The 141,385-nt window shown below is 53.8% G+C and overlaps 2 protein-coding genes across 2 annotated transcripts; both read left to right on the top strand.

Annotated features, from left to right (window-relative positions):
* The first annotated feature begins 42,036 nt into the window (after positions 1–42,036).
* On the top strand, positions 42,037–67,888 carry H6PD (hexose-6-phosphate dehydrogenase/glucose 1-dehydrogenase). Its single transcript, XM_049775305.1, is given in 9 exon segments — positions 42,037–42,126; positions 56,633–56,777; positions 56,780–56,809; positions 56,812–56,928; positions 56,931–56,991; positions 56,994–57,280; positions 58,985–59,102; positions 65,401–65,670; positions 66,496–67,888. Coding segments are annotated over 9 exon segments (2,397 nt in total). The 5' UTR covers positions 42,037–42,121; the 3' UTR covers positions 67,860–67,888.
* Positions 67,889–82,404: 14,516 nt separating this feature from the next.
* SPSB1 (splA/ryanodine receptor domain and SOCS box containing 1) lies at positions 82,405–120,184 on the top strand. Its single transcript, XM_049775387.1, has 3 exons — positions 82,405–82,541; positions 114,717–115,566; positions 119,911–120,184. The coding sequence occupies exons 2-3, from the start codon at positions 114,873–114,875 to the stop codon at positions 120,036–120,038; spliced, it is 822 nt and encodes a 273-aa protein (XP_049631344.1). The 5' UTR covers positions 82,405–82,541; positions 114,717–114,872; the 3' UTR covers positions 120,039–120,184.
* The last annotated feature ends 21,201 nt before the right edge of the window (positions 120,185–141,385 follow it).

Raw genomic sequence — 141,385 nt, forward strand, 5'->3', positions numbered from 1 at the left:
GGGGAAGACCACGAGCACCCGTTAGAGAATGACCACAGGCTTCGGGGAAATATGGATGGGAAGAGGTAGAAAATGGCGCTGTTCCATGGGGGGCATCTTCCTGCCCTGATGGTTCCTAAGTGGGGACCTCCACCTCTGTTACCTTCTCCCCGGGTGGTGGCTGGCAGGACTCGGTGAAGCCTTCGGCCACAGGAGAAAAGAGGAACAAACCACCGATGCTTGGGCCTTACCATCTCCCTCCGGCCTCTCCCGTCCCTCTTCTCTCCGGTCACCCCAGTTCTGCCACTCCTTTATACAGTCCCTACACCCATCTAACCATGACTGTCAGTGAGATTATCTTCTCTCCCCAAGGGCAGCCCTAGGGATCCGGGAAACCACGAGAAAGAGTTGCAGAGGCCTCCCCACTTCCGCTCTTGGGATTGCTCACAATTGATGTGACTCAGACCCGAGGGGCCATGAGTGGGGTTAGAGAATGTGCTGGCCACGTCAGGCAACACCCCACAGATAGCAGCCTCACCAGGCCCAGGGCCTCATGGGATCCCCTCTTCTGGAATGTGGGTGTGTGGCTGGAATATGAAAGTATGAGCATCCATGAGTGTGAATTCCCTCCAGCATCTTCTCTTGTTGGTCCCTGAGTCAGCCACATGGGGTACAATGACCCAGGGAAGGGTGACCAGCCAAGCACTAAACCCCAAAGGCTGCCCTGCGCCCCTGCCAAGAGTCAGCAAGAAGCTAAAGAGTTGGGGGGGGCTCAGCTAAACCTCCACAAAGAAGGTCCCACCAACAACGCAGCCAGCTCAGACCTGGTCTCCAGGCACACATGCGACTACAATTCAGATCCCCCCAGAGCCGAGAGCAGAGGGGTGTTTGCCAGAACACTGTGAGGGGGGGTCCAGAGAAACAGGCTTGCTCTTCCCAAGAACTATACATCCGCCCATGGTCAAACCTCCCCACCAATCTCATAGTCATGTGACCCGATGCCCTCTGACCCCCATCCCAAGGAATCTCCTTTGTGCCCTTGTGCCCAGAGCCAGGTCTGTGGCCTCACATGTGCATGGGAGCAATGGTAAGGGCCAAAGAGAACAACACCCCTGGCCCCCCGACTCACCCTCCTGGCACCCCTTCAGATCTAGAAGCTGAGTTGAGATCTACCAGGACATGCTAGTACATAACATCACATATCTTAGCTTTGCAAAAGGAAACTGCAAACACGTGTCTGTTTGCACTTAACAGACACACACAGACAGCTTCTCCTGCCTTTATTCCCTGAGAAACCACAGCCTGGCAACTATTTACATAGCAAATGCTCTGGGAATCCACAAATGATGGAAACTCAGGATGTGATGGGCTCAGCCTACTGGTGAGGTGTTGGCCGCATACGCGCCAGTCCTGGGTTCAATTCCCGAGCCCTGCCAGGAGTAGTTTCTCTGAGTGCAAAGTCAGATTTGTGATTTTATGCAAATTAATTTCTTCCCTTTGTAGTAGGGGCTCGAGGAGCTGGAGAGATAATTGAGTGAAGCTTGCCTTTCATACAGCCCATTCGGTTTTTGGGCCACACCCGGCGGTGCTCAGGGGTTACTCCTGGCTGTCTGCTCAGAAATAGCTCCTCTCCTGGCAGGCACGGGGGACCATATGGGACACCGGGATTTGACCCAACCACCTTTGGTCCTGGATCGGCTGCTTGCAAGGCAAACGCCGCTGTGCTATCTCTCCGGGCCCCATACAGCCCATTCGGATTTGATTCTCTGCACCCCACGTGGTCCCCTGAGTCCACCAGGAGTGATCACCGAGTGCAGAGCCAAGAGTCAGCCCTGAGTACAGCTGGGTGTGGCCCCAAACAAAACTAAATAAACAAAAAAAGGAATAAATATAAGACTTGACTATCTAAGGGATTTGGGAATGGGGATGAGGATCCTCAGAGCAAATTCAGCGATGGATCCCACAGAGATCTCAGACAGCACCAAACTTAGCATTTGGGCACCGTAAAAGAACAATATCTGGGCCGGGCGGTAGCGCTAAAGGTAAGGTGCCTGCCTTGGATCCCCCGGAGTCCCATATGGTCCCCCAAGCCAGGAGCAACTTCTGAGCACATAGCCAGGAGTAACCCCTGAGCGTTACCGGGTGTGACCCAAAAAAAAAAAAAAAAGAACAATATCTAAATATCTAAAACAGCAGTTGTGGGCTGGAGAAATAGTGCAGAGGTAGAGCGTTTGTTTGCTTTGCACGCAGCCAATTCAGGAAGGATGGTGGTTCGAATCCCGGCATCCCATACGGTCCCCGTGCCTGCCAGGAATGATTTCTGACTGCAGAGGCAGGAGTAACCCTTGAGCACTGCAGGGTGTGACCCCAAAACCAAAATAAATAAATAAATAAAAAGAGTGTTCAGGTCTGCTAAGTTATGGCCATTACTACTGAGCAAATGGGGTGAAGCAAGGCCCTTCTCCCCTCCACTCCAACCTTCTCTGCACTTCACGGCTGCCTTAAAGGCAGCACCAAACCCAGTTAATTTGACACATATTTAAGGAGAAGCGAGAAGTGTTTCCCTCAGTACAGTAATTAGGCTGAAATGGAAACAGTTCCCACAAATGAGCATACTTAGCACTCTGGGCACATAGCCGGGCTGGCTGGCATTTCTGGAAGCATTTGGGAGGTGTGTGTCTGTGGAGACAGGAGGGAAGGCTCGCTTTCTGCAGTGTAGACTGTTGGGAGTTCTACCTTTTCTTCTTTTCTTTTCTTTTCTTTTGATTTTTGGGTCACACCCGACCACACTCAGGGGTTACTTCCAGCTCTGGCTCAGAAATTGCTTCTTTCAGACTTGGGGGACTATATGGGATGTTGGGATTTGAACTACCATCTGTTCTGGGTCGGCCGCATGCAAGGCAGATGCCCTACTGCTGTGCTATCTCTCCGGCCCCTTTTATCTTTTTGTTTTTGATTTTGGCTCATGTCAGGCGGTGCTCAGAGCCTCCTCCTGGCTCTGTCCTCAGGGATCACTCCTAGTGGGTTCTGAAGATCATATAGGATGCCAGAGCTCGAACCCGGGTTAGCCACATGTAAGGCAAACACCCTCTCCACTGTGCTATCGCTCCGGTCTGACTGTTGGGGTTTCCTCCTGGCTTGCTGACAGGCAATTAAATTTTGGGATATCCTGGGATGTTTTGGGTAGGCTAAGGCAGTCATTGGTGGATGCTGACAAGGGGTACAGGTTCAGTGGGGTGCTGGCAAAGAACATTGGGGCAGTGGGCTAGGCCAAAAAATAAAATAAAAGTTCAAGGACAAATTTATTCTGGTGGGAAGTCCTAGTGTGGGCCCATTCTGGTGATCCCCTTGGCTTGCCTCACCCTCAGAACCCCTGAGGACCCCTCACTCCACCTCTCAGCTGGCTAGAGGTGAGTGTCTGGGCCAGTCTTGGCAGCACATGTTCTGGGGCTGGGGTGCTAGGGACTGAATGCAGCAGACAGGGTCTGCACTGCACCCCTCTGAGCTATTCCTCGGTGGCTAATTTGTGGCGTTGCCCAAATTTTCTAAAACTGAGTCTTTTGCCAGAGGCTGGTCAAAAGAGTTTGGTCTTCCAGACACTGAAACTGAGCCATGTGCATTGTGGGAATATCCCCAGAATAGAGCCTGTTCCGAGAGACAGTGGCTGCTGGCAGCCAGGAACTGAGCTCAGTGAAGTTGCTCTGAGTCCACAGCAACCACTCTAGGCACCACCATCCCAGGTGGCTCCTGAGAACCCTGTATTGCCTCTTCCTGTGATTTGTGTCACTTCCTGAACATCTGGGCTCATGCTCCCAGCCTCGCCTCTCCTGTCCCGTTCTTTCCCTCTACCAATCAAATTCCGGCCTCACAAGGTCACATTAGCCTACAGGAAGGTTCTGATCCTCGCAAGAAGGAAAAACATCAGCGACAGGCTGGAGTGATAGCACAGCAGGCAGGATGCCTGCCTTGCACCTGGCTGACCTGGGTTCCATCCCCGGCATCCTATATGGTCACCCAAGCCCACCAGGAGTGATTCCTGAGCACAAAACCTGGAGTAATTCATGAGCACCCCCATGTGTGGCCCCAAAACAAAACAAAACCTATTGAAAACACCCATGACAGCAAAGTTCTTTGTCACAGATGGCAGGGTCTGGGTGGGCCTGGAGGTGGGGCCTGGGAGGACCTGGAGGTGGGACCTGGATGGCCTAAAGACCACAGAACTAGCTCAGAGCCACGGGCCCCAGAAATTCTCCCTTCGATGGTGAAGGAGCCTCAGCTCCTACTGGGCCATCTGGCCCCTGATCTAGGGTTTAGGGCACACTGGCACAACCTCAAGGAGGCAAATCTTATGGCCTCCCTGCAAGCCACTGTGCAGGTATCCGAAACAAAGATGTGAGTCCCTGTCTTTGATCACCAGAGGTGGGCAGGACACAGAGGCATCCCCTGAAGCAGGCTTGGTCTCTACTTCACAGCACCTCTTGCCTCCCAAGCCCTAAGGGTGGGGGTGGGGGTGCTCAGTCATTCCCCAGCTCCAGCTACCCTTGCTTGGAACCCTCCACCCAGTCCAACTTAACCGCCCATAAAGCATAAATATCTTACCTACGCTGATGCCCTCTCCCCATCTCCCCAACTCAGAATCTCGAGTTCAGATTCAACCCCTCTCACCTCCTCAGAACTGTCCTGGGCTCCAGCCAGCGCTGAGTTCCTACAAACCCCAGTATTAGCTATTAAATTCCTTGTCCAGCATGTCAGCAGTACTGTAAGCCTGCTAGATTTCATTTTTTTGTTTTGTTTTTTTGGGTGACACCTGGCAGTGCTCAGGGGTTACTCTTAGCTCTACGCTTAGAAATCACTCCTGGCAGGCTCAGGGGACCATATGGGATGCTGGGATTCGAACCACCATCCCTCTGCATGCAAGGCAAACGCTTTACCTTCATGCTATCTCTCTGTCCAAGCCTGTTAGATTTCATGCCAGCCAGCACCCTCTTGAGAACTCACCCACCCACTCAAATTATTCAAATTATTCAAATCAAATCAAATTATTCCTAAATCCATCCATTCACCCATCCACCTATTCATCAATCCATTACTTCATTTACCCATAATCTATCCCTGTATCCATCCATCCATCCATCCATCCATCCATCCATCCATCCATCCATCCATCCATCCACTGGATCTGTTTATCCATTCAACATTTCTTTATCAAAACCTGCCCATGCTAGGCACTGTTTTTTCTTTTTTTGGAGGGGGGCGTTGGGCCATGTCTGGAGGTTCTCAGGGGTTACTCCTGACTCTGTGCTCAGAAATTGCTCCTGGCAGGCTCGGAGACCAGATGGGATGCTAGGGATCCAACCTGGGTCCGTCCCAGATCGGTCACATGTAAGGCAAACGCATTACCCCCTGTGCTATAGCTCCAGCCCCTAGGCACTGCTTCATCACATTTTCTCCTCATTCTCCAAGAAAACTCTTTCTACCTTCTGCTTTCCCTCCAGCTGTCTCCACAAACCATTGGCAATTGCACCCCCATGTCTTGATGTTTTATATCATCTATCACTGAGATCCCCTTGTTCCAACAAGGCTCCTCTACGCCAGGTTCCCAAATCCACTACCATCCCCCTCTAGAGTACCAGTCTGCATTTTTTCTGAGGCTCATTCAGAACCACACACCCCTCATGAACTCCAGCTCATTCAAGATGCCATAGCTCTGCCCATGCTCACAGTGGGTGGGGGTTCCTCCTGCTTCACCCCTCCATACAAGCCCTCCACACCAGCCAGTCTGGTGAGGGTTATACATTGTGATACCTGTCAACCCCTAAAGATGCTGAATTACTCCCTCCAGACCAGACCCCAGTGCCCACAACTCTACAGAGCTCTCCCAGCTAGCCTCACTGGTCACCTCAGCCCTCTAGCCTCACTGGGGTCCCTAGACAATCCCCAAATCCTGGACATTCCCAAATGCACCCAACACAGAACTATGTCCCTGCTGTTCCTTCAGCCTGAAATTTGGTTACTGTAATAAGCTGCAAATCCACCTGCTGCTCGGCTGTTGCAAGGCTGCAGGGGCCCAAGGCTGTCAGGCTCTCGTGCTACAAGGCTGGCAGGGGCCCGTGGGGCCCAGCTGATGGGTGGAGCCTCGTGCCCACCCAGGAATGCTAACTTGTGGTGACTGTTCTCCCCCCCCACCCCCAGGACTGTGAGAGAAAGAGGAATAGAAATTCACTGGCAAAAAAAAAAAAAAAAATTCACTGGCCAGAGGTGGCCAGGGGAGGTACATAGTCTCGGGTTCAATAGAGAGAGAGATAGAGGGATAGATATAAAGCAGGCAGCATCTCTCCAATGCATTATCTCTGGGCCCCCCATGGACAAACGAGCACAATGGTCCAAGTCCTTCCCACTTTTTTTGTTTTGGGGTCACATCCAGCAGCACTCAGGGGTGACTCCTGGCTCTGTGCTCAGAAATCGCCCCTGGCAGGCTCAGGGGACAATATGGGATGCTGGGATTCGAACCACCATCCTTCTGCATGCAAGGCAAAAAAGCCTTACCTCCATGCTATCTCTCCAGCCCCCAAGTTTTTCCTTTTATACACAGCACAACAAGGGGGCATGTCCAAGGGGGTGTGTCCAAGTTCTACTGTCATCACAGTGGGGGTATCCAAGGGGCGTATCCAAGTCTAACTGCCATTACATCAACACCCCACTCTGGCTCCTCCTCAGTGATTCAACCGTTCTCCCAAATAGTCCTCCTGGGGCTGGAACAATAGCACAGCAGGAGGGTGTTTGCCTTGCACAAGACCAACCCCTGATAGATCCTGGTTTGACTCCTGGCATCCCATAGGGTCCCCAAAGCCTGCCAGGGGTGATTTCTGAGTGCACAGCCAGGAGTAACCCCTCAGTGCTGCCAGGTGTGACCCCAAAAAACAAAACAAAAACCAAACAGTCCTCCTCCCTCACTGCACTGATCACAACCTGGCCATGTTTCACAGATGGACATGTTGGCTTCTAGATGTCCTGGGACCCTCCACAAGGTGGTGACCATTGCTGGCCAGCTGTGGCCTCATTGAGTCTCAGAGTCCAGATATTAGAATATTATCAGCCCCAGGAAAATGTGCGTTGAACACATACATGGAGACTGCCTCATTCTCTCCTTTCTACACTTGTAATTTGCAGCGGGCGAGCAGTATGTACTCAGAGACCCGTCCTGTCCACTTGCTCTTCTTCCTCTGCCTTGGAGCTCAAGGGAATGGGAGAGGGAATACAGGCTGGAGGGCACTTGACTGTGAGTGGTGCCACAGGGCAGGCTGCCAGGAGAGAGACAGGCTGGTGGATGACTACTATTGAGCTACACTTTACACAGTGCATGGACCAGGGGTGGGCAGAAGCTGAGTTTGGCCTGCCAGTCTTGAGGCTTGAAAGCACAAGAAATGGGTTCGACGCCCCTAATAACTGCAGATGCTGGCAAGGGGCAATGCTGCCCCAAGACACTGGTTAGGCCAAGAGCTCCCTGGCAGGACCCAGGCTCAGGAGAGAGGCTGTTTGTTTGTTTTGGTTTTGGGGTCACATCCAGCAGTGCTCAGAGGTGACTCCCGGCTCTAAGCTCAGAATCGCTCCTGGCAGGCTCGGGGGACCATATGGGATGCCGGGATTTGAACCACTGTCCTTCTGCATGCAAGGCAAATGCCCTGCCTCCATGTTATCTCTCCGGCCCGGAGAGAGGCTTTTTGTGAGTTCTCAAGGGCAAGGCAGTGCCATGACCAATTCTGTATTTTTCTGTTTACTGGAGAGTTTGGACCACACCCAGCAGTGCTCAGGGGTTACTCCTGGCTCTGCACTCAGAAATCACTCCTGGCAGACTCGGGGGTACCCTATGGGATGCTAGAGATCAAATCCGAGTCAGTTGCTTGCAAGACAAATTCCTTCCTGGCTGTGCTCTCACTTCTGTCTACTTTCTGTTTTCTTTATTTTTGTTTTTGAGCCACACACAGTGGCACTCAGGGTTACTCCTGGCTCTGCACTCAGCAATGACTCTAGGCACTGCTTGGGGGGGACTCTATAGGATGTTGGAGATCGAACTCAAATCCAAGCTTCTTACCCCTAAAACTGTTATTCCAGCCCCTTCCTCCTGACTTTTTTTTTGGGGGGGTTACTCCTAGTTATGCACTCAGGAATGACTCCTGGAGGTGCTTGGGGGACCATATGGGCTGACGGGGATCCAAAGTGGGTTGGCCTTGTGCAAGGTAAGCCCTTTACCTGCTCACTGTGCTACTCCAGCCCCAACCCTGACATGTGCTAGCAAAGTAGGTCCTTAGGCTCTTCCAAGAAATCTGCAGGGGGCCAGAGAGTGGGGTCTCTGGCTAGTGCCTGAGGTCACAGGGAAGACCCCCAGAGCGCACCATTTCCAGCCACCAGTCACATTCACCTCGGAGGAGCTTGGATGACCTCAGCTACCCCCTTTCCAGTTTTCTCCATCTCCTGAGTTTTCTCAAGCACCCTGGGCCACTTCTCAGCAGTGAACAGCAAGCATGTCAGACCAGGTTCCCTCTTCTCCACCCTCATGGAAGGGGAACGCATACACCAGGGGTGAGACCCAGAGAAGAAACCTTTCTCTCTCCAAGATTACAAAACCCCGATGCAGCTCCTAAATAAACGCTCCTAAATAAACACGATCCGAGCTGGCACTTCTAACAATGATAATCTCTGTGGCTCACCAAAGGAGTTGGCCCAAGGCCCACCACCTCCCCGGGGCCTTTCCAGCAAGAGCAGCGGTTACCTGCGCTCACCTCGGGCAGGTTGTGCGGGTTCAGGTCCTTCCTCCCAGGAGGGGGCTCGGCTGCAAGGCTCCCGCAGAAGTGTGAGGCTCCCCATTTCAGGGCGAGGTGCGAGCAGGAGCCGCCGGCTGGCTCGGGACAAGCCCAGGCAAGTCCGTGTCCAGCTCGGAGCGCGCGCTCCCTCCTGCGCGCACTGTCCAGTCGGTGCCAGGTCGTTGCAGCCCCGAATTGGGGACTGGAAGCTGGGTCCAGCCCGGTGTCTGCTCCCCTAGGAGCCGGCAGGACCCTGGGGGAGCACTTGAGCAGCACCCCGAGCCCACAGCGAAGGCTTCGGGCTGGGCGCGCCCGAGCAAGGCGCACGTCGGCGGGTGGGTCCCAGCCGGTGCCAAAGGGGGCCACCTCTCGCGCTCCTGGTTCCAGGGCGCACAGCTCCCGGGGACCACGGCCCCTACTCCAAGACGCACAGGATCTATCCGGGAGCTCCTTGTCCTTCTGCAAGGGGACCCTCCAAGTCTGGAGAAGGGGTTGGGTGGGGGGTTCCCGTGGGAAAGGGAACCGCGATTTCTTTGGCGCTCAGATGGAGCAGAAGGAGGAGGGAGCCCGAGTGCGCCTAAGGACAGCGGGTCCCGACCGCTCACATCCAGCACCAGGCGAGCCCGGAGGGGAAAAAGGTCCCCTGGAGCCCCCCAAGCCGGACTCAGAGAGGTGGGGAAGGGCAGAGTGTCAGGAAAGAGCGCCCAGCCTTCACTAGCCGTGCCCCCCAAGTTTTTGCGCACGGGCCTCGGGCGGCACCGGTGATCCCCGCGTCTGTGGCTCTGCAGGAGGGCGATGGCCAGTGTTCGGGCCCGGTGTGACTCCGCCTGGGAACCAGGGACCCCCGATCTGCGCTCCTGTATGGTCTTAAAGGCCTCAGGGACACATCTGGGCGTAGCATCCCGTATCTTGGGGAGGGGCCCTGGCATCACCAGCTACTTGCACGCCTCCCACTGGCGCCGCCTCCAAAATATCCTGCGAGGTGCTGGCGGCAGCTGGGGCACCTCCCCGGGAGCCTTGAAAACTCTTTGGAGATGCAAGGAAGCTTCCCAGCCACCCCCAAAGGCGCAGTAGTGGTCTGACTTCAGGGGTCTGGAAGACAAGCTAACTGCTCCTGGGACCCAGATCCCAAGCGGTAAGGGACAGTGACCTGCTGTCTCCTCATGCCCTTGCAGGCATTTCTGCCCTGGGGTCTTTGCTGAACTAAAGTGGGTCCATCAGAAACCCTCACTCCACCCCCACCTTGCAGTAACCACAGGGGTCAATTCACACTCTATTCTCTCTGGGGCCAGAGATAGTACAGCAGGGAGGGTGCTTACCTTGAATCTACCACAGAAGGTCTCCTAAGTCCCACCAAGGGTAAGCCCTGAGCACCACCAGGTATGGGTGGAAAACCTGAGAGAGAAAAAGAGAGAGAGAGAGAGAGAGAGAGAGAGAGAGAGAGAGAGAGAGAGAGAGAGAGAGAGAAGAGGCAGAGAGAGAGGAGAGGCAGAGAGAGGCAGAGACAGAGACAGAGAAGAGACAGAGAAGAGACAGAGATTGATTTATATCTTTAGATTCAAGTGCCTTGAGGGTCTTCTGCACCCCTGAGTAGGCAGGTGGATTCTAGGCTCTCCAAGCCCCTCCAGGATACAGAAGTCCTGTCCTGCCTTGGATTCAGGCCTCCCACGGTAAGAGGAAGACCACCAAGCCCATTGCGGGAAGGACAGGGAACACCCCAGCAGATAGGTGGAGGAACTGTAGACCAGATACATGCACCCCCCCATTTGAGAGAGGAGATGTCCTGATCGCGCTTCCCAAACTCTTGGGAAGGTTCTTTTTTTGTTTTTGTTTTTGGTTCACACCTGGCGGCGCTCGGGGGTTACTCCTGGCTCTGTGCTCAGAAATCGCTCCTGGCACGGGGGACCATCTGGGATGCTGGGAATCAAACCACCATCCGTCCTGGATTGGCTGCATGCCAGGTAAATGCCCTAACGCTGTGCTATCTCTCCAGGCCCTTCCGGAAGGTTCTACAGCAATCCCAGAACGCCCTGCAGGGGACAGGAAGGGCCTTTCACACCCACTCGTGTCTTGGTGTGGGCTGCCCAGAACACTGAGGGGAGAGAATGTCCAACCTCAGGGACACCCCAGGTGGCCGATCTCCCTAATAGGTACCACCTGAACTCACAGTGTTCGGTACCCCAATGGCAGGTGAGAATCTGCCCCAGAGGGCAGATGGGCTGCAGGGGAGAGGGACAGCCATGCACCGCTATCTTGCTCCCCAGTACCAGGGCTCCCATGTAGGTGTCCTGGGGAGCGTTTGCAAGAAAGTGGGTCAGCCTAGGAGGAACCACAAGGATGCATCTGGGGGCTTCAGGTGCCATGCCCAGGCTCTGGCGCTTTCCTGCTGACACAGAACTCCTGGGGAGGTTCTCTTAGGCTGGAGGTGCAGGGGGGCTCCCTTCAGGTGCCTTAGCACCCTGCATCCTTCCAGCCTTTCTAAAGCCCCCACTTGCCTCCACTACCCCCCAGGAGGCATCAGGCTCTGGCAGATAGAGAACAGACCTCAATTCTTCCCCCTTTCTTCCTCTTTTGGTTTTTAGGTCACACCCTAAAATGCTCAGAGTTGACTCCTGGCTCTGCACTCAGGAACTCAGGAATTATTCCTGGCAGTGCTCAGGAGATCGTATGGGATGCTGGTAATCTCATTTATTTTGGGGGGGGGGACCCCAGTGTGGTTTTGGATCACATTCGGTCTTGGCTCTGTGCTCAGGAGTGCCCCCTGCTGTTGTTCAGGGAGCCAGAATCAAGTCATGTTGACCAGAACAGTCACAAGCAAGGCAAGCACCTTCCCTCCTCTGCTTTCTCCTTACCAGATCTTGTTTCTTAAAGCCTCTGTTTGTGGAAATGAGAACTGTTTTGTGAAGACCATGCCACAACCCCTAAAGTTACCCACAAGAGGGCTATGCAGAGAAGGTTTCAAAAACAAGCAGCACTGGGCCCCCCAAGCTGTACCTGAGGCCTCAGATGTTATATTAACCCCATACCTGTAAGCCCCACTATCCAGTCTTGGATATGTCCTGGATATGAATTTATTTTGGGGGTTATCTCATGCCCTATGGTGCTCAGGGCTCCCTTCTGATTTTGTTCTAAGTATCACTCTTAGCAGGATCACTCTTAGCAGGACTTGAGGGACCCTCTGGGATATCCAGGGTTGAACCTGGGTTTGCCACACCCAAGGCAAAAACCCTCCCCACTGAGCCATTGCTCTGGCCCCTGGATGTGACTCATGAAAAGGACGTCCAGTCCCAGGATTAGATCACAATGACACTATAGCACTTTCAAGGGGTGACAGGCCTGCCACAAAGGTGTGGACCTTTGCCAGTTAGAATTGCATGACAGGACCCTTTGGCTGGCCTGGGAACCCCAGCACTGGTCTGGGAAGCCCCGACTTGAGAGAATGTCAACTCACCTCACCCAGACGTCTGACTCCTGCTTGGGTGACGCAGGACAGGAAGGTGTCCTTGACTGTGGCCACTTTGGTGACGTCTTTAGTGACTGCCATCAAGTGGGCCAACCACGGAGTGTGTGTGTGTGTGTGTGTGTCTGTGTGTATGTGTCTGTGTGTCTGTGTGTCTGTGTGTTTGGGCCACACCCAGTGGCGCTCTGGGGTTACTCCTGACTCTGCACTCAGAAATCATTCCTGGGGCCCGGAGAGATAGCACAGCGGCGTTTGCCTTGCAAGCAGCCGATCCAGGACCAAAGGTGGTTGGCTCGAATCCCGGTGTCCCATATGGTCCCCCGTGCCTGCCAGGAGCTATTTCTGAGCAGACAGCCAGGAGTAATCCCTGAGCACTGCCGGGTGTGACCCAAAAAAAAAAAAAATTAAAAAAAAAAAGAAAGAAAGAAATCATTCCTGGCAGGTTCAGAAGACTCTATGGGATGCCTGGGATCGAACCCAGGTCAGCCACATGCAAAGTAGATTCCCTTCCCGCTGTGCTATGCTCCAACCCCCAGACTGAGTCTCTTCCCTCTTAAGACCCAAGACCTGGCCCTGGATTGCACCCTGTTTTTGGAAGAGAAGGGTAAAGCATCTTTTACATATCAGCCCCAATGGCCAAGATGGGGTGACAGCGGCCAGCCTGGGTGTGTGCCTGGGTCTATGCATGTAGCAGGGAATCCCCTTGGTAGTGCCAAAGTCCTAAGATCAGCAGACATAATTTTGCAGGCCTTGCTCAGAATAAGGAAGCTTGGCTGGGTTGATGAAGAAATCGGCATGAGATAAAAATAGTGGCTTGCTCGGAAACCAGAAGCCTGCAAGGAAGCCCCTTGTGTAAAGAGGAGCAGGACAGGGCACATTCAGGGACAGGCCCTGCCATGCCTGCACTTTGCTCATCCTGCCCCTTCCAGATGCTCCCATCAAATTTAGGGTTTTCATGGCTGGCAGAGAGGTCAATCAGCTCCTGGGAGCAGAGGGTGCACTGCTTGCTGGCTGGCAGGTCACACACACATTCACACACATACAGACACACACACACACACACACACACACACACACACACACACACATATCCATGCATGCTCTGCTTGGTGCTGACTTTTAGCCTTCCAAGATCTGCTTTATGTCCACTCAGCTCTCCAAGCTCTCCAAGATTGGAGCGATGGCACAGTGGGTATAGCACTTACCCTATATGTGACAGACCCAGATTCAGTCCCCGGCATCCCATAGACTCCCCTGAGCCTGCCAGGAGTAACCCCTGAGCACTACAGGGCATCAGCCAAAAACAAACAAACAAACAAAATTATTTATTTTTGGCTACACCTGGCAAAGTTCAGGGGTTAATCCTTGCTCTGTGCTCAGGAATCACTCCTGGTGGTGCTGGGGAACTCTATCAGATGCCAGAGATTGAACCCAGGTTAGTGCCCTGCCTGCTCAGGCCCCCTGAGTTGAACTTGGGATAGATAGACTTGGCCAGAGGAGCACCAAAGGGAGGTGGGACCTGTCTCTTCCCACTCAGAAAGTGCCCTCGCCCCATTAACTCAGATGCAGACTCTGGTGGGTCAGAGAGAGAAGTGAGCAAGGGACATCATGCTATGAGGGGCATTGACCTTCTCTCCCCATGGGGATTCGGCTCATGGAGTACCAGAAAGAGCCAGAAAGTAAGATCCTAGAGTGATAGCACATCAGTAGAGCATTTGTCTTGCACACAGCCAACCCACGAACTATTTAGTTTGATCTCCGGCATCCCATATGGTCCCCTGAGCTGCCAGGAGCAATTTCTGAGTGCAGAGCCAGGAGTAATCCCAGAGCACAGCCAGATGGGCTCAAAACCCCCAAAATAAATAAAAAATAAAAAAAAGAAAGACCCTCCCTGTGGTGGCAGCCAGCTGAGAATTCCCATCTCAAATTCTTTCTAGGGCCCGGAGAGATCGCACAGCGGCGTTTGCCTTGCAAGCAGCCGATCCAGGACCAAAGGTGGTTGGTTCGAATCCCGGTGTCCCATATGGTCCCCCGTGCCTGCCAGGAGCTATTTCTGAGCAGACAGCCAGGAGTAACCCCTGAGCACCGCCGGGTGTGACCCAAAAACAAAACAAAACAACAAAAAAACAAAACAACAAAAAAAATTCTTTCTAGAAGGAGGTTTCACGAAGCGTTGGGGAGCTTCGAGGTTCTAGTCAAAGGGGCAAAGAGCACTCAAAGCATCCCCTGGGCAAGCTCGCCTATGGGGACTCAGGGACCCTGAAGGCAGAAGCAAAGCATTTGGGAAAGGTCTGAGTGGGGCTTGGGGGGGGGGTTCCTAGTAGATGGGCTCCAGGTATTCCACTCACCTTCACTCCAAAGAGGGGTGCATTGGCAGGAGGCCTGGAGGCCCCGGGCCAGAGACCTCCTGAGCAGAGATCACTTCTGGGCAACATGTGGGTAGCCAGTCCCTGGCCTAGACCTGCTTCCGGTGGTGGCAGCCATGTCTCCCTATTGGGTTTGAGTTCAAGAAAAGCAAAGTGCTTTGTGCCAGCTCCATTGTCTGGGGGAACAGCCATGTTCCTCCACTCAGGGGAGCCTGATGCTTGGGGGCCTGTGACTCTCATGCCACCTTGTTTGGGCTGTGTATACCTTGTGCCTCTAAGGGGCAATGCCCATGGTATGGCAGGAACTGTCATGGGCATGACATGCCCCAGCTGCCGCCGCCCCCTCACCACCACCACCACCTTGGGACTCCGAGTATTTACAAAAGGAAGAAATGTCAAGATAGAATTAGAAAAAATCCACTTTAAAAAATGCTTACATGGGGGCTGGAGAGATAGGGCGTTTGCCTTGCACATAATAACCGACCCAGGAGACTGTGGTTTGAATCCCGGCATCCCATATAGTTCCTCGAGCCTGCCAGGAGTGATTTCTGAGCATAGAGTCAAGAGTAACCCCTGAGCACCAGTGAGTGTGACCCCCCAAAAAAAATGAAAACAAAACAAAAAATAAAATAAAATTACTGACCTCAGAGGGCCTGAGTGATAGTACATCGGAGAGGGCATTTGTCTTGCACATGGCAGATCCAGTTCAATGCCAGGCAGCCTATTGGTCCTCTGAGCCCCTTCACAGTGCAGAGCCAAGAGTCAGCCCTAAGCATCACTGATTATGGCTCCCAAATCAAAACCAAATGAAATGCTAACATTGGAGCTAAAGACCTTGGAGTCTTGCATGCAACTGACTGGGGTTGCTTCTCCACACCCTCTTGTACCCCCTGAGCACAGAACCAGGAGTGATTTCTTAAGCACAGCCAGGTGTGACCCAAACCCCCCAACCCCAAATGCTAACTTTACCTTTAGAGTTTAAAAGGCAAAACTTGCGTTTGTTTGTCTTTGTTTTGGGGTCTCACCCAGCAGGGTTCAGCCATGCTGGCACAGGGCAGCTGCCCTTGGCCCACTCCTGCCCGGGAGGAGGGAGACAGGTGTAGCGATTGGGCCATCAGCTCTGGCCCTTTGCACCTTGCCATCACCCACCCATGCCTGACGTTCTCCACACCTGCTCAGGCTCAAGTCTCGCGCCAGTGACTGTCTCCGGCGTCTGGGCTGCATTGAGTGATCAGGAAATTGGTGTCTCAAATATGTGTCCTCGGGCTGGGATGAGGCTCCATGGTTGAGCGCAGGCTTTGAATGCCAAAGGCTTAGTCAGGTTCAATCCCTGGCAGTGCACAGTGCCCAGAATACCACTGGGCATGACCCACCATCCCTAAAGCCAGGAGCAACCCCCTGCTGACCGTTGTATGTGCCCCCACCCCCAAAACAACAAGAAGGTTTGGGGGCCAGATGGTTAAAAAGAATACCTTTTGGTCCCATTCACTCAATACATTTCTGTTTTAGTTTTGCTTTGTTTGGGGGCCACACACAGTAGTGCTTAGGGGTGTCTCTTGGCTCTGTACTCAGGGATCACTCCTGGTGGTGCTCGAGGGACCCTATGGGATGCTGGGGATGGAATCCTGAGTCACGCTCCCAGCTGTGCTATTTGTCTGGTCACTCAATATATATCTTAAAATTTTTGTTGTTTTTTGTTTTTTCTGTTTTTGGCTCACACCTGGCAGCGCTCAGGGGCCACTCCTGGCTCTATGCTCAGAAATCGTCCCCTGCAGGCTCGGGGGACCATATGGGATGCCGGGATTCGAACCACCGTCCTTCTGCACGCAAGGCAAACGCCTTACCTCCGTGCTATCTCTCCGGCTCCTTAAAATTTTTACTTATTTATTGACTCATCAGTTTTGTTTTTATTTTTGTTTTGGGGCCATACCCGATGATGCTCAGGGGTTACTCCTGACTATGTGCTCAGAAATCACTCCTGGTGGGGTTGGAGAGATAGCATGGAGGTAAGGCGCTTGCCTTTTATGCAGAAGGTCATCAGTTCGAATCCCGGCATTTCATATGGCCCCCCGTGCCTGCCAGGAGCAATTTCTGAGCATGGAGCCAGGAGTAACCCCTCAGCATTGCTGGGTGTGACTCAAAAACTACAAAAAGAAAAAAAAATCGCTCCTGGCTTGTGAGGACCATATGGGACACCGAGATTCAAACCACCGTCCGTCTGGATCGGCTGCGTGCAAGGCAAATGCCCTACTGCTGTGCTATCTCTTTGGCTCTATTCATCAGTTTTTGGGTGGCACTCAAGGGCTACTCCTAATTTTTTTATTTTTGGGTCACACCCAGCAACGCTCAGGGGTTACTCCTGGCTCTGTGCTCAGAAATCACCCCTGGCAGGCACAGGCGATCATATATGAGATGCCGGGATTCGAACCACCATCCTTCTGCATGAAAGGCAAACGCCTTACCTCCATACTATCTCTTCGGCCCCGAGCTACTCCTAACTTTACATTCAGGAATCACTCCTGGCAGGCGTGGGGAACCCGATGAGATGTTGGGGATTGAACCCAGGTTAGCCACATGCAAGGCAGGTGCCCTACCTACTGTGCTATTGCTCTGGCTCTTCAATATACATTTTTCCCCACTCTTTATTTATTTATTTATTTTTTGGTTTTTGGGTCACACCCGGCAATGCTCAGGGGCTGCTCCTGGCTTTACACTTAGAAATCGCTCCTGGCAGGGGCTCGGGAGACCATATGGGATGCAGGGACTCGAACTACCGTCCTTCTGCATGAAAGGCAAACGCCTTACCTCCATACTATCTCTCTGGCCCTCCCCATTCTTTCTTTTTTTTTTCTTTTTTGGGTCACACTCAGCAGTGCTCAGGGGTTACTTCTGCTCTATGCTCAGAAATTGCCCCTGGCAGGCACAGGGGACCATATGGAATGCCGGGATTTGAACCACTGTCCTTCTGCATGAAAGGCAGATGACTTACCTCCATACTATCTCTCTGGCCCTCCCCCATTCTTTCAAGTCCACACAAACTCCCCCATATCTTAGCCGGGTCAGGTGGTCCCTGTTCCACAGTGGCCACAAGGACACTGATCACATGCCTCCAATTGGAGAAACAGCAAATTACTGTCTGGGCTTGAAGGCCATGTCCAGCCAGGGGTACCCTGTCATAAGGGGACACCATAGGTATCTACTCTGGGGGGTTGAGTGGAGCCGCTTGGGTGCCCATGTGAGCCCAGGTGACTAGTGTGGCCAGGACTTAATTAAAGTGGGGCTGGCCCAGGAGCTTTAGGGTCCAGATGTCACATCTCCTAGTGCCCTGAAAAGCTGTGTGCCCACCTCCCCAGGGGAATATTCCAGAATGACAACAGCTGGGGCCTGAGCAATAAATAGCACAGCAGGGAGGGCGTTTGCCTTGCACATGGCTGACCCAAGTTTGATCCCGGCATCCCATAGGGTCCAGGAGTAATTTCTTTTTTTGTTGTTGTTGTTGTTGTTTTGTTTGTTTTTTTGTTTTTTTGTTTTTGGGCAACACCCGGCGGTGCTCAGGGGTGACTCCTGGCTGTCTGCTCAGAAATAGCTCCTGGCAGGCACGGGGGACCATATGGGACACCAGGATTCAAACCAACCACCTTTGGTCCTGGATCGGCTGCTTGCAAGGCAAACGCCGCTGTGCTATCTCTCCGGGCCCAAGGAGTAATTTCTGAGCTCAGAACCGGAGGAATTTCTGAGTGCTGCCAGGTGTGGCCCTAAAACCAAGTAAATATAAAATAAAATAAATGACATGACAGTAGCAAACAGAGACAGCAGGCTGCAGACTCCGCAGCCAGTGGGCTGTGCCCTGTCCCCCAACACAGCCTCTCCTCTGGGGGTTTGCTTTTCTGCCCTTGTTTGGGGGATTCTGCTCAGCGCCTCGGCTCAGGCTTGGTGCAAACAAAAACCTGAAAAATTCTGCTGGGTCCGCTAGGGACCAAGAGAGCCCCAGCTCCGAGCCGCAGGTGCACTGCGTCCTTCCTGCATCCTTGCACGCTCTCTGCTGGACAAAGCCTGAACCGCAGCGCCAACTGCGCTACCTGGGTACCGCCCGTTCTCCCAGAATGGAAAGAGGGAGGAGCTACACCCCAGATGCCACCTTTTGGCTCTTTTCCCTACTAGGACGGGAAGCCAGAAGTGCCTGGACTGCACCAAGGCAGCACCCCCCCCCCCAGCTGCAGTGCTCCCCAGCTATGCGCTAAGCTGTGTCTCTGTCCCTAGGACACCCCCAAGACCGTGCCATCCCCTGTTTTCAGCAAGCTTGTCCTGTCTCACCTACCTTGGGGTACACAGAGGTGGGTCCACGCCTGTGAGGCTGTCTGCTTCATAGGCCAGGCTGGGACACGACTTAGGGACTCCTCTCAAGCTGGACTTCATCACCCTGAGTTAAGAGCTTGGCTCTGTGACTTCTTTTTTCAGGGGACAGTTTCTGTGCACAAGAGGGGAGAGGGCTTCAGTTATTAGCAGACCCTCAAGGATTGGGGGGACTCCAGGGATGGTTAAAGGGGCAGAGCTGGAGTCCCCATGGCCCACAGCCTTTTCCTGCCATCCCCACTTGCTTCTCGGTTGCTCCTCATCTTGGATCCTCCTGGGGCCAGCGACTTTGCCAGGAGAGAGTGACTGATGGTGGGACCAGGGAGAAATAGAATCGACCCATGTCCTCATCCCTGGAGTTGTGGTGGCAGTGCTGGAGGGTGCGGGAGCCCCCTGGAGAATGACTTGTCCCTATGTCCTTGGCAGGAAGGTCTGCAGGCTCAGTGCTCAATGGAGGCTCCTGGGGTCAGGCCTGGGGCAGCCACAGGCCTGGACTGGCCCCAAACTGATGGCATCATTGAGAGCAGCAGGCACTGCAGGCCTGACCCCTGTCCAGCCCTCCCCTCCCCTCCCCCAGTAGGCGCAATGCAGGATCCCTAGGGACACCTGGCAGCTCTTCCCACCAAAGTGTAGGGTCCTGCCAGCCGCTGCAGACTCACACCCTGGCACAGGAGTGTAAGCACAGGAATGTGAACAAGACAATATCATCCCCCCAACTGGCCCCAGGAAGGGGCCTCAGGGATGAACTGAGCAGCCGTTGGAGTCTTTGGCATAAAGATCTGCCCCTGAGGCGACTATTGGGGGTTTGTCTGGCCTCCCCCCAAGACTGTTCTTACCACTGGCCCTTGGCTGCAACCATCAAAGCCCTTTTTATTCTTTAGGGGGGTCAGCAGCCTGGCACAGCCTTCTGCCCCAGGGAGCATTGCCCCTCAAACCCTGTGAGAGCATTTAAGAATATATCCGGGGGCTAAAAAGATAGCGCAGTAGTTAGAAGAGATACTTAGAGGTTAGTATAGTGTGGACCCCTGAGCATTGGTCAGTGTAGCAGGAAAGCGAAAGAAAGAAAGAAAGAAAGGAAAGAAAGAAAGAAAGAAAGAAAGAAAGAAAGAAAGAAAGAAAGAAAGAAAGAAAGAAAGAAAGAAAGAAAGAAGGAAGGAAGGAAGGAAGGAAGGAAGGAAGGAAGGAAGGAAGGAAGGAAGAAAGAAAGAAAGAAAGAAAGAAAGAAAGAAGGAAGGAAGGAAGGAAGGAAGGAAGGAAGGAAGGAAGGAGGAAGGAAAGAAAGGAAGAAAGGAAAGAGAAAATAAAGAAAGGAAGGAAGGAAGGAAAAGAAAGAAGGAAGGAAAAGAAAGAAGAAAGGAAAGAAAGAAGAAAGAGACAAAAGAGGAAGAAAAAGACAAAAGAGGAAGAAAGGAAAGAAAGAGGAAAGGGAAAGAAGGAAAAGGAAGAAAAAGAGGAAAGAAAGAAGGATAGAAAAAGGAAGAAAGAAGGGAGAACATGATTCCCTTCATAGACCCTTCTGCTTCCCCCAGGCAAACCTCCTGCGTGGGGGGTCCCTTCCCCAGCCCCCTGGACTGCCACCTGGTCCCTCCATCTGGTCCCCCCCAAGTGGTCTCCACCATTCCCATCCTTAGAGCCAGTCCCCAAGGTCCCCAGTCCCTCAGGCCAGCCTTCCCCCTCCTACCCAGCATCCAAGACGAATCTTCCAGTGCCAGCCTCAACCCCAGCATCCATCCAGGCATTCCCACCGTGGTCCTCGGGGTCCTCTGCGCCCTGAGCCCCGGAACCCCAGAGCCGCCCGCAGTCCCGGCAAAGCAACTCTGCAGAAGTGGAGCGGAGAGGGCGGCGCGGCCGAGGATGCTCCAGCCCGGCTCCTGCGCCAATCGCTGGCCGGCCGGTGCCCGCACACGCCGCGAGGTGGCAGGAGGATGCGCCCTGGCAGGAGGATGTGCGGCGGCCGGCGCAGTGGAGCGGGGCCTCTGCACCGCACCGCCCCGCACCGCGGCTGTCTGGCTGCTGCAGCCCGCAGCGCCTGCACTGCTGAGCTGGCCCTGGCGCAGTGGGGAGGGCCCCGCAGCTTGGGTACCAAGTGGCTCTGCTGCAAGGCAGGGAGAGAAGATGGGCAGAGTCTGGGCAGAGTCTGGGAGGCTGCAGAAAACCTGAGTCAGCCCTGGGGCCTCGGGCCAGGACCTGCCCCCCTCACCCTGCGCCCCTGGGTGCACCCCCACTGCCGCCCCACTGGGCCTCAGGGTCTCCGCACCTCCCCACTCCAAGGACAGACATAAGGTGGTGGGTGAAAATGCTTTTGACCCAGCAGCCTTGAGACCCAGGGTGCCTGCAGTTGAGGGGTCTAGTGCAAGGCTTTGGGCACTGGGCGATTGGAAGGGTTCAGGGTGTCAGGGGTGGTTTTTCTCACTCCCACCTGACTGCGGGAACCTGGAATGGGGGACAGGGTTCACTGCTGTCCCTGCAAATCTGGGTGCTGGGCGGGGTATCCTTGACCTCATGGATGATGGATGGAGTTTCCGAGTCACCGTGGCCGGCTCAGGCTGACCAGGAGTGGGGTGAGGGACGGTGACTGACAAAAGGCCGCATCCTGGACTCCTTCCAGGGCAAAGAAAGGAATCATTCTGCATTGGGGAGACAAGCGTGCTCACCAGAGCGAGCAGGGAGGCCTGATAAGTGAGGAGACACCAGCCTAACACAAAGCCCCTAACGTTTCCTCTACAGCCCCCACAAACAGGCGGCCACGTTATTCCAACAGTCCACCCTGGGGACTGGGTGAGGATCACTCTGCTCTGCAGCCTCAGCGGCACTGCGGGGAGGACTCAGGACATCCCACTGGTCACCCATGGGTACACTGAGCTCAGAGCATTCCCCGCCCAAGTGGGTTTTATAGCTGTTGGGGTCTCCCCAGCACACTCTGGACTCCAAGGAGCAAAGGTCCCACCGGTTTGGAAGAGTTGGGACTTAGCCAAAGCACCTGGAAGAAGACCAGGATGCCCAAGGGCCCTGGCTTGGGTTCTGCAGGTGTTAAGGAGAAAGACAGCCCAAATCCGGGGAGTGTCCTTCACCCACAAAGTCCAGCCACAATGCAGACTGCAGCCCTGCCAGGTATTTTTTGTCTGAGAGCAGGGTGACCTGATATGACCTGATATGGTCTGATCAGAGCCCCTTGGGGGGGGAGCAGAGGCTGCAGGTATGTATGCAGCATGAAGGGGGAGCTGCAGCAGGCACAATGCGGGAACCGGAGGTCATGGCATGGTGCCAACTTCACCCTGGGGGGCCTCCAGGACGGGCCAGGCCTCCCACAGAGTCTAGACACTGGCTACATGTCCCCCGAGCAGACAGTGGGGTGACCCAAAGCTTACTCTGCACCAAGAGAGACACCTAATTTTGGCTCAGGGAGCACTGTCCTGGCCTTCAGTATCAGGACATCCCTGCTCCCTCAGAAGCCCCCCTCGGTCTGGGTGGCATCACCCCCCCCAATGCAGACCCGGATGGAACTCGGCAAGTCTGGGAAGGCCACTTGGGCACTGCCAGCCGGGAGCTCTCCAGCCGGCGCCAATGCCTGGAGTGGGAGGAGTCTTGATCTAGAGCCCCTGGGCACCTGGGGCTGCGCCTACATTTGCCCAGCAAACCCAGAAAAGGCCCTGGGGTGTTCCTGCCAAGTCCTCTGTGGAGACCCAATTTCCTGCTTCACCGATCCTGGAGCTCCCTCCTTCTGCACCTCCTGCAGCTTTTGGGGTCCACCTGCTCCCAACGGCTGCAACCCTCCCCCCAAGTCATACATCAAGCATTTGAGTTTCCCTCCAAAGCTCCTTGTAGGAAAATCCCCCAAATTAGAGCAAAGAGTGTCTCCACCCCTGGGGGACCCCCAGGGCTGTCCAGGGTTCAGGCCAGGTGGCAGCCGAGAGGGCGGACCGGTGGCAGAGCTCCCAGGATCCTGCCCACTGAATTCTCCATCCAGCCCAGTCCCGGGCATCCAAGACACCCAAGCATCGCTCAGGCCAGGGCTAGATGCAACTAGGCAGCAAGTCCTTGGGGGGACCTCTTCTCTCCATCATGCAGAAGAGGAAAACCAGCCCCTCCCCAGAAGTCCTAATGCTCCATCACCACCCTCTGGGGAAGGGGGGGACTGAGCACTGTGCCATGTGAGAGAGGGTCTCTCTTCTCTCTCTCCCTCCTCCTCCTCCTCCTGCAACCTCTCCTGCCTCCCTAACCCTCCGCCACCAGCCACCACCGCGCTGCAGTCACTTGAAGGAGAAAGATTTCGCAGTACGGCATTCTTAAAGCTGTAGTGCCCAAATTCTCCTTCGAACCCCAGGTGTCGCACGGGCACCCTCTCCCGGCTCACTTACCCGAGTCCACTCCACGGGCAGACCAGACAGCGGGTGGGCAGAAAGCCCGCAGAAGGGGGAGTTGCGGGGAAAGGGGGGTGAAGGGGTAGGAATGAGAGAGAGAGTCCCGGATCTAGCAAGGCTGGGTGGTGGGGGGGGGAGAGGAAGCTCACCACTGCATCCAGAAGGACCGCAGTGTGGGGTACAGTTCTTTTCTGAATCATAACCACCCCCCCACCACAGACATCTGAATTCCCCCCAACCCACAAACTTCTATGCTTTGTGGCTAAAAAAAGAAGAAAAAATATGCAAGGTGCAGAGGCAGAAACCCAGCACGATTAAAAAAAAATATATATATATATTTAAAAACCTAATAAGCTTTTGCGGGCTCATTTTTTTTTCTTTCAAGGATATTGAAAGACTCCAGGGAATGTCTGAGTCAGCTTTCTTAGGCTGCAAAGCCATGCCGAGGAGGACAGGCTGAACTTCAGGGAGCCCCAGAGTTTCTGCAAAGTGCAGGGGAGACAGACACTCACTGTCTCTCGGTGGTGGTGGTGGTGGTGGTGGTGGTGGCGGTGGCAGTGGGTGGGGAAAAAAAAAGAAAAGAAAAGAAAAGAATGAATCGGCTCTTGGAAGCACAGAGCTGAGGAGTTGGGAAAGGGAGCCGCTCAGCTCCAGAAGCATCCGAGAGCCCCGGGAAGTTACCTCTTTCTTCCTCCTGCTTGGTGGCTTGGTGACATCCAGCCCCGGTGCCGGCAAGTTGCAGACTGCCGCTGCGAGGCAGGACCCGAAATAAGAAGTGTCAGCGGGTGCCCCTGCACCAGAGTGCTCTTGCCAAGAAAGAGTCCGGGCTGCAGGCTGCGGGGCGGGCAGGGTGTCTCCCCCTCCTCCCGGTTTAATTTAAACCCCTGACGCTGCAAGATGCTCGATCCTCCAGGACGAATCTCCTCCTCCCTCCCAGCCAGCCAGCCTCGGCTGCTTCCCCTCCCACATTTTGGTGCACCTCCATGCTTTACTCACACACACACACACACACACACACACACACACACACACACACACACACACACACACACACTGACACACTGCACACACAAAAAAAATCCCCAATGCCTTCCTTTCTGGGACGGCTTATGACTTGTCTGGAAGTTTGCAATCTGCTGTTTAAACCCACCAGCGTTCCTTAGTCTTGGAAATAAGGACAGAGGTAGCCAAGAAGTGTCTGTCTGTCTGTCTGGGTCTCTGCCGTCGCGGGTAAATGTCTCCACCTTTTAGGGGGAAAGTCTATTTATTCTTTGTCCTTCCTTAACTTGCTTTCCTTCCTGAAGACCCCCACACACTTTAAAAATATATAGAAATATAAAAAGTGCGGGCAGAGGCAATGTACAAGATGGCCCCATCCTGTCTGCTCTGGTCTGCTCTGTCCCGGGTCTGTGATTTTTAAAGGGTTTTTTTTTTTTTTCTCTCTCCCTTTTCCCTCCTCCTGCCTCCATAGGGAGGTAATATCATTTAAATTGAGACAAGGATTTAATGGGGGAGATTGCAGGAGGGAGAAACACTTAAAATGCAGATATGGTTAAAATAGCACCTCTTAATATTAGCCACCAGAGACAATGCAGGCGAGATAAGCCCCAGAAGTCGAAGGGGGTGAGGGGAGAGAAGTTGGTATTCTGGGGGGGTGCTGAATCCACTGCAAACTCAGGGTCTGAGTAAAAAGACAATGAAGGAGAGCGGGCTGGGGGAGGGAAGGGGGCTGGCCTTGTAAATTGAATTGTGCGGCAGGACCGCCCCCCAGGGGCATCAATTCTGTGTACATGTCATCAGGGAAGGCAGACCGGACCTGGGGTGCTGGCCGGCGAAGCTGTGTCCCCGCGACCTCCTCGGGGACACGGGGCCCACACTGCACTGCACCACAGTCGCTGTGGACACCGCAGGACACCAGCCACTCTCCTCACCTTCCTCATCCCCTGGCTTTTGCAGACAGCAGAGCAGTTTCTCCAAGGCTCTGCTGGCGGACAGGGCCCAGCACGGACCTGGGCTCTGCGGTTGGTCGCTCACCCCTCTTCTGCAGTGCTGCAAGCACCCCTTGCTGCAAAGTGGGTTTTGGAGAGGAATCAGTGAAAACTCCCCAGAGGTCACAGCAAAAGGGACCCCCAGAGAAGCCTCTGTTTCCCAGGTGGGAACACTGGAAGCCAGAAAATGAAATATCCAGGCCTCGTCCCTGGTCACCCGGCAGGACAAGTGTCCTACTTGGAGTTCTTTCTGTGGGGGTCTTTCTTCTCAGGAGACCCTGACTCCTCCTCCACTCGTGACCTTGAGGATCACCTCTGTGCAGTGTGGCTGACTCAGTTTCCTCTCTCCAGAGAATTTGCAGGCTCAGGCCAAGGACTTTTAACTCTTTGAAAGCGAGCCAGATGGTTTCCGCGGTAGCAGTACCAGAGGCAAAGGCCTGGCTGATGCTCCATGCTCCTGACACCAAAGCTGCCATCAGCTTCTCACCCTCCATCCCCAGCCTCTGAACCAGAGGAAAACTGCCACAAATACTCCCAGATTTGGTGGCTTGAAACAATAACAGTGAGGGCTGGAGATGTAGCACAGAGGATCGAAGGTTTCACGGGCAGGAGCGCTGGCTTTGACTCTCAGATTGCATGATGTGCAGAGCATCAAACAGAGAGCAGACTTTGAGACAAACTGGGTATGACGCCCAAATCATGTAAGTAGGTGAAAAACCAGCAGTGAATTGTCCCCAACTTCCAGAGGCCGGAAGTCTGAGATCTTGGTGGGGGGGGGGGGATGTATGTATATAGGTGGGGTGGAAGGTCCTCTGTGACATGGGGGAGCCCCGGGGTCTCCATTTCTTCAGCTCTATTGCTAACAGATGTTTCTTTGCAGTTTAGCTGGTGGATGAATCCCTCGTCTCCACTCCTGGCAGTGCTCGGGGATCCTATGGGATGCTGGGAATGGAACCCAGGTTGGCCGCGTGCAAGGCAAGTGTCCTCCCTGCTGTCCTATCACTCAGGCCCATGACCTTGCCTTTCTGCATCTCCTTCTCTCTCTACCCCTTTCCCCCTACAAGGACACTCACCAGGGGACCAAAGGGCCATCAAGATGGTCTCACCTAGTGAGCCTCACTTTCAAATCCTGCAAGAAGGATTTTCCTCATTTATTTATTTATTTATTTTTATTATTTTATTTATTATTTATTTATTTTATTTTATTATTATTTTTTTTTTAGCTACACCCGGTTGTGTTAAGGGGTTATTCTTGACTCTGCACTCAGAAATCACTCCTGATGGTACTCAGGGGAACATATAAGATGCCAGAAATGGAACCCGGGTTGGCCACATTCCTCCCCACTGTGCTATTACTCTGACCCTGGATTTTCCTCTTTTTTATTTTTATTTTATTTTATTTTATTTTAATTTTTGATCACACCCAGCAGCACTCAGGGGTTACTGTTGGCTCTGCACTTAGAAATCACTCCTGGCAGGTATGGCGGACCATATGGAATGTCAGGGATAAAACCTGGGTAAGCCGTGTGCTAGGCAAATGCCTTACTGCTGTGCTATTGCTCTGGCCTCTTATTTTCTTCTTTTTAAAGAAACCTGCACTCAGAGGCATTAAGTGGCACTAAGTCGCACACTCTTTGGGGGGGTAAAAGTGTATTGCCGGGCCGGGCGGTGGCGCTGGAGGTAAGGTGCCTGCCTTGCCTGCGCTAGCCTAGGACGGACCGCGGTTCGATCCCCCGGCGTCCCATATGGTCCCCCAAGAAGCCAGGAGCAACTTCTGAGCGCATAGCCAGGAGTATCCCCTGAGCGTCACAGGGTGTGGCCCAAAAACCAAAAAAAAAAAAAAAAAAAAAGTGTATTGCCAGTTCCGTTCCTGAAGTCCTTCAAAGAAGATTTCCAAGGATTTGAGCTGGTCACCAACCAATGCCGGCTGCTTCCACCCTGTGGGTCCCTTGGCTATCAAAGAGCAGCTACAGCAAGGTCCAGAATGTTCCACCTCCAGGAGGGACAGGTAGGGGATGTAAGCCATTTCTTTGCCTTGCAGAAGGCTGACCTGTTCGATCCCCCTCACCATGGACATTCCCTCAATCACCACCAGGGGCCACTCACAAGCACAGAGCCAGCACTACCCCCAATACAAGGTGTGACTCAAAAACAAAACAAAACAAAAAAACAAGGCTTCTTTGTAAAGACTTGACTTGTTTGACTTCATTCTAGATTTTTCCGAGGTGGGGACAAAGCTGCCTGTGCTCAGAGGACCACACACAACTCAGCATTCTGTCTTCCAAACCCTTTGAGCCATCATTGCCTTGGCCCCCAAATTCTTGCCACAACCATCTGTCTGTGTACTAATGCCTTGCATTAGTTCTGTGTGTGTGTTCTAAGTGCAATGAGCCTGTTGTGTGTGACATGTGTCTCTCTGTGTGTTTTATGTATGTGTGTCCTATCAGCTTAATGCCCATCCTCCTGACCCTTGACTTTTGATACCTCTTCAGAAGTCTGACTCCAAACACAGTCACTCTTGTGGAGCTGGAGGGGGGTGAGGGCTGCAGCAACTAAATTTGGGGGACACATGAACCCCGCTTTTTCCATGCATGTGAGCCCTCCTGCCTTTCCTGGGGTGCATGACCCATTTCCTGTGACTTCTGCCTAGGTCCCCCAATCTCCTCGAATCCTGGGGAGTTCCTAGGCTCCCAGCCCACCCAGAAGCATCTACAAACTGGCTGCTGTGTCCATGCAGAAAGAGGAATCTGCCTCCTGTACCCTAATTTCTGAGAAGGCCACAGAGAGATCAGCCCGGAGCAAGCTATGTGGGACATACTGGGGGCCGTTATTTCCTCTCTGAATATAATAGATTATAGTAGCTTTCAAACATCCTCATCACAAGGAAAATATTTTATAACTATGTGGTGATAACTGTTAATTAGTCTAACAACAGTGATATGTAATTATTTATTTTTTAAAATTTCTTTTTGGTCATTGGGCCACACCCAGTTGTACTGGCTCTGCGCTCGGGAGTTACTCCTGGTGGAACTTGGAGGACTCTATAGGGTGCCTGAGATTGAATCTTCCTATGTTCAAGAAAAGCATCTTATCTTTTGTACTTACTGTGTCTCTGGTTCCATTCTATGCAGTCATTATGTGGTACCCCTAAAAGAAATACTATATTTATAAATATCAATTAAACACCAATTTGTTTGTTTGATTTTTTGGGCCACACCAGACAGCACTCAGATGTTACTTCAGGAAGGTTTCAGGGCCATATGGAATGCCAGGGAGCAAACCTGAGTTGCCTTGCACAGAGCAAAGGTTCTCTGCACTGTCCTATTGCTCTGGTCCTTAAGAATACAATTTTTTTTTGTTGTTGTTGTTTTGGTTTTTGGGCCATACCCAGCGGTGCTCAGGGGTTACTCCTGGCTGTCTGCTCAGAAATAGCTCCTGGCAGGCATGGGGGACCATATGGGACACCGGGATTCGAACCAATCACCTTTGGTCCTGGATCGGCTGCTTGCAAGGCAAACGCCGCTGTGCTATCTCTCCAGGCCCTTACGAATACAATTTTAAAAGGAGATGTTAAGATTTTTTTTGTTTGTTTGGTTGGTTTTGGTGTTTGGGCCACACTGGCAGTACTCAGGGGTCATTCCTGGCTCTATAACTCAAAAGTTACTCCTGTTAGGCTTAGGTGACCATATGGGATGCCTGAAATTGAACCTGGGTTGACTTCGTGCAAGGCAAACAAACATCTTCCCTGATATGTTATCACCGCGGCTCCTGGAGGAATAAGTTTGTTTTTTGTTTTTTGTTTTGGATCACACCCAGTGGAGCTCAGGGGTTACTCCTGGCTCTGCACTCACAAATCACTTCTGGCAAGCCTCAGGGGACCATATGGGATGCCGGGGATTGAACTGGGGTTCATCCGGGGTTGGACACTTGCAAGGCAAACACCTACCACTGTGCTATCATCTGGCCCCTGGAATAAGTTTTTCAGGTGGGGGAGGAGAAGCTAGAACTTAGGGGGTGAGAAGACATTAAACATCCCGGTGGCTTGAGACCCAGCAGGTCTGATTTCATCCTTCGATTTCATCCAAGGGCAGAGAAAGAAAGTCTGAACTGGCAGTGGGGGAGATGACACTTGCTTTTACTGGCAGGCATATGCCAAAGCTTCCAACCCCTCCAGGGCTAAGGTCCCCATTTGGGGGAAGCAGCACTCATTGGGGCCCCCTTTCTGCCTCTGCTGATGCTTTTAATGGAGTCACCTTGCGGTTCTCTTCCGAATTCAGAATTCTTCCCCTGCTCTGAGCCTCCTACAAAGTTGTTTAATGTCCTGGAACCTCCGAGTCACGTTTCCCCCCGCCCGGGGGACTCCGGGGATTTTTTTGTGGGGAACCAGCCTGGAGTGTGAGTTGGGTTCTGGGCTCTTGGAAGTCCCTGGTGTGGGTCTTCCATGGACCCCGTGGTTGTGTGATTGGGGCAGCTTGCCCCTAGCCGTGTGCACATGGGGGTGGCCAGGACAGGGTGCCCAAGCCAAGGCAGAGCTGCCCAGAAAAGGTTTCTGCTTTGGCACCTGGAGAAGGGCAACTGGTCCAGCTCTGAGCATCAGCCTCAGGCCAAACCGCTGCGAATCCAGCCCTTCCCTCCACCCCCAAACCACCACCAACACCCAGAGGGAAGCCTGGTTTGTGCTAAATCCCAGCCTGGGGGCAGGTCAAATGGTCACCTGGAGTTAAAGATAAATTTTTTTATGAACCAAGGCCAAAGAGATGGCACAGTGGTAGGAAATTTGCCTTGCATGTAGCCAACCCTGGAGGGTCCCGGTTCAGTTCCTGGTATCCCATATGGTCCCTCAGCCTGCCACGGGCAATTTCTGAGTGTAGAGCCTGGAGTAACCCTGAGCACCAATGACTGTGGCCCCAAAACCAATCAATCAATCAATCAATAATTCAACAAATAAAATTTAAAAATTTTCTTTATGAACCAAGTATTTCTTTGATGAAAAATTTTTTTTGTTTTTGTTTTTGGGTCATACCGGGTGGCATTCAGGAGTTACTCCTGGTTCTGTGTTCAGAAATCACTTCTGGCAGGCTCAGGGGACCATATAGGATGCCCGGGATTGAAACTGGGTCTGCTACCTGCCAGGCAAACACCCTCTCCGCTGTGCTATACCTCCAGTCCCTGAAAAAAAATTTTTTTTAACTAACTTTTAAGGGAGGTGGGAATCCTTATCAATTTTTCTCACCACACTCCACCCTTCCCTTAACAGATTTTGATGGTTGAAAAATACATTTGAGGGGCCGGCGAGGTGGCGCTAGAGGTAAGGTGTCTGCCTTGCAAGCGCTAGCCAAGGAAAGATCGCGACCGTGGTTCGATCCCCGGGCGTCCCATATGGTCCCCTCAAGCCAGGGGCAATTTCTGAGCGCTTAGCGAGGAGTAACCCCTGAGCATCAAACGGGTGTGGCCCGAAAAACAAAAACAAAAAAAAAAGAAGAAAGAAAAATACATTTGAGGGCCCGAGAGATAGCATGGAGGTAAGATGTTTGCCTTGCATGCAGAAGGACAGTGGTTCAAATCTGGGCATTGCATATGATCCCCCGAGCTACCAGGAGCAATTTCTGAGCTCAGAGCCAGGAGTAACCCCTGAGTGCTGCCAGGTGAGACCCCAAAACCCAAAAACCCAACCCCCCCCAAAAAAGAAAAATACATTTGAGCTACTATTTAAATAATGACAAAGTGTCCCACTGGGTGACCTTAAATAGCCACAGTGTTGAGAGACCACTCCCAACTCTACCAGTTTTCTCCTCTTTCCAAACAGGAACTGCCCTGGTAAAGCAGAGACACTCCTTAATCCCCTCACCAGCCCCTGGCACCCCCGAATCTAGGGCCTGGACACATGGGCCTGGTACCTGTCCCGGGATCCCGTGCAGGTTTCTGTGAGCTCGGCTCTTTTGGGAGGCTGAAGAGGATCCTGGCCTGGCTAGCAGCTTTGTGCTTCCTTCACCTCTAAGGATGCTCCATGCTTGGTTTCTGCCTTTCCACAGAAAAGCCTATTGCTGCTGTTACTGTCTCAGGCGCTGCTCTAGGGCTGCTGAGGACTATCCGCTATGAGGTTGCTGGGCCCTAGTACCTTTGTCTGGGGGATCCCAAGAGTCTCACTCTGCCTTCAAGCCCTGCCAATATCTCTCATTCCTCCTTGTCTTCTCACTCTTGCCCTATTGTGCCTCAGTGGGTCGGTAAGAGTTGTCCTGGCTAGCAGTTGCCAAGCTTGGCTTCCTCCATTTTATATTTGTTTGTTGGTTTTGGGACCACACCCGGTAGTCCTCAGGACTTACTTCTGGCTCTGTGCTCAGAAATCACTCCTGGCAGTGCTCGGGGGGACCCTAAGGAATGCTGGAGAATGAATCCAGATCTAGCTCATGCAAGGCAAATGCCCTTCCGGCTGTGCTACATTCTGGCCCTCCCCTCCAGATTTCAATATTTATTTTCCTGACAAGGGAGAAGAAAGCATTTTTTCACGTGTTTATTGGCCATGTATATACTTCCTTTGGGAAAATAAATTCTATTAAAATCCTTTGCCCATTTTTGAATTGGGTGGCTCGGTTTTATTATTGTTTCTTTGGAGAAGTGCTCTGTGTGTGTGTGTGTGTGTGTGTGTGTATGTGTGTAGGTGTGTGTAGGTGTGTGTGTGAGTCTGTGTGTGTAAATGTGTGAACGTGTGTGAATGTGTGAGAGAGTTTGTATGGTATATCACAATGCTGGGCTATTATCCAAGGTCACTCCCAGCCTGGAGTCCGGCACGGGAAGTCCCTGCTTCATTCCTGAGTCACCCCAGCCTGGATTCCTTGTATCTGTGGAATATTAAAGCCCTTCAGATACAATCTGCAAATGTTTGCTGCTATTCTGTGGATTTCTCCACTCTGTCCCCTGCCCTTGCATCAACTCCAGCCCTCAGAACCCAGGACCTGACCCCACTTATACAGGTCATGAGTTTCCCTGGTGCTGCATTGGCCCTTCTCTTAGTCCCCTTAGAAGCCTTAGAGAACTTTTATGCCTGTTTTAAAAATAATATCGGGGCTAGAGAGATAGCACAGAGCTAGGGCGTTTGCCTTGTATGCAGCCAATCCAGGATGGATGGTGGTTCAAATCTCAGCATCCCATATTGTTCCCCGTGCCTGCCAGGGGCAATTTCTGAGCATTGAGTCAGGAGTAACTCCTGAGCACCTCCTGGTATGGCTCAAAAACCAAAATAAGGGGCCGGAGAGATAGCATGGAGGTAGGGTGTTTGCCTTTCATGCAGAGGGACGGTGGTTCGAATCCTAGCATCTTATATGGTCCCCTGAGCCTGCCAGGAGCAATTTCTGAGCACAGAGCCAGGAGCCAGGAGTAACCCCTGAGCACTGCCAAGTGTGACCCAAAAACAAAACAAAACAAAAACAAAAATAAAAAAATAAATAGTATAGCAGGTAGGGGCAGCAGCTAACATGCGCTTGATTCCTAGTACCCCATATGGTCCCCCAAGTCTGTGAGGAGTGATCTCTGAGCATAGAGCCAGGAGTAAACCCTGAGCACTGCAGTTTGTGGCCCAAACACCAAAGCCACAAACAAGCCAACCAACCAACAAACTGGGTTCTGGGAATGGCAATGGAAACAGACTTTGGCTATTGTCTGGGTCAAGCCAAAGGTGTGAAGTCGGGGTGCAGATCAGAGAGGGTGGAGACAGAGCCCCACCTCCAATCCCAAACTGCTTCCAGGTGCCAGAGAGATAGCACAGCGGTAGGGAGTTTTTCTTGCATGCAGCCAACCCATGACAGGGTTTGATTCTTGGCATCCCATAGGGTCTCCTGAGCTTGCCAGGAGGAATTTCTGAGTGCAGAGCCAGGAGTAACCCCTGAATGCTGCTGGATGTGGCTCAAAATCCAGAAAAACCTCAAAACACCAAGCCACTCCCAACAGTTAAGGACAGAGGCTGGGGGCCCATGGGGATGTGACAGGAATGCTATCAAGGGCTAGGGAACAAAGCCCAATGATCCACCACTTGGCCATTTTCATACCCTAGTTCCATAGACTTGGGGCCTTAGTCTAGGACTGTTTCCAGGCCTGAGAGTGCTGGGAGCCTACACAAGTGAAAAATTGGGGGGAAAGTTCAGGATAAGGGACCTGAGTGATAGTACAGAAGAAAGAGCATTTGCCTTGCACAAGGCCAACCTGGGTTCGACCCCCTGCATCCCATAGGATCCCCTGACCCTGCCAGGAGTGATCCCTGAGTAAAAAAAACAAATTTTCAAGGCCCATTACATCATTTTGAGTTTGTGAGGCTTTTTGACCTCAGGGGTTCCTCCTGGCTCTGTGCTCAGAAATCACCCCAAGCAGACTTGAGGAACCATATGGGATGCCGGAGATCAAACTCAGGTCAGCCTCCTGCAAGCCAAATGCCCTCCCCACTGTGCTGTTTCTCCGGGGGGGCCCTATTCTCTCTTTTATTATCCAAGGGACCTCCTAACTGTATACCCTGATCCCACTACAAAAGAGCCTCTTAACCTAGATGGGGTCAAGAGCCTCGAGGATGTTTCCAGAACAAAAACTGGTTCCATGTCTCTTATTCAATCTGTCCAAATTTCCTGGAACCTGTCTCTCTGCAGAGAGTAAACGGGCCCAGCCCAGCCTGCCCCACACTGGCTCTCCTTCAGTTTCGGGGAGATGCCAAGATACCTGCCTGAAGGTGTTGGTACACCCCGTTCTCTGCCCAGAACTCGCTCCCCTGCTTCTGTATGCATGGCCTTGCTCCCTGGGTCTCAGGCAGACAGCAACCTTTGAAGCACCTTCCTAAACTATAATCACTCTTTTTTGTTTGTTTGTTTGTTTGTTTTTTGTTTTTTTTTTGGGGGGCCCACACCCGGCGATGCTCAGGGGTTACTCCTGGCTGTCTGCTCAGAAATAGCTCCTGGCAGGCACGGGGGACCATATGGGACACCGGGATTCGAACCAACCACCTTTGGTCCTGGATTGGCTGCTTGCAAGGCAAATGCCGCTGTGCTATCTCTCCGGGCCCTGTTTGTTTGTTTTTGGGTCACACCTGGTGGTGCTCAGGGGTTACTCCTGGCTTTGTGCTAGGAAGTTGCTCCTGGCAGGCTTTGGGACCATATGGGATGTGGGGAATTGAAGCCGGGTCCATCCTGTGTTGGCTGCATGCAAGGCAAACACCTTACTGCTGTGCTATAGCTCCAGACCCTCTATAATCACTTTTTTTTTGGGGGGGGGTGTTTGGGCACACCTGGTGATGCTCAGGGGTTACTCCTGGCTATGCTCTCAGAAATCGCTCCTGGTTCAGGGGACCATATGGGATACTGGGGATTGAACTCAGGTCTGTCTTGGGTTGCTATGTGCAAGGCAAATGCCCTACCACTGTGCTATCACTCTGGCCCCTATAATCATTCTTATTTTATCATCTCTTATTTAGTTCACCACTCCCTTGACTTTGCTTTGCTTCTTTTTGTTTGTTTACTTTGTTTTGTTTTGGGGCCACACCAGGTGCTGCTCAGAGCTTATTCAGGAATCACTAATAGCAGTGCTTGGGGGCCCCGAGAGAATGCTGGAGATCTATCTATTCAGGTTGGCCATGTCCAGGGCAAGTGCCCTCCCCACTGTGCTATCACTCTGGCCCTGATTTGATTCATTTTTTGAAGGGAGGATAATGTTCTAGGCACTTGCAGGGACCCTCAGCCCACCAGATCGAATGGTTCAATGCTCAGATCCTCGCTGCAGCTCTGCTGGGACCCACTAATGTCGGGGTCTCCAGGGAGACCAGCAGAGATGCTCAGGGATCCAGCCTGAGACCTCATGCAAGCTGGCCCTTAAAAGACTCCCTGGTCCCTTCTGGTTTTTTTGTTTTTTTGTTTTTTTGTTTTGTTTTGTTTTTTAATTTTATTTTTGGGTCACACCTAGCAGCGCTCAGGGGTTCCTCCTGACTCTACGCTCAGAAATCGCTCCGGGCAGGCTCAGGGAACCATATGGGGTGCCGGGATTTGAACCACCATCCTTCTTCATGCAAGGCAAATGCCCTACCTCCATGCTATCTCCCCCCCCCCCTTCTGTTTTTTTTTTTTTTTTTTGTTTTTTTGTTTTTTTTTCTTTTTATTTTTAGTTTTTTGTTTTGTTTTGTTTTTTGTTCCCCCTTCTGTTTTTATCTCTCTCTCTTCATTTGTTTATTCTTAGGCCACCCCAAGTAGTACTCAGGGGTTACTCCAGTCACAGTGCTCAGGAGTTCCTCCCAGGGACTAAGTGATGTCTATACTGAAACCAGGGCTTGAACCCTGGCTTCTTTCATGCGAAGCCTGCACTCCAGCACGGCCCCTCAGCCCCAATTTTGTGTGTTTTGGGGTGTGTGTGTGTGTGTGTGTGTGTGTGTGTGTGTGTGTGTTTAGGGCCACACCTGGCAGTACTCAAGGATTCCTCCTGGTTCTGTGCTCAGAAATCACTCCTTGCAAGGTTGGGGACCTATGGGACACTGGGGGTCGAACTCAAGTGGGCCCCACGCAAGGCAAACGCCCTCCCCACTGTGCTGTCACTCCGGCCCCAATTTTGTTTTTTCCACCTTGTTCACTCCTCTGGGATAATTCTTCCATTTATTATCCCTTCCTGTGGGCTGTGTCCCCAGACTGGCACAGGGTTCCCTTTCCTATGCCCAGGCCCAGGAAGGCGCAGAGGAAGGGCCGTGTGACTAAGGCTTGTCCCTGAATAAGACTGCAGACTTTTGGGTGCTGCGGGTTCCCCAGAGGTACCCATGGCCTTGCAGAGTCAGCAGGAGCTGTCTGGAGCCTCTTGCCTCTGTCTGATCCATGGGTCCCCTTCATTACCTGTCCCTGGCCTGTGTGTCTCCCTGGCCCGAAGCAGCCGCTGCAGCATTTGCTGGTGCAGAGACGTCTGGGGCAGCTGCCAGCGGAGAGTCTTTTCGCCTTCTCTACAGCCCAAGCCTTTCCTGCTTGGGCTTCTTGCAGCTTGTAGGGGACAAGCTGACCTTGAGCACATGTGTCTGTCTACCCGCACGCACGCACGGTCCTCACAATCCCCCAGGTGCCCAGCCTGCTTTCCAGTCCTCCTGTTCCTCCCCAATTTTCTTAGCATGCCCCCCTGCCCTCTGCCATCTTCCAAGCACCCTCTCCATTTTTTTTTCCTGTCTCTGCTCACTTGTGTTTTCAGGGCACCAAGGCCCCTCGGAGGCTGGAGCCAGGTAGTCAGAATTCTGGCGGGAGGCAGCCAGAATAGCATAGGGAAAGAAGGGGGTGGTCCCAGTCTTCAGCTTGGGCTCCCCATCACCTCACACCACAGTCCTTGGTCACATGTATTTGGAGGTTGTGTGTTGGGCACCTCTCACAGGGCTAGGGCACCCTTTGGTCTGGTCACCCAAGCAGAGTATTTAGGGGTGCAGATATGAACATTCTTCAAAGCATCCCTGGATAACTGTGTGTGTTCTAAGCAGCCTTCACCCCACTTCATGTCTGGTACCAACTTTGTTTGTTTTGAGGGGCCACTCCTGGTGATGCTAAGGGCTTACTCCCAGGAATCACTCCTGGCAGTTCTTGGTGATGCTAAGGGCTTACTCCCAGGAATCACTCCTGGCAGTTCTTGGGGGACTGTATGGGATGCTAGAAATTGAATGTGCAACTGCCTGTGTACAAAGCAAGCTCCTTCCCTCCTGTCCTATCTATCATTTCAGCCTCTGTTTATTTTTTTTTCTTTTGTCTTCTTCATTTCAGCCTCTTTTGGTCTCCAAATTACCTAGAAATGGATCAAAAGCCTAAAGGTCTGAGGCAAAAGGATGAAACTCTTAAGGAGAAAGACAAGTGGAATCTTGCTAGAAGTTGGGCCAGACACAGCTTCTTTGCCACGCACCAAAGCACACACAATCCGAGAATTAACAGATAAAGAGGAAACAACGGGCTTCAAAGGGCTCCGCTTCCAAGGATGCCCACCAGAAGAAAACAACCCGTAGAGAGGGAAGTTTGCAAATCATGCGTCGACTCTGCAGCATCCTAACAACTCACTAATGCCAACAGCCCCCCTGAAAAACAGTCCCCAAATATTTGGAGATTTTCCTTACATAGTTCTTGCAAGAAGATAAACCCTGAAAGAAAAAAAAAAGACTCTGAATCTTCAAGTCAATGCAGCAGCAAACCCCAGTGAGACACCATGTCACACTGCAGCAGTGACCAGCACACGAAAGCCAGGGGGCAGTGCTCACAGAAAGGAAGCCTGAGCTTTGCAAGTGAAAGGTCTCGAGTTCAACCCCCAGCACTGTAAAACCATCCCCACAGCACTGACAGTGTGGCCTGGGTTGTCCCAACATCGCTGGCTTCCTACCAAATTGAATTGCATCAACTGGGCTTAAGTGTGAAACCAGGGCCAGAGTGATAGAACAGCAGTGGGGCTTTTGCCTCAAACACTGCTGATCCAGACCTGGGTTCGACCCCTGGTGTCCCATATGGTCCCCTGAGCCTGCCTGGAGTGATTCCTGAGCACAGAGCCAGGAGGAACCCTGCACAAACAGGTACTCTTTACTTTTGGTTTTAGGGCCACACTCAGCAGCACCTTTGTAGCATGAAATAATTAACGATGGGGCTGGATGGCGATGGATGGAGGCCTTTGTGCTTAGGCCCCAGCCACGTGGCTTCATCCCCCATCCAGCTGGCGGGTTCCAGGCCCAGGTGATCGGCGTAATCAAGACCCACTCACAGGCAGGCTTCAGGAAGCATTAACTTTATTCATGCCCTATTCACCACATGTGTGTGGCCTATCTCATAACCTTTTAAGCACTAGTTATTCTTGGCCCTGCATCTAAACTCCTTTCAGCCATCTTCCCTCAGAGCGCCCAGCAGCGCAGAAAGGGCAAAGAGCCACAAGGGCAAAAAGCCAAAAGGCCCAAATTCCCTTGGTCCAAGCCTTATCTACCTTTTCCCAGACCCCTCCCAGGAATGGGAGGGGCTCGCAGGTAAAGTTACACCTACTATCCGGTTCCCAAGACCCCTCCCAGAAAAGGGTGGGTCTAGGGTTTTAAATAGGTACACCCACACACCTTAAAACCAGGGATTACTCCTGGTTTTGCACATTGAAGAGACAGTAGAATTGGGCAATAGTGCCATACAAAATAACAGCCCCTGTGGCTGCCAGGGCCTCTGGAACGTCGAGAAGCCCTTCGTATTGCTAAAGAGGCTCTGCCCATGACAGGCTATAGTACCCTACCTGCTGTCCTATCTCTCTGGCCTCTTTGCTTTTTCATTTTCAGTGTTAGGGTGCTTTGCTGCTACCTCACAGATGCTCTTGGTCTCTCACTTCTCAGTGTGTGAAGAAGGCCGGGACCTCTCTGTGCCCAGCTGAGAGGCCTAGGGGTGGCCCCAGGTGGGGTCTCAAGGCCCCTACAGCCTTTCCTCCTTTCTTCTTGCTTCCTCTAGAATCGTGATCCATGGGATGGGGTCTCTTTTGGGGGACCACATGTGGCAGTGCTCGAGGCTTGCTCTTGGCTCTGTGCTCAGGGGTCACTTTTGCCCAGGGAACAATATTGGATGCCTGGGATTGAACCGGGTTGACTGTGTGCAAGTATCCTACTTACTGTACTGCTTCTACTCAACTTGAAATATTTTTATTTATTAAAACTTCTTTTTTTTAAATTGGGGCCGGCGAGGTGGCGCTAGAGGTAAGGTGTCTGCCTTGCAAGCGCTAGCCAAGGAAAGATCACGACGATCCCCCGGCGTCCCATATGGTCCCCCTAAGCCAGGGGCAATTTCTGAGCACTTAGCCAGGAGTAACCCCTGAGCATCAAACGGGTGTGGCCCGAAAAAAAACAAAACAAAAAAAAACAACCCAAAAAAACCCCACTTATTATTATTATTATTGGGGATGGAGCAATAGCATAGCAGGGAGAGCATTTGCCTTATATAAGTTCGATCTGGGTTTGATATCTGGCATCCCATGGAGTCCCCCGAGCCTGCCAGGAGTGATTCCTGAGCACAAAGTCAGGAGTAATCCCTGCCCCCCCTCAAAAAAAAAACAAAAAAATTTTTTTAATTTACTTATTTATTTAATTTAATTAATCAACTTATTTTTGGGGGTTTTTTTTGGGCCACATCTGCTGATGCTCAGGGATTACTCCTGGCACTACATTCAGATATCACATCTGGCAGGCTTGGGGGACCCTATGGGATGCCAGAGATTGAACCTGGACCTGCCCTGTGCAAGGCAAACACCCTACCCACTATGCTATCACTCCGGTTCCTACTTATTTATTTTAGTATATGAGGAATTCAGTGCCAGGATTCAAGCTGGGCTCGGCCTTACCCCCTGCACTATCTCTCTGGCCCTATAGAGTATCTTTCAAGAGGCCCTCAGGGTAGCTGAGGTCTCTTGTGAGGGCTACTGGGGCTGGTGGCTGGCCCCAGCTCACCCTAGCCCTAGGCTTCCTATCCTCAGCCTCGGCCCCTCCTTCAGCTCAGCTCCACTCTGCAGAGTCCTGCGGGTAGTGCCCAGTACACCAGGCTCAGGGAGCACGGGAAGGGCTCCAGGTCTGGCGCTGGCATCTCCCAGGTCGGCTTTGGCTGACTCAGAAGCCTCTCTGCCCGCAGCCGCTGCGGAGCATGTGCTGGCCTCCCTGCCGTCTATCCGGTCCCACCTGGCATGGTGCCCGTTGGCAGCACCTCCTGCAGGCTCCCACATGGCCCCTGACCCTGATGACGGGGATGGTGTGGGTGGGTGGGCAGCCTTTCTGGATCTTCTTGCACAATGTCCTATGTGGTCACTCGCACCCGGGCAACTTCCCACAACTCTTCCCCCAGTGAAACCTTCAGGACACAAAGGGGTGGAGGGTTCCTCTAGCCTGAGCTACACTATTTGTTTGTTTTTTATTTTTGGGGGGTGGTGGTGGCTATTACACCAGGCTATGCTCAGGGATTACTCCTAGATTTGTGCTCAGGAATCATTCCAGCTGAAGCTGCTCCATATGGGATGCCAAGGATCAAACTTAGTCCGGCTACTTACAAGGCAAATGCCTTACCCACTAAGCTATCACTCTGGCCCCTATGCCACACATGAAATAAGGGTTCAGGTTTTCTGGCACCAATGACTGAAGAGGTGACCGGACATGTCCCTGTCTTTGGGGTGGAAAAGGGACAGAGCCAAGGCTGGATGGGGGAGTTGAGGGGGGGGTCTCTGATGAACCCCTCATTCCCTGGTTGCTGCAGAAGACACAGCCTGACCACAGCAGAGGGCTGGGGGATAAAAGGGTGAAAGGAAAGGGACATGAATTGTCAGGGACTATCCTGTGGGCAGAGCACTGAGAGAGGAGGCAGAGAGAGGTGTGGGAGACCAGCTCAACGCACCTGAGGCACTTTCTGAGCCTCTTTCTTTTTTTCCTTTTTTCTTTTTTTTTGTTTTGTTTTGTTTTGTTTTTGTTTTTGTTCTTTTTGTTGTTGTTGTTTTTGGGCCACACCCGGTGGTGCTCAGGGATTACTCCTGGCTGTCTGCTCAGAAATAGCTCCTGGCAGGCACAGGGGACCATATGGGACACCGGGATTCGAACCAACCACCTTAGGTCCTGGATCGGCTGCTTGCAAGGCAAACAACTCTGTGCTATTTCTATGGGCCCCTGAGCCTCTTTCAAAATTTTCTTTCTCTGTTTAGTTTTGGGGCCACTAAACTAAACCTGACCTTGCTCAGGGATCACTCCCAATGGGCTCAGGGTACCGGTATCAAACCTGTATTGGCCTTATGCAAGGAAAGTGCCCTACCAGCTGTGCTGTCACTTTGCCCTCCCCATCCACATTTTGTGGTGTGGTGTAGTATGTGTGTTTGGGGGCCACACCTGGCAATGATAAGGGGCTACTCCTAGCTGGGCATTCAAGAGTTCTGCATGCAAAGCAAGTACCCTGGGACCCACTGTACTATCTCTCTGGCCCATTTTCAGGTTCTCTTGCATTTTCTAAATCAGCCTACACAGCTGGGAGCTCTCAGATAAGAAACCCTCAGTGCTGCCTGCAGGGTCATGCGTGAGATGTGAAGCTGTCAGGGAGAGGCATGGCAATAGGAAACACCTGAACCCCTAATCTCCACTCCAGGGGACCAACCATCTCTGGCATCAGCTGCTTCTGCAGAGGGAGGTTTTTCAGGCCCCAAAGGCTCCCAGTCTTTCTCCTCACGCAGCCAAGACCATGGGTCACTGCTGGGGTGATCATGTTGTCTCCTAAATCAGGGCAGCATAGGGAGGACAGCCCTGCAAGCAAGGAGTTGAGGGGAGAGCTGCTCTCCATTTTGCCCGCCCACATTACTCTGCAATGCCATTCCTACTCGAGAACCAAGGAATTAACCCAGTGGCCCCGCCCGCCTCTCCCAAGAGGCACCGCCCACAAAGGGGCGTGGCTGTCTGATTATGACCCCGCCCACAGACCGACCTCCAGCCTGCGCGCGCGCGCGCGCCCTACGTCGAGAACCCGACTGCGCGCGCACGCCCCGCACCGTGGTCCGCGTGCACGCGCGTCCGTTGCCCCCGGGGCCTCGTGCACGCGCAGCCCTCGCCCTGCTGTCACAGGTTCGAGGCCCGGGCCCGGCGGTTCGACTGCACCCGCGGATTTTCCGACCGAGGCATTCCGAGGGGGGCCCGGGGCCTTCACCCAGCTGCCCTGTCGGTGCACGTGAGTGGTCGTCCAGCAATCCTTGCACCTGCCGGCGGAGGAAGAGGAAAAGGAGGAGGATGCAAATGGGGGGCCCCGGCCTGGCTCGCTCCCTGCCCGCAGCGCGCCCCTGACGCGTCCCGGAGAAGCAACCGGCCTGCTGGGGCCCCATGAAGTAAGCTGCACCCCTTGTACAACCTCTGATCACCCACTCTGCCTCCCCAGGGCCTAGGGTACCAAGCCAGATCCCCACCCCCCAATAAGTGCAAGGAGAATAGCAAGAATTTGGGGCTTGATCTTTAGCAATATTTTTACCCCCATTCCACCCCCCACTTGCTCCCTCCTGTGCTTGACCTTGGCCAGGTTAAAACCTTGCAACCTCCCACCCAGAACATGTCATGTACTGTTTTCCAAAAAAGCAAATCCTTGGGGTGCCTGATAACCAGCCCTTCCCACCCAGGAAATGCTGCTGGAAATGTGCATTTTTTTGGGGGGGGCGGAGAAATTCCTAACCTCAAGTTCCTGGTCCACCCCCTGCACTCGAGCAGGCCCTGCAGGCCTAGCAGAGGTCTCTGGACTGCTCCTTCCCCAGTCTGCTGCATTGCATAGCACTGCACAGCTGCTGCTGCTGTTCAGGGGGACCCTTGAGCGCTGGGTAAGTTCCTGGAGTCCCCCGAGAAACAGTCACTCAGTGTTTGTCCCCTCAGAGCTGGACTGTGCAGGCAGCTGCCTGCATGCGTCACCATCTGTCTGTCTGCCTGCGCGTGGCCCTGGCCCCAGTGCAGCCAAAGTGAGCAAACAGGAGACGCTGCTATTTTTGCGCACAAACTGCAGAGCCCGCCTGGACTGGCCCCTGGCAGGTGCTTTTAGGACCCTGCTGCAAAAAAGGGGTGTGTGGGCTCAGCATGCAGGAGGATTAGAGGACCAAAAGGCCCTCACTTTGGTGCCCAAGTTCTCTGCCCACCCCCATTCCCAGTCTCTCTGGCCTTTCCCCAAATCTGGGTTTGCATTTTTTGGTGCCCTGAGTGGGGAGAGCGTGGCTGTTTGAGTGGGGAATCTCAGGGCTACCAGGCTGCCCTCCCCTCAGAAATATTTTCCCAGCTGGGATATGGGGTTTGGTACTTGGGCTTCAACTTAAAATGAGGTCAAGGAAGCCTGTTTTTATTACTTTTTACAACAGGCCAAAGGTCCTAAGGATATTGGGGAGAGCTATATTATGCACAACCGTCCCCTTGAGGTATTTGAGGGGGACAGGACTTTAAGTCCACTCAGCACAATTCTTCTGCATTTCTTTCTTCTTCTTTTTTATTTATTGATTGATCATTTGATTGGTTTTTGGGCCACACCCAGCGCTCCTCAGGGGTTACTCCTGACTGCGCTCAGAAATCGCACCTGGCAGGCTGGGGGACCCCATACGGAATGATGGGAATCGAACCAGGTCCCACCTGAGTCCACCACATTGCAAGGCTAACTCCTACCGCTGTGCTATCTCTCCGGCCCCTGCATTTCTTTTTTCTTTCTTTTTTTTTTTCCCCTGTATTTCTTTTCTTTTCTTTTTTTTTTTTTTTTTGGTTTTTGGGCCACACCCAGCGTTGCTCAGGGGTTACTCCTGGCTATCTGCTCAGAAATAGCTCCTGGCAGGCACGGGGGACCATATGGGACACTGGGATTCGAACCAACCACCTTTGGTCCTGGATCGGCTGCTTGCAAGGCAAACGCCGCTGTACTATCTCTCCAGGCCCTCCCCTGTATTTCTTTTTTAATCCCTCATTGGAAGGTCGTTGGGCCACACAGGCTGTTCCTGAGCATTTGTTTCTGCTGTAGGCCAGTTCACTTTTTTTTTTTTGTAGTACTAGTAGTTTCCGGGAGACAAAAAGAAAAGGCACTTCCTTATTCCTCAGACTCCTGGCTTCAAAATATTAGAAGCTGATGTCTTCCCGGTGCTCAGTGTAGGTAAAACACCTTTGAGGACTCGTATTTTGTATGTCTTACCTTGTTTTTCCTCTGTGGCTGAGATGCCCAGAGGAGGTTAAATAAATAATGTCTCCTGGACAGCAAGTGTCAGAGCCAAGCTTGGACTCCAGAGGCCTCATGCTTAGCAGCCATTTTCAGGGGACAGGTGGAGGCCACAGAGAGACCTCAAAGGGGCCACCTGAGCTGGCAGCCCTGGGCCTTCCAGCCCACACATGCAGCAGGCCTCTCTGTCCCAGGCTTCGATGAGCACACTAGGGAGGGTGAGGGGTCTGACAGGTGCCAGAGGTGTTCAGACATTTTACAACAGGCCAGTGGGGTACCCTCTGGTGCAGGTGACTGGCCTTCCTTGTATTCTCATCCCTCCACTCCCCAATTCCACTCTGCACCTTTAGAGCATGGAACAATAAAAACCTGCATGGAGCATTGGAAGTTGATGGTCACTGGATACAAGCTCCTTGCCCAGGGCTCAGCCTGTCTCTATTTATTTATTTTTTTGTTTTTTTGGGTCACACCCAGTGGTGCTCAGGGGTTATTCCTGGCTCTTCACTCAGAAATCACTCCTGGCAGGCTTGGGGGACCATATGGGATGCCGGGAATTGAACCGAAGTCCGTCTGGGGTTGGCCATGTGCAAGGCAAATGCCCTACTGCTCCAGCCCCTTCTTTTTATTTTTTTTCTGGCTTTATCTTTTTTTTTAATTGTCCTTTTTATTTATTTATTTGTTTGTTTATTGGTTTTTGGGTCACACCAGGCCGCGCTCAGGGGTTACTCCTGGTTCTACACTCAGAAATCGCCCCTGGCAGGCTGGGGGAACCATATGGGATGCTGGGATTCGAACCACCATCCTTCTGCATGCAAGGCAAATGCCCTACCTCCATGCTATCTTTCCAGCCCCTTCTTTTTATTTAATTTTAATTTGTTTTTGGGCCACATCCAGTGGTGCTCAGAAGTTACTCCTGGCTCCACATTCAGACATCATTCCTGACAGACTCAATGGACCTTATAGGATGCTGGGGACTGAACCTGCGTCAGCTTCTTAGCTGAGCAAGCACCCTCCCTGCTGTGCTATCTCTCCAGCCCCTTGTTTATTTTATTAACCTCTCATTTTTTACTATTACACTATGATTTACCAAGTTATTCATGCTACAGTTGTTTCAGGCATTCAGTGTTTCAACACCAACCCCACCACCAGTGTGACCTTCCCTTCACCCGTGCCTCCAATCTCCCATCCACCACCCTCACTGGCCTCCAGGCAGGCACAAACAAAATTACTTATTGTTCATTCCAACACAAAGGCAAATGGAATTATTAAAACTTAGATCAACATGGTTTAATTAATTTTTTGGGGGGGGGTTTGGGTCACACCCTTACCTCCATGCTATCTCTCTGGCTCCTCAACATGGTTCAATTTTAAATGATTTAAAATCTATCCTTGGTGGGGCCGGCGAGGTGGCGCTAGAGGTAAGGTGTCTGCTTTGCTGGCGCTAGCCAAGGAAGGACTGCGGTTGGATCCCCCGGTGCCCCATATTGTCCCTCCAAGCCAGGGGCAATTTCTGAGCACTTAGCCAGGAGTAATCCCTGAGCATCAAACGGGTGTGGCCGGAAAAAACAAAACAAAAAAAATCTATCCCTGGTGACGTCAGTGTCTAAGGATTTACTGGACTATAGTTGGTGCTAGTTAAACCTTCTGTGTAACTTTAGACTCACTGAGTTTGGTAGAAATTTTTTTTTTTTTTTTTGGCTTTTTGGCCACACCTAGTGGTGCTTAGGGGTTACTCCTGGCTCTGCGTTCAGAAATTGCTCCAGGCAGGCTCTGGGGACCATATAGGTTTCTGGGGATCAAACCCAGGTCTGGTCTAGGTTAACCACATGGAAGGCAAAAGCCCCCCTGCTGTACTATCACTCTGGCGCCCCAAAGTTTAGTAGATTATTATGGAACTTTCCTTTGGAACTTTATTATTATTATTACTATTATTATAAATTATTATTTATTATTATAGAATTTTTTTTTTGGTTTTTGGGTCACACCCAGCAATGCTCAGGGGTTACTCCTGGCTCTACGCTCAGAGATCTCTGCAGGCAGACTCAGGGGACCATATAGGATGCCGAGATTCGAACCACCATCCCTCTGCATGAAAGGCAAATGCCTTATCTCCATGCTATATCTCCGGCCCATATTATGGAACTTTTTATGGGCTAACACAACTATAACTTTTTAAGGTATCTTATAAGCTGCTGGGCAGCCCAGGATTTATAAATCTGAGACAAATTTGGTGGTGTGGTAGTTTGATGAGGTTAAGTCATAGCTGGGGTGTTTCTGTCAAAGGGTGTAAGGTGTGGCACTGGGCTGCTATCATCCATGCAGGAGGATCTGCCCCACCCCTCTGAGAAAGCCCCAGAGCGGTCAGCCAGGACTGGGCCACCTGGGGAATATCAGTGGTCTTTTTTTTTTTTTTTTGGTTTGGGGGCCACACTCAGCGGCGCTCAGAGGTTACTCCTGGCTCTGCACTCAGAAATCGCTCCTGGCAGGCTTGGGGGATCATATGGGATGCTGGGAATTGAACTAGAGTCTGTCCCAGGTCAGCCCTACCAATGTGCTGTCTCCAACAATGATCATTTTTTTTGTTTTAGAGTTTGGTGGAGAAGTGGGGTCATTTTTCAGCCAGGAAGATGGCAGCAGTAGATGGGGGCTGCTGAGTTTTCTGTTGGTGGTGGGGAAAACTCCTTGTTTAATCAGGTATAATGGCCAGCAGGAAGCTGCCTCGATGGTCCTTGGAGTCACCCCGAGTCTGAGATCCTCCTTTGCTGTTACACAGCCCCAACAGTGAACAGAGACTCTGTACAAACAGGGTCCTGTCAACTTGGTAGATATTTATAGCATTCCTCTGGTGCCAGGCAGCTCCAGACTGGTGCTAAGGAGGCCACAGTGGGCAAACACGGATCTCAGGGGTGGATGCGCTGGAGAGTCACACAGTGGGAGGGGTCACCTGTGGCAGGTGTCAAGGGCCTATTCAGAGTCATCCAGTCCTGGAGGCTCCTTTGGGGAAAACTGCCCAGAGGCGGGTTTGGCCTGTGCAAAGGCCATGGGGCTGGAGGGCGGTGCAGAGAGAGCAACTCTGTGGAGGAGAGCAGGGGGCTCACTGCAATGCACAGAGCCCTGAAGGTCTAGGCCATATGTGACCTGGGGCAGCAAATGTCAGTGTGGACCCCAGTTCCTGTTCACCATGCACAGACAGAGAAAGAGAAATGAGGGGTCACTCTGTGCTCCTCACCACACAGGTGAGCAGGATGGTGCCTGGACCCTGAGCAAGGAGGGGAAGGGTCCTTCTGGAGGCTTTGCTGACCAATCAGAACCCCCAGGGTTCCTGGCCTGAACCCCAGAAAGGTACCTGGGCCACAAATTCTGCTTTGAGGTTGGGGCGGATGACTAGTGGTGAGTGTTCCCTATTAGTTAGGAATCTTATTATTATTATTAATTATTTTGGTTTTGGGGCCACACCTGGTGGCACTCAGGGGTGACCCTTGGCCCTGGGCTCAGAAATCACTCCTGGCAGTCTCATGGGACCATAGGGGATACCGGTAATCGAACCTGGGTCCATTCCAGGTTATCCACCTACAAGGCTAATGCCCTACTGTTGTGCTATTGCTACAGCCCCATAGTTGGGAATCTTGTGGCCATTCCTGTAAATGCCCTCAGAGAAGCAGCGAATTGTGCAAACTTGGACTTTGGGGGACAGTCCAGGCTGGAGAGGTGGAAGAGGAAGAACTTGGCTCAGTGCGAACTTTGGCAGTGGGTCCTGCAGCGGTGGGGTGGGCAGTGACGAGCTCCGGCTTCTGACTGTGTCTGGGTGGGAAAAGCAGCACACCGCTGAGAATCTGGCCTGTTCAATGCCTGGAGAGAGTGAGTGGCAGGAACATGGAAAAGGGCAAAAGCTACTAAAGCAATTGGGTTTTGAGGATTGATTATTTTCGTTGCTTTAAAACCAACATTTTGTGTGTGTGTGTGTGTGTGTGTGTGTGTGTGTGTGTGTGTGTGTGTGTGTGTGTGTGTGTTTTGGGTCACTCCCAGCAGTGCTCAGGGGTTATTCCTGGCTCCAGGCTCAGAAATGGCTCCTGGCAGGCACGGGGGACCATATGGGACGCCGGGATTCGAATAGATGACCTCCTGCATGAAAGGCAAATGCCTTACCTCCATGCTATCTCTCCGGCACCAAAACCAACATTTTTTAAAAAAAATTGGTATACATTTATTGTAATTAATGAAGATGCATTGAATAAGTTCTATTTTTGTTCACTTTGATGCTAATTTACCATCGCTATATAAAGGAAGGTTGGTGCAGAAAGTAAAAGGTAGCAACAATGCATAATTATCTGAAAACAAAGATTGCAATATCATTAACTATCAAGCAAAAGCAAACCAAAACTACCATGAGATTTTACTTACTAGGATGGTTGTACTACGCAAATACAGTAAGTGTTGGCAGGGTGTGAAAAACTTAAGCCCTCATACATTGTTGGTAGGATTTTTTTTTTTTTGGAATTTAAACACCATGGTTACGAGGTTGTTCATACAGATAAACTTGTTTATAAAACGATTGAGTTACAGTCATACAATGTATAACAGCCTTCACATTCACATTTCCTGACACCAATGTCAACAGTTTTCCTCTCACCCTCCCTGATTCTTTCTTCCCTCCTCCCACCCACCCCTCTCCTGCCAGGTTCTGGGGTAGGCTTTTTACTTCTCTCTCTCTCTCTCTCTCTCTCTCTCTCTCTCTCTCTCTCTCTCTCTCTCTCTCTCTCTCTCTCTCTCTCTCTCTCTCTCTCTCTCTCTCTCAAATTGCGGTTTGCACTACTGTTAATGAAGGGGTTCCATGAATGTTCCTTACTTTCTTTTTCTTTCTTTCTTTCTATATATATATATATATACTTTTGTTTTGGTTTGGGGGTCACACCCAGCAGCACTCAGGGTTACTCCTGACTCTACGCTCAGAAATCACTCCTGGCTGACTCAGGGGACCCTATGGGATGCCGGGATTTGAACAACTGTCCTTCTGCATGCAAGGCAGATGCCTACCTCCATGCTATCTCTTCAGCCTTCTTTTTGTTTTTGTGCCACACCTGCCGATTCTCAGGGGTTACTCCTGGCTCTGTGCTCAGAAATCACTCCTGGTAGGCTCGGGGGGACCATATGGGATGCCGGGATATCGAAGCACATTCTGTCTTGAAGTTCGGCTGTGTACAAGGCAAACACCATACTGCTATGCTATCGCTCCACCGGCCCAAATGTTTCCTTTTATTTTAGACCCTTGTCTACTCTAACGCACTCTTTGCTCTTTTGTGGCGAGCTTCCTGCCATGGACTGGTTCTCCTAATCCTCATCTCTATTTCTCTGCATATCATCCCCACACTGTCCTTTTATTTTCCTTATCTCCTACAGAGTGAGTGAGATAATTCTAATGTTTATCTCTGTCCCTCTAACTTCATTTTACTTGGACTGTTAGTCTTCATGTCCATCTTTGTATAAACAAAATTCAATGACTTCACTTAATTTTTTTTTTTTTTTTTGGTTTTTGGGACCATACCCAGCGGTGACTCAGGGGTTACTCCTGGCTGTCTGCTCAGGAATAGCTTTCCTGGCAGGCACGGAGGACATATGGGACATCGGGATTCGAACCAACCACCATTGGTCCTGGATCGGCTGCTTGCAAGGCAAACGCCGCTGTGCTATCTCTCCAGGCCCGACTTCACTTCATTTTTAAAGGCTGTGTAGTATTTCATTGTGTAGATGTACCATAGTTTCTTTAGCTATTCATCTGTTGTTGGGCACCTGGGTTGCTTCCAGAATCTGACTATTATAAGTAGTGCTGCAATGAACATAGGAGTGCAGAGGGCATTTTTGTATTGTGTTTTTGTGTTCCTAGGGTATAATCCTAGGAGTGGTAATGCTGGATGATAAGGAAGCTCAATTTCTGTTTTTTGGGGGTTTTTTTTTTTGTTATTGTATTTGGGTCACACCCAGCAGCTCTCAGGGTTACTCCTGGCTCTGTGCTCAGAAATCACTCCTGGCAGGCACAGGGGACCATATGGGATGCCAGGATTCAAACTACCATTCATCCTGAATTGGCTGCATGCAAGGCAAATGCCCTGCCTCTGTGCTATCTCTCCAACCCTCAATTTTGTTTTTAAAGAAATACCCATATTGTTTTACAGAAAGGCTGGATTAGACAACATTCCTACCAGCATTTCATGAGAATCCCTTTCTCCCCACATCCACAGCAAAAAAAAAAAAAACTTGGCGGGGGGTGTATTTGGGCTACTACCTGGTGATGCTCAGAGGCTACTCTTGGCTCTGAGTCAGAAATTCCTCCTGGCAGGCTCAAGAGACTCTATGGGATGCTGGAGAATGAACTTGGGTTGACTACATGCAAGGCAAACACCCTCCCCACTGTGCTATCTCTCTGGCCCCTAAAAACCAATTTCGGGACAAGCCTAGCTGAGAAGCACTGCAGGAAAAAGGATGTTAGTGAGGACACACATGTGTACTGTGCTTACAAAAGTCATGTGGACTCGAAAGTCTCTGCTTGTGCTTGTGTCAAACCAGAGCACAGCAACACCAGGAGTTTGGTTGGAGTGGCCAGATTGGTTGGGGGAAACCAGCCCTGTGTCTTAATGGAGACAAATTTTCAAATATTTTGTTTTATTCATTTTTTTTTTTTTTTTTTTTTTTTGGTTTTTGGGCCACACCCGGTGACGCTCAGGGGTTACTCCTGGCTATGCGCTCAGAAGTCGCTCCTGGCTTGGGGGACCATATGGGACGCCGGGGGATCGAACCGCGGTCCGTCCTAGGTTAGCGCAGGCAAGGCAGGCACCTTACCTCCAGCGCCACCGCCCGGCCCCTGTTTTATTCATTTTTTGGGGGTCACATTCAGCTTGGATCCTGCACTCAGAAATCACTCCTGATGAGCTGGAGCGATAACACGGCAGAGAGGGCACTTTCCTTGCATGTGTCCATCCTGAGTTTGATCTTCAGCATCCCAGATGAGCCCCTGAGCACCGCTAGGAGTGATCCCTGAGCATAGGGCCAGGAATAACTCCTGAGCTGAGTGTAGCTCAAAAACAAAACCCAAAAAGAAAAGAATCACTCCTGGCAGTGCTCAGGATACTGTATAGCATGCTGGGATTGAACCCTGGTCCAGCGTATGCAAGACAAATGCCCTTTCTGCTATGCTGTGACTCTGGTCCCTCTACCATGGGTTTTGACTTGCTTTTGCCGCTGGAGTTTGGTTTGAAAAGCTCAGATTTATGCTGTTAGGCAAGTTGGTCTCCTCCTGGCAGTTGTGAAACAGGACTGGGTTGAGGTGTTCATGTCTCCCCACCCAGGGAGAGGTCAGGCTTGGTGCACGCCACCTCCCTCCTCTCCCCTTCGTCCTCTGCTGCTCCCTGGCTGCTGGGCACTGAATTGGCCCTTGGAGCTGCCAGCAGATTCCGAGCCCATGTCCCATGTTCTAGCCTCTGGTGTTTTGTTTTGTTTTGTTTTGCTTTTGGGTCACACCCCCTTGGTGTTCAGGGGTTTACTCCTGGCTCGGCACTCATAAATCCGCTCCTATCAGGCTTGGAGACTGTATGGGATGCCGGGATTCTAACCGAGGTCTGTCCTTGTAGGCCGCATGCCTTACCACTTGTGCTATTGTTCCGGCTCACTGTGTTATGTTTTGAAAAGTGAGTCTTTTGGGGTGTCCTGGCCAGAATCTGCTGCCTGTAGTGGGGCACACAGGAGGGCCCACCTTGTCTTGACTCTGAGGGACATTCTGTACCCCTTCACTGAGGGGTCCCCACTCTGGTGTGGTTTCTGCTGAGTATCATTTTGTTTTGTTTTGTTTTTTGGGTCACACCCAGCCAGCACTCAGCGGGTTACTCCCTGCTCTACGATCAGAGAAATCGCTCCTGGCAGGGTCGGGGGACCATATGGGATGGCTGGGATTCGAACCACCATCTTTCTGCATGCAAGGCAAGTGCTCTACCTCCATGCTATCTCTTTGGCCCCTCTGCGTGAGTGAGTGTCCCTCTTGAGTGAGAGTCAGGGAAAATGGGACCTCAGCCTCGGCCTCTTCCCATAGAAGCTTTTCGTTTTACGTTTTGTTTTGGGGTCATTCTCGCGTGTCTGCAGCACTCAGGGCATTACCTCCTGGGTTTGTGCTCAGGAATCACTCCTGGCAGGCTTGGGGGACCCCATGGGATGTTGGGGATCAAATCTGAATCAATGGCGTGCAAGGCAAACGCCCTCCCCGCTGTGCTATGCCTTCTGCCTCGGCCCACGGAAGCTTAGACCTCCAGAGTTTTGTCTCTGCCTTTGAGTGACCCGGGCTTCCAGGCTTAGGTGTCTGGGACGACTCCCAGCCATGACCGTGGGGGGCGACCCAGCATGGCAGGTGGGAGCAGTGAGTCCCATGGGTCGGTCTGTCGTGTCTGTGCCTTGTCTGTCCCCTCCCCCTACGCTCTGGGCTGGGCCCGGATGGCACCTCCACTCACCCAGGTCCATCTGGCCTTGACCTTTGCAGCTTTTTCTCCTTGGACTTTATTTACTTATTCCATAAAAGTGGAACGTGCAGGTTCAAGCCGGAACTTTCGTTGCTGGGATTTCACAATCAGGATGTGGGGTCTGAGGATCCAACGGCCGGGCATGATCGGGGTGGCCGTGTAGATGTGTCTGGGGCCATCTCCGGGCAGTGGTCGGTGGGACGGGGCCTGTTGGGCTGGGCTGGGTGGCCCTGGGTGTGGGAGGGGGGAAGCTGTCCCTTTCTCTTCTTCCCTCTGGCCTATAAGTGTCTTTGTGGGCCCTGTCAGGCTTCAGCAAAGCCTCCCTCCTGCCGGCACTCAGAGCTACAAGCAACTCTGGGGTCCAGCCATGGACACTGGCCACTGCCCTGAAGGCTTGTTAGCTGAGTGAACCAGGCATCCCTAGGGGTAGGCCTCTGGCCTCATCTGAGCCGCCTGTGCTGGCACTGTGAAGGAGCCTGAGTCGCTTGGTTGGGAAGGCCTGGGACTCCACCAGGAATTGGAGTCACAGCAGGCTGTCAGGGCAGGCATCTTGCACTACTGGAACCTTTGATCTGTCTCTGGCCCATGCTGGCGACCGGTATGATGGGAACAGATCAGGCCAGTATTAAGGGGTGTTGGGATGACTTGACTCCATGTATGAGGCAGGTGGGGGCAATTCTGAGAGCCCCATAAGCCCCCCAAAATTAGCTTTTCTCTCTCCCTGCACCAACATGGCTCTTCCTGCTGTGCCCATGAGGCCTGGTGCTCTGATCTGAAGCTAACTGCCTGCCCCTGAGGCCTCCCCCACTCTCTCCTTTACAAAGGATCTGCAGGGCTTGGATGTGGCTGGGGTTGAGCCCCTGCCTGGCACCCAAAAGAGAAGAATAAAGGAACCCTGGGTAGGGCCCAGAGCTATAGCACAGTGGGGAGGGGGTTTGTCTTGCACACAGCTGACCCAGCTGACTCAGGTTCCATCCCTGACATCTCCAGAGGGTTCTTGGAGCCTGCCAGGAGCGATTCCTGAGCACAGAGCCAGGAGTAACCCCTGACCACTGCTGGGTGTGGCCCAACACCCCCCAAAATGGAGGGCCCTAAAAAAACATGCCCTCTTGCCTAAGATATGCTGGGAGGTTACACAGGCCCAGAGACCCTAAGCTTCTCCCTAGTCTCCTTGTGTAGAACAGCCCCAGAGTCAGAACCAGGACAGTAGCTGGTGTCTGGCTTTTCTGCTTGTGTGGGAGGTCCCGGGAGCCAGAGAAAGAGAGAGGGAGGGAAGGGGCCTGACCTATGACCCGGAAGCACTAACAACTGTCAAGTCAGAACTAGACTGACCAGGGGGAGTCCAAGTGGGTTCAGACTTGAGGCAGTCTCTTCCTTGGTGGGGGTTGCAATGTTGGCTCTGGGCTCTAGCCTTCCCCCCACCCCAGCAGGCACTGGCACCCCCCTCTTCAGTCTCTGCACCCCCAGAGTTCAGGCTCCCAGGAGCGGTTCAGCAGCCCGGAAACGCACCTTGCCAGCTGGCCCCACTGCTGCTGCAGGCGGGTCTGCGGCTTCGCGTTTCTCCTGCTCTGACTTTGCAGCGTCTCTTTTCTGCCCAACAGGAGCTGGGCGGCTGCAGTGGATTTGTCAGTGGATTTGGGGGACAGGGAAGAAAGAGTGAGCAGGAAGGAGCTGGTTCTTTCAACCCACACCCCATGGAAGCTTTCCAGAACTGGGGTACACCCAGCACTCATTGTACTATCCGGGGCGCCTCAATTGGGTCAGGCGTTGCCTGGTGGGGTCGGGGGTCTTAAAGAGCCAGAGGCCTTTGGTGAAAGGAAGTAGGTGGGGGTCTGATGTCAGGCAGAGCCAATCTCTGGGCACTCGGGGCGACCCTGGCTGCGTGTGTGGGACCTCCACAGCTTCATGTGGGATGTCAAGTCCTGGGTGAGGCTCACAGGACAACAGTCCAGCCCAAGGCATTAAAGAGTCATTTTGGTGGTGCTTATTTGGGGAATGGGGAGGCCACACTCAGCAGTGCTCAGGGGGTCACTACTCCTGGCTCGTGTGCTCAGAAATTACTCTTGGCTGTGCTCAGGGCACCGTATGGGATGCCAGGTATTCAAATCTAGGTTGTGCCGCCTACTAGGCCAATGCGCCACCCACTCAAGATCATTTTAGGCCCTCAACCCTGCACCCCTTCAGTTCCTGGGCCCAGGCTGGTTCTATGATATGCTGAGGGATGCACCCTTGGGTGGGTGGCTGACCTAGGTTCGATCCCTGACATCCCATAGGGTCCCCTGAGCCTTTCAGAAGTGATTCCTGAAGGCAGAGCCAGGAGTAATCCCTGAGTATTACTGGGTGAAGCTCCCGAATAAGGAAAAAATATTAAAAAAAATTTAAAATAAAGTGACTGGGACTGGAGCTACAGCACATCGGGGAGGGCGTTTGCCTTAATGCATCCAAGCTGGGTTCAATCCCTGGCATCCCATAGCATCTGCCAGGAGTAATTTTTGAGTGCAGAGCCAGAAGTAACTCCTGAGCGTTGCTGGATGTGGTCCAAAGACAAACAAACAAAATAAACAAAATAAATAAATAAATAATAAACAAAATAAACAGTAAACAAAATGAAATAAAATAAACAAAATAAAATGACTGATGGAATGAACTGGCCAGTCCGGCATCCTTCTCTTGCACTTTGGCAGAGTCAGTCTTGGTGACCTCTAGGGAACTCAAGGAGAGATCTTTTTTGTTTGTTTGTTTTTTGGGTCACACTCGGCAGCGCTCGGGGTGACTCCTGGCTCTACGCTCAGAAATCACTCCTGGCAGGCTTGGGGGACCATATGGGATGCCGGGATTCGAACCACCATCTTTCTGCATGAAAAGCAAATGCCTTACCTCCATGCTATCTCGCCAGCTCCCCAAGGAGAGATCTTAATGTTCCTTGCTCTGCTGTCTTACAGCTGCCTCAGGTCATCTCCATTCCCATCCCCCTTGTTTCTGAGTACCCCTCATGCTGACCATGAGCCCTTCTCAGCTCTGATCTGAATGGTCAGGGTGCCAGAGTGAGTAGGACTGGGCACCCATGACGGGGTCAGTTCACAGGCCTGAAAGGAACCTTGTGTGCGGGGCTGAAGCAATAACACAGTGGAGAGGCACTTGCCTTGCACTCAACCAATCCAGGTTCAATTCCCAGTGTCCCATAGAATCCCCCGAGCCTGCCAGGATTGATTCCTGAGCACAGAGCCAGGAGTAACCCCTGAGTGCTGCTGGGTGTGGCCCAAAAGAAAAAAAAAAAAAAAGAAGCCTTATGCACTGGCTAGGCCTCGGCCTCTCCCTTGCCGTCATGAGCCCCATTAAGTAACATGCAGCCCTGCCAGCTGCTCCCCATTCTCTGGGCCGCTCCCAACCTCTGAGCATCTCTCTGCAAAAGGGGACAGTGTCATATGTTCCTCTGCTGTGTCTGTCTCCCCAGGACCCCTTGCCATGTTATTGCTGAGCACTCTGCAATGGGGGTACTTTGGCCCAGAGCAGGGGAGGCAGGGAGAGTGGGTGGGGGCATCATGCTCCATGCCAGGTATAGTGTAGCTGCCACATGCTTGGTCCTCAGTCTTCAACAGTGCAGTGAAGTTGTACCCCCTATTTCAGACATAGAAGCAGAAGCTGGACTGAACTGGATAGCAGAGCCAGAAGATTCCAGAATTTTGTTTTTCATTTTTTTTGAGCGGGGGGCACACCAGGCCCACTGAGCTATCCTAGCATCAAGTGGCTGTCACTGCTGTGTCTAGCCGAAAGACATTCTGAAACAGGGGCCGAAGCGATAGCACCTCAGTGAGGGCATTTGCCTTGCATGTGGCCGACCCAGCTTCAGTCCCTGGCATCCCATAAGGTTCCCTGGTTCTGTGCTCAGAGATCACTCCTGGCAGGCTCAGGGCCTGGGGGGAGCAGAGAGAAGAGCTGGCTCCCAGCCTCACCTGGTCTCCCCCTGTCCCTCCTCACTGTCTGGGAACATAGCAGCAGCTGCAGGCACTTGGTGCTCTGCTCCTGTGCCCACTCTCCTGGCTCGGAATGACCCTTCTAGCAACTAGCAGCCTGCTCAGTGTCTCTTTGGGCAGAACTGTGGGATGGGAGTGGCTTAGTCCACTGACTCTTCCTTCCTGTCCCCTGTCTGCCTTCTCCATGCCACAGGCATCCAGGATCCCAGACCATGCTCACCATGGCCCTGTGTCTCGCCCTGGTGGGCTGCCTGCAGGCCCAGGAGCCCCTTGGCCATGTGTCTGTCATCCTGTTGGGCGCCACCGGCGACCTGGCCCGCAAATCACCTATGGCAGGGCCCTGTTTCAGCTATACCTGGATGAGGCATCTACCGGGGCCACAGTCTCAGCTTCCACGGCTCGGCGCTCACGGCCACTGAGCAGGGCCAAGAGCTCACTGACCAAGATCCTGGACACCCTCACCTCTGCCCCCGGGACCTGCCCCCCAGCAGCACTGCGCTGATCTCAAGGACCTCAGTTCCAGGCAGCGGAGCCAGTACCGGCGCCTGAAAAGCCCAGAGACTATGAGGCCCTGCACGGTGACATCAATGCCCGACTGGAACAGGGGCCCCACCGCGAGGCCGGTCGCATCTTCTACTTCTCCGTGCCACCCTTCGCCTATCTGGACATCGCCCGCAACATCAACAGTAGCTGCCGCCCGGGCCCCGGTGCCTGGCTGCGGGTGGTGCTGGAGAAACCTTTCGGCCATGACTACGACTCGGCCCAGCAGCTGGCGGCCGAGCTCGGGGGCTTTTTCCGGGAGGAGGAGATGTACCGTGTGGACCATTACCTGGGCAAGCAGGTGAGCATGGGATGGATGGGCCTAGGATCTGTAAATGCGTGTTTGTGGGCAGTAGGGCGAGCTGCAGGGACCAGGGCTGGGCAGGCAACGTGGCCTGGTCTTGGTTCGGCCCTGTGTCTCCTGTGTGGCTCTTCCTGTCCCAGCAAGGCCTGAATGCTGGTCTCAGATCTCCATACCCTCAGCCGGGGCATCTGGCAGGTCCTGTATCCCTTTTTGTGATGCACCAATTGTCTTTTTTTCAAACTCTTCTTTTCTTTTTTCTTTTTTTTTTTTTGTTTGTTTGTTTGTTTTTGGGCCGCACCTGGCAGTGCTCAGGGGTTACTCCTGGCTCTCTACTCAGAAATTATTCCATGGCAGGCTCAGGGAGACCTGATGGGATGCCGGGAATTGTGTGAGATAAATGCCAAACGGCTGTGCTATCTCTCTCTGACCCTATCAAGACTTGAATCTGAAGCATTGCAGAGGGTGGGGGGTATTCAGAAGGCTGGTGATGTGACATACACATACACACACACACACACACACACACACACACACCCAGGCACACTGGCAGTAGCCCCATGGTAACCATGTGGTTACCAGCACTGATGGGCAACAACCCCCAACTCAACAAAAAGCTCAAAAAAAAAAAAAAATCCCAAACCCTGGCCTTCATCTCACAGCTCTTCTTGGGAACCCTGACAGTGGACACCGCAGTGTTATTTGGTTGTGAGCAGGCAGGAACTCATGGGGGTGGATGGACAAACTCAGCCCCCAGGGAAGGCTGTGTTCCTACCTCCCCAGCCTGTGGTCAGGGCAGAGGGCACCCCACACTCTGCATTTGGGATGCAGTGGAGAGGAGTGAGGAGTTCACACTGCAGTCCCCTGTGTCCCCTGGGGCTTGGTTCACATTTTAAAAAGTGGTTCCGTGATTATAGTGGTGCCAGGGAGCAAACGGAAGGCTTTGCACAGCCCTGGCCGTGCCCTACCACTGAGCCATCTTCCCGGCCCTCATGCTTCATTCTTTTTTTGTTGTTTTGTTTTTGTTTTTGTTTTTGGGCCACACCCGGTAATGCTCAGGGGTTACTCCTGGCTATGTGCTCAGAAGTTGCTCCTGGCTTGGGGACCATATGGGACACTGGGATCGAACCGCGGTCTGTCCAAGGCTAGCGCAGGCAAGGCAGGCACCTTACCTTTAGCGCCACCGCCCGGCCCCTTTCATGCTTCATTTCTAGTACAACAATACATACCAGAATCACTTTGGTGAGAAGCTTTGAGCTCAGTGGACTGGGCACAGGCTTTATTTGTTAGCAAACCAAGATTTGATCTGCCTCACAGACTCCACTGAAATCCTCAGGAGGCCAGGACTAAGCAGAGGCCAGGACTATCTCCTGTAACCCCCATCCACCAGCACAGCCAGGGGTGGCCCCCCACACCAATATATCGTTAAAAGTCAGGGCCGGAGCAATAGGACAGCAGGGAGGTCACTTGCCTTGTCCAACAACCTGGGTTCAATCTCTAGCATCCCATACAATTTCTCCCCTCCTGAGCACAGAGCCAGGAGAAAGCCCTGAGCTCTGCTGGGTGTGATCCCAAAACCAAAATAAAACATAGAACAAGTATTGGCCAGGGTTTCCCGCTCTGGCAGGTCTGGTGTACCCCCCTCCCTGTGTCAGGGTCCCCATGTCCCATGAGCACCCTGGGCTCACTCAGTCCTTCCCTCAGGCTGTGGCACAGATCCTGCCTTTCCGAGTCCAGAACCACCAAGCCCTGGACCCTCTGTGGAGCCGCCACCACGTGGAACGTGTGGAGATTGTCATGAAGGAGACGCTGGACGCGGAAGGTGGGCACACACAGCCGCACCCCAGGGCGCCTCTACCTGCTGGTGGGGTGAAGGAGGCACTGGAGGGAGTGGCCCTCAGGCAGGTCTGCTCTGCTCCCTCTGAGGTGCTGGGGCCCAGGGCCCCCTCTGGCAGCAGGCAGAGGGGTGCCTGGACTCTAGAGCAGTGAAGCTGTGAGCCTGGGTAGAGGACCACCACTCCACGCTTCACCCCTTCTTTAGCTCCTAGTTCCCTACAACCTCCTGTCCAACCAAATACTACCCCTACCTCACACCTCACTGAGTAGTGCTGAGCCCTGGTGGGGTGCAGGGTGGAGGCGAGGAGGGTCCAAGGAAGAGGAGCCTGAGGAAGGAGTAGAGGAGGTCAAGTCAACAGCCCTGGGGCCTTGGGGATCTGTCTTTTTTGAGGGGGGTTGGTTTTTGGGTCACACCCAGCAGCGCTCAGGGGTTCCTCCTGGTTCTACACTCAGAAATTGCCCTTGGCAAGCTTGGGGGACCATATGGGATTCTGGGATTCAAACACATGCAAGGCAAACACCCTACCTCCCATGCTATCTCTCCGGCCCCGGGTATCTGTCTTGAGCCAAGTGTTGCCTGTTTGCTCCCAGCATCAACTGTGTGGATAAGGGAAGGGGTTCCCCTGAGTCCTTGCACCCCAGGAACCCTCAGGGTGCTGAGCAGGAGGGGGTATAGCTCCAGGGTGGGACGGAAGCTTTTCCTCTGCTCTCTCTCCTTCCTTTCTTTCACCCTCCCAGCAGCCCCTAAGAGGCTGTGAGGACCCCAGTAGGAAGTGAAGCCCTAGGGGACCCACAGTCCACAGTGCAGGAGAGTGGGAGGACTCTAGGGAACAGGCTGACCTTGCACATCTGACCCAGACTAAAAAGCAGGGCTCTCCCTGTAGTGCATCTCGGGGGTCTCCGAACAGGTGCCCCCAGACCCCGCAGGGCATCAGGTCTATTTTCTCCTGGGCCCTGCGGTCATTTCCGGTACTGTCCAGGTGGATCTACCTGGCCAGCACCTCGGACCCAAGCCAGAGGGGATGCTCCATTCAGTCCTGGTCAAGGTCCAGCCAAGCCCTCCGTCTTTCTCCTTCCTATGTCCAGCAGCACCCCCCTGAGCCCCTCAGGCTGGGGAAGAGCCGTGTGCTGTCCTGAAGCCCCCCATTTCCTGCTCTACAGCTGTGCTCCCTAACAAGACCAGGCCTGTGGCTCATCTCTCCCGAACAGGCCCCTTTGGGTCTTGAGAAAGGAAAGAGAAGGAAGAGAAGATGAGGGGTGGGCATTAGGTGGATCCTCACTGCAAGGTCGACCTTGCCTCAAAACCCCTGAGCCTTGAGGTCCTGGACACTCCGCTGACAGGGCAGCTATGTGGGACCATGACAAGGTTTGGCCACCTCTGTGGAGTGTGGGATCCCCGCACCCGGGCTGCCCTGGCGCCTTGGGGTGCAGCAGATGGCAGCGGCCAGCCATGATGTATTGAGGGTTGCACCAGGCGCTGAGGCAGGCAGTGCCCAGCTGTGACCTGTCCATACCCAGTAAGGACCCCTGACTCTGCCCGGAGGGCGTCTGCCTTCTCTCCCACTCAGTCTCAGGGGACACAGCACAGCTAGCTACCACCCCCAACAAAAGGGTCTGGTGCTGCTTCTCTGGCCCAAGTATCGGCTCCCTCAGCCCCACAGGGTCCCCTTTGGAGACTCAGGTTCTGGCTGGGAGGGGAGGGGCTGTGCCCTGCAAACACCCCACATGGCCCTGAGCCTTGATGCACCACAGGGCCAAGTGCCCCTTTGGGGTGACTAGGGAGGCCCCTCGTGCCTATCTGCTGGGTATAGGAGGGTGAGCAGGCCCGGGATTTGCAGACAGGTCAGAGGTCAACCCATATCAACCCTTTCAGTACAGTGGCCACTGCAGGGAGGCCCTGGAGGTCTTGGGTGGATGGAAGGACAGGTGGACGGAAGGATGGGAAGACGGGTGGATGAGAGGATGGGTGGATGGGAGGACGGGTGGACAGAAGGATGGAGGACAGGTAGATGGAAGGATGGGTGAACAGAAGGGGTGGATAGAAGGACAGGTGGACAGGTGGACGGAAAACGCTTTCCTGTGCTGCCGCTGCAGGCCCTGGACCGGCCTCCGGAGCCGCAAGGTCATTCATGCGCCGCACAGAGGGTGGAGGCGCCCTCCCCAGCCTCCTCCCCTCCTCTGCCGTGTGGTTTTTTTCTTCTTTTCTGCGGCAGCCTCTGGCCCAGAGTTGGCTGCAGTCTGGCTGCTGCATTGGCAGGCAGGAGGGGCAGAGAGTGGAGAAAAGAAGTGGCCTGAACCCCCCCCCACACACACACTCTTCTGGGTGTCCCTCTGGGAGTGTCAGGCCCCTAGAGCCCTAGAGATCTCCAGATACCCCGAGTCTCTGGCCAGGTGTCCTGCAGCAGTCCCAAGTGACCTTGGCCTCCTGTCAGAGCACCTATGTGCAGCCCTGCAGTGCTATTCTCAGCCACTGGGGCGCTGGCAGAAAGGAAGACAGGAGGGGTCCTTGTTGGTGGCAAAAGTGCCCAGGACTGCGCCGCCTGTATTCTGGGGGGCCCCTAGGATAGCCTTCATCCAGGACATGCTCAGAAGCACCTTCAGTCCCTGAGGCAGCCCCTGCAGAGCCTTGACTGGGGCGGGAGGAAGGAGGGGATTTCCCATGGCCATCTTGCTGGGAAGCCGGGTGTGTGTGTGTGTGGGGGGCACATCAGGACAGAAGCTGGACATGACACATCTGGCTGGGGGGTATTGCTGTCTGTCTGTCCCTGTGGCCTGGCCATAGCAGCATTGATCCCGGGACTGACCCAGCAAGGGACACCTCTTTCCAGCACCCCCAAGTGTTTCTCACTGTCCTTTTTACTAGGAAGTTGTGGTGGTGCAGAGCTGAGGAGGGTCGGACCCAGAGACGGCTTCCATGTCTAGCACTGCTGTGTCCCACCATGTGCAGTGTTCATCCCCTTGTGCTTGGGGTGGGGTACAGATTTGATGGTTTGTTTGGGTTTGTTTTTTTTGTTTTGTTTTGTTTTGTTTTGTTTTTTGGTTTTTTGGGCCACACCCGGCGATGCTCAGGGGTTCCTCCTGGCTGTCTGCTCAGAAATAGCTCCTGGCAGGCTCGGGGGACCATATGGGACACCGGGATTCGAATCAACTACCTTTGGTCCTGGATCGGCTGCTTGCTAGGCAAACGCCACTGTGCTATCTCTCCGGGCCCGGGTTTGTTTGTTTTTAAATATTTGGGCCACACCCTGTGGTGCTCAGGACTTACTCCTGGCTCTGCACGTAGGGAGCACTCCTAGTGGGCTCAGGGGACCCTTTGGGGATCAAACCTGGCTTGTCTTTCTTCGAGGAAAATGCCCTCTATGCTATACTATGGCTCAGGTCCCTGGGGATGCAATTTGAGGAGCAAAGTTGTTGTTGTTGTTGTTTATTGCTTGTTTGTTTCTTGGAGATCACACCTGGGCTTACTCCTGGCTCTGTGCTCAGGAATTCCTCCTGGCAGGCTCAGGGAACCATCTGGGATGCTGGGGATTGAACCTGGGTCATCCGCAGACCAGGCAAATGCCCTCCCCACTGTGCTTTCGCTCTGATGAGAGACAGAGTTTTATTGAGGGGAGCCTTGTCCCCTCCAGCTGGTGAGGAGGGAACGGAGTCCCTCAGCTCCTCTGACCTCTGTGGGGCTCCTGGGTCCCTGGCCAATCCTGTCTTCCCCTCCTGCTTGTTAAAAGCACCTCCAGGGGAGCTTGGGCAAAAAGGCACCTGACTGGGGCATCTGGTTGCTGTGGGCCTTTTGTAGGCCTTTGCCATCTTTAGCTGAGCGTGGCCAGCAGACAGAGCCATAGCACAGCAGGGACCATGCTTGTCTTGCACACAGCTAACCCAGGTTCGACCCTTGGCAGCTCATAGAGTCCCCAAGCCCTCTAGGAGTCAACCCTGAGCACCGCCAGGTGTGGCCCAAAACAACAGCACCAAAACGCATTGAGACATCATCCATGTTCCATAAAGTGCCCCTTCTCTTGAGCACCCCTGTATTCTCCACTGGAGGCTTCACCTGCATGAAGTTTTGGGAGCAGAAGCTGGTGGGGGCGGGGGCACTCGCAGGAGCCTTGATCAGAGGACATGGAAACTTACTGTGTCCTGTTCACTTGCCCCATGGCTACTGCTTGGGTCTTTAAAAGCTGCCCTGGGCTTTTCAGGGTCTCAGTGCATGCAGGACAAAACCTCAAGTTCCTCTTGGAGCTGTGACCTTGGATGGGCACCTTGAACAGGATGAAGTTAATTTATGGGAGTTCTTCTTCTGGTGGCCCAACCTGAATTTTCCTGTCTGCATTCACATGTGGTGGGGTTTTACCCTCCATGAATTCTGGGAGTCAGCATCGATCATTGGCAGGAAAAAAAATAACCCACAGTTGCTGGTAGTCGTGCTGGGAGAAATCAGCTCAGGGGATGTCCTCTGGAGGAGCAGACCCCTAATTTCTCCTGCCACCACCCTCCCTCGCTGCTGGATGGGCAGAGGCAGCGCCCTGGAAAGACGCGGGCAGGAAAGCTGCAGGCGGCAGGCGACTCCCTGAAGCTTGAAATGAAGGCCCCGAGGAAGCGTCTCCAGAGCATCGGGGAGGCTAAAAATAGGCCTTGGAAGGACCCGCTGAGTTAATGTGCAGTGAGGGGGGCAGACGGGCGCCGTGTGTGGGCAGAGGGGGCCCTGCACTGCTCTTCCCTGTGGTCCGGACTCCATCTGTGCTCCAGCTACCCGCTGCCACACACCTTCACTCCCAAACCCTGCACACCTGCACCCCTGCATACCCGCTGACACGCACCCCAGCAGCAAGGACCCTTGCACTCTCCTCCTCGGTTTCTGCATCTCTACAGTGGGGTTTGCCACTGGGAGAAGCCACAGAGACTCAAGACAGTGTCCAGGGCTGTGAGGGCAACAGGAAGGGACAGGCACATGTGAGTGTGGGATGCCGGGTGACACCATGGATGCAGACCGTCAGCAGCACTGACAGAATTATTTCTTTGGAGGGTGTTGTGGCACACCCCACGATGCCCAAGGGTTCCTCCTGGCTTTGTGTTTAGAAATCACTCCTGGTGGTACTCAGGGGACCCTTCGGGGTGCCAAGGACCAAACCTGATTTGGCAAGTGCTTCCCCACTGTGCTATTGCTCCAGATCTGACTTTTATAATTTTTTGGAAGATGGTCAGGAAGGTTACTTGGGGAGGCCACCACAACAGGGTTTGGTTTGATATTAGGGGGAGGGTTGGCCACACTTGGCATTGTTCAGAGGACCACCCCATATGGGAAGTATGGCTCAGATTGTTATCCTCTCTCCTGCCCTCATGCTGGTTTCTTTTTTGTTTGGTTGGTTTTGGGGGCCACACCTGAGCACTCAAGGGTTACTCCTGGCTCTGCCTTCAGGTATCGCTCCTGGCAGGCTTGGGGGATCTTATGGGGTGCCTGGAATTAAACCTAGGTCAGCCACATGCAAAGCAAACGCCCTCTCTATTGTGCTATTGCTCCAGCTCCTCTTTGTTTACATTTAAAAAAATGAAAAAAATAAAATTATAATGAAAGCGGGCCCGGTGAGATAGCACAGCGGCGTTTGCCTTGCAAGCAGCCGATCCAGGACCAAAGGTGGTTGGTTCGAATCCCGGTGTCCCATATGGTCCCCCGTGCCTGCCAGGAGCTATTTCTGAGCAGACAGCCAGAAGTAACCCCTGAGCACCGCCAGGTGTGCCCCCCCCCAAAAAAAAAATTATAATGAAAGCAAATAAATTAAGTGCAGACTGGGGGAGGCCCAGGACAGTCAGGCAGAGACACACCACCACCAGGATCCAAGAGGGGTGGAAGTTTCTGGAAGGTATAGGGGAACGGGAGTGGACAGTGAAAGTGGGGTTCTCTGACATACTGGAGGGGTCGCTCTGCACAGCCTTCTTGAGACTCCTGCAAAGTGGAGACTGCGCCAAAGCACAGAAGGGCCGAGTGCAGTGGCCAAACTCATTGGGGTGTGAGTAGGCCGGCAGATTGGGCGTGTCAAGAGGAGCTGAGAAAAGGGTGCAGGGCCCCTTTTCAGGATCTGACTGAGGGTGGGGCAGTCAGTCCCAGAGTGGCCCGGACATGGGGGACAAGACTTCCCTGTCTGGGCCACTGAGACTAGTTGCTGAGGTTTGAGGGTATAGCAATTTGTGAGTGCTCTATGAGTTCCATCTGTCTGCTTCCTGGGCAGGGTGTGCAGAGGGTCCCCAGCGTCCCTCCTTATGGCTGCCCCTCCTCGTTCCCCATCCCACAGGCCGCACCAGCTTTTACGAGGAATATGGCGTCATCCGTGATGTGGTGCAGAACCACCTGACCGAGATCTTGGTGCTGCTGGCCATGGAGCTGCCCCGAAATGCCAGCAGTCCCGAGGCCGTGCTCCAGAGCAAGTTGCAGACCTTCGGGGCACTGCGTGGGCTGCAGTCGGACAGCGCTGTGCTGGGGCAGTACCAGGCCTACATAGAGCAGGTGCGCCAGGAGCTGCAGCATCCTCCCGGCTTCCAGAGCTTCACGCCGACCTTTGCAGGTGGGCCCCATCATGTCCCTGCCACTCGGGGGCTTCGGGGGGAGCCTTATAGGGTTCGGGGTGACGTGGAAGGATGGTCTGAGCCCAGGAGACTGTGAGTGCCTGGCAGGCGTGTGGCCCTGAATTTGATCCTGGACACTGCGCGCACCGTGACCCCAAAGATTAAGTATGCGGGGGCTGGAGTGATAGCCCAGCGGTAGGGTGTTTGCTTTGCACACAGCTAACCCAGGATGGACCCCGGTTTGATTTCTGGCATCCCATATAGTCTCCCAAGCCAGGAGCGATTTCTGAGCTCAGAGCCAGGAGTAACCCCTTAGCGCTGCCAGGTGTGACCCAAAAGCAAAACAAAAACAAAAAGACTAAATATTTGGTTGTGAGCATGTGCTGCCTGACTGGACATCCCCAGACACTGCTCTGGGCATCACCTCAGACACCCCTGTGGGAAGCTCAGTCCCTTCCAATGTGCCTTCTGGAGGATGCTTCATGGCGTGGCAGTGAGGTCCCAGCCTACATGCCCCAATTCCAGCTGGTGCCAGCCACTGCCCGCACCTCCCCACTGTGGTACAAGAGCCCCTTGGGAATAATGGCAAGCGGGGAGAGTTTCAGTCCTAAGAAAAACTGAAACACAATTCGGCACCTGCAATAGAGGTAAGTGGGGGGACATGGTTTGGGTCCTGTGATGGGTCCCACTTCCAATCCAACCTGCTCCCCGCCCCCTTTCTCTCTTGCCATGCCCACTTGGGGGAAGGGCCAGAAAGGGGCCGCTGGGAGGAGAAAAGGGGGTGTCGAGGGGCAGAGAATCACCGAGAACCCCTGTCTCCTCAGGCGTCGTCGTGCATGTGGACACGCCACGCTGGGAGGGCGTTCCCTTCATCCTGATGGCCGGCAAAGCCCTGGACGAGCGTGTGGGCTATGCCCGCATCCTGTTCCGGAATCAGGCCCACTGCGTGCAGAGTCCCCGGCGCTGGGACCTGACCCACAGCCCCTGCCTGCCCCGTCAGCTGGTCTTCTACATCGGCCATGGCGAGCTGGGCTGCCCCGCCGTGCTAGCGAGCAGGAACCTCTTCCAGCCCTCGCTGCCCGCCCACAGCTGGACACTGCTGGATGACCGGCCAGACCTGCAGCTCTTCGGCCAGCCCCTGGCCCACTTCCATGCCTACCGGCCCATGCGGGAGCAAGATGCCCATGCCGCCCTCATCAGCCGCATCTTCCACGGCCAGAAGGACGCGTTCATCGCTACGGACACGCTGCTGGCCTCCTGGCGCTTCTGGACGCCGCTGCTGGACAGCCTGGCCCGGAAGCCGCCTCGCCTCTATCCGGGGGGACCCAATGCCGGCCACCTGCTGGACTTCGAACTCAGCGGCTCCCAGCTGACCTTCTGCTGGCGGCAGCCTGAGCAGTTGGTGCCGGGGCCCGGTGATGCCCCAATGCCCAAAGACTTCCAGGTGCTCAGAGCCACCTACCGCGAGAGCCAGCTGGTCTCGGCCTGGCCCGAGGAGCTCATTGCCCAGCTGGCCGCGGACATGGAGGCGGCGGCTGAGCAGGCCGTGAGGCGGGCCGGCGAGTTCCACCTGGCGCTGTCGGGCGGCTCCAGCCCCATCGCCCTTTTCCAGCGACTGGCCACGCGGCAGCCCAGCTTCCCCTGGGCACACACGCACCTCTGGCTGGTGGACGAGCGCTGTGTGCCCCTGAGGGACCCCGAGTCCAACTTCCAGAGCTTGCAGGAATACCTACTGCCGCATATCCGGGTGCCCCACTACAACGTGCATCCTATGCCAGTTCATCTGCACCAGCGGCTCTGTGCTGAGGAGGACCAAGGTGCGCAGCTCTATACCCAGGAGATCGCTGCCCTGGTTGCCAACAGCAGCTTCGACCTGGTGCTCCTGGGCATGGGCACGGACGGGCACACAGCCTCGCTTTTCCCACAGTCACCCGCCGGCCTGGACGGGGAGCCCCTGGTGGTGCTGACCCACAGCCCCTCGAGGCCTCACCGGCGCATGAGCCTCAGCCTCCCCCTCATCAACCGTGCACGCCAGGTGGCTGTGCTGGTCCTGGGCAGGATGAAGCGGGAGATCGCCCTGTTGGTGAGCCGTGTGGGCCGGCAGCCCCGAAAGTGGCCCATCTCCGGGGTGTGGCCCGCGTCTGGCCGCCTGGTGTGGTACATGGACTACGAGGCGTTTCTCGGCTGACCAGGTTCCTCTCCCCCTGTCTCCCCTCCTTCCCCGTCTCCCCCACCTGCCATGGTGCATCCTTACTGTTTTCTGGCCCCTCTCCCCACACTGAGCCCTCTTAGGCTCAAGGGTCCGGAGGAAACTGCTCCCAATCAGGGAGCACTCAATCAGGGAGACTCACCCTGGCTAGCCAGCGGTGGAAAGATACAGAAACAAGAGAGAAGTTACTTCCTTGTGCCTTGGAGAAGCTTCAAGTTCCAGTCAGCAGAAGACGGTCACAGAAGCCAGCCAAATAAGATCCAGAAAGGGGAGGGAGGGTGCAGTGTTTATGAGGGGAGAGGCCAGCATTCATCAGGGCAGGCTGCCTGGGGGAGGCAATCCTTGAACTGGACCCTATGGGAAAAGGAGAGCATGGCCATGAGGTGAAAGGGGTGTGGGCGGCTGTGCAGAGCCAGTTCTGGGAACTGTGCAAACTCAGATATTAGTGGGGTCCTGCCTCCCCGCTCCACTGTGTCCCTTCAACTCAGTCATGTTCCAAGGCCCCCAGGATTTGGGGGAAATGGCAGGTTTCTCGTGGGGAAAAGTGCTGCCATTTTGCCTGGCACCCAGCCACTCTCTAGTCTACTCCATAACTGGGGGGGGGGGGGGAATTCCCCCAGTGTCCAACCTGAAAGATGGGTGACATTTGTGCCTTCTGGGACACCAGGTGATGCTCTCGTCTAGCGGCCAAAGCTAGACCCCATAGCTCCGTGCCAACCACCTGCTCAGGGATAGGGCGACTCCCTCCACCCCCTGTTGGGGGTCCCTCTCCCTAAGGATTTGGGGGGGGCCCTCAGAACAGGCTGGGTCACTGCTCACACTCTGGGCCAGTCATCTCCGGCTTTCTGAAGCCTCCCTGGGAGTCTCGGAAATTCTGGAGGAAGAGAAAAAAAACAACAAAAAAAACTGAACTATGAGAATTCTCAGGACACTTAATTTCTTTTAATACTTCTGAGATCTCAAGGTCCGAGCAGCTTTCTCTGCCACAGTTCAGGAGTGGGGTGGTCGGGGCCCCTTTCAGTGGTGGCTTTTGCTTGCCTGCTCCTCTGTGAGCTGCAAGCCGGTGTGGAGAGTCCGGCGCCCACCTGGGCCTCCAGCACAGACCCCAGACGGCCCCTCTGGCCTTCCCTGTGGATGTAACCCACCTGAGTCCATTTGCAGCCGGTGGATGTGATAGCACATGTGGCCAGATGGGGGCGCCCTTGCAGCATCCCTGCTGGCTCTTGGGGTTGACCCAGGGGTGGGTGGGTGAGGGCAGGACTCTGTACCCCCAATGCAATACCAGCCGTGGTTGCCCTGGGCCCGTGCCCCTGAGCACCACTACCCCAATTTTATTTTTTAGGAAGCTCTTTTTAAAGTTTTTTTAAAAGTTTTTATTCAATGCCAAAGAGGAATGCTGAGCCTCTGGCCAGGACAGGACATGCAGAGGTGCAGAGGCTCCTGAGGTCTGTTTTGAACAGGAGTGAGTCACCGTGGCCCGGCCTGGCCTGGCCTGGAATGTTCTGTGCTCAGGAGCCAGGCCTCAAGTGCACCTAAATGCAGAGCGGGCGGGTGCCAGGGCTGCCTCTGTTCTCTTGGCCACATTCCAGGCTCCTCTCAGGGCCATCGTCCCACTCAGCCAGTGCTCCCCAGTCATGTGCCTCCCTCCTGGGGAGCCCCTGGTGCTGGGCCACCCGTCCCCCGAGAGCCAGAGCATGAGACACATCACCAGCACAAGGGGCCCCTGAGTCTAGCAGTCAGGGCTCTGACTAGCCCAGGGAGCCACTTTCTCCCCCCTTCAATCCACCCATGATTTCTGCAGCACTAGGATGGCCCTGTGGTGACCATCTTGGCCAGGGAGCCCTCCCCGCCCCCTCTGCCTAGCCTCGCTCTGTCCTGGGCCATCCACCCAGAGCAGGGAAGACGCTCTCGGACAGCTTCGAAGGCAGCTAGCTGCCTCCATTCTCCTCTGGGGACTCAAATGTCCTTTTCCCTCTCAGGACAAGTGGCCTCTGCACCCAGCCAGCGGGGCCTGTCCTTACCTGGGCTGTTTGCTTCTGCCTCTGGTTTCCAGTGGTATGTGCTGCCCTCCAGGCAAAGACACTCATGTGCAACATGTATGTTACAGTGGACATGGAGACATGGCTGTGCATTTGTAATGCATGCATACATACGAACACATGGACATGCAAACACGAGATGTGTGTGTACTGGCATGTATGTGTATGTATGGACACAAGGATGTAACACACAGGGCATGCATGTATACATTTGAACACAGAATGTACATGTCCATGTCATTCGTGTGAAAATGAACACAGACATGTCGATACACATAGGTTTGTGTATGACATGAATGCAAACATGTACATGTATATATGAACCACATGGCATCGCTGGACTAGGCCCTGAGGTGGCCTCCCCAGGTCAGGACCCTGAGAACCAGAGGCTGGACGCCCTAGCCCCTCCGGACACGGTGCCTCTGTACAGAGGGCTTGTTCGATGGTCAGAGGGACTTGTCAGCCCAGTATGTCCCCTCGCGCACAGTGTCCATCCCCCAACTGATTGCCTCTTCCCAGCTGCCTGCATCTTCACAGTGGGGCCCAATGAGGTATAGACCCCTCAATCCAGGGCCCTGTCTGCGGGGAGTAGGTGCTCCCCAACACTGACTCCTGCAGCCCCTGCCAACCCCCAGATGTGCTGGAGTTGGCAGGAGGGCACGGGCATGACTAGCAGGTATGGATTTGTTAGTGGCCCCCCCCAGGTCGATTAAGGGGTCGGGGGCACTGTCAGGCAGGGGCGAGTGTGTGGCCCCTGGCCCATCCTGGGGAGAGAGCAGATACTGGGGGCTGTGCTCTCAAGCTAAAGGGGACAGAAACTGGCACTCCCTTTTTCCCTCATGGGGGATCTCGTCCCTCAAAGCCACCTCTGCTAAGACGGGGGAGGGCCTTGGTGCAGAGAAACTGCCCTGTGTTGTGGAGTCACTGGCAAGCTCAGGGCTACTGGTGCCCTTTTATTTCAAACAATAAAGTCACTTTTGCTGGGCCAGAGAGATAGCATGGAAGTAGAGCGTTTGCCTTGCATGCAGAAGGACAGTGGTTTGAATCCCAACATCCCATATGGTCCCCTGAGCCTGCCAGGAGCAATTCCTGAGCACAGAGCCAGGAATAACCCCTGATCATTGCCAGGTGTGACCCAAAACCAAAACTAAAAAAGTCACTTTTGCCAGGATGCCCCTTTCTTTTGGGGGTAGGTCCATGGCAGGGCCCGGGATCTTTGGAGCCTTGCATCTCACAGTTCTTCTGCCCGAAAGTTTGTGGGGCTCAGGCCCTGAGGTTACAGGTGTCCACTCAGTGTGGGGAGACATGTCCCCCAAATTTCCACAGCCCTGGCTGAGTTATGGGGGTGACATTTGCTGGTCATAAGCTGTGCCAGCCAGAGCAGTGTGTCTGCCCAGAGCAGGGGTCCCAGTGTGCCAGCTCCAGGGGACCAAGGGGAGGGAGAGAGAGAGAGAGAGAGAGAGAGAGAGAGAGAGAGAGAGAGAGAGAGAGAGAGAGAGAGAGAGAGAGAGAGAGAGAGAGAGAACATGAGCAAATGACTGCAGTTATGTGCAAGTTTTACTACAGTAAACTGCCAAGTTGCCAGGGCAGGCAGGGCCTGGCTGCATGGTGGGGTAAGTTGCCCACTAGTGCTGCCTGAGTGGTCAGAGATAGAGAAGGCAGAAGAGGCCCATAGATCTGTGTTAGAGAATAAGGGATAGATATCGAGCAGGCAGCCTCTTGCCAGTGCTTTATCTCTGGGCTCCTGAGGAGCAGCAGGCTCTGCTTCAGTCTTAACTCTGAGCTCCGCCTGCCCCCCTAAAATAGACCTTTTCTTTTTATATTGCAGGGGACATGTCTAGGAGGCGTGTCCAGGTCCAACTGCCATTACAGGGGGGCTGTCATCACTCTTTAAAGCTATGTTGACTAGGGCCAGAGTGATAGCACAGCAGTAGGGCATTTGCCTTGTAGGCAGCCGATCCAGGAGGATCCCAGCATCCCACATGGTCCCCCGTGTCTACCAGGAGAAATTTCTGAGTGCACAGCCAGGAGTAACCCCTGAGTGCCACCAGGTGTGATTCAAAAACAAAACAAACAAAAATCTACATCGACTAATTATCTTAAATACATCACCAAAAGTGAGAGAGTGTGGGGCCGGCGAGGTGGCGCTAGAGGTAAGGTGTCTGCCTTGCAAGTGCTAGCCAAGGAAGGACCGAGGTTCGATCCTCCGGCATCCCACATGGTCCTCCCAAGCCAGGGGCAATTTCTGAGCACTTAGCCAGGAGTAACCCCTGAGCATCAAACGGGTGTGGCCCAAACAACCAAAAAAAAAAAAAAAAGAGAGAGAGTCTGTGTGTGTGTGTGTGTGTGTGTGTGTGTGTGTGTGTGTGTGTGTGTGTGTAAGAGCTGATGGCCTAGACTGCAGTGGTCGGCAACCTTTTTTTTCAACTGAGCCAAATCTCGCCAAAACCACGATTGAAATTTATTTTGAGAGCCACACAGGGCGCGCACTGACAGAGGCTAGGAGCGGAGTCCTGACTCCTGGAGCCGTCTCCCGGCACACAGAAGAGCCGCATTCAAAAGTGGAAAGAGCCACATGTGGCTCACTCACGAGCCGCAGGTTGCCGACCACTGGCCTAAAGCATGTATAAGATGAGGGCCTAAGCCCAAAGTATGCATTTGTGAGTGCATATGTGAGAATGTGTGTGTGTGTGTGTGTGTGTGTGTGTGTGTGTGTGTATGTATGTAAATATGCATGTCCTTGAGAGTTTCTGATGCTTTCTTCATACCTGCTGGCTGTCGAAAGCAAGGACCAGCTAAGTGGATCAAGAAAACAGCAGGGCCCGGAGAGATAGCACAGGGGTGTTTGCCTTGCAAGCACCCTATCCAGGACCAAAGGTGGTTGGTTCGAATCCCGGTGTCCCATATGGTCCCCCGTGCCTGCCAGGAGCTATTTCTGAGCAGACAGCCAGGAGTAACCCCTGAGCACCGCCAGGTGTGGCCCAAAAACAAAAACAAAAAAAAAAAAGAAAAAGAAAACAGCAGGGAGGGCCCTTGCCCTGCACACAACACAAGCACACAAACAACCCACATAGTCAGTCCACTGTGAGCAGATACAGGAGTAAGCCCTGAACACAGCCTGTGTTTCCACAAAACAAGCAAAAATCAAACCAAAACCTCATCGGCAGAAATGGCCATTCCGGGCCCAGAGAGATAGCACAGAGGTGTTTGCCTTGCAAGCAGCCGATCCAGGACCAAAGGTGGTTGGTTCGAATCCTGGTGTCCCATATGGTCCCCCGTGCCTGCCAGGAGCTATTTCTGAGCAGACAGCCAAGAGTAACCACTGAGCACCGCTGGGTGTGGCCCAAAAAAACAAAAACAAAAAAAAAAAAAAAGAGAAAAAAAGAAATGGCCATTCCACCTTTGTCAGTGGATGCTCTGGAGAAGGTTGAAGTCACCCCAAAGTCTTTCTCTTTCTAAGTTTCATTCAGGAGCGAGTCAGCCCCCCAAAATTGAAAGCTGGGCTGGTGTTTACAGGCTGTTTCTGGGACCATTTGCTCCCATGTTTACCAGCCTTTGGGAGCCCTGGGGAAGGAACAGGTAGTGAGACGTGGCTCAGAGCCAACAGGACCGTGAGGGTCTCGCGATGATCCTCAATGGCTGCTGACATTTCTCTTTGTGTTTAATGAATTCTAAGACCATCCACTCACTCATCCACCCCATCCACTCCTCTGCCCACCTGCCCATTCATCTATACATTCACCCACCTTTCATTCTTTCATCCACCTACCCAATCATCCATCCACTGTCCCACACATCCACGCATCCATCCTTCCATTCATCAACCCACCTGTTCATCCGTCCATCCACCTACTTGCAAAATAAAAATATCCACGAGTGGTGAGATCATCCCAGGCACCATGTTTCTAACTCCTTAGGCGGATGGGTCTGATGAAGCAGGGTAGCGGCTTCACTGGTACCAAACCAGTGAGTTAAAGATTCATTGGAGTTAGTCTGCTTTTTTGTCTCATGGCTTCTCTCTGCCAAGCTCAAAGCCAGCACTCCTTTCTTTATTCAAACCAACTCCCAATCCCCGGGGGTGGGAGGGAGGTCAAGTCAGATACAAAAATAACTATGCAGTGAACTTTTACATGTCAAACGAAGAGGTTACTGGGAAGCAAAAATTGGGGGAACACCTTTGTTTAGGCTTTTACCTAGGTTCACCTTATACCTACCTACCCATCGTCCATTCATCTACCCACCTTCTATCTACCCATCCACTCACCCTTTCATTCATCCATCTACTCACTTTCTCATTAGTCCACTCACTCACCCTTCCACTCACTTACCCATCCATCCACCCACCCACCCACCAACCCATTCATCCAGCCACCCACCCATCCATCTACCCACTTACCCACCCACTCACCCACCAACCCATCCATCCATCCATTCGTCCACCTACCTACCCCTCTAAGTACCCATCTATTTTCCACCCACCCATCCATCCACCTACCCATCCATCCACTTACCCACTCACTCACCCATCAACCCATCCATCTATCCTTCCATTCTTCCACCTACTTACCAATCTAAGTACCCATCCACCTTCTACTCACCCATCCATTCATCCGTCTGTTCCTCCATTCATCAACCTATGTGCCCTTCCACCCATCCATTTATCCATCTACCCACCTTCTATTTACCCATCCAATCACCTTCCACTCATCCATCTACTCATTCTTTCATCCATCCACTCACCCTTCCATCTAAACACTCATCCATCCATCTATCCATTCATCCACCTATCTACTCATCCAAGTACCCATCCATCTTCTTTCCACCCACCCACCCATCCATTTGTCCATCCACCCCTCCAGTCATCAACCCACCAGCCCATTCATTCATCCACCTTCCATCCATCCATTCATCCATCCATCCATCCATCCACCTTCCTACCCCATTTGTCACCCATCTACCCATCCACCTTCCATTCACCCATCCATCCATCCTCTCACCTACCACTTCCCCCACTTCTCCAGCATCACTTTGAATCTAAGTGTCCACACTGCAGGCTCTGCATCCCCCAGCCACAGAGCCCTAAACTCCCGGGGGAGTCAAAGGCTCTCTGGGCCCTTGCTGGGGTTCAACCCATTTCCTGAAAGTTTCTACTGGCGCAGAGGCAAACCCACTGATGAAGTGTGGGTGGGAGAAGCAGATGCCACTTTAGACCAGATATCAGTGTCTGTCCACCTGTCTGTCTGTCCAGCACAGCCAGGGACCCTGAGAAAGAGCTTCCTTGCTGGCTCCCCAAAGCCCTGACATGGCTTTTTATCTTTAAATAGCAAGTCACCTGGCTCCTCCTTCCATCGGGTTCGCTGGTCAGCTTCTGGGAGAGCCTGGGGGAGCAGGGAGAGGGCCCAGGGAGCCTGAGGAGGAGGATTAGTCAGGTGGGGGGCTTCCTCAGGACAGATTCTGTTTCATGGGCCTCTCCAGGCTGTGTGTGTGGTGGCTTGTTCAGAGCCTCCACAGCGAGAGAGCGAGCAAGCAAGCCAGCAAAAGAGAGAGAGAGAGAAAGAGAGAGAGAGAGAGAGAGAGAGAGAGAGAGAGAGAGAGAAAGTCAGACAGATAGAGAGAAAGAGACAGAGACAGACAACAGACAGAAAAGCTCCACTTCCCTGTCCCCAGGAGGCTAGCCACGGGCTGCCAAGTAAGGTCTAGAGTCCCCTTTTGACAATTTGAAGCACCTTTTTTTGAGCTGATGAGGTTTTTGTTTTTCTTGTTATTTTTGGGGGGACCACATCCAGTTCTAACTCCTGGCTCTCTCTTGGCTCTGCCTTCAGGAATACTTGAAGTGGTGCTAGGGACACCATATGGGATGCTAGGAACTGAACCCAGCTGGCTTCGTACAAGAAAAGTGCCCTCCCTGCTCTCCAGGCCCCTCGTTAGTGTTTTAATGGCTAGTTCTGGCTTAATAGACAGACCTCCAGATCCCCCTAAACTCAGCCAGGCATTCATTCCCAGGACCTAGGGGAGGGAGTGAGTCCAGAACAGAGTGGGTCTCACACAAGCCAGCCTGCAGTGGCCGGAACAGAGTCCTGGGCTGCCGTGGACCCCTTCCTGAGAGCTTGAAGTCAATCTAGGGACATGCAGAGTGGGGTGACTTCAGAGACAGAGGCCTTAGAGTGCCACCTCATCAAAACCAAACTACCCTCTAATGGGTGCCTTGTGGGGATGCGCCAAGCTGGACACACCTGCCCCCAGCACAGAGACAGGTCCAGGACTTGATCCCTCAAATGCTAAAGGCTGAGAGAAGCCACATGTCCCATGGGGTGCAAGTCTCAAATGGAGCAGAAAAGTCAGAGGGATGCTTGTGCACAAATTCGAAGGGTCTCCTGACCTAGGAAGCCCTGAGGTGTGTGTGTGTGGGGAAGTCGGAAAGAAGAAGTGAGTATCTCATGGGGGCTTTCTGATTCGTCATGTGGGACAGAGAGGGGGAATCTTTCCAGAATCTTCTTTCTGAGGGCTGGAGAGATAGCATGGAGGTAAGGCATTTGCCTTGCATGCAGAAGATCGGTGTTTCAAATCCTGGCATCTCATATGGTTCCCCAACCCTGCCAGGAGTGATTTCTGAGCATAGAGCCAGGAGGAACCCCTGAGCGCTGCCAGGTGTGACCCAACCCCCCCGCAAAAGAAAGAATCTTCTTTCTTCTTCAGTCTCAAGGAAACAGACCACAGAGATTTGTTTTTGTTGTTGTTGTTGTTGTTGTTTTTTGCTTGTTTTGGGGTTCATACCCAGCTGTGCCCAGTCTCAGAAATTGCTCCTGGCAGGCTTGGGGGAACCATATGGGATGCTGGGATTCGAACCACCATCCATCTGCACACAAGGTAAACAAATGCCCTACTGTTGTGCTATCTCTCCAGCCTGAGATATATTGTGGGTATTTGTAGCTCTCTTATTGATCTCACCCTGTCATCTTCTCCCTCCTTCCTGCTGCCATGGACAGTCTCCAGGTTGGACATCAGATCCATTGGGTGTGTGATTATGTCCCCTCTTTATCATGGCTGCCTGAAACCTCCAGAAGTCTGATCTCAACAGAGATTCTATGGGTTTCTGGATACTCAGACTTAGGCTGAGGTGGAATTTATGACTCGGGCATGGTAAGATGTTAATAACAATAATGAGCGATTAAAGTGGAATGCTTACAGCAATAAAGTGCGATCAACGTTAAGGGAATGTACAACTTTCTATCTCGTTCAATGTATCTGATGGTACTAGGGGCTGGGGACTCAGGCTGCAGAGAGCAGGCGTGGCTCAGATGAGAATCTGGCTTGGTTCCTGGCACCACAAAAAAAAAATTTAATATAAGAATATTTGAGGGCCCGGAGAGATAGCACAGCAGCGTTTGCCTTGCAAGCAGCCGATCCAGGACCAAAGGTGGTTGGTTCGAATCCCGGTGTCCCATATGGTCCCCCATGCCGGCCAGGAGCTATTTCTGAGCAGACAGCCAGGAGTAACCCCTGAGCACCGCTGGGTGTGGCCCAAAAACCAAAAACAAAAACAAAAAAAAAAAACAAAAAAACAAAACAAAACAAAAAGAATATTTGAGGCCGGAGTGGTAGCACAGTGGTAGGGCGTTTGTCTTGCATGTGGCTGACCCAGGATGGACGTGGGTTCGATCCCCGGCATCCCGTATGGTTCCCTGTGCCCGCCAGGAGCGATTTCTGAGTGCAGAGGAGTCAGAGTAACCCCTGAATGCCACCGGGTGTGGCCAAAAAAAAAAACTTGGGGTCATGGAAGACTTTGTATAACTGAAACAATAAGGGGAGAGGGGCTTCAGTATTATTTGCCAGGATGAAGATAATTGTTCAATATTTCTTCAATTTGTCAATATTTAATAAAAAATAAGTTCTAAAGAGTCAAATGGATAAATCTGAGGGGGAACTTCACTTTTATCATTATTATTATTATTATTGACATGAATATTTATTATTTATTTATGGGTTTCTTTTTGGTCATATCCAGTAAGTTCAGGAGTTATTTTTGGCTCTGCAGTCAGGAATTACTCCTGGTGGTGCTCTTGGGGCCGTGTAGAATGTCAGGGATCAAACCTGTATCAATTGTGTGCAAGCAGGCACCTTATCTGCTGTATTATATTACTCTGGCCCCTATTTTTTCATTGTTTTTCAATTCGGGGACACACCTGGAAGTGCTCAGCAGTTACTCCTGGCTCTGCACTCAGGAATCACTCTTGCTGATGTTTGGGGGACCTCATGAGATGTCAGGGATTGAACCCAGGTTGGGTTCAAGGCAAACACCCTCCCACTGTGCTATCACTCCGGTTCTGAATGTTTGATTTTTCTGGCACTGATGATCAAACCCAGATCCTTGCATAAGGAAGGTCTGAGTTTTACCACCGAGTGGCTTCTCAGTCCCATATTTATTTATTTATTTTTGATTTAGGGCCACACCCGGTGATGCTCAGGGGTTACTCCTGGCTGTGGGCTCAGAAATTGCTCCTGGCGGGGCCGGGCGGTGGCGCTAGAGGTAAGGTGCCTGCCTTGCCTGCGCTAGCCTAGGACGGACCGAGGTTCGATCCCCCGGCATCCCATATGGTCCCCCAAGCCAGGAGCGACTTCTGAGCGCATAGCCAGGAGTAACCCCTGAGCGTCAAATGGGTGTGGCCAAAAAACAAAAAAAAAAAAAAAAAAAAAAAAAAAAGAAATTGCTCCTGGCCTGGGGGACCATAAGGGATGCTAGGGGATTGAACCACGGTCTGTCCTAGGTTAGCCAAGGTAAACGTCCTATTGCTGTCCACAGCTCCGGCCCATCAGTCCCACTTTTATTATTGTAACGAAGCTTTCTGGGAGACTGACGATGTCTCAAAGTCTTCTGGACACATCCGTTGACAAGTTAAGATGCACTGGCAATGGCTTTCCACTTCATTTCAGTGATATGCTTTCAAAGAACTTTTTTGCATCAGGGTTAGCCAGAACCACACTGCACTTCCAGATATTGACAGCAGGTGGCACTGCCGACTCACGCGTGTCCCTGTAAGAAACCTGGCCAGGGGTTGGAGAGGTGGCGCAGGGCGTAAGGCGTCTGCCTTGAGCGCACTAGCCTAGGACGGACCGCGGTTTGATTCCCCGGCATCCCATATGGTTCCCCCAAGCCAGAGGCGATTTCTGAGCACATAGCCAGGAGTAACCCCTGAGTGTCAACAGATGTAGCCCCAAAACAAGAACAACAACAAAAAAGAAACCTGGACAGTCACCAGGCAACTCCAATCCCAGGATGAACTGATGTGCTCGCTGTGAGTTTATATCAAGACCTGTTTATATCAAAATCAAACTTAGCTTCGGGAATGCCAACGGAGCACAGATGTTATCCAAATGCTTCTGCACGGATAGAACTTGCCACAATTGGACTGTGACTCTTTTCACAGACCTCTGGGTCTGCTCTTGATACTAAAATCATAAAGATGTTTTTTATCTTGAAATTCCTCATTTTCTTTCTTTCTTTCTTTATTATTATTTTATTTTTTGGGTTTGCTTTTGGGTCACACCCAGAAGTGCTCAGTGGTTCCTCCTGGCTCTACCCTCAGAAATTGGCCCTGGCAGGCTCAGGGGACCATGTGGGATGCCAGGAATCAAACCTAGATTGGTTCTAGGTCTGCTGCGTGCAAGGCAAATGCCCTACCATTGTGCTATCACTAAACCCCCTCCTTTTTTTTTTTTTTTTTGTTTGCTTTTTGGATCACACCTGGAAGCGCTCAGGGGTTCCTCCTGGCTCTACGCTCAGAAATCGCTCCTGGCAGGTTTGGGGGACTATATGGATGCCGGAATTCAAACTACCTTCCTTCTGCATGCAAGGCAAATGCCCAACCTCCATGCCATCTCTCTGGCCCTTACTATCCACCCTTAAAATTCTTCAAACATTCTGATTTTCTTTGAACACAATGTCCTGGGTGGGATAGTCGCATGTTTAGAGTACATTCCCATAAGTAAAAGGTCGTGGGTTCAATACCCAAGAGTGACAGCACAGCCCAAGTTTAGAGACTGTGTTCTTTGTCTCAACACCTCTAATGTCTTTGAGCCCTGTCAGGAATTTCAACAGTCACAGGTGTATTTGAACACCTAAAGAAGGGAGCGCCACAATAAGCACTGCTGGAAGATCTGTGAACCCTGGAATATATGGTAGCGCTGTGATTACAGAGCAGGACCCCATCAAGCATAAGTTCAAGGAGCACAGGAGAGGAGCACAGCTCTCTGAGAGCACTTTGGCTGAGTGTCTGAGCACCACAACTGGGTAGTTAGCCCCTGGGGGGAGCACCACAATGAACATGTGCAAGAACCAGAGCTTGGTGCATGCCCAGGCACAGAAGGGAAGGGAAGGGAAGGGAAGGGAAAAGGAAGAACAACAAAACAGGCCACAGGGCCTGAACTTGGTCCCATGAACCTATCTCCGAGGAATGCTCGCCTCCACCCTCAGGTGCAGGAAACGGGCTGAGTGTGTCCACAGATGAGGAAGCTCAGAAAGGTGAAGTAACTGGTCCCAGGTCACACAGCTGGGAGTGGCAAAGGCTGTTTTTAAATCCCTTTCTCTTTCGTTCCAGTGAGCAAAGTAGGCTCGGAGCAGACAGAGCCTGGAATCCGGTTGGTGAGGGCAGCAAACCATACCCTAGAAGTTCAAGGTGCAGGGTCATCAGAAGAAGCAGCTAATTTGCTGGCTGGTGGTTTCGGTGTCACCCCCCCCCCCCAGGTCAGATCTGAGAAGGGACTAAATGGCACAGATCTCGAGGGGTGAAACGAAGGTGAGAGTGATTTGGGGGGGGGGGGTACCATCCAGGACTCAGGTGGGAAGTATTGTCGTGGAAGTCTCCAGCTGCCCCCACTGTCCCCTTCCTCCTTCCAATCCTAGCAGTAGCCCTCCTCGCTCTCTGTGATGCTGAAACACCAAGGAGGGAACCCCAGGATTTAGGGGGTTTTGGTGGGCTCTGCACAAAGAGGTAGGGCAAAGGATTTTCAGCAGAATTTCCTCTTAAAACAGTCTTTCCGGGCCCGGAGAGATAGCGCAGCGGTGTTTGCCTTGCAAGCAGCCGATCCAGGACCAAAGGTGGTTGGTTCGAATCCCGGTGTCCCATAGGGTCCCCCGTGCCTGCCAGGAGCTATTTCTGAGCAGACAGCCAGGAGTAAACCCTGAGCACCGCCGGGTGTAGCCCAAACACCAAAAACCAAAAACCAACCAACCAAACAAACAAAAAAACCAGTCTTTCCAGAATCTTTCCAGCTGGGGTGGGCTGGGGGGGTGAAACAAAGCAACTCTTTTTTTTGGGGGGGGGCAGAGATAGGAAAAGTCCTCTGGGGACCCAAATGTGCCTTGCACATGACCAACCTGGGTTCAATCCCAGGCACCCCCAGACCCCTAAACACCACCAGGAGTGATCCCTGAGTAGTGCAGAGTCACAACAGCAACAACAAAAAGTCATCTTCTGAACAATTTGGAGAAGTTTTGGGGGGTCCAGGATGGACCAGGCCATGCTGCAAACCTCCAGAAGGGGATCGTGCGTGTGTCTGTTCCACCCTGGGCAAAGCAAGGCCTTATGGAAAACTCCACCGCCCGCCCCCAAATGTGTGAAAGCATCAGGAAGCCCACCCGCCTCCGCCCCAGTCCCAACCTCCCTGGGGTGGCAAACTCAGCCTAGCCGGGCCCAAACCGTTAACTGCGACTTTTCAAGACCGGAGCTGGGAGCGTGGCGCCAACGGGGGCGTGGCCTGAGGGGCGTGGCCTGGATAAGGGGTGTGGTCTGAGCCTGCTGTAAACCGGAACCCCGGGGGGCCGGGAGGTGGAGACGGAGGCGAAGGAAGACTCAGGGGCGGAGCCAGAGCCAGGGCCGGGCCGGGCCGGGTGGGGGCGTGGCCTGAACTCGGGGGCGTGGCCGGAGCCGCAGGGGCGTGGTCTAAACTGGAGGCGTGGTGGGCGTGGTCTTGCGTCGGGGCTTGGCAGGAGGAGGAGGAGGTGAAATTGATTCGGGGGCGGAGCCAAGGCCAGGACTAGGGGTGTGGCTTGGCTAAGGGGCGTGGTTTTACGACAGGGTGTATAAAGTCTCTGCTTAGGGGGCGGAGTCAGGGGTAGAGACAGAGGCGTGGTCAGAGCTAAGGGGCGTGGCCGGGGCCGGCTGGTGAGAAGTAGGAGGTGAAATTGATTGAAATTGATTCGAGGGCGGAGCCAAGGCCAGGACTCGGGGCGTGGCCACAAGTAGGGGGCGTGGCTTGAGGACAGAGTATATAAACTCTCAGCTCAGGGGGCGGGGCAAGGCGCGGGTAGAGCCGTGGCCAGGGTTGGGGGCGTGTCCTGGGTGGAGCTGGCGCGAAGCTGGAGCCAAGGCCGGCGGGCCGGGCCTCTGTCCCGGGTCCAGGCCGGGGCGGGCCGGGGCGGGCCGGGTCCGCCCCCCGCTCGGCTCCGCTCTTCTCCCCGGGCTTGAAAGGCTCAGGCCGCCCGGCCTCCGCCGCACTCGGGTCGCGGGCTCCGCGCGCACCAGGATCCGGGCTCCGCGCGCTGGCGCCGGGGCCGCGGGGAGGACCTCTGGAGGCTCCGGGAGCCCGGGCGGGCAACGGGCGGCGGCGGCGGCTTCCAGGCACGGTAAAGCGGCCGGGGCGGGCGCCGGGGACGATCGGGGGGTCCGGGATCGCGGCGGCCCCTGCACTGGGTCTTGGGGGACTCGGGGTCCCCTCGCCCCAGGGGTCCGGAAAGGAGAGCGCGGGGGTCCCCAGGGGAGCCGGGGTGCGCGATCGGTCCCCCGGGACCGAACCAGCCCGCCACCTTGGCTTCTCTTCCCGCCAGTGGGGCGCCCCGAATTTGCAGCGCGGCCGAGCTGGGGCTCCCCCGGGCCGGGGGCCCGCCCCGCACGCCTCCCCCAGGGAGCCCGCCGGGAGACAGCCCGGCAGCAACGCCCTCCCCGCCACCGCCGCGGTTTCCCCCAGCAGCCGAGAGTCGGGACGGAGCCAGCCGGGGCAGCCTGGGCATCTTGGCGGTGGCGGGGTGGGGAGGCTGGTGCAGGGGTGACAGCGACTGTCCCGGGCCCAGGCCCGGTCAAGGCAAAGAGCTTCCCAGTGCTCCAGGGTGCGTGGGGTATGCTGGTGTCCCGGCGCAGGGTGGGTGTGTAGCCATGGCTGTGTGTGTGTGTGTGTGTGTGTGTGTGTGTGTGTGTGCATGCCTGTGCGGACTTGGATGTGCACACGTGCGTGTTTCTGCGTGTCTGCACTGGAGTGTGTGGGGTTGTCTATGTGGGGCCCTCCTTCTGCCTTGTTTTCTGGAGCTTGGGCCAGTTCTGAGAGTGTCTAGCCCTGAATTGTGTTTGTGTGTCCGCCTGGGGGTGTTTGTGTGTGTGAGAGAGAGTCTGAGTGTGGGTCTGTGGGTCTGTAAAAGTGCTTTTTGAGTGTAAGTCCAAGGAACTGTGTCTGTGTGTTCGTGTGTGTGCGCCTTCATATGTGAGTCTGTCTGAAAGGTGTGTCTGAGTTGTGTGTGTGTGTCTGTCTGTACGAGTGTGTCTGGAGAGCTTATGGGTGTGTGTCTCTAAGTGCATTTGTGTGTGCATATTTGCGGTGTGTATTTGTGCGTGTTTCTATATGTATCTATGAGTGTACATCTCTGTGTGTGTGTTTGTGGTGTGTGTCCATGGTCCGCATTTGTGCATGTGTCTCTATGTGCCTGTCAGTGTCTGTTTGTTTGTGCGTGTGTCTCTGGGCGTGTCTGAGGGCGTGTGTGTGTCCCTGGGGTAGTTGACTTTCAGCCCGGTTTTGCAGCTGGCTCTGGGGGGGGGTGTGGCTCTTGCAGGACCCCCCAACAGCTGAGGCGGGCCAGGCTCCTTTCCTCTGAAAGTGAGGCACTGTGGGCTGTGGGTGAGCTGGCCCTGGCTGCTTCCGGAGTGAGTAATATTTAATTAGCCCTCGGAGCTGGGTTTTACAGGTGCTGCCGGGGAAGCGCCAGCTCCGACTCCAGCTCTGGTGGGTGACTAAGTCTGGGGTCCTGGGGAGAAGCTCTCCAGTGGTCGAGGACAAGCAAGGGGGTAGCACTTTGCCCTTAGTTAACTCCCTTTGGGCTCCCCGCAGGTGATAAAAGAAGCAGGGAGAGATCCTCCGAAGTCTAAAATCCCACCGGGAGGTGTTTTCTTTCTTCCAGGCTCCGAGGGCGTCTCAGTTACCCAGACACGGCCGGGTGGTGTCCTTGGTTCCTGTCCCCAGGGCTGAGGTCACAGCCAGCATCACTCTGGCTGGAAAGTGCGGCTGATTCCCCGGCTCTGGGCTTTGCCCCTCTTCTATGGGCTTGCCCTGCGGAGCGGATTTAGGCTCGCAGGTCTCGGGAATGGAGGAATCATGGGATCTGGGTGCTGCCAGGGGTCTGGGTGGGTCCCCTTGGAGCTGGGTGACACTATCTCTTGGGGGCTTCCCGAACATTACCATGAGGGTCAGCTCCTAGGAATTGGGGAACAGGGCAGGGTCCCCATTCATTCCTCCACCTGCTCCCCTTTGCCCCACCCCACCATCTCAGTGTCTCACACTTAGCCAAGAACTGTTCAGTTTTATCTCCCACCTTGGAAATACTTCCTAGAACTCAGGGAACAGCTGGTGTGTCTAGGTGCCCACGGAGAGTAGGCACCCTCATGTCCATGGCAGAGGGCAGGTAGGGGCGCCTTCCTCCTCCTGGGGTGTAGCCTCTTGTCCCCACTACCAACTGATGAAGACCAGGCTTGGTGAGACTTTACAGTTTGGACCAACCGGGCTCTTCCTTTCCCCGTCATCTGGGATGCTTCCCTGCCAAGGGCTAAAATCCTGAAGCCAGGCTGGGCTATGCCACTTGATTTAGGGGGCCAGCTTTGTTCCTGGATGTCATGCAGAAGATGGAGACAGAGCACATGGCCCTGAGGCTGCCGGCAGGGACCCCAGATGGGATCACATCACTTTCTTTGGAATGTACTTTTCAAGCAATTTCTTTATGGCTCATTGTCAGGAAGCATTCCATTTCTAGACCTTTTTGTTTCGACCTGGTTTGGAGCCACACATGCCTGGTAGTGTTTGGAGGTGTCTCCTGCCTAGTAGTGCTCTGAGGTGACTCCTGGCTTGGTGCTCAGCATCATTGTCACAGTGTTTGTGGCGATTTCACATATCTGTACACCCAGGGGGGAAGGGTCACTGTGGAATGATTCAGGAGTTCTGTTACAGCGCACGCAAGGCCAGGCCCAGGATGCTGCTTGTGCTCTTTTATTATTCATTTAGTTGTTTTGGTTTTGGGGCCTGCTGCTGGCCTGGCTGAGGTGTTACTCCTGGCTCTGTGCTCAGAAATCGTTCCTGGGAGGCTCAGGGGAGCGTATGGGATGCTGGGGATCGAACCTGGGTTGGTCGCTTGCAAGGCAAACAAACACCTTCAGTGCTGCGCTATTGCTCTAGTCCTGCTTGTTCTTGTATTTATAGTGAACAATCCTGTAATTCTGAAAAATTTCAAACAGCCACCAAAGTTGATGGAGCCTGCACAACCTTATGCAGACACCTCTGAGTACATACAGACACATGCACACACACATTGCCCATGTACACATACTTGACACACATATATACATTTACAAATGCCCATGTGAGTACATGGGTACATGCCCATGGGCACAGACCCACATGCTGATGGTCAGGTCATCCGGGGATGCTTCCTGAAAAGCATTTCTGGGTTGCACAGAGTTCTCAGAGTGGGGGTGTAAATGCTGGGTATTCCTGACTGTGTCAAGGGGCCAAGGCCTACCGGGATCTGTTCTTCCATCTGCTCCCCACCACCCAGCCACTGAGAAGCTTCTGGCATGTTCCAGGTTCCAGTCCCAGCACATGGTGGAGTGGTTGGTTTGGTGGTCTTGAGATGAATCAAGCTGGCCACAGCATAGGCCTCTCCAGGAGATGAGGACAAGCCCTGGCCAGGTGTGGCCCAAACACCAAAAGAAAAAAAAAAAGTGGGGATGGAAGGGGTGGTAAATGTGGTCCACTGGCATAACCAGCTTGGTTTTTGTTGTTTTTGTTATTTTGGGGCCACATCCAGCAGTGTTCAAGGGTATCTCCTGGCTCTGCACTCAGGAATCACTCCTGGCAGATTGGGGGACCCTATGGAATGCTGAGGATCGAACCCTGGTCATCCGTGTACAAAGCAAATGCTCTCCCCACTGTGCTATGGCTCTGACCCCCATAACCAACTTGAATTCCCGCTTGGGGTTCCCGTTTGTTGGGGTGGTTCAGTGGATGCTGCTGAGATGGGGGGAGGGGTTGGCAGGCACCTGGGACCTTGCTGGTGGCCAGATATGACGACCGCCCCAGGTGGACATCATCTACCACTGTCAGAAAACACGTATTCACATACTCACACACGTGTTTTCTTTAATTTGGGCCATACATAGCAGTGCTCAGGGCTGACTCCTGGCTCTGAGCTCAGGGATCATTCCTGGAGGGGCTCAGGGGGACCATATGAGGTGCTGGGGATTGAACCCATCTTGGCTTCGTGCAAGCCACATGTCTGATCGATCCACTGTGCTTTCCTCCACCACTGGGACGTTTGTTCTCCATTTAATTGTCTCCCCAAAAGCCCCAATCAGACAATAGTGCTGGCACCTGGGTTCCCGCACAGACCAATAATGGGGCACTTGTGATTTGGGGGGCCCTGGGATGAGCTGCCAAGGCTCCAGATCTTTTTTTGTTTTGTTTTGTTTTTTGGGTCACACTCATCAGTGTTCAGGGGTTACTTCTGGCTCTGCACTCAGAAATCACTGCAGGCACATCATGCCGTATGGGATGCTGGGATTCGAACCACCGTCCTTCTGCATGCAAGGCAAATGCCCTACCACTGTGCTATCTCTCTGGCCCCCTCTTTCTTTTTCTTTTCTCTTCTCTTCTTTTCTTTTCTTCCTCAGAAATTCCTGCTGGCCAGCTAGAGTGATCCTATGAGATGCTAGGGATTGAACCTGGGTCTGCCGCGTGCAAGGCAAAATGCCCTCCCTGCTGTGCTATTATTCAGACTACTCATAGAAAGTGTGAGCAGGTGTATGAGCAGTCAGGGCCCCTCGTCCCCCTGCCTCTCACACTGCCACCCACCCACCTACTCACTCACACCCCTTGTGCACAGGATCCGGCTTGGGGTCCTGCTCAAGGGCTATCGGGGCTCCTGTGTTTTGTGGGTGTTAAACTATCTTGTTTCCCTCGGCAACTCTGACACATGGTCCCCAAGCTTAGCAGAGGTGTTTGTCTTTGGGGTTCTGTCTCTCATCCCCTGACCCCCACTTCCTCCAGAGCTCAGGGGCTGCCACACCTAGTGGGGGGGGGGCAGGCCATGAGGACCAGAGCAGATCAGCTCCTATCTTACTTAATCCTGTATAAGATTTAACTTTGGGGGGCCGGCTGGGAATAGTTTGTACTTGTGAAATTAAGTGTTTTATAAATTTCATTGAGTTAAGGGTTTACAAGGCGGTGTATGTTTCAGGAGTGAATTAGCAGGGGGCATTTCTTTCTTTCTTTTTTTTGGAGGGGTTTGGTCCACGCTCGGAGATGTTCAGGAGTTACTCCTGATTCTGTGCTCAGGAATTACTCCTGGTGGTGCCATATGGGATGTCAGGGATCGAATTTTTGTGGGTTAATCATGTAGAAGGTATAGAAGGTAAATGCCATCCCCACTGTGCTAACGCCCCAGCCTCATTGTGGGGGGGGCATTTCTTTGGGATATAATTTGGGGGGATTCTCTCCCCTTTACCCTCTGAAGCCTGTGGTGATGGGAGCAGAGAGAAGGTATATGTGGGGGACTCCATGGGGCTGGGACCCCCATTGTGTTGTTTTGACTTAAGGTTGACCAGCCATGGGGATGGGTTTCAGGTATATGAGACATGAACCCTGTTTTCATCCTGGGGAGTCAGGTTTGAGTCTTGAGGTGGTGTTGGACCTGAGTTCCAGTCTGGCTGGGATCTGGCCCCCCAGGATGGTCACAGAAACCCTGCGGCCAGCCAGAGGGCAAGTAGCATGAAGCAGAGCGTCCTTACCAGGCTGGGCCAGAGCTGCTCTATGGGCAGTTGGCCAGCTGCACGCCCTGGGTTGGGTATGAGCTGCAATGTCACCATCATCAAGTGCCACCAACACTCACCGTCCCTCTCTCTCTGCCCAGGAAAGTGGGCAGGTGAATGCTGTCGGAGCTGGGCCTGATGACAGGTGTTCTGGCCACAATCCCTGGCGCCTGCCAGCAGCCTCCTTGATGGTTTCCTGCAGGGCTAGAAGGGGAAACAGAGGCACAAAGGCACCAGTCACTTCCAGCCTCATGAGCTGGATGCACACTTGGTGGTGGGGAGGGGAAGGGTCAAGGTTCACAGCTGGCACTGGCCATGGGGGGCAGGGGAAGCCAGAGAACCTTCTAGAAGAGAGAAGCTGTCTCAGGCTATGCTTCTGTTCTTGTTTTGTTGTTGGTTGGGTTTGTTTGTTTGTTTTGTTTGTTTTTGGGCCACACCTGCTGGTGCTTAGGGGTTACTACTAGCATTCAGAAGTTATTCCTGGCAGGCTGGGGGGCCCTAAGTCCCCAGGGGACTGAACTGCCCTATATCGAACCTGGGTTGGCAGTTTGCAAGGCAAACACCCTCCCCACTGTGCTATCACTCTAGCTCTTGTTGGTTGGTTTATGGGCCACAACTGGCAGTGTTTAAGGGTCACTCCTGGCCCTACCCGCTGTGCTATTGCTCTGGCCCCTAAGTCGGCTGAGTTTCTAAGGGACACTGTCCTGCCCTGTCCCTACAGTAAACAAAGCAGCTGACCACAGCCCAGTACTCCATTGCTAGCAGCCTTCCCAGGCTGACATCTGGGCCTGGACCCAGCTCATCCAACCGTGCGCCTGTCTCTGACATCTCCTTTTTTTTTTTTTTTTTTTTTTTGCCGAGAAAAACCCGGCCAACAGCTCTAGACTCTAATTACCATCCCAAGGGACCCTCCCCGTGGATATTTTGAGTGACAAAGGCTAAGGTCTCGCTCCTGAGTAACACGAGGGGTTTAAACTGGGTCACATCTGCCCATCCCCCTTCCTTCTCCCCAGGAGCACCTCCAAACCTGTGTGTGACCCCGGCAGGGAATGGGTGGGAGGTGAAGAAGAGGGAAGGAGAGGTGCACCCCAGAAATTTGGAACAGAGAAGGAAGCGGGGGGGGGGGGGGGTTGAAAGCTGATAGGGAGGACTGGGCTGTGGCACGTTTCCTGGGCACTTGTCTGAGCTGGAAGAGATAGGCCCAGTTTCCATTTCTCTCTGTCTCTCTTTCTCTGTCTCTGTCTCTGTCTCTCTCTGTCTCTCTCTCTCTGTGTCTCTGTCTCTGTCTCTCTCTCTCTCTCTCACACACACACACACACACACACACACACACACACATACACACACATATACACACACATACTCCCAGAATTCAGTTTGTTTGTTTTTGTTTGGGGGGCCACATTATGCAGTGCTCAGGGGTTCCTCCTGGCTTTGCACTCAGAAATCACTCCTGGTAGGCTCGGGGGACCCTATGGGATGTCGGGGATCGAACCCGGGTTGGCCCTGTGCAATACAAACACCCTACCCGCTGTGTTCTTGCTCAGCCCAGAATTCAGATTTTTTTTTTTTTTATTTCTCTAGATCACCCCCCGGGTGGTGCTGGGAGGAGGCCAGTGCTCTTCCACTTGAGAAAAACTGATGAGGGAGCACCCAGGGGGGCCCCAGGAGGTCAACACCCAAGACCCTGGACACCATGACGAGACCTGCCCCCGACTGGCTGGCCCAGTTCCCTCTGGGCCGGGCCACATCATGGGTCAAACCAGGGCCTACGGCCAGCTCAGTGCCTCGGACCCAGCACGAGGCCAAAGTCCACAGATGTCACACCTGCCAGGGCCCTGTGGACACCCCCAAAATCCTGAGAGCACCCCAGCACGTTCCCCGGTTTTCATGTCACAGAAAAGGAGACCCAGAGAGGCTCAATTATGCTGCCCAGAGTGGGCTGAGCTTCCTGGCCTGACCTTGGCGCCTGAGACAGTCCTTGGGGCCTTCGAGCTGCACACCCCTTTCTGTGTGTGTCTGTGTGACCCGGCCCCGAGGCCACTGTCACTGCAGCCAGGGCCCCCCGTCCTCCCAGCTGAGCCGGACACTGGAGAGTGGCGGGCAGAGGGCGGGCAGCGGGGCGCGCTCTCAAGGCTGCTGAGTAATTAATTCTCTGTGCAAACGGTTCCGTTTCACAGGCCCCAGTTTCCAGTAACTGTGGGGGTGGATTTGTTTCGCTTAAGGGCAAAGCAAAACAGAACCAGCGTGGAGGGGCCCGACCTAACCTCCAAGTGCTGGCGCCGACCGTGGGTTTGGTGCTTGTGGCTTTGGGCATCCCGGGGCTTTTCTGCAGCCAGCGGTCCTCTTGGCGTGTGGGGTGCCCCCCCCACTTCCACCCCGAAATCGCTTAGTCATTTGGGAGGAGGTCAAGGAGGTAGGAGGGGGATTCTGGGGTCCAAGGAACAGCTGCCCCGCAGCTCAGAGAAAGAGACTCTCGCCTTAGTGCTCACTGCAACTGGTCCTCACAAAGGGGTCTGGCCGGCCTGGTTTTGGTTTTGTTTTATTTGGGGGCCACACCCAGCAGCGTTTAGGGCTTATTCCTGGCTCTGCGCTCAGAAATTACTCCTGGCAGGCTCAGGGGACCCTATGGGATGCCGGGGATCAAACCTATGTTGGTAGCGTGCAAAGCAAATGCCGTCCCCACTGTGCTATCTCTCTGGCCCCCTGGCCTGCTTTTGAGGGGGGTTCCTGGCACGTAGATGGTGCTGGGAAGGGGTGAGAGGCCGCATTGGGGAATGAGGAAGATAAGTCACTGGACAATTGGGGTGCAGGTCTGTGCCACGGCTGAGGGATGCAGAAAAGGCACCCATGCTCTAAGTCCAAAGGTCAGGCTGCCATCTCAGAGTTCTTTGAGTCTGTCTGTCTGCCTGGAATATAGACCTAACTCCAGTCTCCCTTGTGTCTCTGTTTTGTATCTCTCACTTATGTCTCTGCCCTCTGTCTTTCCCCTATTGTCTCTGCCCTATGTCTCTTCCCTGTGTCTCTATACTCTCCCTGTGTCCCTTTGCTCTGTGTCTCTTCTGTGTTTCTGTCCCATATTTCTCCCATGTCTCTGCCTACCCCACACCCAAGTGGGGGCTCAGCTGGGATGGTTGTAAGCAGGGCTGAGAGTCAGAGGGAGGAGGCTGGCCCCCTGGTGAGTGAGTCTGTGAAAGGGGAGGTGTGAGCACCCTCAGGAAGGGACAGAGTGAAGAGCCTGAGCAGCCTCAGTTTCTGGTTCTCCTCCATCAGGGCTCTGGGCTGCAAGGACCCCGGTCTGCCACACTCCCCTACTCCTAGGAGATAATATTCTGGAGTTGATGGGCCTTGTCTTGGTGTCATGCATTTGCTCACCCCAGGAGCTCTGAAATAGAAAGGGGGCTGGGTCCAGGTAACATCAGACAGTCCAGATCCAGGCAGAAGGTGCGAGGGAGGCTATGAGGGGCAGTCCAAGAGCTGGAGGGTTTGGGGGGATCAGGCTTTCTTCTGGGCAGGTAAATCCAAGAGGGCTCCCTGGATGATGGGCCCATGGGAGGGCAGAGATGAAGAGCATCTTCCATGGGGGGCACTAAAGGGTGGGCAAGACAGGTGCCACAGGCCAGGAGCGTAAGAATCCCCAGAACCTTTCATGAAGCCCCCTGGTTGAATCTTAGGTGTTTGGGATTTTACCTCCATTGCTTCTTCCGCTTTTTTTTGTTTGTTTTGTCGTCGTGTCCCCCCCCCACCCCCCAGGGATGCTCAGGAGTTCCTCCTGGCTCTGCACTCAGAAATTGCTCCTGGCAAACTCGAAGGACCATGTGGGACATTAGGGATCAAACTCAGGTCCGTCCCAGGTCAGCTGCGTGCAAGGCAAATGCCCTACCACTGTGCTGTTGCTCCAGCCCTACTTCTGTTTTTAGAAATATGAAAACTGAGTCTCAGAGAGGCCTGGAGTCGGTTCTAGATCCCTGTCAGAAATGAGAATCAGGGGCTGCAGTGATAGCATAGTAGGGAGGGCATTTGCCTTGCACGCTGCCGACCCATGTTCAATCCCCAGCATCCCATAGGTCCCTGAGCCTGCCAGGAATGATCCCTGAGCACAGTGCTAGGAGGAACCCTGAGGGGTGTGACTTACTCTCACACACTGGAGGATGTGACCCTCTCAAAAAAAAACAAAAACAAATAAGCAAATTAAGATTCAGGCCTTCCCAAGGCCAGGGCTGAAGAATGATTGTGTGAAGGGTAAGTGTGAGTGTGTTTGTAAGAATATGTGTGTGCAGGGCTGGAGAGATGGCATGGAGGTAAGGCATTTGCCTTGGGTGCAGAAGGACGGTGGTTCGAATCCTGGCATCCCATATGGTCTCCCAAGCCTGCCAGGAGCGATTTCTGAGCGTAGAGACAGGAGTAATCCCTGAGCGCTGCCGGGTGTGACCCAAAAACAAAAACAAAAAGAATGTGTGTGTGCATGAAATGACAATGTATATATAAGATTTTGTGCACATGACAAATCATGGGAGTGCATCTAGGACACCATGTGTAACTACAAGTACACACATGCTAGGAGCACTGCATGAGAATGTCTACATGTGTGTGGCTGTGTGTGACAGTGTGATTGTATCTGGATGTGCGTGTCCATGAGAACGTGATTGTGTGTATATGAGAGTGAATGTGCTGCTTTATAAGTGAGGACGTGCACGAGTCTAAAGGAATAAGTGTGTGTCTGAGTGAGGCAGCAAGCGTGAACATGTGTGTCAGGGGAAGAGCAAGGATGTGTGAGGTGAGTGTGTGAAAATGACTCTGTATATATACGTGTGAAAGTGTGTGTCTCTGAGTGTATATATGTGTGTGTGAATGTAGATTTGTGTGTCTATTTTGAGTGTATCTGTGTTTATGTATCTGTGTGTGTCTCTATGTGATTGTGTTTGTGTGTATGCATCTGTGTGTGTGTGTGTGTGTGTGTGTGTGTGTGTGACTGCAGGGTCGCTGGGCCAGCACTGGTGCATGTGGGCGACCTCAGGGATGGGACTCAGGGTCTCTCATTTGCAAGTCAGTTGTATTAGGCCCCGGAGCCTGCCCTGCATGGAAAAATGGTTTTAGCTCAAGTCCCTGGAACCCCCGGCTCTTCCAGCCATTCTGCCAACCTGCATGCTAAGCACTGTCCTGTCTGGGGTCTCGTGGGCTTGACCATAGCAAGTGGCCCTTAGGCCCAAGTGAGCCACTCCAGGGAGTCCACGGGCAGAAGTTGGCCCCCATTTATTTATTTATTTATTTTGGTTTTTGGGTCAGACTCGGCAGCACTCAGGGGGTCACTCCTGGCTCTACGATCAGAAATCTCTCCTAGCAGGCTCAGGGATGCCAGGATTCGAACTACCATACTTCTGCAAGCAAGGCAAATGCCCCACCACTGTGCTATCTCTCCGGCCCCAGCCCCCATTTTTTTGGTGTGGCCCCCATTCTTGCCCTGCTCCTATGCCCATGTGGGCTACACGTCCCGGGCCTGCCTGGAGCTGGGGGGAGGGGAAGCGGGCTATCCCAGGCCCTGGACCGCCCAGCCTGTGCTATACAGGAAGCAGCTGTCCCCTCTCCTTCCTGCAGGGCAGGAACATGGTGTCTGTTCTGGAAGCTTCAGTGTGGGGACAGACACGTTTCCCGAGAGCAGTGAGTCAGGCCGTGGGTCTGGGCTGACCGTGCAGCGGGTGCTGTGGGGGGTGCCCCATCCCCAGTCTGCGGCTCAGCTTTCTCTCTCGCCTCCCAGTGCCCCCTCTTTGGTTGTGGTGTTTCGGGGTGGGACTGCTGGAGTGGTGCTCGCACTCTGGCAGCACCAGAGACCTGGGACAGCCATGTCTCTGAGGCCACATTCAGCACATGGGAGCAGATATAGAAATCAAACTCAGGGCCTCGGATTTGTCAGTCCGGTGCTTGTAACCCTCGAGGCTCTATCTTTTGCGCTGTGTGAACCCTGTCTGCACCTCTCGGGTTGCAATGAGGATTTGGGGGGAGCCAGGGCCAAGAGCAAACATGGGATCTCTGTTTTTCCCTGTCCCTAAACTTCTGTGCTCAGGCTTCCAGTGCCCGGGAAGGCCAGAAGACAGACTCAGAAGGTCCATTTGACCCTCTGACCTAAGACCTGAGCCAGCCGTGACTCAGCCTCTTTGAGCCTCAGTTTCCCCATCTATAAAACTGGGCACGACCACATCTGGCAGACAAGGTGTCGTGGTAGCGGTGATGTGATCTGGTTTGACCCCTTCCTCCAAGAACTGTGCTCTGAGCAGTGGTGAGACCTGTCCTGTGGCGTGACCAGGTCATGGGGGGCTCCAGAACCTCCAGGACACCCACATCTGTCCAAAGGGGTGGAGAACCTCGGGCCTAGCAGGGCAGGGAAACCCAGGATGATATGGTGTAGGGTTGCACATGGGTGATGGGAGGAAGGAAAGGACCCCCCTCCACTCCTGCATATCTGCTGCTTCCATCTCAACCCACCCCACTGACCTATCTGCAGACGGGCACCCAGAATTCCAGGTGCGGGATTAGCCCCGGAATCTCCTGCCCTGGATGCCTGCGTGCAGATAAACAGGTGGTCTGCTCACACAATTTTGACGAGCAGCCTCACACAGACCCACACAGATTCACACACACACACACACACACACACACACACACACACACACACACACACACACAGAAAAAAAGCGCTCAATCCTTCGTTTAGTCTGCAGCCATGGCCTTAACCATGTCCATTCCGAGGCTCTGCTGTCTGCGTTTATGCTTCAGTGACCTCAGGAGGAGTCAGACAGGGCTATCACCAGTTTTACCAGAGAGAGAGAGAGAGAGAGAGAGCATGGAGCTGGGCCATCTCCTGGAGGTGGTGCCACCCTCTCCTTTGGTGTCACCCCCGGGCATCCCTGGAGTGGCATCCAGGCTGTGCAGAGCTTCAGCGAGTGTTGGAGAGACTTGTGAGCACTGTTCCAGCCCACCTGGGCCCCAGGGAGCTGAGCACTGCCAATTGGCACCATGTCCCTTGAGAGGCCAGGACCAACCATCTCAGCCCCATCCGCGCTGGACGACACACGGGTCCCTGACTGAATGAAGGTGGCCGAGATGGGCACTAGGGGCCACCACCCAGCTCCTAAAGGGCTCACTCAGCTGTGGGTACTTTTGGGGACAGCGTTGGGGACACAAAGCCAGGCATGCAGCCAGCCGAGACTGAGTGCTGGTGTCTGTTCTGGGGGCAGCCCACGCACATGTTTGCATGCATGTCTTGCATGCATATTTGTGCCTGTGAATACACACATGTATGTGTGTGCATGTAACTCAAACACTTGTAGGCTGGTGTCATTTATGTGTGCACGGCCCCCTGGAAAAGTCTCTTCTGGCTCTCACTGAGCCCATCTTTGGCCTCCCTGGTTTCTCTCTCCCACTCTCCTAAGCTCAGATGCACCAGGACTACCTTCAGGTTCCGATGGCAGAAAACTGGCAGAATGTTCTAGTTGTTCTAGAAGGTCAGGAGAGCCGTTGCAAGGTGGTGAATGCAGCTGTGCTCATCCCATTCTGGTTGGGGGTGTGTGTGACACCATGGGGGGGGTCTCCAGACACATGCCCCCCTCCCCCACGCCCTTCCGGACACTCTTCTGCCCTGCCTTTGTTGTCTGGCTGTGCCAGACGTCTGGGCCTGAGGGGAGGTTCCTGGCTGCCCTGGAAATAGGTCGGTCACTCCCTTCCCGTGCCTCTGGCTCTGACCCGGGCCTGACCTTCCCGCGGTGACAGTGTCTGGCTTCCCCTTTGATGCCGTCAGTGGAGGGACAGCAGTGGAGAAGCCAGAAGCATCCCCTGCCCAGGCCCTTGAGCCCAAAAGCTCCTTGCAGTGCCCCCAACATGCTGGCAGGTGGAGTCCACTCTGGCCTCACTGAACATCTGTCTTTCCTGCTGCTTCTCTTCCAGGAGGGTCCCTGCTACACCCCCGCAGCCCTGTGAGCAGGATTTGGGGGGGTTTGGAGAATATGATGCCCCCCAAGGGCTGGGCCCCCACCTGGGGCTGGCTTTGTGGGTCTCCAGGCATCCAGACCTGGCACAGCTGGGGATGTGTAATCCAGCAGCTGCCCTGTGATCTCACCCTTAGGGGTGATCCTGCCAGCTCGCCCCTGCTGGCTGAGCACCCCGGGGCATAGAGGCATAGAGGGCTGCAGCTCTGCAGGCACACGGGGTGCCTCTGCTGTCCAGATGCTTGGCAGAGCTGGGCATGGCTCTGCCGCTCACCTTGGGGACCTTCCTTTGGTGGGCAGGGGGCATTGGTCCCGTGTGTTTCAGCCCCCTTGGCCATTGGAGACTACCTTGAGGACCCCCATAGGCATCCAGCCCTCTCTTGTTTGTTTTGTTTGTTTGTTTTGGGTCCCACCCAGCAGCGCTCAGGGGTTACTCCTGGTTCTATGCTCAGAAATCGCTCCTAGCAGGCTCGGGGGACCATATGGGATGCCAGGATTCAAACCACCATCCTTCTGCATGCAAGGCAAACGCCTTATATCTATGCTATCTCTCCGGCCCCCTTCCTCTTGTTTCTAACCCTATTCAGGGCCTCATCCCCTTTGTCTCCTCCAATGTCCCCCCACCCCTACCCTGGGGTGCAGGCAGCTAGGATGGCCCCCATGTGGCATGTCTGCTGCTGGCCTGTCTTCAGTGGCCACACAGCTGCACCAGCACAAGGTCTTGGCCAAGGTTGGGGTGTGCTGGGGACTGTAGTTAGGGATCAGGGCTGGTGCTTGGCCTTCGCCATCCAGCAGGCCCTGATGGGAAGGGAGGGGTTGGGGCCCAGGGGGGACAAATGCCCAGTTTTCCCGAGGCCCCAAGTGCCAGAGCCGCTCGCCTGCTCCATAAAGGACACTTTGTCAGCTCCCGTCCAAGGGGGCAGGGCTACGCCTCTGGCACCCCCACTAGCTGGGAGCCACCACTTGCTCTTCGATCCACAGTTCCCCCATCACCCCCAGGACCTCAGACCTCTCCAGTGTTGGGTGTCTTTCTTGAAAAGCTGAGTTGGGGGCAGAAAGGCTGGAGCTGGGATGTGCCATAGACAGTCGGTGTGTGTGTGTGTGTGTGTGTGTGTGTGTGTGTGTGTGTGTGTGTGTGTGTGTGTGTGTGGTGTCACCGGACCTTGAATGTGGATTTGTGTGGGTGCTTGGAGCTGGACCCCTAGAAGTGGGAGTTGGGGCTCGGGCCCCCTGCACCCTGAGGTGTGTTTGCTGCAGGGGCCATGGAGGTCCCTGCAGGGCAGGCCTGTGCTACTGAGCTCTGATGATCTGAGAAAAGTTCCAGAAGCAGGACAGACAGATGTGGTCTAAGCTGTCTCCACTAACTGGATCCAGGAGGCATTATGGGGAGCATTTGCCTTGCACACAGCCAACCTGGGTTTGATCCCTGGCATCCCCTAGGGTCCCCCAAGCTGCCAGGAGTAATTCCTGAGTGCCACCATGTGTGGCCACTCATAAAACCAGAGGGTGGCTTGCCCTTAGGTACCCGCTGTGTGCACAGTGGGGGGCAGGCGCCCAGTACCTCGAGTCTCCTTCCCTCAGTTGTGTTTCAGGGATGACAGGACACCCGTGGGGACAGACAGTGTCTCAGGCCTGGCGGGTGGCCGGGTGCCAGTTGCCACCCTTACATACATATGGTCCCGCCCTACGCAACAGGAAGACGCCCCAGGGAGTGTGGGGAGAAAGAGGAATCAGTGTGTTAACAAGCAGCTTCGGGGTGTATGATGGAAGTGGGGTGCCTGCTGGGGACCCTTGAGCAGCCTGGGACATGTAGAAGCACCAAGTAGGTGCTTGGCTGATGCCAGGAAGCAGGATGGGGTGTGGGAGGAGGTACAGATAACTGGGGGAAGGGTAGGGTGAGGGTCTGATGGTACGCAGGGGTGGGGGGTGGCACTTGGGCAGTGGCGGCAGCTTCTGTGCTTGGGGTTATGACCCTGATTTGCTCCGGAACCAATGTGGGACTGTTGTTTTATTGTTGTTTGTTTGTTTGTTTGGGGGCCTCACACGGCAGTGCTCAGGAATTACTCCTGGTTCTGTGCTCTGGAATCATTCCTGGGGGACCCTATGGGATGCTGGGGATCGAACCCAGGTCAGCAGCTTGCAAGGCAAACGCTCTCCTCACTGTGCTGTCATTTCGGCCTCCATTTTTTTTGTTTGTTTCTTTTTGGCCACACCGGTGGTGCTCAGGTGTTACTTCTGGTTCTGTGCTCAGGGAACCATATGGGATGATGGAGATTAATCCTGGGCCAGCCGTGTGCTATGGCTCTGGCCCTGATGTAGGGGGTCGTACTCGTCACACATAAGCCTTGGGACAGGCAGGGGAGATGCAGCCAGCCTGGAACTCATGGGGCACCCGGCATATGTCGGGCTTCAATGCTGGGGGGAACACATCTGGTAGTGGGGGTCACCGGGTCCCTGAGGCTGTGCTGACTGAGAAGTAGGAGATGAGCCTGTTCAGGCCCAGAGAAAGCTCTGGGGGAACCCCGTGGGAGACTGGAAAACTCAGGAAGGGCCCTTCAGAGGGACGGAGAGCCACCTTCAAAGTCCAAGTCGAGTCAAAGAGAGGCTCTTTGAAACATCTCAGTGAAAGTGGGGGGAAGCCTTTGAAGAGTTTGGTTTGTGTTGCAAAAGTTTAGACTTTTTCCACTTGTCAGACAGAAAACCCGCCTAAGTGGCCGCAGACCCAAACAAAAGAAAACAAAACAAGGCTAGGTGCCAGACAGGTAAGTGGCTGAGAAGCCTGAAGCTTTCAGGCATAGCTTGATCCAGTAGCCGGAAACCCTCATTTAGCCACTTTTTTAGCCTGTTCTCTTCTTCCTCAGCTTTGTTCTCAGTAGGCCAAGCCTAGATGAGCAGGCATTGTCCTGTGGATATTCGAGGCAGAGGAAGGAACCCCCAAGGCAGGCGGGGAGGAGAGTGTCACCAAAACTAGAAAAGCAGGCAGGGGTGCTGTTTGCTGGTGAGGGGCCAGAGGGGGAAAGGGAGTCAGTCACAGAGGTGGCGGGTGCCCTGCCCAGAGTGGCCCTGAGAACCGTAGCCTGAAGCCTATCAGGACAGGTGAGATTTGTCTTGTCCTGGGCCCCGCAGGGATTCTGGGTTTGACCCAGGCCCCACTGTTTGTCTTAAGTGTCTGGGCAGCCCTAGAGGCCGGTGACTAAATCTATCACTACGTCCCCCACCTCCTCCTCCGGCCAGGGCAGTCCTGGGCACTGACTGGTTCCACTTTCAACTCAGGGCAGCAAGAAGGCTGGCAGGGTGTCTTAAGTCAGCTGGTCACCCCGCGGCCGCCCTCTCTCTCGTGGCCTGCTGCCTGGCTGGCACCTCATGCTCCCTGCTGCAGGCCTGTTTCCTCCACAAAGACACCAGGAAAGATGAACCTGGGTCTCCATCCATCACTCCTCCCAGAGCCCCTGGAATCCATCCTAGAGTTCCTGTCCCTTTTTTTCATCCTGCCTGTCCCCAGGAGAACACAGCAGAATGTAGGGAAGGAGGTGGACATTCTCCCTGTGGCTTTGGCTTGGCCAGACTTTGGGGGTTCGTGGCATTTCATGGGTATTGGCATACAGTCCTGTAGGACTTGGTCTCTACCTATCCCCAAGCTATTCCTGGCACCATCCTGAACTCTGCCCTACCTTTTGGGGGTTGGAAGGGGCAGACTCAATCCAACTTGGCCCAAATGTCCAAAAGGCCTCTGGGTGGCTGAGATGGTGGAAGAGGAGACTGGACTCCTGAATCCCTTATTTATTTTTTGGGGGGGCCAAACCTGGGGTTACTCATAGCTCTGTGCTCAGAAATTATTCCTGGCAGGCTCGGGGATTCCTAGAGGATGCCAGGGATTGAACCTGGGTTAATTGTGTGCAAGGCAAGCACTGTGCTGTCACCCTGGCCTCCCAGATTCCTGATTTCTGTGACTAAATGCCTTCTCCTCCTCATGGGCCAGCCTACGGGGTTGGAGATTTTGGGGAGGAAACTGGGGGCTATGTGAGAATCCCCAAAAGGTGCCTTGCCTCCAGGTCTGCTGCCTATGTCTCCCTTGCAAAAGGGGCCATGGATTGAGGCTGCCCTACCTCAAATCCTGATTTCCAGGGAAACAGTTCCCCGCTTTCCTGTTACGGTTTCTCCCCAGAGAGCAAGCACAGAGCCCTGCTGGGGGAGCTCTGTAGCCTCTCCAGGCCTCCACCCTTCCTATAGCTAGTGGGGGTGTGTGCCCAGCACCCCAAGGAGACTTCTAGACCTAGAACTGTGCTCTCGAGGGTGTGGGTTCTGGTTCTGCTGAACAGCTGCTCCGAGGAGGGTCAGGGAGTGGGAGAAGCTTTGCTTCCCTTCATATCAATGCATATGTGTGATCACATGTATACATGTGCAAGCATGTTTGTGGTCATGTAGCACGCAGGTGTTTGTGTATGTATCTGGGTGGCTATGTATGTGTGGCCATGTATATACAAGTGTACAGACGATCACAAGTGTGTGAGAATACATGCATGGCTTATTGTGATTGTTCATTATGTGATGGTCTTGTGTGTTCACGCGTGATCATTCATATATGCACTGTGATCGTGTGTATGATATGTCACTCCTGAACACAGACACCCTGAGTGTGACAAATGTAAGAGTGTGTTTTAGGGGTGCTGGGCTTGTCTCCCCCATAGCACCTCCCTCCCCCCCCCCCCCCCCCCCCCCCGCTTTGGGGAGTTTCCATGAAGGACCTTAGAGGATGCTGGAAAGGCAGAGCTGATGCAGGCAGAGGCACGGGAATGGCAGCAGCTGGACCCTGGCACTGCTCTGTACTACCCCAACCCTTCGCCTTGTGGGATGGGCCCAGGTAGGATTTTGGAGAAAAGGCTGGAAGGCTGGGGCCCCGTGTCTTCAGTGGCTGACCCCATCTCCAACCGTCAGGATGGCCTTGCAGGGCCAAGCGTAAATATTTAGACTGTGTAGGCCAGCTGACCTCTGCCGAAACCACCCTGTCTGTCCTTGTGCAGACGGGGGAGCGGCCAGACAGAGTGTGTCAATAGAGGCTGCGTGCCAATAAAACTTTATTTATAAAAACAGGAAGGGAGCCAAACTGGACCCCTCAATCATGGCTTTGTGAATCCTGATTTAGATGGAGGGGATGGGCCCAATGGGGCTCAGAACCAGTTTCAGTTACCGGCCTCCTCCCAGGAGCTGGCCCCTGAGTAGGAATTTTCCACCGGGGTGGCTCTAACATGCCACCGTCTATGGGCTTTGGAGGGGTCTGGTGTGGGCGCCACAGTGGGCCCGACAGAGTGGGTCGCCTGCCAGGGCTTTCCTGGGAGCCTGGACCTCTCGCCTTTACATTTCTGGGACGACGAGCGAAAATTGCCACAGGCCAGTATCACCTTCTCCCCAACCTGGCCATACCAGATGTGAGGCTTCCTCATAGCATTGAAAGTCATGGGGGTTTCCACCAGTCTGGGGGATACTCAGCCCAGTACCTTAGAACCATTTTGTTCTGGGGCTACTCTTGGCAATGCTCGGACCTAGAAACGCTGATGGCCACAGGGTCACTTCAGTGCTGGTGGGGTCACACTGTAGTGTTGGGGTCACATCTGCTGTGTTGGGCATCAAACCTTCTATCTTGGGGGGGTCACAAATGCAGTGTTGGGGATCACTCCTTGTCATACTGGGATCATACCTGAAATGTTGGACTCACACCTGTCATCTTGGGGATCACACTTGCCTATTGGGGTTATATCTGCAGTGATGGGGATAGAACTTGAACCTCATGTGTGCTCAGCACATGTTCTTGAGTTGCACCCTGTCCACAGCCGTGTTCTGTGCTGGGTGAGCCATGTTTGCTGGTCTGGTCTCAGCGTCCAGTTAGTCTCTCGTGGAAGTGGGGTACAGAGAGAGGCTCCCGCTTGCAAAGGCTGTTTTTCTCTCTCGAGCTCAGGCCTCTCTCTCTATGTCATGTGTGTGTATGAACGTATGACTGCATGTACACATCTGTTCATGAAATCTGCCTCTGCTCTCTGTTATGATATCCAGGGAGCAAGGTAAAAGTTTGAAGCAATTGTGGTTGCTGTTCAGGATGTTGAAACCCTGAGTATCTTCCATCCGCATTTGAGCCCCATTTCCGGTGAAAATTCTCCCAGTGGGGGGGGTTGTTTGGGGGCCCTAGTGGGTCCCCTGTTGTCCCAGTGATGCTATGGGCAGAGGCGTCTATCTGGGGACTCCGGTGGGGCAGGTGGTCATGACTTAAAGGGTCAAAGTGGATGCAGATTAGGGCAATTCTGCAGAGGTAGGTAGGTAGATGGCAGAGAAGGAATCAGAGATGGGGAGATGGAAGGGACAGAAATGGGCCCAAAGGGGCCGGGAAGGTGGCGCTAGAGCTAAGGTGTCTGCCTTACAAGCGCTAGCCAAGGAACGGACCGCGGTTCGATCCCCCGGCGTCCCATATGGTCCCCCCAAGCCAGGGGCGATTTCTGAGCACATAGCCAGGAGTAACCCCTGAGCGTCAAACGGGTGTGGCCCAAAAACCAAAAAAAAAAAAAAAAAAAGAAATGGGCCCATGGAGTCAGGAAGGGCCATTTATGGGGCTTCCCGGGATCCCCATGGCTATCACATGCAGCTTGGCCATAACTGTTGGGTATTGGGTTCTGGAGCCTTGAGGGCTGGGGAGACCTTGGGCTCACAAACCCCACACACACTTTAGGGGTGGGAGAAAGAACTGGCCAAGGAGCTGGCGAGCGGGGAGTCAGCCATCCCCGAAACCAAGCAGCCTTGATTTTTTAGCTCAAGGACACCGTCAGGGTCTGGGCCATGAGCTTGCGGTGGCCAGAGATGCTTTTTCAGGCAGTTCGCGCCATTGATTGGGTCTGACCTTGGCAGGGCAAGGCCTCAGGCCAGCTTCCTTGGGGTGGTGGGGGTTACAGCAAGTGGGGGGTTTCCCAGGTGATGACAGCAGATCCTGGGGGTCGTCCCCAGCAGTCGACACCACGCTGAAGTGAGCATGACGGTGGCCCTAGGGATGGCTGGATGGTTACTCACACCGTGGGGGGGGGGGAGAGGTCCCCCATCAGAGAGTCCCATATCCCTGCTGCAAGCCCACTCCCCCCCCCCCAGCAGCCTGAGGGACCAGGAAGAATTGAGTCACTTCCTGGATGCTGCATAGCAGGTTTCCTGGCCAGTGGGGGCCTGGGCCCCACAAATCCACCTTGTTCCAGTCTCTTCTGCTTCCTGCAGGCTGACAAGGCTCAGCATACCCGAGCCCCCCAAAGCAAAGTAGCAGGAGGAGAGGGAAGCCCCTCTCATCTCCCAAGGAAGAAGCAGCGCCCCCTCAACCTTGACCTCCTCACCTGTGCTCTGTCCCTCCCTCTTTCTCTTATCCCTCTTTCCTCTCTCCTCTCCTCCCTCTCTCTTTCTCTCCTCTTCCTCTCTTCTCTCCTCTTCCTCTCTTCTCCCTGCTGACATCCTGCTTCCTGTGACATTACCCCCATCGTACCTTGAGGACTTTTTCCCAGGAGGCAAAGGGGATTGAAGCAGGGTGTGCCTCGATTTCCCCTCTTCCAGTCCCTGCCTTGCAGGACAAGCGCTGGCATTTGCTGCTGGTTTGTTCTGGGCAGAAGGAGCTGCTGGGAGAAAACTGGTTGGGAGGGCGCTAGAGAGGGGCCTGAAAGCCTGGAAGAAAGTTCTCCCTCAGTACTGAGGACTAGCGAACGAGAGGCTTCTGGAAGCTTCTGTCTCATTGTCTAGAAATTCTATTTCACTTCCTGGCTCGTCAATGTTGGTGTCTGAGATTCATTCCCCCAAATAGCAGTTGTGTCTAAGCAAGGTGGGGGTGGGAGGTGACCTCAGATTTCTCTGGAGCCCCAGGACAGCAGTACCTGAGCAGAACTTTTGCCACTAGTTACCTATTTAGTTAAATAATAGGGATAGAGGTCCGAGGGGGGCAGGAAATAGATGAGAGGACATGGCGACACTGGTTTGATCTCTGGCACCCCATATGGTCCCATGAGCCCACCAAGAATGATCCCTGAGTGCAGAGTCAGGAGTAACCCCTGAACACCTTTGGGTGTGGCCCTTAAATCAAAACAAAAATGGTGTCAGGGGAGCTAAAAGGCCCAGATGGTGCAGAAGCCCCCGAGGACAGCCCCCTAAGGGGATGTCAGTGGGATAGTTCTGGTCATGTGCCCTGCAAGTCTCTGAAAGGGTGGTGTTTGTCATTTGGGTGAGCATCTGTTTCATGACAAGCTGCTTGAAGACAGGAAAGTTGGTCATTGCTGGATGGGGGGTTGACCATTCCTGGCATCACCCCCTACTTACTGGGCCGCCCCCATGACCCTTTGAAACTTGCCTGTGGCTGTTGTCACCCTGACTCCTGTGTGTCCAGCCTCATAGGCCTGTGGCTGATTTCCAGTGCTTTTCCAAGCAATAATTGGCCTGGAACATTCCAGAACTCCAGCTCTTCTAGTAGGTGTCTGGGAGGTTGGAAAGCACTCAAGGGCCAGTGGTCTTAGGCAGGATAAGGGTCTAAGCTGGGTTATGTACTTGGGACCAGGAGTGACCTCCAGCCCTGAGGGAATTGGGGGACTTTTGGGGTTCATGGAGCTGGGAAGTGTTCCTTTTTTTTTTTTTTTTTGGTGTTTGGGCCACATCCGTCTGATGCTCAGGGGTTACTCAGAAATCACCCCTGGCTTGGGGGGACCATATGGGATTCGGGGGGGATCGAACCGTGGTCCCTCCTACGCTAGCGCTTGCAAGGCAGACACCTTACCTCTAGCGCCACTTTCTCGGCCCCAAAATTAATTATGCAGTGCATTTTTCTTTTCTTTTTTTTTTTTTGGCCACACCCGTTTGATGCTCAGGGGTTACTCCTGGCTAAGTGCTCAGAAATTGCCCCTGGCTTGGGAGAACCATATGGGACACCGGGAGATCGAACCATGGTCCTTCCTTGGCTAGCGCTTGCAAGGCAGACAACTTACCTCTAGCGCCATCTCGCCGGCCTGGGAAGTGTTCCATGAGAGACTTGGAGCTGGGAGGACCTGGGCTTGGTGGAAGTAGAAGGAAGTAGAAGGCAGGCTGGCTAGCTTGGTGGTGTCACAGGGAATCTGATTTAGGTTCTTGCTGATAGATCTTATCTCAAGATTCATCCCACCCAAGAAAACTTCTGTCTTCCAGCTCTTTATTCTATTTTATCTATCTGTTTGTCTGTCTGTCTGTCTATCTATCTATCTATCATCATTTATTTGTTTGTTTGTTTGTTTATTTATTTATTTATGTTTTTTTGGGTCATGCCCGGCAGCAATCAGGAGTTAATCTTGGCTCTGCGCTCAGATATTACTCCTGGCAGGGTCTGGGGACCATATGAGATGCTGGGGATCGAACCCAGATTGGCCATATACAAGGCAAACACCCTATCTGCTATGCTATTGCTCTTTATTCTATAGCTCTGCAGCCCCACCCTCTTCTCCTCCTCTCCCTCCATCTTTCTCTTCTTCTTCTCTCCATCATCATCTTTCCTTCTGCTTTAACCAGAGTTTATAAATTCTCTGTTCCCAACCTTAGCCAGTTCTGCTGTTGACTTACGACCCAATCAGATCGCTAGGCCCTATGACCAATCAGAGAGCCTATTCATATTGTGATGCCCTCACTGGAAGCCCCCCAATCCCCATAACTGTGACTTGACATCCCTGCCCCTTGACTGTTTCTGCTCTCTGATTGGTCAGACACCACCAGGGCATTCCATATGCTGATGAGGGTTTGTGGAACTGACCAATCAGCTCTCCTATGTAGATGATCAACTAACCAATGGAGGATTTGATTGTCCAGCTCCTCCTACCTCTTTCCTCCTGATCTCCTCCCCAAAATCAGGATGCTTGCAGCAGAAAGGGAGACTGGAAGGGCCCGGAGGTGGGATGGACTCCCCCAGATCCTCCCACACCACCAGTGACCACGGACTTCCAGGTGTGGTGAGAGGCCCCTAAACTGTTGTTCCAGACACCCCAAGTCTTGTGAGTCTGGTGGAAGGATAGGCCACTGCCACACCCTCTAGGTGTTGCCATGAATTTGGGGAAACTTGTGGCCTCTGGATTGGGCTGTATCTCTCACCTTGGGCTCAGTCCCAAGCTGCCTACTTGCCCTCTTTGTTTTTTTTTGTTTTTGTTTTTTTTGTTTTGTTTTGTTTTTTTGGTTTTTGGGCCACACCCGGTAACGCTCAGGGGTTACTCCTGGCTATGCGCTCAGAAGTTGCTCCTGGGTGGGGGACCATATGGGACGCCGGGGGATCGAACTGTGGTCCGTCCAAGGCTAGCGAAGGCAAGGCAGGCACCTTACCTTTTGCGCCACCGCCCGGCCCCTACTTGCCCTCTTTGTGTTGTGTCTAGCAGTAGGATGGGGGTCCAGGGGTGCCACAGGACTCTATTATGGCAGGTGCTGTTTAGATACTGCCCTCCCAGTACCCCTTGTTCTGTGAATCTTTATTATTTTTTTAATTTGATTAATTTATTGGTTGGTTGGTTGTTGGGCTATACCCAGCGGTACTCAGAGGTTCCTCCTGGCTCTGCACTCAGAAATTGCCCCTGGCAGGCTGGGGGACCATATGGGATGTCGGGAATTGAACCAGGTCCCTCCCTGGTTGGCCACATGCAAGACAAACTCTCTACCTCTGTGCTATCTCTCTGGCCTCTCTGAGGAGCCTTAGATAAACATGAGGCCACTTCTCTTCTCCACCCTGGTCAGACACAACTGTTAGGGGGCTGCTGAGCCATACAAATTCAAATTATCAGAGCCTGGGTCCCCAGGAGGCCTCAATCTTGTACCCCTGAAGGCCTGAGATGCAGCAGAGTGGATGACCTATGTAGGACCTCACTCACACTGGTCTGGTTTTCCTTTGTGCCATTACAGGAGATACCACCTTTCCCTGATGCACTGTCCCACCGATGTGGTTTGGTCCTGGTGATTCCTGGGGAGGCATTTGTGCTGGAAATTCTGAGTCTTGCCGCTTATATGTGGGTACAGCTTGCTCTCAGCAGGAAAAAGACACTTTTTTTGGTAGTGGTGGGTGACAGAAAGAAACTTGGTACAGGAGGGCCTAATTAGATGGTGCAAGAGAGGTGCGGGACAGAACCCTCGGGCGCCAGAGACTTGTGCTCCCTTTGCAGCCCCATCTGTCACTGCAGGTGTGAAGGCTGAGTCGAGTAACCTTTACCCCTCCTCTTCCTGCCCAAGACCTCGATAAGCTCAGGCACCGCCTGCAGACAGCCATGGGGGTGCTGCCACTTTGAGTTCTGTTCTGGATCCTGCAGATCTGCCCAACCTCTGGTCCAAGCTGCATCCTGAGCCCATTTCCAAGCCAGCACCTGGAGGGGTACTTGGGAGGAAGTCGTGCAGCCTGTGTGTCTCCATGTCCTGCGCTGGCTTCTGGTCCCCTCCCAGGACAGATTCCCAAGCTCCCCAGCTGGGGTGTCTGTCTTCATCCTCTCCCCTTCCTGCCCCCTCCAGCCAGGCGGTTTCTCCCAACCACTCGCCAAGCATGCTCCCCCAGTCTCCGCACTTCCTGTTCCCACGCCCCAACTCTTCCGTGACTCCCCCTTGCCTTCATCCCCCCCCTTCACAGGACCTTCCCTCCCTCCCTGGCCTGCTCTGTCCTGACTCCTGGCTCCTTTCTCCTAGTCCTTGGGGATGCTGTCTGTGAGAGCACCAACTCCCTCCAGGCTCAGCACTGCGGAGTGTTAGGGCCACCGTGATGCTGTTAGCTGGCGCCTAAGATGACCCAGCGGGGACCTGGTGTCGCCTCAGTGGGGCGATCCCACAGTGAGTGCGCTCTGATTCTTGAGGCTGGAAGTGTCCTGTGACCTCACGAGAATTTGAAAATCCTTCTGATGACCCCAAGCCCAGGACAGTCAGGAGAGGAGAAACCCAGACTGGGGGCTCTGGAGGCGGGGCTGGGGGAGTCCAGCCCTGGAGGTGCTTAAAGAAGGAAGGGCATGTCTGGGCCTGGAGAGATAGCACAGTGGGCGTTTGCCTTGCAAGCAGCCGATCCAGGACCAAAGGTGGTTGGTTCGAATCCCGGTGTCCCATATGGTCCCCCATGCCTGCCAGGAGCTATTTCTGAGCAGACAGCCAGGAGTAACCCCTGAGCACCGCCAGGTGTGGCCCAAAAACTAAAAAAAAAATAAACAAAGAAAGAAAGAAGGGCATGCCCAGGGGAGATGCAGGAGGGGTGACCCAGGGCTATCAGTCCCTGGGGATGAGCCTGGGGTCACAAAAGTTTGTTTTCACCTGTGTGAAAGGCATCTCAGAACTCTGAGGACTCTTCTCTCTAGCTCAAGATGAAAGCAATTCTGTTCCAGCACTGAATTTGGTTCAGAATAAGGAATACCAAAAATATATTAGGAATTATGGCACCAGAGGGTAAGGACAGGGGGCTGGAATGGTGGCACAGCGGTAGGGCATTTGCCTTGCATGCAGCTAACCTAGGACAGATCCCCCAGTATTCCATATGGTCCCCCAAGCCAGGAGCGATTTCTGAATACATAGCCAGGAATAACCCCTGAGCATCACTGGGTGTGTCCCCCTCCAAAGAAGGTAAGGGTGAGCAGAAGACTCCAGTTTAGTTGGGTAGGCCACACTCAGTGGTACTTTGGGGTTTTGCCCTACTCTGAACTTAGGGATTACTCCTGGCGGGCTGGAAGGGGAGACCATGTGAAGTGCAGGAGATCAAACCTGGGTCAGCTGCATGCAAGGCAAGTGCTCTCCCCTCTGTACTCTCGCTCTGGCCCCAGACCCCCAGTGTGATTCCCCCCAGCACTGCATATAAGCACCTCTAAGAGGTAAGCACTGAGCTAGGAGGACGTTCTGAGCACTGCTGGGTGTGGCTCCCAAACCTAAATAATTATGTTATATGAAATGACAGTAGCATGGTAAGCCCAACTTCTGGACACTGTCACTCTCCTGATTCTTATCAGGATCCTCCCCACCCCTTGGACCCCCTCGTCCCCCAAGCCCAGAATCAAGACTTCTTTCCTCAAACTGACCACTGGGCACTCCGTTCTTCCATCAGTTTCCCTTATGGAAATGTTCAGGAACCAAGCAACAAAGAAGGGGTCCCAGGGAGCCCCAGGGTAACCTTGTGGGTCCTGGTGATATCTCTGGACAGGGCTCTGGAAAACAGGAACGCATGGACCCTACATGGGCCTCAGTATCCTCTGTAACCCCCTGGATTCTCCTAGCCCCAGAGGGTTGGGGTACCTGGAATCAGAGGTTCAGAGTAGCCTTGGGGGTCCCGGCGTGAGCTGGGAGGGAGGGAAACAGGCCTCAGGAGAAGGTGCAGGATTTGGGGTGACTTGCTTTGCCTTGCCTTCCTAGTGGGCACTGCTGGGTACCAGCACTCAGTGGTACCACAGTCACCAACAGCCTGAGTAGACCCTGGGTCCCCGTCACCTCCTGCCACCGGAGCAGGCCTGGGGCTATGACTGCACCTACAAAGAGATGGAATTCTAGGGGCCGGGGCAGTGGCGCTAGAGGTAAGGTGTCTGCCTTGCCAGCGCTAGCCTAGGACGGACCGAGGTTTGATCCCCCGGCGTCCCATATGGTCCCCCAAGCCAGAAGTGACTTCTGAGTGCATAGCCAGGAGTAACCCCTGAGCGTCACCAGGTGTGGCCCAAAATCAAACAAAACAAAAAAAAAGATGAAATTCTAGCACTTTCTGGGAATGGGGAGCCGGGGACCCCATGGGGCATGGGTCTCTGTGATCTTTCTTCTTCCATGCACTTGTACCCCGCACCCCCGGCAGAGAGATAGAAGCAGGTGCGCATGCCGGAATCTTCTAGAGAAACTTGATCTGTAGGTGGCGTGTGGAGATGGCGGGGTTGCCAAACCGCAGCTCTGTGCTTATTCTTAGGGAAGAAAAGGGGGGGGCGAGGAGCTGAGACCTGGGTGCCAAGCAATGAGTTCTAGAAGATGCCTTGCTGCCCACATATGAGGGGCTTAGTGGGGTGGGGACCCCAGGTCAGCAAGCTGCCCCTGCCCCAGACTGGTGTTCTCTCTCTCTCTCTCTTTCTCTCTCTCTCTCTCTCTCTCTCTCTCTCTCTCTCTCCCTCTCTCTCCTCTCTCTCTTCCCTCTCTCTTTCTCCCTCTCTCTCCTCTCTCTCTCTTCCCTCTCTCTTTCTCTCTCCTCCTCTCTCTCTCTCTCCCTCTCTCTCCTCTCTCTCTTCCCTCTCTCTTTCTCCCTCTCTCTCCTCTCTCTCTCTTCCCTCTCTCTTTCTCTCTCCTCTCTCTCTCTCCCTCTCTCTCCTCTCTCTCTTCCCTCTCTCTTCCCTCTCTCTTCCCTCTCTCTTTCTCCCTCTCTCTCCTCTCTCTCTCTTCCCTCTCTCTTTCTCCTCCTCTCTCTCTCTCTTCTCTCTCTCTCTCTCTCTCTCTCTCTCTCTCTCTCTCTCGTTCTTGGTCATGCTGATATTTCTCTGATATTTCACATTAGGGGTGCCTCTCTCAGGCTATCCCCCTCATGGCACAGCCAATTCTGGAGTGTTTTCACAGCAGCCACCTACACCCCGTCTCCCTGACCTGGCGGGGCCCGCAAACCACTTCTGTGTCTAGACTTGCCTGTCCAGCTCTCACATAAATGGTATTATTGGGTGCAGCATTTGCACCAGACATTTCTCTCACACCTGGGCCAGTGCCTCCTCTTCCGGTCTCAGACCCAGGGATCAGATCAACCATCGGGGTACCACCTGAGCCTGCCAGGAATGATTTTTTTTTTTGGCTACACCCAGTGACGCTCATGGGTTACTCCTGGCTATGTGCTCAGAAATTGCTCCTGGCTTGGGGAACCATATGGGACACGGGGGATTGAACTGCGGTCTGTCCTAGGCTAGCGCCAGCAAGGCAGACACCTTACCACTTGTGCCACTGCTCCAGGCCCCAGGAATGATTTCTGAACATAATGTCAGTTTTTTGGTGTGACCCCCCAAAAAACATAAACAAAAAGATGCTGGTTGGTCTTTGACATAAAGTGGACCCTTGTGTAGGGGATTCCTGAGTTCAAGTGTGGTCAGTTGATGGGGAGTCAATGGTAGGAAGTGCTGGGAGGCTGTTCCCCTCGCAAGGCCCCCTCTAGACCTCTAGACCCCACCTTTAATGAACCCAAGATCAGGACCCTTGGGGTGGGGGTACAACTCTGACACAGGAATTGAGACAGCCCTGGGGCAGCTCCTCTCCTCCTAGGCTGTCTGGCCCTTGTCCTCACATACTTCTGCCTGAAGCTTCCTCGTGGTTGAGCCCTTGTGACATTTTTTGTTTGTTTATTTGTTTGGGGGCCATATCTACAGTGCTCAGGGGTTACTCCTGGCTCTGCACTCAGGAATCACTCCTGGCAGTGCTCAGGGGACCCTACGCGATGTCAGAGATTGAATCTGGGTCGAACGACTGTGTACGAGGCGAGCACTTTATCACCTTTTCTGCTGGACTATCTCTCTGGCTCTGCCCTTAAAACATTTCAAAGCCAGAGAGAAAAGTCTGGAAGCAACTGCAAATGTGGCTGAGCCTAGCAGTTCTCTGGGAAGAGGATTTGTGGCTCGAACACACTGTGCTCGAATCCTTCAGAACCCAAGGACTCTTTCCAGTGCAAGACTGCATCCTGGTTTCTCTGTGGAGATCAGGCTGGGGGTCATCAAGCTTCGATTCTCTAATAGTCCCCACCCTCATCCTCGGCTCTGGGGGACTCCGTGCTGCACTGATCTGGACTTAAGGGGGTCTAATCTGCACAATTTTGATTTTACTCACAGTTTCTGAGGTCAAGGCAGGGCTTGGAGCCTTCCTGCCCCCAACTGCCTGACCCTGCCTCGTACCCCCTAAGCTGCAGCTCTGCTTCCTGGAGTGTCTGAGTGGTCGGTGGGTGCACTTGGTCTTTTGAGGGGAGCTGACGTGGACTGGTAGCACGTAGGTGCCTTTCCCAATCTGTGTGGGGTGCTGGGGTGCCCTGCCTGGATCTCTGAGGTGCACTCAGGGGCACCCCACTCTCCACATCTCCTAGCTTCTGTGCACACATTAAGTCTCTTCCTGTCAGCCTCCTTCCTCCTCCTCCAGGGCAGGGGGTGCCCCGGGGCCTCTGTCTCAGTTGGCTTGTCTCCCCGGAAGAGGTCTGAGTGCTGAGGGAGTGGCAAGTTCCGGCCAGAGTGACCGTCCCTCTATCCTAGGAGCTGCCTCCGGGGCCACCCCATCATCAGGTAGGGCTGGGAAGGACCCGAGGCCACAGCTTAGACTCATCTATGGTGCCCGTGGGCATGGGTACCAGCTCCCTTGTGGAAGTGAACCCCGTTTCAAGTGCCCCCCAAAGCTGGGCGTGATCAGTGTCTGTTCACTGGAGTCACCGCACGAGCCCTTCTGGGCCGCTGAGGTCAAGACTTGAGCGCTGGTTAGGTGGAATCTTCTCCCCCAAATCACTCCTCAGAGCTTTCCAGAAAGTTCTGGAAAATTTGGACTTGGTGATGAGTCTAGGGGCAGGACCTGCTTTGCCTATCCAAAATGAGGGAGAACCTCACAGTGAGCTGCTCCCTGCCCTTCGAGAGGGCTAGTAGAATGTGTGAGGGTCTCTTGTCCCCGTGCTGGGGGCTCCCAGGCCAGGCTTGGCACCCCTACAAAGCCGGCCCACCCCCTAATTAGCTGACAGCAGGGCTGAGGTGGGAGCTGCTGTAATAACAGATTTTAGGGTCCCTGGGCTCCTGCAAGGCCTGGGAGGGCAGGAAGCTGGGGTGGGGGACAGGTACGGACTTGAGGGGTGGCATGCTGCTCTGCTCTTCAGGTGAAAGGACCTTGTAAGAACTGTCACCTCATTTCACATCCTGAAGCACGTTTGCCCAATCTTGGGGCCAAACAATGGTCTGATTGTGCCGGTTCAGCCACTCGTGAGGGGAACTGAGCTCCGAGGGGCTGAGCGCACGGGTCCCCGCTGGGCTGTCGCAATCCCACCACACCCACACTTTTGTCCCCAGCCCCCCCCCCAACTTCCCAAAGATGGCACAGATAAATGGGACAGGTGTGATTTTTGAGGAGAGGTGTGGGCTCCAGGATACATTGACTGTACCCCCAAAGTGTCATGGGCCAGACGGGGCCTTAGTGGGAGAGGTTCTAGGGGGTTCCACCTGCTTACTGACCCCAGCAAAAGGGGGGCTCTCAGGCAGTATTCAGGGGGGCCTGCCACATTTGGTCTGGCTGTTCAGTCCGGGCAGGGCAGTGCATGGGCCCTACAATCGGGTGCTGTTCCAGAGGTCACCAGAACATCCCTGGCAGTACTGGATGTGCCAGCTAAAGCTTCACCTGGGCACAGGGCAGGCACAATAGGTAACAGGGGTGTTCAGAATGACCCTCAGTGGAGGTGGCTGGGGCAGCCCCCCAACTCCGAGAGTTGCTGGGAAGGAGGGGCCTGTAGGGATGGGAGGGCTGCTGAGACCAGTTCCCAGGACCCTGTTTTCTCACCAGACCAGTTCTCCTCACCTCTCACCTGGCCAGCAGGCCCCAGGGGGTTCCCAGAGGTTTCCGGGATGCTCTCTAACTAATGGGCCTGAGAGCCACACATTAGCACTGCCCTTTCGACATCCACCCGGATGTGAGGATATGAGAGCCGCCAGAACATTCTAGAATCAGGGCGGTTCCCAGCTCCATCTCAGCTTTGCATTGGGCTCCAGGGTACTGGCTGGGGAGAGATGAGGAGCTTCTGGAACAGGGGAGGAGGGACCCTGAGAGATGAGGGCATCCCTTCTGCTGGGAGCCAGCCGCAGCTCTGTCCTCTGGGGTCCTGTCTGGGAGGAATTGAGGTTGGGGAGCCAGGAAACATGGAGAAGTGTTTCATTCCCCCAGCCCCTTGCTGTACTGGCCTGGGTACCCCTCAGGACACAAGGGTCCCAGGCTCCTCGCTTCCCCAATGGGCACGTGCTCTCTCCTTTCTGGCCACACCCCACAACACTGAGCCAATTCTGGGAGGCCCTCTGAGCTCTCCGGTCCCACATTCCTTATGGTCGTGGCACCTCTGGCTCACACAGCCACCAGTACCCCACCATGGACTCCCCTGTGGCTCTGCATCCCCAGGATCTGGTTCTGGGCTCTGATTGATTGGTCTGAGACCCCTGTGTTCCTCATTACTCCCATCTGAGAGCCCTCCAACCAGCTAGTGGGGTGACAAGAAGCCTTTCAGCTGAAACCCAAATGCCTCCCAATGACTAGGCCAGCCCCTGAGGTCAGGATGGCAGAGTGCCCCTCTCCTGCTAGCCCTGTCATCTCGGTAACATTGTCATTCCTGAGCCAGAGAGATAGCATGGAGGTAAGGCGTTTGCCTTTCATGCAGAAGGACGGTGGTTTAAATCCCAGCATCCCATATGGTCCTCTGTGCCTGCCAGGAGCGAGTTCTGAGCATAGAGCCAGGAGTAACCCCTGAGCGCCACTGGGTGTGACCTAAAAACCAAAAAAAAAAAACAAAAACATTGTCATTCCTGGAGCAGACAGAAACTATGACATCGCTCCTCCTCCTGGGCCCCCCATCCTTTAGGTTCTCCCACCCCCAATCTCAGTGCTACAGACAGAAGAAGCAATCAGCCCCCCTCGAGCACAAAGTCCTGTTCCCAGCTGCACCAAGTCTCCGGCTATTCATGTCGGTGTGGTGGGTCCCCAGAGTTATGCAGCTGGGACATGCACCATGTCCAGAATCCCCAGGGTTCCCCATCTCCCTACAGCCCTGCTCACCCGTCTGTTTCTCCTTCCCTTTTGCAGGCGGTGCTGAGGACTGAAGTTCTCCTGGCCCATCAAAGTGCCCCGAGTCCCGTGCTGGGGTGGGTGGTGGTGGGCCTGGTGAGATAACTGGGGGGAGAGGCCCACGATTGATGAGTCTGCCTCGGGGCTGCTGGAAAGGGGACGCCGAGGGCCAACATGGGTCAGAAGGTCACCGGAGGGATCAAGACCGTGGACATGAGGGACCCCACATACCAGCCCTTGAAGCAGGACCTGCAGGGGCTGGACTACTGCAAGCCATCTCGGCTGGACCTGCTACTAGACATGCCACCTGTGTCCTACGACGTGCAACTGCGCCACTCCTGGAACAACAATGACCGCTCCCTCAATGTCTTCGTAAAAGACAATGACAAACTCATCTTCCACCGGCACCCCGTGGCCCAGAGCACAGACGCCATCCGGGGCAAGGTGGGCTACACGCGTGGGCTCCATGTGTGGCAGATAACGTGGTCCATGAGACAACGGGGCACACACGCCGTGGTGGGGGTGGCCACAGCTGACGCGCCCCTGCATTCTGTTGGCTACACGACCCTCGTGGGCAACAACCACGAGTCCTGGGGCTGGGACTTGGGGCGCAACCGGCTCTACCACGATGGCAAAAACCAGCCAAGCAAAACGTACCCTGCCTTCCTGGAGCCGGAGGAGACATTCATCGTGCCTGACTCCTTCCTGGTGGCCCTGGACATGGACGATGGGACCCTGAGCTTCATCGTGGATGGACAGTATATGGGAGTGGCCTTCCGGGGACTCAAAGGCAAAAAACTGTACCCCGTCGTGAGCGCGGTCTGGGGCCACTGTGAGATCCGGATGCGCTACCTGAATGGGCTTGACCGTAAGTGTCCCCTCTGCTGTCGGGAGGTGTCCTAATGGTCCCCAGGATCCTGGCTGAGACCAGCCAAGTGTTTCTGCTATGGTCGGGTGCTGAGGTCTCTGAGTGGACCTCTAAGATATTCAAATTCTAGAGGCAGCTCTTGCCTTTGGTGAAATGGTGGATTCTAGCTAGAGTTGGCCTAGATTCTAGCAGGGATCACTCATGAATGAACGAATGGAGGGATGGTGAATGGATGGATGGGGCGAATAAAGGATAGATGGATGGTGTGTAGATTGATGGATGGACGGTGGGTGGACCAATGGCTGAATGGATGGATGGTGGATGGATGGATGATTCAATGAATAGATGAGTGATGGATGAATGGATGGATGATAGGAGGATGACTGGGCTGGCTGGATGATTAGATGGGTTTATGGGTAGATGGATGATTGGGTGAATGGTTGAATGATTAGCTCTGTAAATGAGTGAATACCAATAGATAGGGATAGATGAATTAGTGGGTGGATAGATGAAATGATGGATGGATGGATGAATGGATGGATGGATGGATGGATGGATGGATGGATGGATGGATGGATGGATGGATAGGGCGAATAAAGGATAGATGGATGGTGGGTAGATTGATGGATGGACGGTGGGTGGACCAATGGGTGAATGGATGGAAAGTGGATGGATGGTGGATGGATGGATGATTCAATGAATAGATGGGTGATGGATGATGGGAGGATGACTGGGCTGGATGGATGATTGTATATATGTATTATATATATAATTTATATATATACTTATATATAATATATATAATACTTATACATAAGTATATATGTATTATGGATAGATAAATGAATGAATGGGTAAATTACTAGTAGATAGATATATGGGTGTGTGTTTAAGGCAATTAGCTACAGGTGGGTTGGTGGGTGGAGAGATGAAGCAGGTGTAGATGGACAGATTGGGTTATCAAGTGGATGCACAGATGGATGGATGGTCTTTGACAGACCTGGTTGATTTTTGGAGATACCTTTGGGGTTTTTGGGGGGTGGAGGGCACACTCAGAGGTTACTCCTGGCTCTGTGTTCAGAAATTGTTCCTGGCAGGCTTGGGGGACCCTATGGGATGCCGGGGTTTGAACTCGAGTCAGTCCCAAGTCAGCTGTGTGCAAGGCAAACATCCCTCCATTTTGCTATAGCTCCAGCCCCTGCCTACAGATTTGATGGACATAACCAAATCCTAGCACAGTGCCTGGGCATATTTGAACTGGGGTTTCTGGCCTTGGGGACCCCTGATCTCTGTTTATGTGAGAGTGCCAGGGTCCTTTCTCCCCTGGAACTGGGGACATCTGCCTGTCCCCTGGGACATTTTTATTGAGGGGAATTATTCAGGGTTGGGATCTGAACGCCTCAAAAGCACATCTCAAATGTGCTGAGATGGCTGAGTTCCCTTCACTCTGGATAACGGGAGAGGAGGGCTTTATAGGCCCCTTGGAAGCATGGTGTGCAATGGTGCTGTTTTGGGGTTCAGGGAGAGGTTCTGTGGCTGCTTAATGACAAGACTTGGAAACAAAAGGTTCTGGACTTTTCCTTCCTCCCTTGAGCTCTGCCCCCTGGCCCCACTCTTGCTGTGGGCCCAGCACCCACCTGGATCTCACCCCACCTACAGCCCAGGTGAGCAGAGGGTGATGAGGCTGCACTGGGCCAGGGATGGAAGCCAGCTGTGGCCATGCAGCCCCCCAGCCTCACCCCAATGAGCAGACATGCAGGGGTCTGTCCCAGGGCCCCGGGTCTTTGGCATTTCATCTGGGGTCACTGCCTTTTCTGTCCCCTGCCTTGTGTCTGGCTTCATTCAAGCAGCCTACAAACTTCAGTCGCAGGGACCAACCACCCTGAGCAAGTGGCCCAGACCTAGGTGGGGAGATAGATGGTCTCTCCGGTGACAATAAGGGAATCCACAGTCACTGGGTGAACAGGGAATGGCGAAACCTGCCCCATCGGTAGCTGTAGTGTCAGGGCCAGGTGCTGGGTCAGTGAGTCCCCACAATTGGTGGTGAGCCTTGCTGAGATTTCCTGGGGTACCGTGGGGTGGGGTGCAGGGTCCTGGGGTGTGCCCCTATCAGAGGTCAAGTGCATGAGGCCGGACAGGACCATCGCAAGTCCACAACCTCGACCCAGGCCCTGCCAGGACTGCAACCAGAGCCCAAGCAGAGAGAACTGGCCACGTTTCTGGGGGCCACAGGAGTAGTGACCCCCAGGCAGCTCCTAGGTCCCCAAGTTATAATAAATGTCCCCGCCCTGGGCAGGGGTCCCAGGGTACAGTCAGGGTCTGTCAGATGGATTTGATGATGACTGATGGGGCAGCCTCCCTTCAGCTCAGCATCCTCTAATGCTTCAAATAAGTGAGATGACATTTGCCATCTATGCACTTCAGGGAAGGCCCCATCTTCCTGGAGGCCTGGCACCTAGACAGTGCCTCCTCCCTTGTTCCAGCCCTACTCTGAGGGAGTCTGATTGCACCAGTCGCAGAAACATCATGAGGGGACCTCACCCCTTGAGCACTGGTTCTGAATCATGCCCAGACTGGCTCCAGGCTCTGGCCGTCTCCTTCCCTGAGTGGCAGGTTCGGAGCCCAGTGCTGTAGTTTGCCCTTTTCTGTGAGAACTGCCGATGTAAGTTCTAGAAGGCGGGGCCGGGCAGTGGCGCTAGAGGTAAGGTGCCTGCCTTGCCTGTGCTAGCCTTGGCCGGACCGCGGTTCGATCCCCTGGTGTCCCATATGGTTCCCCAAGCCAGGAGCGACTTCTGAGCGCATAGCCAGGAGTAACCCCTGAGCATCACCGGGTGTGGCCCAAAAAAAAAAAAAAAAAAAAGTTCTAGAAGGCATCCGACCATCCGACCCCCACCACCTTCTAGAATCCATCCCACTAGGCTGGCTATCTGGGGGGGCGGGGGGCGAGCCCTGGGCCAGGAAAAGAGAATCCACAGCAATGCCTGACACTCCCCCCAAGTGCTTCTTCCCATTTTCCTCCTCCCCCCTCAGGAGGACACTGTGGCTAGGCAGGGGGTGGAGAAGCCTTGTGTGTGACTGGGGAGCACTTCCTGTTTGTTCGCTTACAGAGGGGGCTTGTCCAGGGGCACCCCAAGTGATTCTGTTCTGCATAGACTGAGAATGTCTCACCCCCGGGCTCCGTCTGGCACCTGAACGAAGCTCCCAGACTGAGCTGAGCGGTGCTGAAATTTGTCTGGCAGGGGTGCTGGGGTCTTACATGTTCCATCAGGCCCCCAGAAACAATGAAACTTGGAGTTCCTCAAAGCTCCATTCGCTTCCTGCCGTCTGGTCTCCGCCCTGTGCGGCTCAGTCAAGGAACCTGGCAGATTTGCAGATGAGCTTCTGGGGGCCCCTCCAGCCATCCTGGCACCCTAGGGAAGCCTTTCTGGGGCCTAAGGCCCAGACAGATGTTCTCAGGGCCTTCTTGGCCCAGCCTTCCAAGATTTTTTGTACCATGGTCCTATGACCATTACACAACTTTACATCATTGAGGACACAAAGGGTGTCACTGAGACCCCAGAACTGAGGTGACCTTTGGATACCAGGGGCCTAGTCGTATTTCCACTCAGGTGTCAGTAAACTACCTCATGGATGCCCAGAATTGAAGTTGCCCTACCCACCTGCCTCTCTTATTAAGTGGGGACGCTGAGGTGGGCCAAGGGTGGTCAGACCCTGTCAGCTGCCACAGAGGCCCTCTCCAGTGTCCGGGCACAGCAGCAGTGGGGGCCCCTCTATTTCTACTGGACACTGAGGCCCTTCCCAGAGGGGAAAGGGGAAGTCACCCCTGTGACTCTGCCTGTGGGGGACCCAGCCTGAGCTAACTCCCTTGCCTTCATCTTTACGCTCAGCTGCATCTTTACGCTCAGATGCTTTGGGGAGCATCTGGCCAGGGTGTCTCCAGAGATGACGAGGAAACTGGGACCAGTTAGAGGGGACCAGGATGCTCTGAGAGTGTGAAGCTGGTCTGGGTGGGGACCCGGAGGGGCTCTGCTGCTTTGACCTGGGCGCAGGCCTCAAACAGGTGGCTTTGACTTTGCCCCTCCGCTGTCCGTTGTCCGATGGGAATGAAGCATGACTTCCCTGATCCACCCACCCACCCATCCATCCATCCATCCATCCATCCATCCATCCATCCATCCATCTCCATCACCAGAACCTTAGAGGATGGAAGGAACACACAGGCAGCGGCTGAAGAGGCCCTTGCTGAGTTTGACAGAGCTGGGTGGTGATGGCGGGTGGGCAGGCCCTTCTAAAACCATCCAAAGCGTGGTGCTGACCCCTGTCCTGTCTCTCCCCCGCCATCAGCCGAGCCGCTGCCACTCATGGATCTGTGCCGCCGCTCCGTGCGCCTGGCCCTGGGGAAGGAGCGGGCTTCGGCCATCCAGGCACTGCCGCTGCCTGCCCCGCTCAAGGCCTACCTCCTGTACCAGTGACACCCGGAGAAGCAACGTGGCCACCCCTGCTGGACTCGGACACAGACGCCCCCACCCACAGCAGCAGGAACCCACCTGCATGCCCAATTCTCCCAGCCCGCCTCCCCCGGCTCCCCAGGAAGCTTGACTTGGGGGGGCCCCCACAACAGGGGTCTCGGGGAGCAGACCCAGGGGACTCAGGAGCTGCCCTGCAGGCCGGGCCATCTGGAACTCAATGAGGAGGGGGGAGTGGCAGGTGCCCAACTGGGGGCCCCCCAGATGCTAATCACCAGCCTATGTCTAATCCTGTATTTATTCTTCCCACAGCAGCAAACGCTGTTTATTTATTCCAGGTAGACAAGCTGTCTTGTACCCTCACCCGTCTCCCCAGCGCCTTGTCGCTTTGCCACCTACGGGTGTCCTGTCCATTCCCCCCCCCCCCAATGCACCCTCAGGAAGTGGCTCCCAGCCCCTCCTGCTCAGCGTCTGTTCCGTGTCCCAGGTGTCCTGAGTGGGGACCCCGGGGCCCCTCAGCCCCATGTGCAATATGAGTCTGGGGGGTGGTCTCCCCTGTTCCTTGACTCCCTTGGATTCATCCATTTCCCAGTGGGTAAGCATCGCTGAACTGAGATTTCCTATGCACCCCAACTGTTCTTGCCTCCCCAGAAGGACTGAGCTAAGAAGGGGGATATGAGGGTCTTGGGAAGGGAGAAGGGCAGGCAGTGAGGGTAGGGAGCAGAGAGGAAGTTTTCTTCTCTCCAAGGCCAACTCAAGACCCCCACCCTGGCTGTGTCTCCCCCACACAACTCAGAGCCCCAGGAGGAATGGGGAGGGGGCAGTGGGCAGGGAAGCCCACAGTCCCTCCAATGCCCCCTCAACTCAGCAGCCCCCAGCAGCCTCCTTCTGGGAAGCCTCACACTGAATGTTGAAGTCACACCTACCTGAGAATTCGACTTCAGTGCATTCTGTCTAGGTACAATAGATGGTTTATTTGTTTAAAATGGCTAATATATATATGTATATATATACACATATCTATCTATTTGTCCGTAAGAAGGATCTTTTTCAACAGCTGCTGTAGGGTACCTTAAAAAAAAATGAGTCTTCCAGTGGAATAGATATATATATTTTTAAAGCACAACATTGGTGCCAAGACTGGGTGAGGGATTAAATTACCCCCTTATTATTTTGAGGGTTGGGGGGAGGATGGGTACTTTACCTGGAGGACTCCCCATGTCCAGTCAGAGGGCATTCTGATGAAGGAATATTGCCCTTGAGGGGGGGTGGAGTCACATCTGAGACCTCCCCTCCCCGCCCTGCCACCAATACTGGGTGTCATCTGGGCTTGGTATCTGCACCCCAGCCCAGACCCTCACTCCCCCTCTTCCTTCCTCTCAGCCCCAGTCACGAGGCCTGTACAGTTTGGAAACTCCCATTTTATTTTATGATGGTGGATGAACTAACCGAATAAAGGATTTTATTAAAATACAAGCCCCCTCTGGAGTCCTTTTGTGCCATTGGGGAAGGGGGTGCTGGAGAGAGGGAAAGAGGTGAGGCTCAGGGCCCGGATAGCACAGTGCTGAGGGCTTTTGCCTTGCATACAGCCAACCTGAATTTGATCTCCGGCATCCCATAAGGTCCCCCAAGCCTGCCAGGAGGGATTCCTGAGCACAGAGCCAGGAAGTAACCCCTGAGCATCGCTGAGCGTGGCCCCAAAAAAAACAAAATTAAAAAAGGACTGGAGTTATTATACAGTGGGGAGGGTATTTGCCTTGCACACAGCTGACCTGGGTTCGATCCCAGGTATCCCATAGGGTCCCCTGAGGCTGCCAGGAGGGATTTCTGAAGCAGAGAGCCATACGGATCCCCTGAGTGCCACCGGATATGACCCCAAAAAAGCAAAAACAAAACAAAAAAGAGGTGAGGCCTATCCTACCTGGCCCCTCCAGTTCCAGCACCCACAGTTTCCAGCGAATGAAGAAGACGTGATCCCCCACCAGGATGGGGAAGGAGGAGGAAGAGGATAATCTGGAGGAGCACCCCTGGCCCCCCAATTTTCATCAGTGCCAAGCCTGCTGCTTGGAGGGAGGCATGCACTCACGTTGGAAGACCTAAGCGAAGGCCACTCCCCAGATCAGCCCCTAAGCCCCTATGTCCTTGGGTCCCCACCGTCCAGATCTGTCCCTGACTCTGTCCAGTGAACCCAGCCAGCCAGCTGAGTGGGGGTGGTGGTGGTGGTGGCAGCACAGGAGATGGAAATTCTGGGCCTGTTTAGGAGATGGTGAATGATAAGGCGAAGGACAAGCCAAGAGCCCCACCAGATATCATCATACCCGTGATTCCTTTCCAAAGAATTGTCTCGGGCTGGGCCCCTGGGGGGCATTTCTCATTCGAAAAGCTTGCGGGGTGCTGGCCTGGAGACACTGGGACCAGCTTCTCCTCCCTCTGCACATTCCCGGCCACCCCTCTTCTCCCTGTCCTAGGTCCCATCCAGGCCCCCACCAGCAGCCACAGTCCCCAGGGCCACAGCCCAGACTCGCCGACTGTGTCAGCGATTTCTCTGGAAAAGCTGCTGGGTGAAGGGAAGCGCTTCCGCGCTGCTGGCTGGCCTGCGCTTGGCAGCAGCCTCTGCCCTCGCCAGCTGTGATGGGGGCATGCCAGCCCTCGGGGCGCCCGCCCAGGCAGGCATGGGGTGGGCAGCAGGAACCTTCGGGAAGGAGGGTTTGGGCCCGCGTGTGTGTGAGTCTGCAGGCCCACGCTGCTCTTCTGGAAAATGGCTGAACATTCCTGAACCAACTTCCTGAGAAAGCGAAGATCCAGGCAGAGATTGGGGAGAAGGACCTTGGGTTTCCCCTTCTTCCTTCCCAGACTCAGGGGTGGTCTGGAGTTAGGTTTTGACTGCCGGACAGACGCTCCCTGTCTGGGCTACAGTTGGAACTGGGCCACCTGAGATGGGGGGAGTGGGGTCAGGCGGTGGGGGGCGGAGTTTAGGGGAAAATAGGGCCTTTGTACTCTGGAGACTTGTAGGGGAGCAGGGTTCCCCGGGGATGGACTGTCTTAGTCAAAGCCTCCTGCCAACGCCCATGCGGTTGCCGTTAATTCCCTGCCACCCCTGCCAGCCGCCGGCCTCTGGGCAGGGAGCAGGTAGCTTGAGTCTTGGATACACAGCTCTGCCTCTGCGTCCTCCCTCCCCTTGCTGCTCCTCCTCTTCCTCCCCAGATGAAGAATGTGGCTTTACTGAACGTTAAAGCATGTGGGGGCAGCTGGGGAAGGGGCCGAAGACAGAGCAATTAGTTCATAGTCAGTCCAGACACCCAAACATGGTCGGAGTCCAATTGCAGGAATATTTGAAAGAAATGAGCTGCGCTGGCCAGCACCGGCCGTGTTGTCTGTCCGGGGCCATGGCAACCGGGAGGAAATCATGAGCTCGATCGGGCTAAGATCAACAAATGATATTGTGGCCCAGCCGGCCCGAAAAGTCTGGGCCCCCACTGCTCTCAGGGAGGGCTAATCTGGGGTCCACGGCACTGTGGATAGTGTCCTGGTACACCCTGAGAAGTCACACCCCAGCTTCAGGCCACTATGGCCTTTGTGGGGCTCTGGCTCTATTGGTTTTGGTTTTGGTTTGGGGCCACACCTGGAGGTGCTCAGGGCTCACTCCTGGCTCTGCACTCTGGAATTACTCTTGGCAATGGTCAGAGATGGGATGCCCTGATCGAACCCAGGTTGGCTGCGTTTAAAGCAAGCGCCCTCTCTGCTATGCTATAGCTCTGGCAGCTCTCAGGAGATCACTCCTGACTCTACACTCAGGAACCACTCCTGGCAGGCTTTGGAGGTTGGGGGGACCTTATGGAATGCCGGGATTAAACCTGGGTCAGCCACATACAAGGCAAACGTCCTCCCCTCTGTGCTACCACTAACTATCACTCTGGCCCTGGCTCCCTTTTCTTTTTTCTTCTTGTTTTCTTTTCTGAGAGAAAGAGAAAGACAACAAATCCTTCTAGAACCGGATCCTTCCAGAGCCAGAGGAAAATTGCTCCATGGCCCCAGGGATCGAGGTTTCCAGAGCAAATGTCCAGGGGTGGAAACTCAGGCTGAGGGCAAAGGGGATCACCTAGGCTCCGAGTCTGGTTTCCTGCCTGCCCCATTGCAGCCCTTCCCCGGCCTGATAGGGGTTGGGGTGAGCAAAGCTTCATCTCTCCCTCCCGGTTCTTCCAAGGCGACCTTTGCCTCCCCGGAATAGATCACAGATGCAGGGCCTAAGTGGGTGCCGCACACATTTACGCCCACTGCTCTGTGACACTGTGGGGAAATGCGAAACAAAACTTTATTGGTGGGCCCAGGAATCTGCATCTCAAAGCACCATGACCCAGAGGTGTGGGGAATTCTCTAAAATCAGTCCAGCTTGGCCTCTCTAGGAGCCTGATCTTGGGGGAGGGTAGAGTAGGGGTAGGGGGGACCCAAGGGAAATTGGGGGGTGGAGTTGGCAATTCACTTAAGTCACTTCTCCTGAGCCTGTTTCCCCAAGTTCTGTCCAGTCCTGGGAAGCTGGACGTTCTAAGTTCCAGAGCCACTGTGGGAGGTGTGGGGGGAGTCCTTAGACCATAATCATCCCCCAGGGGTGCTATGATGGCTGCTCTGGGTATTTCACAGCCTTCAACACCTGCTAGTACCTCATTTTCCTCCACCGACACCACTCACAAGGGTTCACTGTCTGGCACGGGGCTTGAACCTATGACCCCTGCTAACTTGGGCACAGGTTGAAGCTTAACCCAGAGCAAAGGAACTTCCAGTGCTGCTGGGCTGTGAATGAGGGTCAGTGGATGTTGGGAAGGGCAGGGGTCAAGGCCTGTCTCCCCCACTCACTGCTGGGGCCACAAAAGCGAGAGGGAGCCTTGGTAGGCCTGGCTGTGAAAAAGGAGCCAAACCCTCTTATTGGGGTCCCTGCAGGGTGCCAGGCCCCTGTGGCAGGGAGAAGGTCTGTGGAGGTTGAGAGCTAGGCAGCTCTCTCAGATTCACCCCAAGCTCCACTTTCTAGGCAGTCCGTACCATGTGCCGGAAACTCTCTTTCCGGAAATGGAAGTCCCAAGTCAGGTGTGGACGGAGCCCAAACAGGGTGCACCCTCCCTCCTTTCTGGCTTCTGGGGCTCCAGGCAGGGAGGCAGGCTCAGGGCCACTTTCCTCCATGCTGCATATAAAGACATCCAAGAAATGAATAAGTTTAGCTAGAGTTGATAGTCTGAGTGAGGCAGGAAAAGGCGATCTAAAGACTTAATTTTTTTTGTTTTGTTTTTTTTTTTTTTTTTTTGGGTCACACCCGGCGGTGCTCAGGGGTTACTCCTGGCTGTCTGCTCAGAAATAGCTCATGGCAGGCACGGGGGACCATATGGGACACCGGGATTCGAACCAACCACCTTGGGTCCTGGATCGGCTGCTTGCAAGGCAAATGCTGCTGTGCTATCTCTCCGGGCCCTAAAGACTTAATTTTTAATTACCAGAACACTGGCACCCCATGGGACACCCTGGCAGTGGGGGGTGGGGGGGTCCTGTATTTGTTTCCCAAAGGAAGACAATCCACAGAGACTTTGCATTCTCTTCTTCTTCCACACACCTTCCTTTTATTTTTTGGCTTTATTTATTTATGTTTTGGTTTTTGGGTCACACCCAAGTGTTCTCACGGTTTACTCCTGGCTCTATGCTCAGGAATCACTCCTGGCAGGCTCGAGTGGGCCTCTCTTTTATTTTTCATTTAATTTTTTATTTTTTTGGCTTTTTTGCCACACCCGGCGGTTCTCAGGATCAAGCCCGGGTTGGTCCTGGGTCAGCTGCATTTAAGGCAAATGCCCTACAGCAGGGGTCTCAAACTCAAGGCCCGTGGGCAGTTTGCAGCCCTCCGTACAACATTTTGTGGCCCTGCCCTAGAGGAATCTTGTTTTGTTTTGTTTTGTTTTAGTTGTTTGGGTCACACCCCCCAATGTTCAAGGCTTACTACTGACTTTGCACTCAAGGATCACCCCGACTTTGCCTCCTGCGGCCCCCAGGTAAATTGAGTTTGAGACCCCTTCCCTACAGCATACTACCACTCAGGGCCTCCCTTGTAAAGATGTAAAGATTGGGCCTGAGCAATAGCACAGCAGTAATGCGTTTGCCTTGCACGCAGCCGACCCAGATGGACCCAGATTTGATCCCCTGAATCCCATATGGTTCCCTGAGCCTTCCAGGAGTGATTTCTGAGCACATAGCCAAGAGTAAGTCCTGAGCGCTGCCAGGTATGGCCCCAAAACAAAAACAAACACAAAAATGATGTAAAGATGTCAAATCCCACTTATGCTTGATTAAGCATTCGATAAGTACTTAACTGTTGGTAGTTGCTCTTCTTCACAAGTTCATTGTCTCTGAACAGTAAAGATTGTATGTGGAGGACCGTCAGGGCTCTCAGTCACGAGGCAGTGAACCCCCTGACCCTATGCTTTTCTCTTTTATGTACAAGGCCTCTGCACTGGCCATGGGGTTAGGGCCCAGGAGACATCCAGGAAGGGATTGTCCGTAGACCCCTAACCGCTATTCCAAGGTTCCTGTTACAAGACATCCCAGGGGTTCCGAGTTAGACTCCCTTGAGGTTCCATGAATGAAATGAGTTGGACTTGGAGCCATGACCTGGCGACGCCCCTTCCTGCCTGCCTACCTTCCTGTCCAGGGCCCCTCCACCTTGTTTCCTTCCTGTGTCCCCATTCACGTGATTGTTGACCTGGGACCCCCTCCCTTTGAATACTCTGGAGGCCTAGAAGTATGCCATGGTCTCCAAGAGTCACTCCTTAGGGTTGATGGATAGACACTCTTCCACACAGAAGCCGGACCCCAGATCTTGGTGGGTACCGGGGTCAGACGCAGGCTGGGTGGTGAAAAGGAGATGAAAATCAGCAGCAGACAGAGCAGGGCTGCACCCTGAGCAGCGATGGTGTGTGGGTGCTGGAGTTTGGTTCAGGCCAACCCTGGGCCGTGATGCCCCAGTGTCTGGCCACCGGTAGGCTGTCTGCCCAGCTCCCCCAGCAGCCTTTGGGCTCTGAACTGATCTTACAAGGGAATGGAATGTAGATCCGGCTATTTAAAGAGTGAGGGAGCCCAGAGGCGTGGCCAGGCCCCCCCACAACACACCCAGTAGGGTGCCTGGGGTCAGCCAGCCAGCAAAGGCGTCTTTTCACATGGCTGGATTTACTGGAGGGACACGCAGCTCCTGCTTTAGATGGGGAAGTATTTGAAGTGTGGCCAGATGTTGTGTCTGGGCTGGTTTTTACAACTTACTGGGAGGCAGCCGCTCCCGCGGGCGTTTCCGGCCTGGCCTCCCGTGGGTTAAGGAGCAGGAGAGGGCTAAGGGCCAAAGCCTGGAACCTTCTGGGGTGGGAATTCGAGCTGATTTCAGGGGTCCCTCGTGGCAACCCCCAGCACTGGGCATCCCCCTCCACCCTCCCTTTCCTGTCTTCTTCCTCACTATCCTTTCTGATCCCCAGATGCCATCAGCTTCTTTATTTTTTTTATTATCTTTATTTAAACACCGTGCTTACAAATATGATTGTAGTTGGGTTTCAGTCATGTAAAGAACACCCTCTTCACCAGTGCAACATTCCCATCACCAATGTCCCACCAATGCCACCAGTTTCTTTAAGGGACCGAGGAAGGTGCCCTGGGTGGGGACAGGACTGACAGTTCTGTTCTTGGAAGTTCCTGCAAGTCACCCACATCTGGACACCCTCATGACCAAGGAACCAGCCTTTGTCCCAGGCCGCTGCATCCGTCAGGGCCACAACACATAAGGCAGGTCAGGGATCCCGATGTGAGACTGGAGTTGGGGTTCACAGTATGGAGCTCAGGCTGTTTCTTTTTTTGTTTCTGTTTTTGTGTTTGTCTGTTTTTGTTTTGGGGCCATCCCTGCCAGCACTCAGGGGTTACTCCTGGCTCTACACTCGAGAATCACTCCTGGCAGTACTAGAGGAGAACCCTATGGGATGCTGAGGAGTGAATCCTGGTCTGTTGCATGCAAGGCAAACATCCTACCCACTGTGCTATCGCTCTGCCCCCTTCAGGGTATTTCTTAACTTTTCTGCCACTGCAGGTCTGTGTGGGGAGAGAGGAGGCTCACTCTCTGTCCACTTGAAATGACTTATCAAAAATGAGGGGGAGAGATGTTGAGGCAGGATGGGGACACTGAGGCAGGGGGTCAGAGGTTGTAGAAAGAAACGCCTTCATCCCACTCGGGAGTCCCTCACGCTCCCTAGCAGTGTCTGTGGGCACCTGCGGGCCTGCCCCTGCCAGAGATGTCCAAGGGACTATATTCATCAGAGGATTAGAAGGACAGTACTAGGATCCTCCCTAAGCCCTGCTCACTTTTGTTTGTTTGTTTGTTTTTGTTTTTGGGTCACACTCGGCAGTGCTCAGGGGTTACTCCTGCCCCTATGCTCAGAAATCGCCCCTGGCAGGCACAGGGGACCATATGGGATGCTGGGATTTGAACCACCGTCCTTCTGCATAAAAGGCAAATGCCCTACCTCCATGCTATCTCTCTGGCCCTGCCCTGCTCCCTTCTACTTCCGATTTTCCCAGAGATCAGATGGACAAGACAGAGTCAGTGACCTCAGGACGCTGAATCTGGGGTGTGGTCAACCCACTGATCTGGACCCCTCACCCCCAACTTCCTCACCTCACCCAGGAAATGTCTCCTATTCCAGAAGATTAATCAGGGCCTCCAGCTTAGCTCAGAGAATCTCAGCAGATTTTCCACTTCCACGGCTTTGCAGCTTTTCCTGGAGGTCAGGTCCCTTCTGACCAGTCCCCCAGTCCAGCCCTGGAAGAGAACACTGGGGAGAAATGGAGAGAAGCACCTCCAGAGCTTCTGGGCTATGCCAGCACGGATCATGCTAGTATGACTTGGCCAGAGAAAAGGAAGCAATAGCTCTTCATGTGGGAGCAGAGGAGAGGAGCCAGCCCTAGTCTGAGCCAGTCATATATGTGCATTTGTACATGTGTGTGTGTGTGTGTGTGTGTGCATGAGAGAGAGCCCATGCGTGCATGTTGGGGCCCAGCCCAGTCCTCCAGCCAGACCAGCAGACCCGGGACCCAGGAGCAGAGCAGAGATCCTGAGGAGGATCTGGTCGGGCTTAACAGGATGAATAGGAGTTTCCGGAGAGGCCCAGGGAAGCCATTTGTGTTGGTTCCTCGGTAAGGGGCTGCCAGCTGGCACTGCTCGGGACTGGCTCTTTCTCAGGAACTGGGAACTGTGCCTGGTACAGGGCAGATGCTATTCCAGGGTTGGCAGGGGCAGCAGTGACTAGAGCCCCAGTCAGCTACCAATACCAGGGGCTGTCCACACTCACAGCCTCTGCTTCCCTGGCAGCCCCTGGCACCAATCACTGATGCTCCAGCCTCTTTTTTTTTTTCCCAAATGTGTTCATTTGTTTGTTTGTTTGTTTGTTTGGGGGGCTATACCCAGAGATGCTCAAGGGGTTCCTCCTGGCTCTGCACTCAGAAATCACTCCTGGCAGGCTTAGGGGACCCTATGGGATGCCAGGGATTGAACATGGGCCGACCACATGCAAGGTAAGTGCCCTCCCCGCTGTGCTGTAGCTCTGGCCCCATCCTCCATTCTGGCCTCCTTCCTTCTAGAACTGGACACTCTGGTTTGCAGCCTAGAAACGGATCCCTGAGAAACAGAGGGAGCCAGGCCTTCCCTTCAGCCTGTCCTGCCTCCCCTGCTTTGAGGCAGAGGCAGAAACTGGTGCCTGAGTTGACAGTGCCATCCGTGCCCATCTTCTTGCTTAACCAGTTGTGGCTCCAGGCTCCTCCCCATTCTACATCAGGGGTCACTGAGGCACAGTCCAGCCACGTCCTGTTGGGGACCACGTGGATGTTTCCTCAGATACACCCTGGACAGAGTGGACAGATCAGGATGAAGCTGTGGGGAGAAAGGAAACTCACAGACTCACAGGATAGAACGGGGCTTGGTCCCCACTTTTTAGGCCATGTCCCCAAGTCTGTGTGAGTGGCACATTTGATGCATTTCTAGGCCCTGAGTGAGGGTGCTCATGAAGGGAGAGACTGAGGTACTCAGCGTGTGAACAAATGAGGTGGGACATGTGTTCTCTGTGTGTCCCCGAGCCTGGTTCTTCCCCCCTCCATATTGCTCAGAGAGTTGTAGGGTTCTGACATGGCCTCTGGGCAAGGCCACAGAAGAGGGGAACTGGTGCATGGTGGTCCTGAATCCCTCAAACTTCTGCATACAACTCCAGTTGCTGCAGAAGGGCTGGTCCAGGTAAGAGGATGTCACCTTTGCTCCTTCCTACCATCTGGTTCTTGGAGGAGGGGGGCACAGTGCGGAACCCCACCTGCCTCTTGGTCAAGGGCCATGGTGAAGGGCATTGGTGTCCCTAGGGTCCCACATGGATGCAGTTCCAGGAACCTGGCAGAACCCTGAGCCACTTCCCGGCTGGTGTCCGTGAGTTGCTGAATCTGCTTACCATCTCCTGGGCTCAGTCCATGGGCCGTGCGTGTGCATTCCAGCCCATCCTCGGCCGATAACTCCAGCTGTCTAGACGGAGGCCAACCCACTGACACGATCCTAAATAAAAATAGCCAGAGCAGGAAGGTGCTGGGGCTCTCTGCCTGCCCCTGCCAGGCACCAGGTTTCCAGGGTGCCCCACCCAGAGGCTCTTCCCAAGGCAGCATTACTGGGCGTAGCAAGTGTGGGACGCCCCAGTTATAGGCAGTCCGTAGTCTTCCTATCTATGCAGGGTGTCAGCCTCTTCCTCCACTGGGCCCAGTCTCTGTAATGGAAACCAGGTGCCTCTTGGGTCACTGGGGTCTCCATTTTGGCCCTTGGTGAGTGCTGGGGGAACCCTGAGGTCCAGTGATCAGCATGATTTTCACAGAACCATGAGGCAGGCCTGGCCCAGGAGCAGAGGGCAGCCTAGGCAGGGGTATGTGAGGTGTGAGGTGCACTGGTGAGACCTGTTTTTATTCCTGGAGACAAAACCTGCCCATCCTGAAGGATTTCAAACCCCAAACTCTACTCCTGTGCCCCACAGAGCAAGATTCCAGTGTCAGAGCTGAACCGGAGGCCCCCAGGGCACAGAACCTACTTCTCAGAGTCCTCCTCCCTCAGACATGCTCCCCCAATGGTGCCAAGGACCACAAACAACCTTTACCCAGACTCTGCCCCAGGCGTGATGGAGCAAACACAGGGGAGGGAGCAATTACCCAGTCCTCTGCACCCCTAAAATAACCCACCCAGTGCCCACCTCCCTGGAAACTCCTACTCTTCCTGGTGGCAAATCTCAGTCATAGAATCTTCTAGAACATTATTTCTCAATGGGTCCCACATGCCCCCTCTGAATCCTCAGGAGATGTCAAATAGAATATCCATAAGCAGGGCACATGGCATAAGACAAGGAAGCCTTCCCATAGGCTCTGTCTTCCCAGACAGACAAATGGCCCAGATTCTCCACCAAGCTCCAAAAGGAAATAATGGAGCTGCAGATACTTCTGAGATTGTTTGGTCCTGGCTGACCCCTCTGGAGCATTCTCAGAAAAGAGGCCAACAGATTCCATTTTCTCCATGACTACAGCAGCCCAGCGTCACCCCTTACACCCTCCAACAGAAATGACATCGCTACAAGACTCAACCTTATCCAACTTCCAAGCCACCAAATTTGTTTTGGATCTATAAGCCCTGGCCCACATGGCCCATGTAACACCTCAATATTTTAGGGTTTTTTTTTGGGGGGGGAGGCACACACCTGGCGATGCTCAGGGGTTCCTCCTGGCACTGTGCTCAGAAATTGCTCCTGACAGGCTCTGGGGACCATATGGCAGGGATTAAACCTAGGTTCGTCCTGGGTCAGCCACGTGCAAGGCAAATACTCTATGCTGTTTTATCTCTCTGGCCTCAAAACTCAATATTTTATAATAGTGTCCACCCTAAAAAGCAGAAGCTCAACTGGTTTCAACCACAGCCCAATAAACCCTTAAACACTTAGTAACACCAGAGAGAGACAGAACAATCATTTCCAATTGATCCGTATTGATCTAAATTTGGATCATCCCATTTGTCTTTGTGTGGTAACAAACAATACGAAATAAGTTGGTTTGTGCCTACAAGGAGGCCAGCTAGGATGGTGGGTGTGGTGGGTGGGCTATTGGGGACATTGGTGAAAGGAAGGTCACACCATTGGTGGGATTGGTGTTGGAACACTGAATGCCTGAAACAATTAATATGAGCAACTTGGTAAATCACGGTATTGTTAAAAGAAGAAAAATAGGGGGCCGGGCGGTGGCGCTAAAGGTAAGGTGCCTGCCTTACCTGCGCTAGCCTAGGATGGACCGCGGTTCGATCCCCCGGCGTCCCATATGGTCCCCCAAGCCAGGAGCAACTTCTGAGCGCATAGCCAGGAGTAACCCCTGAGCGTCACCGGGTGTGGCCCAAAAACCAAAAAAAAAAAAAAAAAAAGAAGAAGAAAAATACCACTTTTTGGATGGAGCAGTTTGGGGGGACACAAAAGAAGAGAAGTTTTGGTGGGGGGTGGATGTTTGGCCTAGACCTCACTAAGGGCATGCCCCAAGCTTCGGTCTATACCAATTCCCTGAATGAGGAGGAGAAACCGCCCTGAGAACGGGCCAAGGGAGGACAGAGGCCCAGCCAGCTTGAAGTCCCAGCAGCGTGTGGTGGCCACTGGGGGAGGGAACGAAGCAGCTTCCAGCAACTTCTCTGCCCAGGATCTCCAGGCCCAGTTCCAGACCTAAGCAAGAGCTTGAAGATTTTTAAAAATAGAAAAAGGTAAATGATTGATGATGAGTGAGGAGATTCTCGCCTGCTTGCTCTTCCCTGAGTCAGCACTTCCGGCCCTCACATGGTACCCGGCCACGTCCAGGGGGGTAGTTGGCCTCTGCAGGGCATATTGTGGGGGAGGGAAGCAACCCTGGAAGGGAAAGGAAAGGTCATTATGGAGCTTGCCCTCTGTCTGCCTCTGTTTCCCCACAAAGAGAAACAAAATGGATCCTATAGGGGCTGTAGAGAGATTGCCCAAGTTAGGGTGCATACAAGACATGCAAGACCAGGGTTGGATCCTAGCACTGTGTGGGCCTGTGGGCACTACCAGGAGCATCCCCAGAGGCCACTAGGGGCCTGGTGGACAGAGGACAATGATGTTCCTCAGGTCCCTCACACAGACCCACTGGCTGGCTAGGTAACCAAGAATGGTTGGGTGTGGTCCCCAGGCCTCACTATTTTGGAAGTCCTCCAAGGTCCCTTGCATTGAGTGGATAAGGGCCAAGCCTTTTGAAAAGCCTAGGTACCCACTCTGCTTGTCTGACACCCAGCTCCCAGTCTTGCCCACCAGCCATGACCAAAAGGAGGTATTTTTTTGGTTGTTTTTAATTTTGTTTTGTTTTGTTTTTTTTTTTTTTGTGGGGGGAGAGGGGGGCACACCCAGCAGTGCTCAGGAGTTCCTCCTGGCTCTGTGCTCAGAAATACTCCTAGAAGGATGCAGGGGACCATGTGGGATGCTGGGGATAGAACCTGAGTCTGCTGCATGCAAGGCAGGCGTCCTCCCCACTGTACTTCCACTCCAACCCCAGAAGGAGGCACTTTGCAAGCATGGAAGCAGCTTCACGTCCTCGTGGCTACTCAGGGCCCACAGAACAGTTGGGGGACTCGGACTTGTAGTCCGGAGGAGGTGAGGAAGGAGCTTCCCTACAACTCCCTACAACAAAATAAGGGGAGCATGGGTCAGGGGGAAGGAGAGCAGGAAGGACATTGCTGCCTGCACTTGTCACTTCTTCTCTGTTCCAGGGGTGAAGGCTCCCTCTGGCCTCCTTCTCTGGACACCTTGAGGAGGGGCATCCACAACTCGCAGCCTCCAAGCACCCTACATCCTAGGTCCAGCTGGTGCTTCAGACATCATGAGACCCAACACAAGTGTCACAGACCATTTGCATCAGGAGCACACTGAGACAGGCCTGGGGCACCCCATCCTGGGAGGCCCTCAGGGTTCCTTCCACGCTGTCTGGGGGCACCGCCTGTTTGCTCTGCCTGGCTTTTCACTGGCTGTGTTTGCCAGCGGCCAGCCTGGCAGATGGGCCCACCCAGCAGCAGGAAGTCCAGGCAGTGCCAGACAGACACCCCCAGGATCAGAATAGGGCCCCCAATTTTGCTAAAAAGGAACAGGCAGGCCGGACTCTCGAGGTTGAAACTAGGGTTACCTTTGGGGTGCAGAAGGGGAACCAGGCAGGGTGAGGGATGCTGAGGGTAGAGGGAGTGCAGGAGCTGGAGCTACAGTTGTTCCAGGTTGCACTTCCCCAGACTCCGGGGTGGGGGGACTTGATAGGCCTGGACATCTGGAAGATGACAGGAGCTCCCTACGGGACCCAGAGTGAAGTGAGGATACCCCAGCCTGGGTCCCAAACTCAGCAGCCCAGCCCACATCCATTCTAGGACAACTCTGTCTGTGGTAGATTCTTTTAGTTTTTTGGGGGGGGGGGGTTTGGGTTTTTTGGGCCATACCCGTGTCGCTCAGAGGTTACTCCTGGCTATGCTCAAATTCACTCCTGGCTCGGGGGACCATAAGGGATGCCGGGGAATTGAACCATGGTCCATGCTAGGTCAGCTTGTGCAAGGCACCCTACTGTTGTGCCACTGCTCTGGCCCCATCCGTGGTGGGTGCTAAGGTGCAGGATATAGACACAAATCCAGGCCTCCCCAGTCAGCCGGGATCCTTGGTCTTCTGCATTCTGTAGTCTCCTGCCCCCGAATTCCACCAGAAAAGCAGCAGCCTAGTGCCCCCACCCCAAGGGTCTGGGCCAGGCTGCAGGGAAGGCCAAGGAGTTCTAAGAAAGGCCTAGATTGGGACGACCCTTCTGTGCTCAGGGCCTTCCCCCCTCCCTTTGCTGCACCCTTGGGGCCATTCCTAGTGGCTACACCTGCCTCCCATGGCCAGAGGAAGTGACTCGGCCTCCGGGTTCCTGCAGGCTGCGTCCGTTTGTCCATCCATGTCCGCCGCAGCCGTGTGCAGGAGTTTGCAAGGAGGAGTCGCTGGGCTGGGCGGGCGTGTGCCAAACCGGCTGGTTCTAATTAGGAAACTGGGCTCCTCACAGGGAGGCCCAGGGTGGGATTGGGGGGAGGGGGTTAGGGGCGCCCAGTTAGTGCTGTTTATGCTCCGTGTCTCCAAGCAACAGCAACGTGGCCCCTCAAATTTGGCTGCCTAGGAGCATTTTTTTTGCCTGCAAGGCCCAAGTCACCAGACCAGAATGCCCTAACGGGGCCAAACTCCATGACCAGGATCATTTTGCCATGTTCCGGCTTACTCCTGGCTCTGAGCTCAGGATTCCTTCTTGGCCGTGCTTGGGGGACCCTAGGGAATGTCCGGGATCGAAACCCTGCCAGCTGCGTGCAAGGCAAATGCCCTTCCCACTGTGCTATTGCTCCAGCCCTCCCATCACCCACTCTTGTACCCTGTTAGGCTTCTATCTGTTTGTGGGGAACCCTGGTCCCCATGAGGACTGAGTGAAAAACCTCACCAGGCCAGAAAGGGTGAGAACAGAGCCTGGTTTGAGGTTTTGACTGCCAGGGAAACCCTAAGGCAAACTTTTTTTTTTTTTTTTTTTTTTTTGCTTTGTAGGCCACACCCGGTGATGCTCAGGAGCTACTCCTGGCTATGCACTCAGAAATCGCTCCTGGCTTGGGGGACCATATGGGACACCAGGGAATTGAACCAAGGTCCATCCTAGGTTAGTACGTGCAAGGCAAATGCATACCACTTGCACCACCTCTCCAGCCCCTAAGGCAGACATTCTGTATTTGGTACTTCCTTAGGGAGGAGCTAAAGGATGCTCCAGAAACATCCTGGAGCTCGCCTGGGTGTGTGGGGGGAACAGTCTGGCCCTGAAGGATGCTATGTGTGACACAGGCTCAGACATCAGCCAACAGGCCTCCGTGGGGAGGTGACATGCACCCTGACTCAATCGGCAGAGCTGAGGTGGCAGTAGGGAGACGGCGTGCATCTGAGGGAGTCTGGACTGGGAGCACTGTTCCCGGCAGCTGGCCGGAGCACAGTCATGGCTGACCTCTCTGTTCACCATCTGTGCCTTCCTGCCGGGCCTCACACCCATCCGGGCCTGTGTTGTCGGAGCTGATCAGTATCTGTGAGTCAGCCTAGTGCCTGTGGGGTGTGGACCCCCAGGAGAGACCCGAGGGTTGCTGAGGGCATTTGAGCCCTATAATCTCTGACCCAGACGCCCTGGGGCTTCCGAGGAGGAAGAGCCCAGGGCGGCCCAGGATGAGGGAGACACTTGGGCCAGACACGTCCACCCACATTCCCTCCTCGCTGGGAAATGTCAGTCCCCTGAGTCCCTGCAGTGCACCCCAGCAAACCAGCCAGGTTACATGTTCCCCTGCTCTGGGCTCTGAGCAAGAGGCCGAATCCAAAGCGATTCCCTCCCGCTGCAGCCCAGAGGACAGATTTCATGTGGGAACTAGGGGAGAGTTGGAAGGAAGAACAAAATTCACAGTTTCCATTTCCATCGCAAACTGCTGGGACGGAGCCATAGCACAGAGGGCAAGGCACTTGCTTTGTACCCGGCTGACCAGGTTCAATTCCTGGGTCCCCCCCAAGCCACTCCAAGAATGATCCCTGAGTTCAGAACCAGGAATAAGTCCTGAACCCCGCTAGGTATGTCACACCCAGCAGCACTAAGGGGTTACTGCTGGCTCTATGCTCAGAAATCACTCCTGGCAGGCTCAGGGGACCATATGGGATGCTGGGATTCAAACTACCGGCCTTCTGCATGCAAGGCAAATGCCTTACCTCCATGCTATCTCTCTGGTCCCTTGTTTGTTTTTTTGTTTGGGGGCCACACCTGATGGTATTCAGGGGTTAATCCTGGCTCTGAGTTCAGGAAGCGCTCCTGGCAGGCTCTGGGGACCCTATGGGGTGCCGGGCTCCAACCTCTCCCTGCTGTGCTATCACTCCGACCCCGATAAAGGGTGTTTTTCTAAATGGTGATTACATGTTCTCTATATGTCAGGGAGTCCCAGGCGCTGAGGGACCCAGACAAACCCAAGAAAGGCTTCTGTCACCAGAGTTTAGAATTGGGTCAGGAGCAGCTGGTGAAAGGCTGCCAGGGAGTGTAGCCATTGAGCTGCAGAGGATGTGAGAACTGAAGTCACCAAGGTCTGCACAAGCACTTCCGCTCATGCAGATATGTTACATGCAGAGGGGACAGGCACCCAGTGGCTGGTGAAGGGACCCAAGGCCTACGAAGCAGCTCCTACTTCAAGGATGGGGTGACAGTCCACGGGCATCTCCCACTCCCAGGAATGGAAGCCCAGATCAGGCCCTTGAGAATCTATTCCCAGAAAAGGAATATCAGGTCGTGGGTTGGTCTTCTGGGATTCCAACAGCAACATTCAACTCCAGGGTATGAACATGGAATTGGGGTGGATGCATTTTATGGCTGATCCCAATTATGAACATGTTTGTAGCCATGGTGCTTAAGTAAATATGTTATTAAAAAGGAGCCAAAGTGGGGCCGGGCGGTGGCGCTAGATGTAAGGTGCCTGCCTTGCCTGCACTAGCCTTGGACGGACCGAGGTTCGATCCCCCGGTGTCCCATATGGTTCCTCAAGCCAGGAGCAACTTCTGAGTGCATAGCCAGGAGTAACCCCTGAGTGTTACCGGGTGTGGCCCAAAAACCAAAAAAAAAAGGGGGGGCGCCAGAGTGATAGCACAGCAGTAGGGCATTTGACTTGCATGCTGCTGACCCAGGACAGACCTGGGTTCAATCCCTGGCATCCTATATAGTTCCCGAGCCTTCCAGGAGTGATTTATTTTATTTTATTTTATTTTGGTTTTTGGGTCACACCCAGTGGTGCTGTGGTGCTAAGGGGTTATTCCTGGCTCTATGCTCAGAAATTGCTCCTGGCAGGCTCAGGGGACCATATGGGATGCCGGGATTTGAACCACCGTCCTTCTACATGCAAGACAAATGCCCTACCTCCATGCTATCTCTCTGCCCCCCCCCAAAAAATAAACAAACAAAAAATTTCAATACATACATGTCAAGGGCAGCGAGTTGGTTTCCAACAGCTGCCAACAGGCACTGCCAGTGCTGTTTGAATGGGGAAGACCATGGCCCAATGACCCAGCTCTGTCTTCTCCCAGATGGGCTGCATTTGCTCTGAGTGTCCCTCAAAGTCTCCCATCTTCTCCCCAAAAAGCCAAATCAAACAGGGATCAGCATGTGGCCAGAGCACCCAAATCTCAGTCCTTAAGACCCCCTGAATGCTGGTGCAGATTCCGGGGTGCCTGGATGGGCTGGGCCAGCGAGGCCACTGCTCATTGTCTGGTCCTGTGTTGGAAGTGCCTGTTGCAAATCAGCCCCTGATGAGGTTGACTGATGGAGGGATGGAGGATGAGGCCTTTCTCCTCCAGCTCGGACCACACATCTGTTACCCTTTTCAGCCGGTGGTTCTGAGGTGAACGTGGTGGCAGTCAGGCTTCCGAAGAAAACAGCTCTTTATTCCATGAAGAGGCCAAAGCCAAAAGGCCTAAGAATAGACCCCAGGAAAAAAGCCCCTCACCTTCCACAGACCCTTGCTTGTATGCCCCATCGATACCACCCAATGGTGGGATCAGATACCAGCCAATGGTGGGAGCAGAATCAGGTACCACCCTAGGGTGGGAGCAGAATGCCAGGTCACACCCTAGGGTAGGGCACAATCACTGATCAGGGTAGGGTCAGTAACATAATAATCCCATAAAAATGTTTACATACACAACAGTGCCAACCTGCCATTCATCCTGCATTGCCCAAATCTGGTGAAAAGGGCAAGTCTCCCCCTGGGACTTTGTGGGGGAAATCAGAATCTCTGAGCAAAGCGGTTCCAGAGTGAAACACTGGAGAAAGAATTGGGGTGGGGAACTGTGTATTCGCAAGCCTATAAAGGGATTCCTCACCCAGTGTGGAGGGAATAGTATTGGGCCAGAGTCCTAACTTCCTAAAGAAGATATCAAAACTTCCAGGGAACTGGGACCAGGAGCCAGAGAACATCATAGGATCTACAGACATGAGGGAAATAAACAGGCCAAGGTAGACAGATGATGGTCTGGGGAAGGGGCTACAGAGGTGATTGAGGGACCCTTGATTCCTAATCATCCTTAGGGATCCCTTCTTGGTGGGCTCCTGCAATCCCTCTTATACCTGCCCCTCTCCCAGATAAATATAATGCAGAGACTTTGGCATCAGCCAAAGACCCCTCTGGGATGTCTGAGCCTGGCCAGGTTAGAGGAGCAGAAATAGGCCACTATCTTTACCATTCTCCCTTCTTCCTGTCTTTCTTCCTGTTTGTGTTTGTTTTGTTTTTGAGCCACACCCAGTGGTGCTTAGAGGTTACTCCTGGCTCTGCATTCAGAAATCGCTCCTGGTAGGCTCGTGGGACCATATGGGATGTTGGGAATCAAACCTAGGTTGGTCCCAGATCAGCCGAGTGCAGGAAAATGCCCTACTGCTGTGCTATCACTCCAGCCCTGTCTTGTTTTGTCTTTATTAGTTCTGCATAGTAAACTATCCTTGGAGTCTTCCCCTGACCTCATGCTTTTCTCTCTATGTCTGCCTTGTTTTCTTTTCTTTATTTTTTATTTGGATGTTGGGCCACACCCAGCGGTGCTCAGGGGGATATTCCTGGCTCTGCCCTCAGGAATTACTCCTGATGATGTTCTGGGGACTATATGGTATGCCGCAGATATGTACAAGGCAAACTATCTCCCCATTGTGCTATCACTCTGGCCCTGTCTTCTTGTTTTCTTTCTTTTTCTTTTTGTTTTGTTTGGTTTTGGTTTTTCTGTGGGGGAGGGGGGAAGAGGTCACACCCGGCAGTGCTTTGGGGTTCCTCCTGACTTTACGCTCAATAATCATTCCTGGCAGGCTCGGGAGACCATATGGGAGGCCGGGATTTGAACCAACGTTCTTCTGCATGCCATCTCTTTGGCCCCTCGTTTTCTTTTCTTTCTTTTTTTTAATTTGTGTTTTTGGGTCACATCTGGCAGCACTCAGGGGTTCCTCCTGCCTCTACACTCAGAAATCGCTCCCAGCAGGCTCAGGGGACCATATGGGATACTGGGATTTGAACCACCATCTGTCCTGAATCTGCTGCATGCAAGGCAAACTCCCTAATGCTGTGCTATCTCTCTGGCCCATGTCTTGTTTTCTTGATTTTCACTGTGCCTCTGCTTCAGGCCCATGCACCAGGGGCTGGTCCCTAGCAGAACACCTCCCAAATTCCTCAGGATTTTTCTCCCCTAGTCAACCAAATGTCTATTTATATCCAGAGACGTCTGCACGGAGAAAGGATTTGCATGGATTGAGAAGACTCACCAAACACTAATGTGTTTATTTGCTTCTTTTCCTTATTAGTATTGTTTTACACACACACACACACACACACACACACACACACACACACACACCACAAAACACAAGAAAAAATGTATTTGTCAAGCATCATTCGTCTTGACAGAACTATTAATGTTCCGTCTAGAAAAAACAAAAGAAGAAATTCTAAATAACTACCTTAGTGGACACACCCACTGTTTTCTATAGCTTTCCCCTCCATCGCAGACATTGCTGTGCTGTGTGGGAACATAGGGTTGATTCCTGAGCAGAGCCATAGCCCTTGGCGTCATCACCAAACTCTCTGGCAGCAGAGATCTCCCACCAGCCTTTAAATGCCTGTCGAACACTGCATCACTTGCCGGGCCCCATGTACGGGCAATTACCGGTTCTTCACGGTTATAAACAACACCGCAGTGGACATCTTCGTGCAGAGAATTGGGTCATCCTCTCTTTCCTCTCTTTCGCATTCTCGGATTTGCCCAGCTGTGAGGTGCTAGTTTGAAAAATGACCCCCTGGGCCCGGAGAGATAGCACAGCGGTGTTTGCCTTGCAAGCAGCCAATCCAGGACCTAAGGTGGTTGGTTCGAATCCCGGTGTCCCATATGGTCCCCCGTGCCTGCCAGGAGCTATTTCTGAGCAGGCAGCCAGGAGTAATCCCTGAGCAATGCCGGGTGTGGCCCAAAAACAAAAACAAAAACAAAAGAAAAATGACAACCCCCTTTCATTTCTCTTCTAAGTCCTCTCCTTTAACCGGGAAAATTTAACAAAGGGGACAAGGAGATACAGCTAGATTGTACAGTGTATACGGGCACTTGCTTTGCATGTGGCTAACCCATGTTTGATTCTTAGCACCGCAAAGACTCCCCTGTGCACAGAGCCAGGAGTAAGCCTTGAGCACTAAGGTCTTACTTTGGGTCTGACTCAATAAAAGAAAA

Source organism: Suncus etruscus, chromosome 6 (assembly GCF_024139225.1).
Source record: "Suncus etruscus isolate mSunEtr1 chromosome 6, mSunEtr1.pri.cur, whole genome shotgun sequence".
In the NCBI taxonomy this organism is placed as follows: Eukaryota; Metazoa; Chordata; class Mammalia; order Eulipotyphla; family Soricidae; genus Suncus; species Suncus etruscus.

Excerpts from the sequence above, each read along its gene's own strand:
- SPSB1 (XM_049775387.1), top strand. The coding sequence starts at position 114,873 with ATGGGTCAGAAGGTCACCGGAGGGATCAAGACCGTGGACATGAGGGAC. Across the intron at positions 115,567-119,910 it reads CTACCTGAATGGGCTTGACC|CCGAGCCGCTGCCACTCATG; the intron begins GTAAGTGTCCCC and ends CCCCGCCATCAG.